Source organism: Ceratotherium simum, chromosome 9 (genome assembly GCF_057802395.1).
Source record: "Ceratotherium simum simum isolate JZ-2026a chromosome 9, ASM5780239v1, whole genome shotgun sequence".
In the NCBI taxonomy this organism is placed as follows: domain Eukaryota; kingdom Metazoa; phylum Chordata; class Mammalia; order Perissodactyla; family Rhinocerotidae; genus Ceratotherium; species Ceratotherium simum.
The window spans coordinates 73,868,656-74,012,834 of record NC_141908.1 but is presented as its reverse complement, the minus strand read 5'-3'; the positions used below and the strand labels follow the sequence as shown (position 1 = coordinate 74,012,834).

General features: G+C 39.2%; 4 protein-coding genes and 1 long non-coding RNA gene across 5 annotated transcripts in view; 2 read left to right on the top strand and 3 right to left on the bottom strand.

Moving 5' to 3' along the window:
* RFTN2 (raftlin family member 2) overlaps positions 1-62,350 on the top strand; it is a 69,147-nt gene extending 6,797 nt beyond the window's left edge. The window contains exons 2-9 of the mRNA XM_087435547.1: positions 11,049-11,232; positions 12,938-13,052; positions 16,694-16,973; positions 19,119-19,334; positions 26,265-26,386; positions 27,580-27,683; positions 50,828-50,906; positions 60,818-62,350. Of these exons, the coding sequence (XP_087291673.1) occupies positions 11,049-11,232; positions 12,938-13,052; positions 16,694-16,973; positions 19,119-19,334; positions 26,265-26,386; positions 27,580-27,683; positions 50,828-50,906; positions 60,818-61,090 (1,373 nt within the window). The 3' untranslated portion in view covers positions 61,091-62,350. The remainder of the gene's footprint in view (positions 1-11,048; positions 11,233-12,937; positions 13,053-16,693; positions 16,974-19,118; positions 19,335-26,264; positions 26,387-27,579; positions 27,684-50,827; positions 50,907-60,817) is intronic.
* LOC147916341 (uncharacterized) lies at positions 18,713-26,104 on the bottom strand. Its single transcript, XR_015553247.1, has 2 exons — positions 25,812-26,104; positions 18,713-19,201 (listed from the first exon to the last, which is right to left on the bottom strand). It is a non-coding gene; the product is annotated as an uncharacterized LOC147916341 (long non-coding RNA).
* A 17,391-nt stretch (positions 62,351-79,741) lies between the features above and the next one.
* On the bottom strand, positions 79,742-116,513 carry MOB4 (MOB family member 4, phocein). Its single transcript, XM_004426763.3, has 8 exons — positions 116,352-116,513; positions 112,341-112,403; positions 100,716-100,816; positions 96,583-96,625; positions 96,307-96,393; positions 84,196-84,275; positions 81,885-81,996; positions 79,742-81,740 (listed from the first exon to the last, which is right to left on the bottom strand). The coding sequence occupies exons 1-8, from the start codon at positions 116,409-116,411 to the stop codon at positions 81,609-81,611; spliced, it is 678 nt and encodes a 225-aa protein (XP_004426820.1). The 5' UTR covers positions 116,412-116,513; the 3' UTR covers positions 79,742-81,608.
* Positions 116,514-127,218: 10,705 nt separating this feature from the next.
* On the bottom strand, positions 127,219-129,260 carry HSPE1 (heat shock protein family E (Hsp10) member 1). The gene is made up of 4 exons (XM_004426765.3): positions 129,096-129,260; positions 128,303-128,467; positions 127,474-127,563; positions 127,219-127,392 (listed from the first exon to the last, which is right to left on the bottom strand). Exons 1-4 carry the CDS (start codon positions 129,096-129,098, stop codon positions 127,342-127,344), a joined length of 309 nt encoding a protein of 102 aa, XP_004426822.1. The 5' UTR covers positions 129,099-129,260; the 3' UTR covers positions 127,219-127,341.
* A 379-nt stretch (positions 129,261-129,639) lies between these two features.
* On the top strand, positions 129,640-142,001 carry HSPD1 (heat shock protein family D (Hsp60) member 1). The gene is made up of 12 exons (XM_087435546.1): positions 129,640-129,743; positions 130,687-130,862; positions 132,436-132,688; positions 134,164-134,246; positions 134,834-134,929; positions 135,344-135,437; positions 136,308-136,476; positions 139,129-139,228; positions 139,803-140,048; positions 140,392-140,566; positions 141,096-141,274; positions 141,377-142,001. Exons 2-12 carry the CDS (start codon positions 130,689-130,691, stop codon positions 141,527-141,529), a joined length of 1,722 nt encoding a protein of 573 aa, XP_087291672.1. The 5' UTR covers positions 129,640-129,743; positions 130,687-130,688; the 3' UTR covers positions 141,530-142,001.
* The last annotated feature ends 2,178 nt before the right edge of the window (positions 142,002-144,179 follow it).

Below are 144,179 nucleotides of genomic sequence, written 5' to 3'. Positions count from 1 at the left end.
TGCTGCCATGTTCCAATTTTTGAATGGATGGTGGTGACCCAAGTGTTGGCAGTTTTAAGTATGTTTTGTGCTTTTTTATTTTGGTATGTTACATTTCTACCCCCACCCAAAATTTTAAAAAAGGTTAAAAAAAAGACTGAGTAGGAGGTGGTGGTAAGACAAACAAGGCTGAAAGACAAGATGTACAGACTCAGAAATGAGAGAAAATTTTATGATCTGTCTGGGAACCACGAATAAAACAGAATGGGTGGAGTGTAGCACATGAAGGAGGCAGCTGTAAAACAAAGGGGACCAGAGTTTAAAATAGTCATCATTTGATCTTCCGTCTATCTGCCTGTAGTAGTGAACTATATAGTTCAACAGAGTTTTAGTGTATTTAAAAACTGCAGTTATATTACTTCAATTAGATATATTCATGAGTGACTACAAGGATGGCAGCTTTCATTGAAAACATAAAAGATTACATAATTTGGATATTTATATGGTAGCTTATGTTTCTAAGTAATTTAAAACATTTTGATAAGTAAAGTAAACCAGATACTCCTTTTAATATCCATACGTTGTTACTTAACAATTTATTGTAATCCAAAAGCTTTAGCCCAGCTCATGTCTGAATTTTCACGAATTATGAGTTAAAATCACCCAAATCAATGAAGTTTTACTTTCCTGTAGGCACCGGAGTGTACTGGCTCTGGCATCATTCTGTCTGGTTCAGTCACAGCCTTATCCCTTACTTACTAGCAATTTGCACAAGTTACCAAATCTCTCTCTGAGTTTCCTCATCTGAAAACAATCTACCTTATGGAGTTTTTGTAAGGATTAATTAAGATTAGGCATGTAAAGCACTTTGCATAGTGCCTGGAACTAAACATGCACTTGGTATATGTTACTTATTAGTTTTTACTATAATTGCTAGATATAATATGGAGATTGACAGTCTGTTCCTTTTTGAAAATATTGTAAAATTACTTGACAGTGTCTGCACGTTGTATTTTTACCTGAGGAAACAATGTTTCATTAATATTTCAAGAATACGTATCAATTTTCAGAAGTAAATTGGTGGAAAGCACATATATATGTCTTGGACTATTTTCATAGAGTTACGTCAGCAGAGCAAAGTTTTTGGCACTGAACAAGTTCTTAGCTTTCTACTGGAATGTGACATTTTCTATTTTTAAAATTTGATCTTTGTCTATGAAGCTTTTAAGGAAAGGAGCATAAAAAAGTCTATTGATATTTTATTTTAGAATAGAATAAAATATTTTAGAGTAAAATATCATATCATTTATGAGGATAAATGATAGAATGTTGCTGAACCTTCGGGATGTTTCAGTTTTAATCATAAAAATCGACTTTGCATTTGTATAGTTTTCAAAGCAATTACAAAATGCTTTCTTTCATCAGTGCTTCACATTAGCTCTGTAAGGTATAGCAAAACTCTTACAAATCGCGTAGCATCAATTTAACAGTAACCAAACATACCCATTAATGTTGTAAACAACACCATTTGTTCCTTCTCTCAAAGAACCAAGAACTGATGGTGGTTGGGGAGCTAAGAAGAGCAAGGTGGCTTGCAGCTGCTGGTGACCACCTGTGCTGTTCACATTCTAGCCAAAACAACCACCACCTCCCCCTTAATTTCCTGTGTTTAAAAAGTAGCAGAGCCTCTGATGTCACTGTCCCAGGGTAAGGACTCAAATCAAAGTCTTGGCCTCAATCACTGAGCCTATCATGGAGATGTCATTATTCACTCTGGTGAGCACTGATGAAAATCCCTCGCTCTGTGTGCACAGCTCTCCCCTTCCTCACATCTCTGAACTGAATCAGGCTTCCAGTCTCTTCAGCACAGTTTAAAACCTTATTAAGAACTGAGGAAACTTCATGAAAGGAAGTGCTCAACAATATTCCCAAATTTATTTTTCCTCTTCTTACTCCCGGCTTACCATTCTTGAATGACACGGGTGTGCTTAAAGCAAGTCCCAATGTAGGAAAGAAGGACAATTTGTTAATAGACTGGACCCCACCCCTCCTATCACCATCATCCTCCTGTGCCCACTGGAGGAAGAATTGCATCACTCTTTCTGTGTCCTGGGATGCTGGACACAGTCTAAGATGGTCTAGGTGGCCTGGCCTGGACGTAGGCAGGCTCTGGTCTGCAGAATCCCTGGGATGACCCAGAGCAGAAGTTGCAAACCAGCAAGACATGGGCCATATTCAACCTCCAGGCAGGTCTCACTCGGTGTGTACAGTGTTAAAATATTTGAATTAACTGTCATTTTTAAAATTTGGGAGATAGGGGCTGGCCTGGTGGTATAGTGGTTAAGTTCATGTGCACCGCTTCTGTGGCCCAGGGTTCACAGGTTCAGATCCCACACACCACTTATCAAGCCATGCTGTGGTGGCATCCCATAAACAAAGTAGAGGAAGATTGACACAGATGTTAGCTCAGGGCAAATCTTCCTCAGCAAAAAAAAAAAAAAAAGGGAGATATTATGTAAGAATCCGGATTTGGGGGTTTTCTTTAAAATTAGAAGATCCAGGAACACCTGTATGTCAGCACTGGGCCAGGTGAGATTTAGAGTATTCTCCAGGGCCCACAGCCTCCTCTAGCACAGCTCCTTTCTTTGTTTTATCAGCCTGGTAGCTTTGGGCATTTGAGTCTGGGACTCAGTGTAATAGATCAATGTGAGTTAGGGACTCCTGATCTGGAATGGGAGCTAGGGACGCCTACTCTACAGTGTGAGTTAGAGACATGAGATCCAGGGCATGAGTTAGGGGCTGCTGAGCTAAAGCATGAGTTAGGAGCCTCTGATGTAGAGTACAGATTGGGAGCCAGGCCATGATTTTGGAATAAATCCTTATCTCTACAATGATCTTCTTCCTGGAGATTTTTTAAACCAACAGTGACTTATCTCTGAGGCGCTGAAACTATCTTTTCCAAGCTGGACCACCAACAGACAGGCACAACCCTGAGGTCTGAGTGTTTCCTTTGTGCCAGGCACTGGGCTCGTGTTTTCCAGTTACTCTCAAAGCAACTCCGTGAAGTTAGTACTATTATTTACCCCTGTCTCAAGCAAAGTACGTTGTTTCAGATCTAGGAAATGGCAAACCATGGTTTGAACCCCGCCATTTGCTTTCTTAGTGAGAGTAGTGTGTTGCCTTTCTTTCCACAGGGAGGACCTTATTTAACGAAACAGCCAACAGTTGTGTAGCACGTACTAAGTGCCAGATACTTTCAAGAAACCAATATTAACTTATTTCACCCTCCTAACAACACTATAGGGTGGATTCTATTATCATGCTCACTTTGCAGATGATGAAACTGAGGCACGTGGTGCAAAGTACCCTGCCACGCTAGTAAGTGGCAGAGCTGAGTTTGGATCTGGGCAGTCTGGTCCTAGAGTCTATTTTCTAAACCGCTGCTCCATGAGCACCCTGGAGCTCTGTGAATGGAATATGTTAGTGTTACATCTAATTTTTCATTCCATTGGTCCTTTAATAAGTATTTTTTAAGCACTTAACCATAATTGTCAAGTCTAGGCTGAGTGCTATTTATCAAAAAACACAGTACTCCTGATAGAAGAACGTGCACACTTGAGACAGTTGAATAATTAATCTAAAGCACTGGGCCCAAAATGGACATGATCTTTACATAAATTTATGTTTATTAGTATTGATGTACAATATTTTTTTCTCCCTTTGTAACTTTTCTGGATTTCTCTGTAATTCCTCCCAAAACTCCCGTGTGTGTGTGTGTGTGTGTGTGTGTGTGTTTCGTGCATACACATTTCTTTTGCATTGAGACTGGAGACAATAATCTTACTTTATTGAGAGTCAGAGGATGTGGATTAGACCAGAAAAGCTGGATTTATTCCATTGACGCAAGATTTCTCTGACATCACCAGAGAACAAGGTGTTGCTTAGAAGTATATTCTCTACCTGAACAGGAACCTCTTTAAGCACCAATTCTATTCTCTTATAGCTATCTTCTTGGCGATTGTTTTTAACGTGTTACATAACTTTGCCTTTGAAAACTATGTTCTGAAACAATAGATGGAGGGAATGATTTCATTATCATTATCAATTTAGGCCAATGAAGTGTGGAAAGCCCTTTAAGTGGCCCCGGACTGTAGAGTTTTTATAGTTCTTTTATCTAGTTTTATAATTCATTTTATTCCTTCTAATGTCATCAGTGCCTTTTGCTACTATCATTGGGTCCTTGCTACTTCTAACTCAGTGGTCTCTGAGCCTCCACCAAATGTCTTGGCGTTGGACAAGAGATGCTGTTAGTCGTACACATAGACACAATTAAATGACATCGAGTGTCACAGACAGAAAGTTGTGCCCCTTTCAATTTTTATGTCTTTAACATCTCTCTAATGGCTGATTTTCCTTTTCAACAAAGAAAGAACAGAGCTGTGACTCAGTCTTTGGCAGATAACAGTATCCAGCTAGAATCTCATTAGTGTTGTCTTTTCATTGTATGACAACTTTATGCTTATGGTGATTCTGTTTTTATGGTTGTATGAGAGATATAAATTCTTTGTGAAATAAATTTAAGCTTAAAATGAAAATTAAAAGAAAAAATTTAAGGATATGAAAGTGCAAGTGGTACTCAGATAAGACACAAATTGTGGAAGTGTGCTCAATGACTTAAGTCCAATACACACCGGTGGAGAGGGGAGCTGAGGGTGGCTCCATGCCTCTCTCGTGGAAAAACTGGATGGGCTGTGTGAGAACTTTTTTTGTAAGCTGAGTGGTTATTTGAGTACTAGATTTTTGAGGTTGCTGGCAGTCTGCTTTCCAGTTAACGTGGGACAAAAATCTCTCTCACCCCTAATTTTTTGCCATATATATTTACCATACCTCTATTTAAAGAACTGAGCATGTCAGAGTCCTGTTCTGCCCTGCCACCTAAAGTTTGGGTGAATACCCCTCCGTGTACCTGACTCATCAATTGCCAGCCTTTTCTGTGTGACAGCCCTTAAAATACATTCAGATGGCATCCTGTTCCTCACTTCTTATTTGGCACATAGTTGAAGGACACCTGTCAGGGTCTTCAAACCCCTCACTATCCTGAACACTTTCTTTTAAACATACTAATTTGGCCCTTAAATTGAACACAATCCACTTTTCATTCAACTGACATTAATCATCAATGCGGTAGGCACTGTTCTAGGTACAGAGATACAGCGGTGAGCAAAACATGAATATCCCAGCCTTCATGGAGCTCTCGTTCTGGTGAGGGAGGCAGACATTAAATGAGATAATTAGGTGAACATACTAGTGTATTCTGATTATTGTGTAGATAGGGATGAATGTGGAAGAGAAAAAAATAAGCAGGGAATATACCAATGATGGTCTTCTCAGCACAGAATTCAGTGAGCCCCCTTCCAGTGGGGGCAGTTTCCTTTTAGATGGCCCGTGGTCACGTTAGATTAACTGCTAACTTATCATTAGTTTGTGGTCACTTGGAGCCTCCAGAGTTTCCCCCTCCCCCACACCACGTGAACATACATTACATCAGATTTCTCTCATTCTGTGTTTTGAACTTAAGGAAAGAACTAAGAATTTATCCCTGTTGGATTTTTTTTTAATTTTGGGACATTTATACCACCAAACCAAGAGTTCTTCAAATCCTCATTCTCTTAGCCGATGTATTTGCAACCACTTCTTTCCTACATAATTAACCATTTTTCATTGACTCCAAACCACCATTGATTGTAAAACACACCATTACTTTATGTACCACTTAGAAAGAAAAAAGGCACCAATTAAACTCTGACTTACTAGTTTCTTATCATTTAGTAATTTTATTTTTTACCAATGGTAAAAGCTCTTTTAGACATTTTGAAACATAAATTTTGCCTTCTTTCTCTCTCCTACATACATAAAAAAGGAAAATTAAGTGAAATAAAGATATTCCTAAAACATCTTCACACTCAGGACCCAATCCTTCTGAATCACTTTCAGACTCAGAGCCCTCGTGTCCCCATTTTTCACATGATTTTCTCCTCTGTGCTGTCAAGAGTATTGGCAAGGCCACATTTCTTAAAAGAGTGCTGGAGTTTCCTTCCAAGTACCTGACACCCATTCTGCAAGTTTGAGACTGGGACATTCTTGATATTGCCAGAGGTCACCAATGGAAAGTTTTCAGACAACAACCAGGACGTATTTTTTTCCTCAAATGATCCTGGAACGATTTGTTGACTGAAACCTCAGGCACTCTGAATTGTTTAGCCAGGCCATATGGAAAAGCAACCAACCTCACGCAGGCAGTGATACCCACTGTAATTATCACCTGGCCTGCAGTAATAATTAAAATGCCAGGAAAGATTTCCAAGCCAAGGCACATCCCTTATTCTTGTTTTGAATTTTATAATTTACAAAGATACACTTTTACAAAAATGAAATGCTCATCTCTACTCATCTATTTTTTAGGTTATCAGTTACAATCTATATACTTTTGTGTTTTGCTTTTGTCAAGTGAATAGTATTTTTTCAATAAGCTTTAAAATTTCTTACACTTTCATAAACTTTTAAGTTTTCATTTTGCAATCTGTCTTGCTAAGATAATCATGTAAAACCGCTGGGAAAATATGAAAGTTCTTTATTTTCCTGGCATCATTTTTGAGGAAGAAGGCATAGCATACCTTTTTAAACCAATAAAATAGATGCCATTGTACTTTAAAGACATCTTTGACCTAAACAGAAGACCTAAAACTATAAAACTCCTAGAAGAAAGCATAGAGGGAAAGCTTCATGACACTGGATTTGGCAATGATTTTTTGGATATGACCAAAAGCATAGGCAACAAAAGCAAAAATAGATAAATGGGACTACATCAAACTTAAAACTTCTGTACATTAAAAGACACAATCAACAGAGTGGAAGCTCAACCTGTGGAATGGGGGAAAACAAATATGCAAAATATATAAAGAACTCCTACAACTCAACAACAAAAAAATAACACAATTAAAAAATGAGCAAAGGGCTTGAATAAACATTTCTCCAAAAATGATATACAAATGGCCAACAAGCATGTGAAAAGATACTCAAGTAATCATTAGGGAAATGCAAATTAAAACCACGATGAAATATCATCTCACATCCATTAGGATGGCTACTATCAAAAAAAAAAGAAAAGAAAGAGCCAGCCCTGATGGCCTAGTGGTTAAAGTTTGGGGCGCTCTGCTTCAGCAGCCCAGGTTCAGTTCCCAGGCATGGAACCACACCACTCGTCTGTCAGTAGCCATGCTGTGGTGGCAGCTCACATAGAAGAACTAAAAGGACCTACAAGTAGAATATACAACTATGTACTGCAGCTTTGGGGAGGAAAACAAAAAACAGTGGATGATTGGCAACAGATGTTAGCTCAGGGCAAATCTTTCCCAGCAAAAAAAAAAAAAAAAAAAAAAACAGAAAAGTGTTGGCAAGGATGAAGAGAAATTGGAACACTTGTGCATTGTTGGTGGGAATGTAGACACTATGGAAAACAATATGGCCATTCCTCAAATAATTAAAAATAGAATTACCATATAATCCAGCAATCACACTTCTGGGTATATATCCAAAAGAATTGAAAGCAGGATCTCAAAGAGATACTTGCACATCCATGTTCATAGCAGCACTATTCACAATAGCCAAGAAGTGGAATCAACTCAAATCAACTCGTCCATTGATGGATGAATGGATAAACAAAATGTGGTATATACATACAATGGAATCTTATTCAGCCTTAAAAAAGAAGGAAATCCTGTCACATTCTACAACATGGATGAACTGTGAGGACATTATGCTAAGTGAAATAAACCAGTCACAAAAAGACAAATACTGTATGATTCTGCTGATATGAAGTATCTAAAGTAGTTAAACTCTTAGAAACAGAAAATAGAATGGTAGTTGCCAAGGGCTAGGAAGAGGAGGAAATGAGACATTTAATGGGTATAGAGTTTTAATTTTGCATGATGAAAAAGTTCTGGAGATCTGGTGCACAACAATGTGAATATACTTAACACTACTAAACTATACACGTAAAAATGGTTAAAATGGTAAATTTTATGTGTCTTTTACCACTATTAAAATAAATATGTATTATATATTTAAATATGTACATATATAATATATATTATCTTTGACATATAACCTTTTTTATTGTGGTAAAATATACATAACATAAAATTTACCGTCTTAACCATCTTCACCATTTTTAAGTGTATAGTTCAGTGGCATTAAGAACATACACATTGCTGTGCAACCACCACCACTATCCATCTCCAGATAACATATAATCTTTAATGATGAAGGCGGTAGAATAGAACTAAAATAGTCGAATAGTATGACTTACTAACTGCTGATCATCTGGTGAAAATACAAAATAATTTAAATATTTTCAAATATTCTGTGTTTAATAACAATTTAAGTGCCTCTTTGAGCTCAGTAAGTGCCTTTTGTGTGTTGGCTGCTGCACTACTCCACTCTCTGGGATGGTGGCAAGATCACAGAGGACAGAGCACCAGGCTGCCTAAATTGCTCTAAACTCTAACCCAGGGCTCTAGGAGAGGGGACTTTTCCCAACCCTGAGCTCTTGATTTCTGAGGTGTCCTTCCAAGCAATGGTGCCAGAGTAGACTAGGTGAGACAGCACAGGACCTAACGTGACTCCAACCAAGTCAGCAAGAGAAGCAAGGCCAGCAGGATCCAGAAGCTCTCCCAAGGCCACAAGCTCATTCTTTGCCTGTGATACAGTCCTCTCCCAAATTTCTCTCCAGATTTTACACCCAGGTGGAGCTAATTACACCCAATGTAGCACCACCTCTCATTACTTTTTACCTCATTTTTTATGTGGTTTTTCTCATTGTAACGTCATTAACTTAGGGAACTTAAAGTGAGGGCTGAAGCTCGGGCCTTCTGAAGTGAATATGACCTTTAACTCTACCTGGTTGGATTCTCACTCGGTTCTTGACCACCTTCACTTTTATGATCAAAAGAGTAACAATTCCACAACACTGCCTGTGTGTTCTTTCCCTATTGTGTCTCCCTCCTACAAGGCCTAGAGGACCTGTACAATTGGTCTTCGATTACTAACCTAACTTTTTTTATTTCTCCTAGCTAACCTTGATGGCTTTCCCTCCTTTATGCAATAATTTTGCCTCTTAGTTCTCCTATAAACAGAATTTTCAACTAAACACAATGACCTAAGGAAAATGCTAGGCATAGAAAGAGAAATAAGGTAAGTTTCTTGCCCTTCAGGAATTCTCAGTCTAACAGTGGAGGCAAACTATATATATAAACAGGTAACTGTAATACAGTGCTATAAGGGAACTAGTAGAATGCAAAGCACAGAGGAAGACGTGATTAACTCAGGCTCGGGGAGCAGGGAAGGAAATGAAGGCCTGGTGGCATGAAACAGCATACCAGGTTCAGGAACTCCAGTAGTCCAGGCCTGCGGAAGCAAGATGTACAAGAAAAGGATGCCAAGAGCAAAGACTGAATAAGTAGGCAGAGGCCAGACTTTGAAGATTCTTCTGTATCATGCTAAAGCATTTCCATTTTCTCCAATAAGCAATGAGATCCATTAAAAGACTGGAATTTCTTTAAAATTTTCATTCTTTAGTCTTAGCGGTTTATTCTATTTTATAGTTTTTTAGTTCCTTTGTTTGGAAATCAGGATTGGTAGTTAAAATACTAAAAAAAGTAAAACCAAATGAATCCCAGAGGGATTGCCACACAACCAGGCAGAACTGGCCTGTTTTGCAATGAAACACAGCTGTTTCTTCAAAGTCCAGGATCCTTCTCTTGTTTTTATTCCTGTTCATAATGATGAAGAAAATACATTGTAAATAGATTAACCTAAATACAAAAGAGGATGAAAATTTGAGGAAATGGATTCATCTTGGTTTATACAACTTTCCTATTGAGCCCTTTATTTTCCTTTGAGAAGCTGGCATGAGTACCCACAGATGGTGGATTTCTGTTCCATTAATGTAAGAGGAGGTGGGGACTTCCTCTGACCCTTCTTCCTTGTCTGCTTCTTAACCTCCTTCCTGTGTTCAGGCAATTAGCCGCAGCGCTTGCCGGACACTGCCGACCACACTGACCGAAGGCCGACAGCCAGCAATGCCCACACCTGGAGTTAATGTCACATGTTTTGTTACTCAAAGGATAATCAAATTGGCAGGTCTATTTTTAGATATTAATTCTTGATTGTTTTCCAGAAAATGAGACATATTGTTACAGAAAATAAAGTTGTTTTTTAAATTAATACTGCTGGAACATTAAGAACATTTTCCCAAATAACACACCCTTTTCCTTTTACCAAAGACTGTACAGACTGTACTATTCCATAGTTTCTACAGATTTGCCCAAGGAATGGGTCAATTGCATATCAATTTTGCATTTAAATTTCTTCTACATTTAGAATTCTTATTAAAAAGAACTTCTGGGCACCTTTACTTTTTCAGTTTCTTTACTCAAGCATAAATAAGTGCCATAACAAATCATATTTTTAGTCTCCCAGAGAAACTTAGAACACAGTGCTTTTGAAGTGTAATTGGAAATAAGACAGCACTTGACAATTCTTGCTTAACAAATACCATTTCTGCCATTTTTAATTTTTAGACTTTAATGAATGGTATTCTTAAGAAATTACGCATCTCATCTTCTTCAGAATCATAAAAACAATTGGCCCTTCAACTTAAAATTGTTTCTCTTATGTATGTCTTCAATATCTATTAATGGAAATATCGTTACTCAAATGAAATCCTAAAAGATAAAGCTGCCTTAATTGAAAAAAAAATATATATATATAAGGTATTGTATTTCTACTTTAAGACATATTGGTAATAATATGTATCTACCAGCACATAAGGTTATTTTAGCTTTTTTCTGAAATTAATTTAAAAAATATATAATACATGTTAGTGTAACTTTATTTGACATGAAATCAGATGGCTATTACTATTCATTAGTAGTATCACACCTAGTTAGAAATAATGTATGATGCAATTTTATGAATGTGCAAATTGCTCTTTGCATTTGATATTTCAGCTTTGCCAAACCCAGAAGTCATCAAGATAAATTCAATTCTGGATATAGTAACAAAAGTGGAAGACTACTATCTTAAAGGGTATATTGTTGGGGCTATTCATCCTGTTATACAACCTGTGGGGCAGCGAAAACACCTACCTGCCAGTTACCTATACAGGGTGGTGCTGTCGCGCTTGAAATTAAGGTAAGCCTGGTGCTCAGAAAACAGTCGTGGTGAGAAGCTGTTAAGAGTGACAGTTTTCTTTGGCTAAAAGAAAAGACAGTTTGAACAAAGTGATGGAGAATAAAGGATAATTAGGGGTTTGGGTTTCGGGCACATTTTTCAGCAATTGAACCCGGATTGAGAAAAGGAAACTTATACCTCCTTCCTTAAAGCTCCTCATTGATTTCAGCTCACTGCAGACAACAGGCCCTAGGTGAGGACGTCAGTGAAAAAGGGGAATGGAAAACAGACTCCAGAAGCACCTGGAAGCTCCTAGCAACTTCCGTAGCAGAGGGGCTCGCAGTTAGCTACAAGTCCTATCACTGACTTGAGCAATGAGTCCACTTTCACTGAGTGTTCTTTTGAACAGTGCTGATTGTTTTATTAATAGTGGCAACAGAAACTATCTCTACCTTCTAAAACTTTTACAGCAGAAAGACCTACATGCCAAGTTCTCACAAACTGGATATACCTCTTATCAGCTTTTTCCAAAAAATAGAATGTAAAAGGCATCCATTTTAGTAACTTTTTTTAATAGCTGCTTTCCCAAACAACACTGCAACCGTTTTGCCAGCCTAGCCTGTAAGTTTGATAGTTTTCAAAATACTGTAGCTCCTTCCAATGAAGAATGAAAATAACCAGACCAATGTCTTCAGTTAACATATTAAATTTTGTTACACAACTCTTCAACTATATCAAAACCGTCTCAAAGACCAGGGTAAAAAACTATTTTCTCCTTATAGTGAGGGACTAATAATCAATCACTTTAACTCTGAAAGGGCTAAGAAGAGAAGGAAAAATGAAATAAGAGGAAAAGGGAGAAAATAGGAAAACTGGAAAAAAAGAAAGCGCTTTAAAACAGCCCAAGTGTGGGCTGGCCCCGTGGCTTAGCGGTTAAGTGCGCGCGTTCTGATACTGGCGGCCCGGGGTTCGGATCCTGGGCGCGCACGGGAGCACCGCTTTTCTGGCCATGCTGAGGCCGGGTCCCACATGCAGCAATTGGAAGGATGTGCAGCTATAACATAAAAAAAAAAAAAAAAAAAAAATCCCAAATGTGCTTTAAGGGACACTGAGTAACTGCCTACTATCCGTGTCTGGAGGGTGAGCACGGGCTTCAGCTCCCACCTCGATGTGGAGCCCATCAGATATTTACTAGTTCAAGCAGTACTAAGTAAATGTGCAGTTTATCCCACAGCAGTGACACTTATGTCCTAATTATAAATCTTATAAACCACGTATAAATTACTTCTTCTCTTTTAGCATTACTTCAAATAGACTTAGCAGTGCCCTGACAAGGCTAAGAATAAGCCAGGGGTAACAATCAGAAAAGAAGAAAAGAAAAAAGATAATGCTTATCTGCATTGAAATAGGATTTTTAGTTCTGCATTTGTACAGTAATGAGGTATAAGAGTGATCTAAAATCATTTCCTATAACTTTTACTAAAACGACAGACGTGAAGTTTTTCTTCCATATTAAATTAGAAGTTAAATTAATAGAGGTTTAAAGTGAGGAAATTTAAATTAATAGAAATTACTGTGTTTTTCTGGTATTTTTACATAAGACGACAACCATTCGGCTTGAAATAACAAAAAAATAATTGCCTTGACCTTATTTGTGAGTTGCCTACTTATTTTCACATGAGTATATTAGCTGAAAATCAACAACTGGCTTCCAATCCTGTTACAGCCCGAAGCATTCGGCAGCACCCAGCGGACAAAGACGCCCAAGGCTTGTGATTGAGGAATGTCCTCTAACTTATGAGACTCAAACGAATGACAGAGCAAAAGAACTGATAGAAAAGGTACGAAATGTATGCGTGTTTTCATGGGATATTGAGAAATATTTGGTATTTCTTCCTCATCAATTTCCTTTCTTACTTTAAAAAGAGCAGGGAAATGACAGGTGACTTATTCTACTAGAATTTAAAACATATTGAAGCACATGTACCAAATTGTACAGAGTTAAAAACAGAAATACAGGCCAATGAAACAGAATGGAAATGCCACAACTAAATTTATACACATATAAGAAGTTTCATTACAAACCTGATGAAGTAAAATGGGGGAACAACCATTACTTAATAGGTGCTGCTGGAAACATGAGAGGTTGTTCTGCAGAAATGGACTCCACACGTTGCAAGTGAGATCAAGAGGTAATTTTTTTAAGTATAAAAAATCCTAAAGAAAATGAAAGAGTAGACATATTCGATTGTGAATAGATTGAGGAGTTTGAGTGTGAGTATATAAATATAACTTATATACCAGGAAAACTAAGCTTGAGAAAAAAAGAATCGGGGAGAGCCGAAAGAACCGTGTCCCATGGGAGCTTCGTTTTCAGCATCTGTAGGAAGTGAGTACAAATGTGCGAGAGGGAGGCCCAGTGTGGAATGGACAGACAGAATCCGTGGACAGCGAACACAAAAGGAAACACAAATGATAAAGACACATTTGACAAAAGGTTCAACCTAACTAATAATTTTTAATGTAAATAAAAACTGAGAATTAACACTGCACCAGTATTAACTAAGAAATTAAATTGAAAGTATTAAATCCAGTGTTGGAAGAGCTTTGAGAAACCATTCATATACTGCAACGGGCATTGTAAAAAATTAGTACAGTACTTCTGATTATCAATTTGGTAACTAAAATCATAAGTGCCATTTTATTTTGTGACTCAGTAATTTCCCCTTTAGGAAGCTATTCCAAGAAATTAATTGAAAAGGGGAGAAGTCATTTTTATACAAAGATATTTTAATCACCAGTGAGTAAGGGGCCAAATTCTCAATAATTGGAAAACTGAGAAGGAGCCAATATTAGTACAATGGAATACTTTATGGGTATTAAACATGACAACTACATTGACTGTTGAGATACAAAGGTCTATACAATGTAACTTGATTGAAACTTAAATGAAAAATTGAACACTATATGTATATTAATTAAAAGCAAGAAAAAAATTAAACATTCATAAGTATTTTAAATTGATGGGATTTTATGGTGAAAGTTTTTTTAGTTGAATTGACATATTTGTAAGGTTTTAGCTTTTATTTAAATGAATACAGCCAAAAAACCTAAGGCATTTCTTTTCAAGTAAGAAACTATGAAACTTGTTCTCTGTTTCTATTGTTGTTCCCAAGTTTTAAAGGACTGTGGGTGTAAGATGGTCTCTGGTTTGTGTGTAGCCAGCTATAGCTGCTAATGATATTTACCATTTGGGTATAAAGTCACCGTTCAATAAAGTTTTTTGGGAATAGTCTTTGAGACTAGATTTTTATAAACAAGGTACACATACTGTTTACTACTCCTATTCTGGGAAATTTCAATTTTATTTCTGGGAATAAATTCACTCCAGAAAATTTCTTTTGAAAACAAAAATATAACTACTAATTTAGTCGTAATAGATCATCATTGGAGCCCTTGTTTTGCATTTGACTTCCTGGACACAGCTAAACATCTATTTAAACAGGAAAGTACTGTTATTTCAGCAATTAGAGTAATGGGGTTATTTCATGAAGAGAAAAGCTTCAGGAAATGCAGCACATGAAATATTTGAACGTTATGCTGTGTCTGAACAAGAGCAATAGATGAATGTCAAATGTTATTTTTGAACAGCTGCCTTATATAGTTGATTCTTGAATAGCTAGATTTTGTCATTTTAATATTATATCATGTTTGTTCTATTTTTAAAATTAGATTTACAAGTGTTTTCCCCAGAATTTTTAAATAAAAATAATAATCTTAAAGTATACATAAAAAGTATCAATCTTCCAACTTAAAAAAATGGAAAAGACATTAATACTCTATTTGTTACCAGACTTTTCCGGATAAAACTTTCTAGTGGGGGCCGGCCCAGTGGCCTAGTGGTTAAGTAATTCTTGCACTCCACTTCAGCGGCCTGGGGTTCACGGGTTTGGCTCCCGGGCGCAGACCTATGCACCACTCATCAAGCCACACTGTGGCAGCATCCCACATGGAAAATAGAGGAAGATTGGCACAGATGTTAGCTCAGGGCCAATCTTCCTCACCAAAAAGAAAAAAAAAACTTTCTAGTAGTAGAAAAAGCCTTCTGCACTTTTTCACCCAAATCAACTAATAAGACCTAGAGAAAGCAATGCCAATAAATTTCCCCTTTTCCACTTGCAGAATGCCATGCCTCCTTACCACCTCCCTCTCCTCTCCCAGGACACCTGATATGAAGGACAATTTGAGGTTATTTTTAAGGTTTCGTGCATTATTACAGTCTCAATATCTTAATCTATAGGAGTAAATGATATTGCATCTGCATCGTCCTTTGTACTAGCTCCACACAGCTGCACCCTCTGTCCTCAGAACTCTCCTCCTCATTGACCGGAGCTGAGAGCTCATTGCCCGCTTTGCTTGGGCATTGCTCTCAGGTTTTGCCTCAGTTCTTCCTGGCTTTTTCATTCCATTGCATTTCTGACTACAGACGTTTGCATTTGCAACCTCTGTCATAACTTTTTCTTCCTCTCCCAGGTAACATTTAAAACATTTAATTTAAATGTTAACAGTGACCCTATAAAAGATGTTGCTATTTCTTCATTTTAACTTATTTAACACGTACTTATAGAACACCTATAGGTACAAAATATCGCAATACAAAAATGAATAAGTCACAGATCCTGCCCTCAAAAGAATTACCATTTTAACACAGGAGAAAGACTTGGACACAGAAAGAACAAAGAAATGAAGCAAGGGCAGAGAAGGGGAAAAGTGCTGAGCATGAAAATAACTCTTAAGGCCTCAAATTATTTCACTGGCATTATGTCATGTGCTTCTGAGTCCTAGTCTTTAACTGATGGGGTTGAATCTGATCATGTGTATTTGGCTCAGATGGGAAACAATAGCATCAAGATGTGAGCAGATCAGAAAGCTTCCTAAGAGTGGTAGTGTGCATTGGGCTTATGCATTACACGTACACATTTGTCAAGGATTAGTCTTTTAACATTTTTCTTTACCCACATCAAGGAACAATGCTGTATGTTTTTTCTTTTAAATTAACGTCTCTTCTTTATTAATTAAGATGTATTTGGTAATGTTATTTTTGAGGATTTCTTGGAATAGTTTTAAATTTTGCTTCAACTGGAAAGACCATTGTTAAGAGGTCTGCAAAAATCATGCTATAGAATTATTAGTTCTTTCCAAATAGTAACATTTGGGGAAAAAATATGGTTCTTGTTTACATAATTTCTAAAATATATTCTAAACATAATTTCTGTTTGAAGAAATTATGATAGTAGCGTGACAGTCTTAGGAGTAGTGCTGTGTTAGAAGTTATTAATTTGTTTATGAATGGGTCTTCAGTTACTGGTCAGTTTACTCCTTCTTCTAATGGATTGCCTTGATGAGCCTAAAGGTTAATTGATAAAGTAATCAATGTAAATGAAGTTTACATTTTGTTCTACCATCTCCGTTTAAACCTCAGATTAATGTAGCAGCTAAAAGAGGAATGAAATTTGTTGGATTCATATCACAGCATTATCCACCACTTAAATTCTGCAATGGAACCAACCATGATGGAGACATAGAATCAACACTATATGTGAGACACAGTTCAGATGAAAACTGTAAAGGGTGGAATGAAGGAACATTAAGTGGGCAATCATCTGAAAGTGGAATTGAGGAAGAACTTCATCATGAAAGTGGACAGTGTCAAATGGAACAAGACGGCAGCCCCAGTTCCTCTAAAACAAGAAAGGGAGAAGGTAATCGTCAAGATGAGTAGAAGTAAAATATATATTAATTTAAATTTAGCAAAAATAAGTTTTTGAGGTTTTTTTAGAAATATGAAGCAAAGTAAATTTCTAAAAATTATAAAGACTCAATAGACTAATATAAATTTGTCATGATTTTTTAAAGATTATTACATCCAGAAATAAGGTAGGGCAGTTTTTCACATAGTTCTCCCTGGCATGGTCATTCAATGCCATCCACATAATGAAACCATGTGTTGAAAATTGGTTTCCATTTAGTCATTCACCAGCTTCCCTGTAAATCGGAGGCTGGGCGTATGTACCAAAACAGTGATTCTGTAAAGAAAGCTGTTCTGACTTATGTTTGTCCTCATAAACAGTGTGTGAGAATTTTAGTTTTGGCATTTCCCATTTCGTGGATGGTTTTCACCTTTGAAGTTAATTGGCTTTCTTTGATCATCAATTAGAATATGAAAATGAGCATCATCATGAAACAATTAGTATAATAGAGCCTGCATCCTAAAATAACTTTAAACAATAGTTTTATTTTTCTTTGCCAACTAGCAAGTCTTCCCAAGAAATTGAGAGTATTTTTTCATGTATTTTGGACTGTTCAAAGTTTTCTGATACGTTTACAGGTATGCTTTAAAAACCACTATTAGAGAAAATCAAAGACTCTGTATACCTTAGAGTTAAGAGCTCTGCAGTCAGCCTCAGTTTCTTTATGGAAAGGGGGTTGTTGTGAGAAGTAGATAAGAGATGTCTACAAAGCACTTAGCCCAGTGCCTGGCGCAGAATAAACTCTGTATTAAGTTAGCTGCTATTAACTGATCCTTTGATCAGTGTTAGTGCTGAAGCTGCACACATGGGCTTTCTGGGTTGTGCTGAGATGTGCTCAACATCCTTCGTAGGCAGAGACCCATTCAACCATGGTCAGCACAGTCTCCTTCAGAAAGAACCAGGAGCATTTCCCATCTCACCCATCCTCACCAGCACCCTCCCGTTTTTCACCAGTTCCCTAGCTAACAACCACCCTGATTTTCCTGCAGTGTAAAAACTTTAGGAATGTAAGAGTGACCAAGAGTTGTTGGAGCTGAGGTCAGAGAGCTATTCGCTGTCTTCCACTCACTGCTACCTCCCAACTCCTTCTTGTTCCCGTTGTAACTTTCATTAGATCAGGCACCTATTTCCAGTCCTTTAAGTTCTACATCCAATATGCCGCCCAGTTAATTTAATTACCAATCTCTAGATTCCGCTTTCTAAATAGTTTATTTTTAAATCATATACTTGTTAATAACTTTTCTACGGCAGTGGTTCTTAACTTTGGGTGCAAGGGTGGCGGGCAAGACACGCACAAAACAATTCTTGGAGAATCTGGTGAAATTCATGGAGACTCAACCCAGAAAAATGCACATAACACACACACCCCAAACACTTTTGTCTGTAATATAAGTGGTGTTAGACTTCCTAAAACGCAACCATAGTTGTGGGTCCATAGACCCCGCAAGTTAAGAATTTGCCAACTTATAGTAAAATAGAAGATCTGACCCAGCAATCCCATATCTAAGCATGTATTCTAGAGTCACTCGCACATCTTTGTCCAAGGAGACATGAGTAATGTTTGCAATAACAAAAACTTGAAAATAATGCATGTGTCCATCAACAGGAGTAGAGTAAACTGGAATACTATGTAGCAGTTAAACTAAATGAATAAGATCTGTATGTATTAATTACATTTCAAAAGCATAATGTTGAAGAAGAAAATCAATTTATAGGTTGATATATACAGTACGATACCATTTTTAAAAGTTTTTTAAACTGCAAATCACTGTGTATCATTTATGGGTATATAAATGTCTATTGAAAGAATAAAAGCTTGCATGAGAATAATAAACACCAAATTCATTATAGTAACTGTTTCTGGAGAATAGGATTAGGGAAGACCACACAGTAAGCCTCAACTACATCCATTTTTCATTTCCTTGAAAAAAGTCTGAAGCAACATGGCACAGTGTTAACATTTGATAAAGCTGAGTAGTGGGTCATTTTATTATTCTCTGTGCTTCTTTGTATGCTTGAAATAGCTCGTGATTCATAAAAAAAGATTTAAAATTTTCAATAAAATTATAGTTTTCCTCTTTTTTCTTCCTTCTGAAGGCCGATCCTCAGATAACAAGTTGTATATAGTCTTCAATGTTTTTGATGATGAATCAACCTGCTGGACCTATCAGGAAGGCATCCTGTCAATGAAAGTAACAAGAAAAGGATCTGTCATTAGTACACTTGATGCCGATTGGCTGGAGTTAACTACATTTTATTATAAACAAGGCTTGTCTTTAATAGATTCTTTTGTATGCTGGGAAACATCTAAAGGTAAATTTTATATTATGATATATTGATATCTAAAGATTTTGACTTTGTGTCAGAGTTGGTGGAAATGTTTTTGCCTCTCAAGTTGTATGGCTAAAAGGACAAATATTATTCCTAAGGAAATAGATTCCAATTGTACACAGCTATGTAGCTTTAATTTAAAAGCTTACGCATCCTGTGTGGTGGAAGTATAATGTAATGTTTGCTGTTGGGTTGTAACTGTCAGGAATAGACAAACCACTGGGTGATCGACCAGTAGGATTTTCCAGATAAGATGTACTACAACAGCCCAATCAGGAGGCTTATGATTGCATTTGACAGTTACTATCCAAATTTATTACACTATCCCAATTTTGAACACTACGTACCATGTACTCCAGTCTATACCTGACTCATTCTATACTTTTTTGTATAGAAAAATCATCTTTGGTTCAGAAAATGATATTGACCCTATGTTTATTTCTGCCTTCTCCTTATCTTTCATCTTTCTGTAGCCTTCCTCTTTTAGTTACAATGGGGTATGTAATCATTCATGTCTATCACAAAAACAAACAAAACTTTCCAAAAATGACTTTCTAGGGAAAAAGTTTTTAAAAAGAGATTAATACTAAAATAAAATAAAAATAGAAAGTAAGGAGACTGGAAAAATGCATTAGGAAGGATGGAGGTTATGAAAACCAGATATTTAGGGACCCTAACTCAATGAGGCTAGAGGAAAGAATTGAAAAAGCACATTAGATGAGATCTCAATATACCTTATTATCGTTAAATCAGCCTAGTGATACTTTAACTAATACAACTAAAGACTTTAGATGATTATTTTAAATTATCAGGAGTCATGGACCAATAGGTCCTTTTAACTGGCAACCAAGAGCACAGATCTAGCCCATTGGAGCCCCCAGAAATGCAGCACCTTGCACAGTGCTTGGCACGGAGCAGCTGCTCAATAGATAGTTCTCAGTATTTTGGGTTGTTGGAAACTTCTTCCAAGTTGATCTTTTATGGAAACAGCAAGATCTAGTAGGAAGAGCATGGACTTTAGGATCAGACAGACCAGGGTTTAAATCTCATGTCCTCTATTTATTAGCTGTGTGATCTGGGCAAGTTGAGTGCACTGAGCCTCAGTTTCCTATAAAAGGCGGATAAAAATACTCCAACTCTATCATGAGAAGTTAATCAGATTGAGTGTGTGCAAAGTGACTCCCCCCGCCTCACCCACCATCGGAGTTCATTTTCTGGTCTTGTTTTCTTTCCTGCAACTTGGTACATGCAGTTACGTACTTTCAGTATGATCATCCATCAGAGGTCAGTTTATGCTTCAGAGAATTCTCTCTCTGTGTCCTTTCTCTTTCTCTTCCCTCCAAAGAGTCTAAGTTGGAGCCATTTCAAATTTTCGTCTGTGACTCACTGCTGAAGGAAAAACTAAAAATACTCCTTTCACAAATCTCTTTCAGGCATCCCTGCCTTGGGCCTTGCCTGATGAAAATAAAATGAGCCACAGCAGTTGCCAGTCAGAGGCTCTGTGGGGCTTTTGTTCTTAAAGCCTCTGAAGCTATTTAGAGAGCCCAGGGGAGACTCTCCCCTCTCAGCAGCTCTGGAAGGTCTCATCAGACATTTTACACTGCAGGCCACGCCAAGCCCCTAACGAGCCACCGCGGTCTGTGGGGTCCAGCAACCGGGTGCGTCACTCGGGACTTTCCTGGGAGGACATGGGAAGCTGCAGAGGGGAAATTGTGACCATGCCTGTGTCGCTGTGAGCGGCAAGTCAGAGGAAGCAAGGCTGAACCAGCGGCTTTGTCCCGGGGCGTTTGATGCCTGACATCTAAAGCACTTTGGGGACAATGCATAGTTTGTTTTGTCTTGCTTCCATCCTCTTCCAAAATATTGTCAGAAGTCAGCCCACCACGAGGAATAGGAGTACAAATCCAGACACTGCTCAGAATTGAATATCTTACTCTACAAATCTCATTTTATAAAATACCTTCTTTCAGAAGCAGAGAGGGGAAAAAATTTTTTTTAAGTTTTCTCCTTTGGTAGGGTCATGCTGGAAAAGTTGTGAGGTCTGTGAAATTCCTCTTCAGTGCCTTTTCCCTCCCCACCCCCAAAGCCTTTTCTGCTTTGAAGAGCCCCCCAGGGAAGTGCGCAGCGGCCATCTTGCTGTTCCTTGCAGCTGCGGGTTCTCACTGCAGTGGCCTCCTGCACCTGACCTTCTCCAGCATTGCTGGGCCTTCACCAAGCTGAGCATCAGCCAGATTCACTGCACACTTACCAGGGGCTGGCACTGCAGGGTGAAAACCTCCAAATGGACCCAGGAGAGCCTCCGGGAGGCTTACCCAATGGAGCCAACATGGACAAAGCACTTTATTCTACCAGAACATGTAGCAATCCAGTGGGCAGCTGACCCGGGATGAGATGAGCAGCTTTGCCAGCTGGTACAACACACACATGTGCGTGCACACATACACACACACCCTTGAGGTTCCCACACTTCACCAGCCTACAAGTGCCCCATCATCTCAGAGCATAGTCTCTTCCCACCTTTAGTATACCCACATCTTAAGGCTACATTCTGGTTTTTTATGAATTCTTTTCAGACTTCACTTGATATTCATTTCAATCTCTTCATCCCTGTAAAAATGCTTGCGTGGAGTTGGCGAAGGAGAGGTATCAGAATGAGGAGTGGGGTAGGGTGATGACATTGAAACATGTATTTATTCACTTCACATACGTGTTTCTGCCAGGCACTATCCCAGCCACTTACAATGATGAGCAAAATGGAAGTCTTCCCTATTCAAAAACCTAGCCACGTGGCATCAGGCAGTCAGGCAGTAACAGGTATCAAACAGTATATATCTAATTTCCAAATTGAGAAAACTGTTGTGATGTTACCCAACAGGATATTGTAATGAGAGTAACAGGGAAGAACCCAGTTACAGGGGTGCTCAGGAGGTCCCGTCTGACAAGGTGACAGTCCCACTGAGATGGGAAGGCTGTAAAGGAGCTGGCATGCGAGAGCCAGAGGTAGACTCTTGTAGGCAAAGGAAACACCCCCAAATGTACAAAAACCCTAGGGCAGGAAAGAGGAACTGGGGAAAGGTCTGTGTCACTGGAGCAGGGTATGCAAGAGAGGATGGCTCCAGACAAGGTGGGGGAGGTGGGCGGCAGCCACCCCAGGCAGAGTCTCACAATGTAAATAATGCAGCAGGAGTGACCAGGCATTTGTGCTTACCAGGTGCCAGCCTTGTTCTAAGCAGTCTACGTTTATTGACTCTTTTAATCCCCACAGCAACCCTGGGAGGTAGGTGTTATTATTCCCCTTTTACAGATGAAGAAACTGAGGCACAGAGATATTAAATAGTGTGCCCAAGTTCACGCAATTAGAAAATGTGGGGCGAGGCGCCCAGGTGGAGTGTGTGCTCTTAACCAATTTGCCATCCTGCCAGGATTTTTATTCTAAGTCATTCAGCGAAGATTTAAAGAGGGAGTAATGACCTGATCTGCATTTTTAAAAGGACCTCTTTGGTCTCATTTCGGGAAATGGATCATAGAGGGCAGAGAGGAAGCGGGAGGCTGTTGCAGTGATGCACAGAGAGGACGGTGGAGATAGAGAGAGGCTGAGATTCATTTTGCAGACAGAATGTTCATGAATGAGATTCCACATGATCATGCCCTCCACTTCTCAGAGATGGTCCTGGGCCTACCTCTGGGCAGTTTAATGCCAAAAACGACACATGGACCAAAAATACTTAAATGGAATGTCACCTTTCCTCACATTTCCTGGAATGTCGATGTAATGTCTAGCTGAAATGAATGTGTAAGATCACATGTCCAGAGAGGTAAACCTTTCCCTGGGAATCCTTTAAGCTTGTGCTTCTCAAATCAGAGTCCAAGTACCTGAGGGGTATGCAGCCTTGTGCCAAGGAGGGCACAAGTTCACGGGATAAACCTCTTCCTAGAGTGTCAGTATTACTTTAAGAATGGGGCAATGGGAAGAGTGCAGAGGGGAGCGCATTACTTTTTTATATAATGTGAATATATTCAGAAAGAATGCAAAGTTTATATGGATTTTTTTTTTTTTTTTTTTGTGAGGCAGATCAGCTTTGAGCTAACATCTGATGCCAATCCTCCTCTTTTTTGCTGAGGAAGATTGGCCCTGGGCTAACATCCATGCCCATCTTCCTCTACTTAATATGGGACGCCACCACAGCACGGCTTGCCAAGCAGTGCGTCGGCAGGCGCCCGGGATGCGAACCAGCGAACCCCGGACCACCAAAGGGAGCGCTCACACTTAACTGCTGCGCCACCAGGCTGGGCTCCTGCGTAGATTTTTAAGATATAACAGACTTTAAAGAAACTTTATGCTTGCCACTAATCACTTCAAACTGTACCTGGAGACCATCCTTCAATGACAACTGTACTTTCCTTTGCTATTGCTGGTATTTGACTAAAAAAATTTGAGAAGCAGTAGGTCAGGCCAAAGCTTTGTAACTTTTTCACGTTATGCGCACAAAGAAAATGGTAGTACTGTAGGGCTCATGGGTGAAGTGGATAAAGCTGCTCTGGGCAGGAGGGGGCGCCCTGTATCTTGGCACACCTGTAGCCGGTTCTCAGCACACCAGCGGGCCAAGGCATCCTGGAGGCTCTGGGATATGTAATGTTAAGAGGTAACTCAGTTCGGGGAGAGTTATTAAGTAATTGTTCAGAATTATCACCTCACCCCATTACCTGGAAGATTTAACACACTGAGCAGCCAAATGGTCACTCTCCATGAGACCTTCCTTGCCACCCTCCCTAGCTGCCACTTCTGTTAGGGAAAATTTCTCAAGAGATATAAGGACTCCCTCCTGGCTCTGGGGACTGGAACAGGCCCTAAGAAAGCCAGCCAGGGGCACTGGGGAGCTCCAAAGTGAGAAGGAAGGACTTTTTTTTAATTGAAGTATAACATACATGTAGTAGAGTGCATTAATCTTATGTGTACAGCTGGATAGAGCACAAATGTTCAAGATACAGAACATTCCTTATATGTCAATTATATCTCCATAAAGCTGGGGAAAAAAAAGAAATGCCAAAAAAAAAAAAAAAAAAGGTGGAGAACATTTCCAGCATCCCAGAAGGCCTTCTGTTGGCCCTTCCCAGTCAATATTCTCCTCCTCAGGGACAGGCATTATTCTGACTTCCATCATCATGGATTAACTTTGCCTGTTCTTGAACTTCTTATGGGTTGGAGTATACAGTACGCACTCTTTCTTGTCTGGCTTCTTTTCCTTGACATAGTATCTCTGAAGTTCATCCGAGAGGTTGCATAGCAGTGAGTCTTTCTTTTATATTCCTGTGTAGTATTTCTTTGTATGAGTCTACCACGTATTCAATCTTTTAAACCAAAAGAAGTTTAGAAGTACTAGGGTCCCTCAATATTGAGAACAACAAAGCAGACACAGAGCCACAAAACCCATGGTTCTCGCGTTATACAATCCCAAAGTAAATAAGAGGCAGATTATAATTAAATAAATAATTATCACAGTATATAATTATTTTTAAAATTCATACCCCCATTCTAAAAAAGGATATGAGGAACATACAGTTTCAGAGGTGGTCTTATGATGCTCTAAACTTACAATCAGAAAAAGATTTAATTCCTCTGGTCACTTGACGTGACAGTGGACAAGTACATTTAAAGGAAGAGGAACATATACTATAATTAGAAAACTATTTCCAACTAGTAAATTCAACTTTACTGGGTTTTTGGGAACCACTCTGAACAACGTGAAATCTTCATGATATTCTGCCCTAATTGTAAATGATGTAAAAATAATAATAATAGGGGACTGGCCTGGTGGTGTAGTGATTGAGTTCACATGCTCCACTTCGGCGGCCCAAGGTTCGTGGGTTCCAATCCCAGGTGCAGACCTACACACTGGTCCTCAAGCCATGCTGTGGCGGCGTCCCACATACAAAATAGAGGAGGATTTGCGTGGATGTTAGCTTAGGGCCAAACTTCCTCACCAAAAAAATAAGGATAATAATGATAATTTTTCTCAAAGTTTATAGCCTGTTAATAAAAATTAAAACTGAAAATTACGTTGAAATTACTTTTGTCTTTTTTATCTTTAAGTCTAATAGATTATTTGACAACTTTGTAGGTTATTATTCAGATAACTCTCAACCAGGGAAACTTTGATGTGACATTATATTTTATAAAAACCAAAATGTTTAACCAGCACATGACCATGGGAAAATTGTCTCCTATTGCAAAATAGAAGACAAAAGAACTTCCATAGACTCAGTTTAGTTTTGGCCAGCTGGTTATTGTCAACCATTCAAGAAAATGTCAGAGAGGCCCTCCCTTAAAACTTCCTTCCCAGCAGGAATTCTTTTGACAATGACCTCTGTTTAGGATCTTCCTGTTACCATTCTTCTTTTTTTTTAAAGCACCATTGAGGTAAAGAATTGTTTTGTGTTTATATTTTTTGAAGTACTTACCTCACGTTAGTTTTAATATCACACCTGTAATTTCAAGGATTGACATTTTTGATGTTGTTTCTCCTAATGGTATAATTAACATGCATACAGCATATAGATCGGAAACCAAAATTGGATTTCAAGGTGAAGGTCATTTCCAGATGCTTTTTAGGCTTAGGAAATCCACTTGATTCTCACTGTATGATATTATTTTATCTTGTTTTTGGTATTGCAGTTTTCGTGTCTACAGTTTGATTTTAATTCAGTGACGTATAAAACTGTCTTGACCTTTGCAAAAAAAAGAAAAAATTAACCGTCAAAGAGAAGAATGATGTTACTGATTCAGCCCAAACAAGTGTTTATTAGTTGATATGGTTTTTTTCAGCTTCCTACAAGAGTTATTTAAGAATTTAGATGATCTTAAGAGACACTTAGTATTCACAACTCTTCTTAATTGTATCCTTTTCCTCACAGGGGACCATTTGCCTAAATCTTTGGAGGGATTCTTTATCTATGAAGAAGAAGGTTCTGGAGTTCCAGGTTCCAGTAGGAAAGGAAATGATGCCATCGTGGTAGAACAATGGACCATTATTGAGGTAAACTGCAGTTTTCTGACAATGTAGCTTTTCTTTTATATTTAGTTTTACATGCTAAAGATCTTCATTGCCTAGCACATGCAGTATCCTTCACACACGTGTCTGTGCAGTGTTCGGTGTTCATCACAAACGCATGAACAACCAAGTTTCTGTCAGATTTGTGAAAAGGAGATTTGCTTTACCCAATGTTCAACTTTGTTATAAGATAGCAAAATAATTATCTGTACATCAATGGCAGTGGCTTCCCAAAGATTTGCCATTCTAATCCTAAACAAAGTCCCCTGGCACTGAGATCCTCTACACAATGCCATGACAACTGGTTGAAAGTGAAAAAAATTCAGTCAGTAACTAGTATTTTATCTCCAAGCAACCAATGTGACTGGTTTTATTTACCTTATGAATTGACTTTCAAAGGCAAAAATATCCAAAAGGTGTTCTCTCTCTCACCAGGCCAAACATGTAGACACAGCATTGTCCTTCCTAGTCAGAGATGACATTGCTGCTGATGTGGTGCGCTCTGAATTCAGCTGTCACCGAGTGGACTGCCCTTGGTGTACACACTGAATTCAGGTGTACTGTGCTGTGTGCATGAGCACCTCACGGACAAGCTCTTTCGTGGACACATTCGCCTTTCCGGCCTTACAAAGGTTAGAAAGACATAGCCCATTTTCAAGGAAACTAGAAATTCCATTGAGGAGAAAAAGAACAATTTGGGGGAAGAGGGAAAGCTCTGAGTTCCAAGCGAGTAAAAGGCAATGAAAAGACTGTCGCACCTTTCACTCCCCGATCTTCACTCCCCACTCTTGTCCTCACTTCCCAGTCCCTAGACCAGTGTTTCTGAGAGTATGATCTGTAAACTACTCAGATCCAAATCAACTGGGGAGCTTTTGTTAAATGCAGATTCTCCCATACACACACATTCAAGTTTGATGCCCAAACAAGACCAAGGAGACAAGACCCAAGCTTTGGAGAACCAGATGGAACCCTCTCTCCATTCTGATCCCCAGTGTTTCTAATTTGGTTCAGTGGTTAGAAGGCAGCAGAAAATGAAGCCTGGGAAGACTGCAGCCTGGTGAAATTGCACCTAATGGAGCATGAACTCCGCTATCATAATACCCGTGACCCTTTACTGCAATCACTGGTGTAGCTGGTTGTCTTTGCCATTAGACTGCGCTTCATGCTTATTCACACAGGGCTGTGAAATCAAGACGGATTATGGCCCGCTGCTGCACACTCTGGCTGAGTTTGGATGGCTCCTGACAAGCGTACTGCCTACACCTATACTGAGACATGACAGGTAACACCTAAGTATCTTTACGTGCTCTCATTTAATTCTAAAATATACTTCATTTGTTAGATATTTCAATTTAACAAATGCTGATTTAATGCCTACAAAAGGCATTTCACTAAATTTCTAATCTGATTTCATGGACCTTGTTGCTCAGCAAATCTAATCCCCTCGCATTATATATGCACAAGCTACTAGGTCTCCTTCCCACGGGCATGCAAGTTCATGGTGGCAGAGCCAGAGTAGGGGCACAGGAGACCAACTCCCACCTCAGTGCTACTTCCAGCCTCTGAATGCTGCCTCTCCACTCGAAGACTGCATTATTATATACCTTCTTTTTTCCAATTCAAGGTGCTGGTTCTTCCCTAGAGTGAAGACTAAGTTGGTAGAAATCTGCCGACAGAAAAACACAGCCCCTCCGTAGGGCCCTTTGCCCTGCTCTTCGGCACTGCAGGAGCAGAACGCCCTCACCCCAGCACATAGTTGGGGTTAGGACCACAGTGGGTGCCTAGAGAGGGACAGGACCGAGGAGCACCAGTGTTTCTGCCTCTTTCTTCCCCTCCAGCATAGTGGGTTAGTTTTCCCCTGAAGCATGGACTTGTTAGCTGTCTCCACTAAAATAAATGCTTACATTTGAACCAAAATGCCAACACTTTTCAAATACCAACTTTTCATTTTCTCCTTTTAGTAACTTTGTCTGTCTCTCTTTCTGGGAAGGAAAAATTGAGTTTACTTTTTTTTTGAGAGATATGAATTAAGTCTTCTGTATAAAGTGCTTTGCTCCCTCTGACCTCTTTGGTGTCCAGAAAATGACTGACCGCCAAGGCTGTCCTGCCTGGGCCACTGACCACCTGCAGAGGACAGCACAGTACCACCTGGGCCTTCCCTTTTAGCAGAGCCAACCATGGCTTAACATGCTGAGTAATAGTCAGGTGTACTAAGGGAGGCAACTCCTCCTTCCTCAGTCTCATCCACCCTCCTCGCCTTCTCTGGTTTTTCCAGCTTAGCAACTTACCCCTGTCCAGTATCCCAAGGTCCCTACACACTTTAAAAACCTTTAAAAACCACACCTTCTTCAGGTGGGTAGAGGGATGAAGATGGATACAGAGTGACGACACTCAAGCTTTAAAAAGAGGGGTAGAAGTAAGCAACGCAATTAATCTGCTTTTCTACTCAAAGATCTTTTGGTACCTGTTCTCAAAGAGTGAGTGACAACTCCCTGAAGCATTATTACCCAACTTTTTTATAATCTGTGACATACCTGTCAGATCACTGTACAGCAGTAATTCTCAAGATTTGGTCTTCAGACCAAGCAATATGAATCAACCTGGGGAGCTGAGGAACCTACGCGTGCTAGAGGCCCACCCCAGCGGGACAGTCAGGAACTTTGAGGGTGGGACCCACAAATCTGCATTTTCACAAGCTCCTGGAGCTCATTAGCATTTGAGGCACTTTGCAGGAGGTAGTGAAAGAGAAAGCAGCTCCTCTTGCTGGCCTTTCTACCCCTCACCATCCATCCCCAAGCCAGTGGTCTAGCCCACTCCCCGCCTCCCTCAGAATAACTTGTGTATTTGGCCTTCTCATCTCTTTCTGGTGGTTCTCCTAGCTGTATAACTTAGGGTGTCATTTGGCTCATAACAGTTAGCACTTCCTAAAAGTACTCTGAGTTCTGAACCTTTCATGTTCCTTTTTCCCCAATGAAAAATATATTTATCATTCCTCCCTCCTGTCCCCTCGGGGCTTCTGCGCTCGGGAGTCTGAATGTTTGCTGAAGGGCTGTGGGTGACTGACCAGGCACTAGACTAGACAGCGAGCCTGCTGGGCTGGATGCTGAGCCGGAACATGGGCTGGAGCTGCTTCAGTGGCTCTGCTTCCGGTTGGTTTGGGAATGAGGACAGAGACCAAAGGTGAGAGAGAAGAGGTCTCAGGTATACTGTGAAGGCGGGAGGAGCCTGGAGCCACCACTTGACTTGACCACCTTGTCCTGCATAAGGTCACAGGCTGTCCCCTGTGCTGAGGAGGCCCACTGGAGTGAGGAGTGGCTGTATATGGTTTTGAAGCAGCACCACCCCACCACCATTCCAGCCTCTCCTCTACCCCACTGTCCACCAAGGCACTTGGAGTCATGGAGTAGAGCTTCTGCTCTGCCTCCCCGTGAAGGCTCATCTTCAGTGTAAATCAAATAGCAAAGGGGCTAGTTGCTGGGCTGTCCATTAAACTACTGTTTGTAACAGTGAAAAATTGGACACAATATAAAAGTCTATCAATAGAAAACTGGTTAAATAAATTATGGACTATCTATACAATAGAATAGTATGAAGCTGATAAAAAAGAATGAGTAGATCCATATATGTATCGTCATGGAATACTTTCTGTTGATAATTGTTGAGTTTTAAAAAAAAAGTTTCAGGGGCTGGCCCTGTGGTGTAGTGGTTAAGTCCACACGCTCCACTTTAGCGGCCCAGGTTTGCAGGTTTGGATCTCAGGCACAGACCTGCACCACTCATCAAGCCATGCTGTGGTGGGCAGCCCAATACAAAATAGAGGAAGATTGGCACAGGTGTTAGCTCAGGGCTAATCTTCCTCAAGCAAAAAGAGGAAGATTGACAACAGACGTTAGCTCGGAGCAAAACTTCCTCACCAAAAAAAAAACAAGTTTCAGGACAGTATTATAGTACAATCACAATTTTTAAAGTTTAGACATTTTGAATATATCTAGCAAAATCTGAAAGGCTACATAACAAATTCTAGTGAGTGGTTAGTTCTTGGGATTATAGGTAGGGGAAGGGACAGTGGGGATTTCTACTTTGTCTTTACACATTTTTCTAGGATTTGACTTTTTACAAGAAATATGTGTTTATTCCATGATTTTTTTAAGAAACAGTTTTAGAAAGCAAAAAAATCAATCAATTAATAAAAAGATGTGGAAGATGTATATGGTGTCTGCCCTGAAAAAGCCTGTGGCTGGTTAAGCTCACATTTGGTACATATCCAGGGGCTTGCCTTCAGGTTGGGGCAGGTCAAGTCTGTGCATTGTATAATGTCCTACAGTAACTAATCAAGGGCTAAGTGAGGTAGTGTAGTCTATAGGAGTAGGAAGAAGAAGAAGGAGTAGAGACTGTCAAAATGAGGTGGAATCTTCAGTAGTAATGAGAATAAAAGGCATCATCACCATTTAGCAGACCTCCATTTAGGAATCTGCTATTGACCCTGGATAGAAGACAGTAGAAAAATGTATTTTAACAGTAGTTATCCTGATGCAACAAGGCACACTAGAGCACAGAATGTCTACTGTTCTTTCATCTGCCAGGAACATCGGGCAATATCAGTGTTTATTTTGTTCCTTTACATTTTGTAACTTGGATCCTTCCAAGTGCCTGCAAGGTAGACGATATAGGATGAAGGTAATGGCTCATTGTTATCATCTAGTAACAAAGGTTATTGGTAAAGACTGTCTATCCTCTACCTTTTCCCCTTGTCCAAATATACTGTCCTGTGACAGTCACATGCTGGTCTTAGCTGCTTTGGGGCACAAAGATAGTACTCACTGTCAGCCACGTCATCTTTAAATATAAAGAAAAATGTTACATACAGTTCATCTTGGTCCAGGTGGAGGAGAGAGCCTGAAAGTTTTTAATCTCTGAAGCTAGAAGAATGGTTAAGAGCCCAGGCTTTGGAGATAAACAGATCTCGTTATAATTACAGCTTCACTGTTTACTGGCTACGTGACTTTGGGAAGTCACCTAACCTCTTTTTTTTTTTTTTGGGAGGAAGATCAGCCCTGAGCTAACATCCATGCTAATCCTCCTCTTTTGGCTGAGGAAGACCGGCTCTGAGCTAACATCTATTGCCAATCCTCCTCCTTTTTTTTTCCCCCAAAGCCCCAGTAGATAGTTGTATGTCATAGTTGCACATCCTTCTAGTTGCTGTATGTGGGACGCGGCCTCAGCATGGCGGCAGAAGTGGTGCGTCAGTGCCCCGGATCTGAACCCGGGCCACCAGTAGCGGAGCACACTTAACTGCTAAGCCACAGGGCCGGCCCCACACCTAACCTCTTTAAGTCTCAGTTTCCTCATCTGGAAAGCTGTACAATAATATCAACTCTACTGGATTGTCGTGATGATTAAGCAAAGTACCTATGCAGGGCCTGTGCATGGTAGACTAATAAATTAGAGCTGTTATATGCGACCTAACATTTAGCAGAACCAAAATACTGAAGGAGTTGAAACCAATTGTGCAAGCATGATAGCTCAGCCTGTCCTAAATCAGAATATTTCAGAAAATGTAAATACTGTAGTTCACTACATACAAAATCAGCACTGAGGATTACAAGCCAAGAAAAGGAGCAGAAATGAACAATGACGCTGTGAAGATCCATGCCTACACGAATGCTCACACCCAGAAAAACCCATGTCTGTCATGATCTTTCTTTTGGGGCCTACATGTCTGAAAACATAGAACCACTGCCAGTGAAAACTTTCTTCCTTGAACATTTTTGTCTCATATACAACAATAGTGTGTTGAGCAATTTCAACTTTTTCATACTTTTCTTATCACGTAAGCCATACTCGAATGGTCTAACACAAGGTATTTTCTCCTCATTTCCTCCATTACTCAAATATATCCTGTTATCAGATTGCATAAAGATATTTTCCCAATGTGTCCCTAGGTTGAGGTTGCTGCTTCATTATCCTAGACGATGTCACACCACCCAGGTTTAAAGCTGCACTACCATGGAAACAGCAAGATGAAGTAATCTGATATCACAACACTGTTCCAGGGCTATTGTTGCCAGCCCTGAAGACTTGCCAGAATCCCTTCTTAATCATTAGCACTATATGATTATACAAATGGGCCCAATCCTTTTCTTTTCAAAAAATCAAGGTGAAAATTGACACTACACTCTTCAGGGCAAATCTGGTAGAGGATCAAATTCGCTGAGCTCGCAGCTGATATTGCTGACCCTACACCAGAATAAAATGGAAGGAGGACCCCAAGTTCCCTCTGGCTACCTCAAAACAGCAGGGTCACCGCCGCTCCCCAGTTCTAGTTGAATAATAATCTGAAGAGGGGGCAGGAATGTGCCTTTTGACAAGAATCCCAAGGTGATTCTGATGCACTTTCAGAAACACTGAATTATAACCTTGCACTGAGAGAGAGAGAGCAGGGGGAAGCATTTAGAACACAGGACAGAAGAAAGGTATACCCCCTCATTTATATCTCGGAAGACAGAATTTAAAGGCAGGGGCTTTGGATAAGTGAATCAAGTTATACTGTACTGAGAATATAAAAACGTCTGGTTCTTAAGGACAAGATACGAATAATGAAAGAGAAAACTGTCCTCTCACTGTGATGTTGAGAGCCCCCTCTCCTCTTCCATGCTCTGCAGCCCTAGCAGAAAAGGCCCCACAGCCTTGTGGTCACCACAGCCCAGGAGCACTAGAAATCTGTGTAGTTATTCGAGACACTGGGGCACAGTGATGTCCTCTAAATCCTCAAGTGGCAGCCAGAACAGGAGTTGCATATTTATATGCAATCAAGGGAGAGGCCAGGGTTTCAGGTTTTGTCCATTTTGATGTGGTTCTCTTCCTCTCCTAATTTACATTCTGTGCAAACGGTATCATGTAATTCCCTTGTGAGTTAAGCTTATAGTAATCTCGCAATGAGCAGCATTTTGATAAGGCCACATTTTTTAAAATGTTCAATTTCTATTATATATACGTCGAGTTTTCACTCTTCCTCATCTAACTTAAATTTTTAACATTTTTTGCAGGGAGGGGGTGGTTGCGGGGAGCTAAATTGTGGCACTGCTGTTTTTTTGTCTTTAACACATGCATACTAATACCTGAGAATCAAGTCAGGGTCAGAAGGCAAAGGAATTCTGTGAGTAAGCACATAGCTACAAAGGTGCAAGCTAAAATTAGATTTTATAATTTTGCTTTTAAAAAGAAATTTTTATTTCCTATTTTAAAAGCAAGAATTTACTCATTTATTTCTGAGTTGCAAACATTAAACCATGGCAACTAATTAATGTATAAGATGATGCAAAAGTAATCAGAAAATATAAATTAACCTAACAGTTCTGTTTCCTCTAGTCTAATGGATTTGGGAACCATAAATGAAAGCTTTTTTATAAGAGTATTTTTATTTCACAAGTGACTAAGCAGTTGCAGATAAGCCACTCATTTGAAACCAGCTCAGTGGTATTCAAACTAATTCACATTCTTGCATTTTATTTTAAACAAAATGTTCTTTCGGTTCAGCTCACATATTTACTGAGTGCCTGCTATGTGCAAGGTAATATTTACCCACTCTGGGGGCAGACTCTGGCTTCCAGAACTCAGAATCTGCTTGGAGAGACAACATAGTCACAAGTAACTGATGCAGAACAGATGGTAACACGTCCTGCAGTGGAGGTCTAGGGATGTGTTCTTGACAGGGCTGATTCTGCCCCAAAGGGAGGAAAACTGGTTATGGAAAGTGGGGGATAGGGGGTGAAAAAATCATAGATAGTACAATGGTTTGTAGCCCTCCAAAATATCACAGGACATCAAGAGATACACAGCACATCTTCACTATTGAAATTTAGCGGCTTTGCTGTGAAGATGGCGGTGTAGGCGGACTCTGAACTCACCTCCTCCCAGGGACACAACAAATTTACAACTACCCTTGGAACAATTACCCCTGAGAGAGAACCGGAAACTGGATAAAGAGAACCCCCACAACAAGGGACAGTGCTAACTGAGGTGGAAGAGGCAGATATTCCTTTCTGGAGAAGAAAAAAGCCACATTCTAGCCGTGGTGCTTCATGGCCAGGAGCAATGTTAAGGTACGAAGCGTTCCCTGGAAGAGTGGGGGATCTGAGCAGGAGAGCTTTGCCACAGCAAGCAGCTTTTGAACTCAGCACAACTGAGATGAGTGTCAATATCTGGCTTTGCTAGCTATTAGATATAATGGGGAATATCCCCAGAAAAGCTATTGAACATAAGAGAAAGAAAAGCCTGCTCTTAGAAGTCCCACACACAAATTCCCCCATTTCAGAAAGCAACACAAAATCAACAGAAAGAAAGGTTCACAGTCCTTTCATGAAAAGAGACTCACTTGATAGGCTCTGGGCACATCTCAGGGAGGCAGGAGGCAGCTAGTACCACCTCCCCAGGGACTGAGACATTGGTGGCAGCCATTATTGTGACTTACTACAGGTGTGCTGACACAGACGCTGGCACACGCCATTGGAGTTCTTCCCCTGGCCTGTTAGTGCAGGGGTCTGCCCCACCCACTAGAGCACCAATTTAATCCAGCTCAGCCAGAGCAGATAGCCCTCCCCAGGGATGGGCCCCACCCACCAGCAAGCCCTCAGGCAACTTGTGGACCTGCATAGGCAGGGTGAGTGGGACCTCTGCAGCAGGGCAAGTGGGTCCACTTCAGTGGGGAAAGATGTGCATACAGGGCAGGACTGTGTGGATAGGGTGTGTGGGCCTGTGGGCAGTGGGGCTTGTCAGCTACAGCAGAATTGTGCTTCTCAAACACCCGTATAGGGGATCTGCCCCACCTTCCAAATCCTGAAACAATTGTGTGCTGCCATACCTGGGGCTGGTCTCACCCAGCTACACTACTAGAGAGCTGACAGCAGCCTTGCAGGCCAGAGGCCTACAGCAATTGTGAGCCCTGAGACTAGCAGCCAGCCACGCTGGGGGCCTACTCACTTAATAGAAAAACTGCAGCAGGAATGTGCTATTAGACCTTGCAACCAATTGTGCTAGGGCTCCCCCTGCCCAATAAAGTGACTGAAGGGACCATAGCAGCTGCACAGAACTGAGCCTTACAACCAGTTGGCCAGGGGGACAGCCTAGCCTTCCTGTGCACCTGCAGTAAGAGCAACCCACCACAACAGAAGGACACATGTAGGCCACACAGGGGACACTCCTGGAACATTTGGAACTGGTGAGGAGAAGGAAGCACATTGCTGGGCCTCATAAGGCATCTCTTACATAAGGCCACTTCTCCAAGATTGGAAGATGTAGCTGATCTACCTAAAACATAGATATAAGCACAGAGAAATAGGAAAAATGAGGAGACAAAAGAATATGTTCCAAATAACAGAACAGGACAAATCCTCAGAAAAAGAACTAAACAAAACAGAGATAAACAATCTGCCTGATAAAGAGTACAAATTAATAGTCATAAGGATGCTCACTGATCTTGGGAGAAGAATAGATGAACTCAGTGAGAATGTCAACAAAGAATTGGAAAATGTAAAAAAGAACCAATCAGAACTGAAGAATACAACAATGGAAATGAATTTATGAGTAAATGATAAAGAAGAATGGATCAGTGAGCTGGACAAAAGACTAGAGGAAATCACCAAGGCTCAACAGAAAAAAGGAAAAAGAATTAAAAAGAATGAGGACAGTCTAAGGGACCTCTGAAACAATGTCAAGCACACTAACATCCATGTCATAGGTGTCCCAGAAGGAGAAGAGAGAGACAAACGGACAGAGAATCTATTTGAAGAAATAATAACTGAAAACTTTCCTAACCTAAGGAAGGAAAGAGACATCCAGGTTCAGGAAGCACAGAGAGCACCAAACAAAATGAACCCAAAGGGGCCCAAGACCCCAAGACATATTATAATTAAAATGTCAAGAACTAAAGACAAAGAGAGAATCCTAAAAGCTGCAAGAGAAAGACAATAAGTTACATACAAAGAAAACCCCATAAGGCTATCAGCTGACTTCTCAGCAGAAACATTACAGGCTAGAAAGGAGTGGCATGATATATTTAAAGTGCTGAAAGGAAAAAACCTACAGCCAAGAATACTCTGCCTGGCAAGGTTATCATTCAGAATGGAAGGAGAGTTAAAGAGTTTCCCAGAGAGGCAAAAACTAAAAGAGTTTATCACCAATAAACCAGCCTTACAGGAAATACGAAAGGGACTTATTTAAGTGGAAAAGAAAAGACCACAAATATGAATAAGAAAATTATCAAAAAAATAATAATAAACTCACTGGTAAAGGCAAATATATAGTAAAGGTAGCAGATCAACCACCTATGAAGCTAATATGAAAGTCAAAAGACAAAAGTACTAAAATTATCTATTTCCAAGATAAGAGGTTAATGGATACACACATAAAAAAGAGGTTAAATATGGTATTAAAAACAAAATGTAGGGGCCAGCCTGGTGGCATAGTGGTTAAGTTCATGCACTATGCTTCAGCAGCCCGGGGTTCAGGAGTTCAGATCCCGGGCACGGACCTACACACCTCTCAAGCCCTGCTGTGGTGGCATCCCACATGGAAAATAGAGGAAGACTGGCATAGATGTTAGCTCAGGGACAATCTACCTCAAAAAAAAAAAAAAAAAAAAAGGAAAGAAAAACATAAAATGTGGGAGGAGAGGAGTAAAAGAGTAGAGCTTTTAGCAAGAGGTCAAACTTAAAAGACCACCAACTTAATATAGATTACTATTTAAGTAGGCTATTATTTATGAACCTCATGGTAATCACAAACCAGAAACCTATAGTAAATACACAAAAAATTAAGAGAAAGGAAGCTAAGCATAATACTAAAGAAAGCCATCAAACCACAAGGGAAGAGAGCAAGAGAAGAAAGAAACAGAGAAGAACTACTAAAACACTCAGAAAAAAAGTAACAAAATGGCAATAAGTACATACTTATCAATAGCTACTGATAAGTACATACTTATCCATAGCTAAATGACAATGGACTAAATACTCCAATCAAAAGACATAGGGTGGCTGGTTGGATTAAAAAAATGAGACCCATATATATGCTGCATTCAAGAGATATGCTTCAGACCTAAAGACACTAACAGACTGAAATTGAAAGGATGGAAAAAGATACTCCATGCAAATGGCAATGAAAAGAAAGCTGGGTTAGCAATACTTATCTCAGACAAAATAGACTTTAAAACAAAAACTGTAACTACATAGTGGCACTACATAATGATAAAGAGAACAATCCAAGAAGAGAATATAACACTTGTAAATGTCTATGCACCCAACATAGAAGCACCTAAATATATAAAGCAATTAATAACAGACATAAAAGGAGAAATAGACAGTAACACAATAATAGCAGGTGACTTTAACACTCCACTTACACCAATGGATAGATCATCTAAACAGAAGATCAATAAGGGAGCATTGGCCTTACGTAACACATTAGACCAGATGGACTTAGTAGATATATAAGGACATTCCATCCAAAAACCACAGAATACACATTCTTTTCAAATGCACATGGAACGTTCTCCAGGATGGATCACATACTAGGTCACAAAACAAGTCTCAATAAATTTAAGAAGATTGAAATAATACCAAGCATCTTTTCTGACTATAACCGTATGAAACTAGAAATCAACTACAGGAAGAAAACTGGGAAAGCCACAAATATGTGGCGATTAAACAAAATGCTACTGAACAACTATTGGGTCAACAAAGAAATCAAAGGGGAAATCAAAAAATACCTGGAGACAAATGAAAATGAAAATACAACATGCCAAAATTTATGGGATAACAGCAAGGAGGGAAGTTTATAGCAATACGGGCCTACCACAACAAATAAGAAAAATCTCAAGTGAACAATCTAACAGTGCACCTAAAGGAACTAGAAAAAGAAAAACAAAGCGCAAAATCAGTAGAAGGAGGGAATAATAAAAATCAGAATAGAAATAAGTGAAATAGAGACTAAAAGAAAATAGAAAAAAATCAATGAAACTAAGAGCTGGTACTTTGAAAAGATAAACAAAATTGACAAATCTTTAGCTAGACTCATGAAGAAAAAAAGACAGAAGGCTCCAATAAATAAAATCAGAATCAAAAGAGGAGAAATTATGGGGCCGGCCTGGTGGTACAACCGGTTAAGTGCGCGTGCTCTGCTGTGGCGGCCCAGGGTTCGCAGGTTCAGATCCCGGGCACACACCGACACACTGCTTGTCAAGCCATGCTCTGGCAGCGTCCCATATAAAGTAGAGGAAGATGGGCATGGATGTTAGCCAAGGGCCAATCTTCCTCAGCAAAAAAAGAGGAGGACTGGCAGCTGTTAGCTCAGGGCCGATCTTCCTCACAAAAAAAAAAAAAAGAGAGAGAGGAGAAATTACAACAGACACCTCAGAAATACAAAAGATTATAAGAGAATAGTGTGAAAGGCTATACAACAAATCCAACAAATTGGATAATCTAGAAGAAATGGATAAATTCTTAGAACCATACAACCTTCCAAAACTGAATCAAGAAGAAATAGAGAATTTGAATAGACCAATCACTGGTAAAGAGATTGAAACAGTAATCAAAAACCTCACAAAAGATGCAGGGATGGTTCAACATCCGCAAATCAATCAACGTGGTACACCACATTAACAAAATGAGGAATAAAAACCACATGATCATCTCAATAGATGCAGAGAAGTCATTTGAGAAGATCCAACATCCATTTATGATAAAAACCCACAACAAAATGGGTATAGAAGGAAAGTACCTCAACATAATAAAGGCCATATATAACAAACTTACAGCCAACATCATACTCAACAGAGAACGTCTGAAAGCCATTCATCTGAGAACAGGAACAAGACAAGGGTGCCCACTCTTTCCACTCTTATTCAACATAGTACTGGAGGTTTTGGCCAGAGCAATTAGGCAAGAAAAAGGAATAAAAGGAATCCAAATAGGCAACAAAGAAGTGAAACTCTCACTATTTGCAGATGAAATGATTTTATATATATAAAACTCTAAAGAATCCTTTGGAAAACTGTTAGAAATAATCAACAACTACAGCCAAGTTGCAGGGTACAAAATCAACTTATAAAAATCAGTTGCATTTCTATACACTAATAATGAACTAACAGATGGGGAACTCAAAAAGATAATTCCATTTACAATCACAACAAAAAGAATAAAATATCAAGGAATAAATCTAACCAAGGAGATGAAAGACCTATACAGTGAAAACTACAAGACATTATTGAAAGAAATCGATGATGACATAAAGAAATGGAAAGATATCCCATGCACATGGATTGGAAGAATAAACATAGTTAAAATGTCTATAATACCTAAAGCAATCTACAGATTCAATGCAATCCCATTCAGAATCTCAATGACATTCTTCACGGAAATAGAAAAAAGAATACTAAAATTCATATGGAGCAACAAAAGACCCTGAATAGCTAAAGCAATCCTGAGGAAAAAAAGCAAAGCTAGAGGCATCACAACCTCTGACTTCAAAACATACCACAAAGCAATAGTAATCAAAACAGCGTGGTACTGGTACAAAAACAGACACACAGATCAATGGAACAGAATTGAAAACCCAGAAATAAAACCACACGTCTACAGACAACTGATCTTCAACAAAGGAGCTAAGAACATACAATGGAGAAAGAAAAGTCTCTTCAATAAATAGTGCTGGGAAAACTAGACAGCCAGATGCAAAAGAATGAAAGTAGACCATCTGCTTTCACCATTCACAAAAATTAACTCAAAATGGATCAAAGACCTGAAGGTGAGACCGGAAACTAAAACTCCTAGAAGAAAATATAGGCAAAACACTATTTGACATTGGTCATAAAGGAGTCTTTTCGGATACCATGTCTACTCAGACAAAGAAAACTAAAGAAAAAATAAACAAGTGGGACTTCATCAGATTAAAGAGCTTCTACAAAATAAATGAAACCAGGATCAAAATGAATAGACAATGCACCAGCTGGGAGAAAATACTTGCAAATCATATATCTAACAAGGGGTTAATCTCCATAATATATAAAGAACTCACACAACTGAACAACAAAAAAACAAACAACCCGACTAAAAAATGGGCAGAGGAAATGAACAGACACTTCTCCAAAGAAGATATACAGATGGCCAATAGGCACATGAAAAGATGTTCAACATCACTAATAATCAGGGAAATGCAAATCAAAACTACACTAAGATATCACTTTACACCCAATAGAATGGCTACAATCACCAAGACAAAAAATAACAAAAGTTGGAGAGGTTGTGGAGAAACGGGAACCCTCATTCACTGCTTGTGGGAATGCAAACTGGTGCGGCCTCTATGGAAAACAGTATGGAGATTCCTCAAAAAATTAAAAATAGAAATACCCTATGAGCCAGCTATCCCACTACTGGGAATCTATCCAACGAACCTGAAATCAACAATCCAAAGAGGCTTATGCACTCCTATGTTCATTGCAGCATTATTCACTATAGCCAAGAAGTGGAAGCAACCCAAGTGGCCCTCGACTGATGATTGGATCAAGAAGATGTGGTGTGTGTGTATATATATATACACACACACACATATATATATATATATATATATACATACACACACAATGGAATACTACTCAGCCATAAGAAAAGACAAAATTGTCCCATTTGCAACAACCTGGATGGACCTGGAGGGTATTATATTAAGTGAAATAAGCCAGAGAGAAAAAGACAAACAGCACATGATTTCACTCATATGTGGAATATAAACCAACACACAGACAGAGAGAACTGTATGGTGGTTACCAGGGGTAAGAGGGGTAGAGGGTGGGCACAAGGGATGAAGGGAGGCATTTATATGGTGACTGACAAACAATAATGTACAACCAAAATTTCACAATGTTATAAACTATTAAGACATCAATACAAAAAATTTGAAAAAAAAAAAAACCTCCCAAAAAATAAAAATCCAGGACCAGACAGCTTTCCTGGTGAATTCTACCAAACATTCAAAGAAGACTTAATACCTATCCTTCTCAAACTTTTCCAAAATAGTGAAGAGGAAAGGAAGCATCCTAACTCATTCTACAAGGCCAACATTACCCTGATACCAAAACCAGACAAGGAAAACACAAAAAAAGAAAATTACAGGCCAATATCACTGATGAACGTGGATGCAAAAATCCTCCACAGAATACTAGCAGATCGAATACAACAATACATTAAAAAGATCATACACCATGATCAAGTCAGATTTATTCCAGGGATGAAGGGATGGTTCAATATCTGCTAATCAATCAATGTGATACAACACATTAACAAAATGAAGAATAAAAATCACATGACCATCTCAATAGGTGCAGAGAAAACATTTGACAAGATACACCATCCATTTATGATAAAAACTCTGAATAAAATGGTTACAGAAGGAAACTACCTCAACATAATGAAGACCGTATATGACAAACCCACAGCTGATATCATTCTCAATGGAGAAAAACTGAAAGCTATCCCTTTAAGAACAGGAACCAGAGAAGGATGCCCACTTTTGCCACTCTTATTTAACATAGTATTGGCAGTCCTAGCCAAAGCAATCAGGCAAGAAAAAGAAATAAAAGGATCCAAATTGCAAAGGAAAAAGTTAAACTGTCACTATTTGCAGATGACATGATTTTATATACAGAAAACCCTAAAGAATTCACCAAAAAACTTTTAGAAATAATAAATGAATACAGTAAAGTTGCAGGATACAAAATCAATATACAAAAGTCAGTTGTGTTTTTATACACTAACAATGAAGCAACAGAAAGAGAAATTAAGAATACAATCCCACTTACAATTGCAACAAAAAGAATAAAAGACCTAGGAATAAATTTAACCAAAGAGGTGAAAGACCTGTACCCTGAAAACTATAAAACATTGTTGAAAGAAATTGAAGAAGACTCAAAGAAATGGAAAGATATTCTAAGCTCTTGGATTGGAAGAATTAACACAGTTAAAATGTCCATACTTCCTAAAGTAATCTATAGATTCAATGCAATCCCTATCAAAGTTCCAACAACATTTTTCACAGAATCCTAAAATTTATATGGAACAAAAGACCCCAAATAGCCAAAGGAATCCTGAGAAAAAAGAACAAAGCTGAAGGTATCATACTCCCTGAGTTCAAAATATACTACAAAGCTATAGTAATCAAAACAGCATGGTATTGGCACAAAAACAGACACACAGATCAAAGGAATAGAATCAAGAGCCCAGGGCCGGCCCCGTGGCTTAGCAGTTAAGTGCTTGCGCTCCGCTGCTGGCAGCCCGGGTTCGGATCCCGGGCGCGCAGTGACGCACCGCTTCTCTGTCCATGCTGAGGCCGCGTCCCACATACAGCAACTAGAAGGATGTGAAGCTATGACATGCAACTATCTACTGGGGCTTTGGGGGCGGGGGAAAATAAATAAATAAATTAAATTGTTAAAAAAAAAAGATAGCATTAAAAAAAAAAAAAAAAAAAGAGCCGAGAAATAAACCCACACATCTATGGATAGCTAATTTTCAAGGGAGCCAAAAACATACAATGGAGAAAGGAAAGCCTCTTCAATAGTGGTGTTGGGGGAAAACTGGACAGCCACATGCAAAAAAATGAAAATAGACCATTATCTTACACCATACACAAAAATTAACTCAAAATGGATTAAAGACTTCAATGTAAAACCTGAAACCATGAAATTTCTGGAAGAAAACATAGGCAGTACGCTCTTTGACATCAGTCTTAGCAGCTCATTTTCAAACACCATGTCTGACCAGGCAAGAGAAACAAAAGAAAAAATAAACAAATGGGACTACATCAAATTAAAAAGCTTCTGCATAGTGAAGGAAACTATCAACAAAATGAAAAGACAACCTAACAATTGGGAGAAGATATTTGCAAACCATATATCTGATAAGGGGTTAATATCTAAAATATATAAAGAACCCATGCATCTCAACAACAAATAAACAAACAGCCCCATTAAAAAAGGGGCAAAAGATCTGAAGAGACATTTTTCCAAAGAAGATATACAGATGGCCAACAGGCACATGAAATGATATTCAACATCACTAATTATTAGGGAAATGCAAATCAAAACTACAATGCGATATCACCTCATGCCCTTCAAAATGGCTATAATTAACAAGACAAGAAATAACAGGTGTTGGAGAGGATGTGGAGAGAAGGGAACTCTCATACACTGTTGGTGGGAATGCAAACCGGTGTAGCCACTATGGAAAACAGTATGGAGATTCCTCAAAAAATTAAGAATAGAACTACCATGCAATCCTGCTATTCCACTGCTGGATATTTATCCAGAGAACATGAAAACAGGAATGTGTAAAGATACATGCACCCCTATGTTCATTGTAGCGTTATTCACAATAGTCAAGACTTGGAAACAACCTCAGTGCCCATCAAGGGATGAATAGATAAAGAAGATGTGGTATGTATACACAATGGAATACTGCTTAGTTCTAAAAAAAGATGAAATCTTGCCATTTGTGACAACATGGACAGACCTTGAGGGTATTATGCTAAGCGAAATAAGTAAGAGAGAGATCAAATAATCTCATTCATAAATAGAAGAAAAAAACAAAAACAACAAACAAACACATAGATACAGAGATTAGATTGGTGGTTACCAGAGGGGAAGGGGGAGGGACGAGGGTGAAAGGGGTGACTGGGCACATGTGTATGGTGAGGGATGGTAATTATTCTTTGGGTGGTGAACATGATGTAGTCTATCAAGGGAAAGTAAGTAAGGCAAATGAATGAATTCCTCAAGACCTCTCCTAATTTAAAACCCAAAAAATTCAAGACTGATTTTACCAAAACAGTAAATGTGAAAGGGGAGGGCATTTTTATCATGTGTAAACCTACAACCATTCTCCTACATATCACCATTACATACATTCTTAAAACAATTTTTGTTAAATAAAAGTGCATAAAACACAAATGTGCATAGTTATAAACACTTGTGTAATTACCATTGGAGAAGAAATAGAGTATTGCTGGCACCTTAGAAGCACCCAATGTGTTTCCCCTTCCCACCCACGCCCTTCACCCAGAGGTGATGTTATCCTTCCTTTTAGGAGCATCACTTCCTTACTGTGCCTAATAGTTTTACCACTCAGGTATGCATCCCTAAAAAATGCAGTTTAGTTTCGCCTGCTTTTGAATTTTATAAAAATGGAATTGTATATATGTATTCTTTTTTTTTTTTTTTTGAGGAAGATCAGCCCTGAGCTAACATCCATGCCAATCCTCCTCTTTTTGCTGAGGAAGACTGGCCCTGAGCGAACATCTATTGCCAATCTTCCTCCTTTTTCTCCCCAAAAGCCCCAGTAGAGAGTTGTATGTCATAGTTGCACATCCTTTTAGTTGCTGTATGTGGGACGCCACCACAGCATGGCCTGACAAGCGGTGCGTGGGTATGCATGCCCCATCCCAACCCAGGCCGCCAGTAGCGGAGCGCGCACACTCAACCGCCAAGCCATGGGGCCAGCCCCCTATATGTATTCTTTTACATGTTGTTTCTTTCACTTAACATTGTTACAAGATTTATGCACAGTGTTTTGTGTAGCAGTTTATCTCCTGTGGGTGGTTGGGTTGCCTCCAGGTGTCGGCCATGACAGGCAGTGCTGTTCCGAACGTGATCAGGGATCCAAGGCACGGGCATGAGCTTCTCAAGGGTGTAGACCTAGGAGTGGAACTGCTGGGTCAGAGGGCATTTCTTTACTTTATTAGATAAATGCCAAACTCTTTCCAAGTAGACTGTTGCAATTTACACTCCCAACAGCAGAATGTAAGAGTGCCCATTGCTCCAACGAAAAATATTGTCAGACTTTTTAATTCTGCCATTCTGGTAAGTGTGTGTATAGTATGATCTCGGTGTGGTTTTTTTTTTTTTTTATTTTTTTTTTTTTTAATGGAATTTCCACATTTCATTTATATTTATTTATTTTTTCCCCCAAAGCCCCAGTAGATAGTTGTATGTCATAGCTGCACATCCTTCTAGTTGCTGTATGTGGGATGCGGCCTCAGCATGGCCGGAGAAGCGGTTCCTCGGTGCATGCCCGGGATCCGAACCCGGGCCGCCAGCAGCAGAGCGCGCGCACTTAACCGCTAAGCCACGGGGCCGGCCCTCGGTGTGGTTTTAATTTGTGTTACATAATTACTACTGAAATTGAGCACATTTTCATATGTTTATTGGCCATTTGGATTTCTCCTTTGTAAAGTACTTGTTTAAATCTTTTGCCCACATTTAAAATTGTATTTATCAGAGTTTTTTATATGTACTGGATATGAATCCTTTATTTGGTACATGTGTTGCAATTATCTTCCCCAATTCTGTGGCTTGTCTTTTTACTCTCTTTATGATGTCTTTTGATTAACAGAAGTTTGTAATTTTAAAATAGGCAAATATATCAATCTTTACCCTTTTTGGTGTATTGTTTAAGAAATCTTTCCCTTTACTGAAGCAACTGCGGGAGGGGAAGAGTGAATTATTTTTAAATTTGGGTATAACATGGGACATTTTCATATTTCAAAACAACATAAAATTCTCTAAGCTGTCGTTATTCTAGGCTGGTGTGCCTGGAGAATAAATTTTGTGAGGAGAAGAAGGAGCAGTTAAAGCGTAAAAGATTCACACTAAATGTCAGTGAACTTCATGGACGTGAAGAGACCTAGGAAGCCTGTTCTCTCTCCTGCAAGCCTTTGCTCACTTGTCATGATTTTTTTTTAAGCACGTTTCTCTGGCGTCAGTATATTATCACAGAAACCAAATGACCACTTATTCATAAAGTCTTTGATTCTTCAAATATTTACTGAGCACCATTTATAAAGGGGACTTTCTGCTAATTAGCATGGAAGATGCAGAGATGAGGAGACTAGCTCCACAGGGAGCTCGGACCTGGTAGGAGAGGAATGTGTGTGCCAGCGACTGTATGTCCTGCTAAAGAGAATAAGCTCCATACGAGGGGTCATGGGAGCCCTGAAAAGAGGGTGCTGCTCTTCAGTCGAGGGATTATTGAAGGCTTTCTGAAGGAGGTCACAGTGAAATGAATCTCAAAAGATGGGCAGGCTGGGAAGAGGCAGAGCTGGTGGTGTGGGCATTCCAGGTGGGAGAATGCCACAAGCAGGAATTCAGAGACTAGCCGTGAGCAACAGGGTAGAGCGGACGATTCCCACAGGACGAGCAAACATGATCTTGGTTTTTATATTTTAAAGAATGTAGGAAGACTCTCTCCCACCTGCTCATAACTGTTAAGTACTCCAGCTCTGTTTCAAAGATCTTTGAAACTGTTAGCAAATATTGGACCAAGCAGAAGTTCGTGTTATCCTCGTAACTTCCTACAAAAATAATTTAAAAATTTAAATATCACTAAAGATATTATCACACTATGATAAAACTTCTTTTTAGTTTTGTTTTTGTTGTTCTGTTTTTATAGGTAGTGTTATTCACTCTTGTGAAAAACTGAAGTTGGTGAGGGCAGGAGTTTAAGGCCTAGCTTTCAATGATTCATCCTTTTTTTTTTTTTCTTTTTACTGAGGAAGATTCGCCCTGAGCTAACGTCTGTGCCAATCTTCCTCTGTTTTTTAGTATGTAGGCTGCCAGCACAGCACGACTGCTAACAGAGCAGTGTAGGTCCATGCCCGGGAACCGAACCTGGGCCGCCGAAGTGAAGCGTGCTGAACTTAACCACTGGACCATGGGGGCTGCCCTCAAAGATTCATCTTTTATGTGGTACTTAAACGCCCCAAGTCATGAACTTGCTCACCTCTTTCCTTCCTTTTGCCATACTAACACCAGGACCTGTACGGTCTGTTTAAATTGTCTAATTGGCCCCGGAAAAATGAACATTTGTTTTTATTTTCTTCATTATTCTCCACTACAACCCCATGAACCAGAAATGCTAAATTTGGGAGATGCTACATAAAAATCTGGACTTTTGCAAAGTAGTCTACACTTATCCATTCATTATAAACATTTCCAGTCAGAATGGAATTAATCTAGGCCAGCCCTCTCCGTCGTCAGAACTACACTGAGTTCATTCTCCACCTGCTGTGGAGATAGTGTGGTGTTGAGGAAAGGCGGGGATCTAGGGGTGACCCAAGGCAGAACTCTTAAAAACTCTGGGTCTCAATTTCCTTATCCATAAAATGGGGAAAATCATCTCTTCTCTGCCCAAAGGACGAGCATGAGAAACAAATGTGCTATTTCCCTGTCCCTTGTGCTACCCGTGCCCTCTGCAGACCACGGCCCCAGGGCTCATCTGAAGGCCTAGTGGCTGTTCTCACATCTTCCTTGCAGACTGCTCCCTGGACCTGCTCATACTGCAGCTTAGATTCGTGACCAACACAGGCTGTGCCAGAACTTTTTCAGAACTTATGTGTAAATCAAGCATTTTTCAAAAGCTGTGTTCATTTTCTATTACGTCTAAGTGTGACTGCCCATTAATAATAGTCTGAAAGAGAATCCAAAGATTCTTAAATCCCTCTCAGGAAGACACAATGTCACTCAGTTAACTAACAGCACTTTCTGGCGGGAAATTTCTGTAGGGAACAGGGGATGCAGGTCCCGTGCTCCGAGAGCGTCCAGGGCATCTGAAGCACTCTCTGGTCCCAGACGACTGCACCAGTCACAGCCTTTCAGAAGCCTGTGCTACATGGCAAATGTTCTATCCCAGCTCAGTAGCAGAATCACCTCAGGAGCCGCGGGGACGAGGGGGGCCTCGCCTGCCCTGCCAGCAGTGCTCCCCCTATACGGCTTCAGACCTCTTTCCTTGAGTTCCACCATGATTGCATTCTCCACATCTCACAGATGTTCTGAAAAGAGCAGGACCTGTTTTAAATCAGAATGGCCCTTAGAAAACCAGGGACGTGGAGATCTCAGACATATTTCAAATTGAGGATTTGTCTATACGGACCTCCCAAGAGATGGGAAGATGCTGACTTTCCAAAGACTTACCTAGGCATCCAGAACCTGTCCTAAGCTTTTGAGAAACCATCTCCTCATTTGCTGTTTTACCCCACTGGGAAAGGTCGAGAAGCCTGCTCTAGGCCGAACATCACATCCCCGTGCGTTCAGACTTGCTCCCTCCTGTCATCGACTGGAAAGAACTCACTCCAACGTCCCCCACAATCCCCACTCTGACATTCTCATGCTTCCTGTTCAAGAAGAAGGGTTCTACACTGATCCCTCCTTCTCATCTTTGGATAGTTCTGGGCCTGGTTCCCTCATGCAATTCTCCACCTGAACCACATACCTTGAACATTACCCAGAAACTTCTTCTCTATTCTCATGTACCCTATCCCTTGACTTTTCTCTCTGGAAAATATTCTTGATTCTGAGACATTTCCCTCCCACTTAACTCCACCCCACATTTCATTAAATGAATGGAGGAAGTGGAAGGAAATCACACTTGTGCTCCTTCCAGCAGCAGGCACAGTGGAGGCTCTTTATAGGCATTGACTTATTTATCCTTCACAAAGTCTCTGATAGGACATTTTAAAGTCAGAGAATTTAAACACTTTGTTAAAGTCAACAGCTCTTAAGTGGTATCATCAGCTATTATGGTAGAGTCAGGATTTGAACTCAGGAACTTCTGGTGCCAAAGCCACTGCCTTTTCCAGTGTACTCCGTGCCTCCCAAACCCAGACCAGCCTATGCTGCACACTGCTAGCCCCTTCCCTGTGCGTACGCCTGCGTCATAACTTATGTCTCCTGATGACTCAAGTTGTTCCCAGAAGTTATAATATATTTCATAGCAAGTCTTTTCTTCTAATCAAAGACAAGGTCGGACTAAAATAAGATTAGACTATGGGCTGGCCCTGTGGCTTAGCGGTTAAGTGCGCGCACTCCGCTGCTGGCAGCCCGGGTTTGGATCCCGGGCGTGCACCGACGCACCGCTTCTCTGGCCATGCTGAGGCCGCGTCCCACGTCCGGCAACTAGAAGGATGTGAAACTATGATGTACAACTATCAACTGGGGCTTTGGGGGAAAACAAAAAAAATATTAGACTACAAGCAGTCTTTTAAAAATAAAAATAAAAAAGAAGCAGTCTCTCTTTACCACTTTGGGGGAAGATTTTCTGTTTCTCAAAATTCAACAGTGTCAGTAAGTTTGGGATTTTTAAATGGTGTGGGGTTGACATATACGCTGGGGCCAGAGTTTCAATGTTGCATTTGTTTTCCAGTAAAAGAGCTCAGCATAAAATGCAGCTAATAGTGAGGTTTTGTTTGGGTTTTTTGCATAATAAAAGTCGTAACTGAGCAACATTAGCTACAGACACTCCTCCCCATAAATCCATGGAGACTCTGTGAAAAGCATTTCAGAGAAATCCGAACCCCAAGTAGTCTTTGGCAAGGGGTAATTTGCCATGATGATAGTTAAATAAGGAGAATACTGAGTAGCTGCCTACAAAGAAGCATCTGAAAATAAAACTAGCTGTGCCTCAAGTCTCTCAATTGAAAATGTATATACAGTTTCTCAAATGTGGCAGCCCAAATTGGTCTCTTCTTTTTCATAAGGAAAATTTGACAATGCATACCAAGAAGCTTAAAGCATACCCTTTTCACCTAATAATCCCACTCCTAAGAATTTATCTCAAGGAATAAGTTATAAGAATAAGGAAGACTATACATATTTCTATAGCAGCATCTTTTATAATAAGCAGAAAACTGGAAACAACCTAATTTTCTAAAAATAAGGAACGGCTTAGTACATTTTGGTAACTTAGTTCTTTGGGATACTATGCAGCTATTAAGAATATGATCACAGTGTACGAACAAGGAAAAGGGTATTCTGTGAAAAGCACAGAGCACAGAAATGCACATGTGCAGGGGTTATAGACATGCAGAACTACACATGTTCATGAAGACTAGGAGGGAACACAAAGAGATGAAAGTTATGTTAGCACGATGAGATTACAAGTTTTTTTTTTTTTTTTTTTTTTTAAAGATTTTATTTATTTATTTTTTCCCCCCAAATCCCCAGTACATAGTTGTATGTCATAGCTGTACATTCTTCTAGTTGCTGTATGTGGGACACGGCCTCAGCGTGGCCGGAGAAGCAGTGTGTCAGTGCGCGCCCGGGATCCGAACCCGGGCCGCCAGCAGCAGAGCGCACGCACTCAACCACCAAGCCACGGGGCCGGCCCAGATTACAAGTTTTAAACGTTAAAATTTTCTTTTGTAATGACCATATTCAGTTTTTAGGGATTTTTTTTTCTTGTTTTTCCAGCTCTAACTTATATAGAATCATATTTCATAATTACTTTTGGATCAGAAGATTATTTTACAAAGGGTACATGTGAAATATTCTAGCCAAATGTAAAATATAGAGACTTACTAATTCACAAGTACTAATGTTATTGTTTTAATTTGCAGTGAAGGGAATTTGGCTACAAAGCAGGTTGTGTTCCTTCAGAGACCAGTTATGTGGAATTCAGCGGCTCAAACACCAGAAGTGAGTAAATTGATGCTTTATGAACTACATGTTATATTGAAGCATTTAACCCTTAAACTTTCATTGTAATTCTAAACGGTGAACACGGATGAGGAATGTGGCCTTGATATGGAAACAGTCTTCTGACTAATACAACAAGGGAAATGTACCAGCAACCAGGCAACAAGAGACAGTTCTGAAGGGGATCAGATTATTTTGAGCTGAAGGCAATTAAGAAACAGCAGACACAGGAGGAAATCTCTACCCCATCCATTTCTGACACAAAGCAGGGCATAAATTTCCCTTTTTAAAGGTGACATAAATTTCCATTTGTAAAGTTATCTCCCTTTCCTGTACCAGGCAGGGGAGAAGACTCTTAATCACCAGAGATGACTTTTATCACTGGAGATGGCACTGACTTGAGTCCACGTGAACAAACCTTACGAAAATAATCCTTATCTTCTATTAGTTTTCCCATATACTTACCTTCCCACAATTTACTGCCCCTAGAAGCTCAAACCCTTTTTCCTTTATCTAGTCACTTCTTCACAATTTATCGCCCTTTGTTAAAATGATATATAAGCTCCCCAGTCTAACTGCTTCTTTGGGTTTTCGCTTCTTCGCTTCTTCTTCTCTGTGAAGCCCCTATGTGCATTCAAAATAAACCTTTTCTCCTGTTAATCTGTCTTTTGTCAGTTTAATTTGCAGGCTCCAGTAACTGAATGTAAGAGGGTAGAGGAAAAGTATTTTCCCTCCTCTACAGTTAAAAGTCTTGTAAGTGAACTTGCCTAATATTGCAACAGATCTGTGCAATCTTGTCTATCTTGACCTATAACAGCACTTTTATATTGTCTCCTCAAGTTTCTATTTTTTCAGTCCTTTGCTGTAGGGGTATGCTGAGCCTCAAGTCACCTTATTCTTACTGGATACACAGCTAGAAATGTAATTTTTGAATGGAGTGATCTGGGCCTTAATAAAGCATAACTTTCAAAATAGAAAATTTGCAAATGGACTAGAAAATTATTTAAAGTGATTCTTTTTCTGTATATCAAGAAAATATTGTTTTAGAAAACTTTAAGTTTTTCTAAACTAGCAAAACTAGCAAAGCTAGACCTACAGTATACATAATACCACCATGCTAAGTTGTCTCATGTTAATTTTGGAAAGAGTCTAGCTGGCTCGCTAGGTAAGTAAGTAGAGAGTAGAAAGGTGGATAGGTAGACGCCTCCTACAGCATGAGAGCAGGGAGATCAAGTACACAGATATTAGAAAGACTGCCTTAGGGGCCAGCCTGGGGGTGCAGTGGTTAAGTTTTCATGCTCTGTTTCCGTAGCCCAGGGTTCACAGGTTTGGATCCCGGGTGCAGACCTATGCACTGTCTATCAAGCCATGCTGTGGCGGGTGTCACACATATAAAGTAGAGGAAGATGGGCACAGATGTTAGCCCAGGGCCAATCTTCCTCAGCAAAAAGAGGATTGGCAACAGATGTTAGCTTAGGGCCAATCTTCCTCACAAAAAAAAAAAAAAAAAAGGCAGCAGCAAGGGTGGATGTGTGTAGAGATTGGCCAGAAAAGGTTTTCATTCTCCTTTCTCCTTCCCCAAAGCAGCTTCTCACCATGCTATAGCTTTTTCTTTCTTTCTTTCTTTTTTTTTTTTAACATTCTGCAAGTGGCCATCATTTCTGAGGAAAGATCAACAGAATTCACAGCCTCGTGGGATTTTTGATTAACTGAGGGCCACGGAGTTGGTGTCCATGAAGATATAAGACCCAAATTCAGCTGTTTCACAGTCTCTTCCACTCAGGATTTGATATCAGTTCTCTGAGTCCCTGAAAATATTTAGGCCCTTTTTGTGTAACTTTAAATACCATCCAGTACTCTAGTGGTAGTTTTCCTTTGGGTAGTCTTTATATTTACATCCATTGTAATATAAAATTAGTGGCTCATTAAATAATAGTAAGGAAGTATATAAATAGCTTGTATCAATGAGAAGCCCAGGAATAATATATTTTATAGCTTAGACTTCTGCTTCTAAATAGATTTACTATTTCTTCCTTTGATAAATGTTTAATTTTCCTAGCAGAAAATCTCAGGATACCGAGATTATTTCAGGGAAGAACATGTAGGCAATTCAGTCTGGAGCTGAAGTGTCTAACAGCTATAACAGAAAACCAATTCGTAAATTCTTCTAGTTTTCTCTAGTGGAAACAATTTGTTATTTTGTCTCAAAAAGATAGTAGTATTATTGGGAAAGTAGACTATTGCTATCGCCATAGAGTTGATTTGGGTATCTTGTATGTGCTTTGTGAAAGTTATGTTCATAATATGCATTGAAAATTTTGTGTAGCTATAGGTCCATAATGGCACTGTTCTTTGCTTGTACTTTGAAATCAGTCATTGCTTGGGAGGAGTGGATGGAGGAATTGCTTCATTCATAAACTTTTTTAAAGTATTTTTTCAAAGGTATTTAGTTCTAAAACCAGTTGGTGGAAATCTGAGACATTACACGCGTCGCCCAGGCGTTGCCCGAGATTGTCAAGGAGTTTTCGTTACAGAGAGACATTTCATGGGCTGGTAGAAGCTGATCCAGATTTTAACCCTTGAAAAGAAGCTTCTCTCTTTCTTCTACTGAGACGAATGTTAAGATTCGTAAGACTTTCCGTACCTAATTGCACTCAACACGGAACAGGACTTTCATAGCAAAGAAAGCCCTTTCCTTCCCCTGTTGTGGGGAGAGAATTGAGAATTGCATAATGAAGAAAGTATATTGTTGGAATTTTTCTTCTGAGGTTATCAAGACCTTTACTTTTGGAATTTGTTTTATATTTCACAGATATATTTTATGCAATATTCTAGATGGCTTGAGAATTTTTTTCAACATGGAAAATATCAATTCAAAATATTTATACTCCCTCAGTTTTCTTTAAGCTATTGAAAGATAGTTTGTTTTTGTAAAACAAGAAAACTTGTAGAAAAAAATATAAGAGAAAATCTTCTTGAACTGGGGCTAGGCAAAGAGTTCTTAGACATGACACCAAAAGCATAATCCACAAAAAAATTGATAAATTGGACTTCATCAAAATGAAAAACTTTTACTCTGCAAATAACACTGAGAAAATGAAAAGATAAGCCACAGACTGGGAGAGAAAATCTTGCAAATCACATATGTGACAAAGGACTTGTATCCAGAATGTATCAAGAATTCTCAAATCTCAACAATAAGAAAACAAGCAACCCGGTTAAAAGATAGTTAAAAGACGTGGACACCTCACCAATGAGGATGTGTAGATGAGAAATAAGCAATAAAAAGACGCTTATGTCATTAGCCATTAGGGAAATGCAAATGGAAACCGTGATGAGATCCTACCACACACACACCTATTAGAACGACTGAAATAAGTGTTGAAATAGCAAGAACTGGCAAGGAGGAGCAGCCAGAACTCTCAGACACTGCTGGGGGAATGCAAAATGGCACAACCACTCTGGAATACAGTTTGGCAGCTTCTTACGAGGGTAAACATACACTTACCATATGACCCCGCAATCCCACTGTTGGATATTTACCCTAGAGAAATAAAAACTTGTGTTCACACAAAAACCTATGCATAAATGTTTGTAGCATTTCTATTCAAAATCTCCAAAACTGGAAACAATCCAAATGTCCTTAAGAGGTGAATAGATGAACGGCTATGGTACATCCATACAGTAAAACACTACTCAGAAATAAAAAGGCATGAACTACTGATACGCACAATAACTTGGATTAATCTCAAAAGTGTGCTGATTAAAAGAAGCCAGTCTCAAAATGTTACAGACTGTACTGTTCCGTTTATCTGACCTTCTCAAAAAGACAAAACCGTAGTGTGGAGAACAGATCAGTGGTCACCGGGGTTTAGGGGTTTGGGGGTGATAAAGGCAACGTTCTGTGTCCTGATCGTGGTTACATAAATCTATACCTCTGTGTTAAAAGTCATAGAATCATACACTTTTACTGTATGATAATTTAAAAATTAAATTTAAAAGATTATTTGCTTTATAAATCACAGAGACTACATTGTTTACATCTTTGCACTTCAGTGAGGACTGCCCTCAGGGATGGACTTCTTACCAAGTGCAATAAGTTGTACCCTCCCTTTGCTCTACTTGAGGTTGTGTAGCATAATAAAGCAAGGTTCTTGTTATCTTGCTCTCTCTTTTATCTATTCTTATATTTCTTTATTTGGGTGGGGGGGGGCTCCAAATGGATTCAAGGAATTGAGAGCTATGCTGAGCAGGGTAAGAGACTCTGAGCAGGACTTTACCTCCATCTATTAAATGTTCTTCTCAATTGTTCTTCCAAGATCTCCTTTCTTAATGTCTCTGTTTCTTTTGAAGACTCAGATAAAACTCATCGAATTTTTTTATTACCTAAAAGTCTCTATTTCAGTTAAATTCTTCAGCCCACTTCCTTTTGATAATTATTTAAAAGAAACAAAAGGTCATTTAAAAGGATTTAGTTTCCACCAACTCAGAGTAGGGTTTCCGCCCAGGGGTGCTCTTAGGAGTAGACAATAAACCATGACAGGGGCTTGGGGGATGCGTGTGTGCTCACGTGCCAGCACACAGACAGTGTCTGCCACGCTCAACCAGCCTCCGTGTCCCCAGCTGTAAAATAAGGACAACATTAGTACCCGCACAGGGCTGTAAGGAGGGTTCAGTCAGAAAACACGTGGAGGGCTCGGCACGGTGCCTGCTCAGATGAAGTGTCGCTTTTGTTTTCGTAAGAACGTTTTTCTCTCAATATTAGATGATTAAACACTACTAACTCTATGGAGAAACTGAAGAAAAATCTGGAAATTCCTAATGACCCTCCATTTTCTCCAGCTAAAAATTACCTTCAGCTAGTATATAGGAATGTAGCGCTTTGATGTTTTTGATGTTCAAAAAAATACACATATACATATATATATAAAGCTAACATGGCAAAATATTAATGAGTGTTGAATTAGGTCACAGGTATATGGGTGTTCATTGTACTATCCTTTAAACTTTCTGTATACTTGAAGTTTTTTGTAATTGGAAAGTTGGGGAAAATTAAACTAAAAAGTGTTAGTCAGGAACAACTTTTTTCTGTTAGCTATTAATTGGTAACTAGTTAGTTACTAAGATACTATACCAAAAAGACTCACATAGAATGATTTAAATACAACAGAAGGGTCTCTCATGAAACAGTCTAAAGATGGGCAGGCAGTCTTGGGTGGGGCAAGGATCTGCTTCATGACTGGTCAGCTCTCTGCCACCCTCAACACTTGGCCTCTGCCTCTGGACCCAGGGCTGCTGCCTCAATTGTTGCCACGTCCAGCCAGCACAAGTAGGAACGAGGAATTCCAGGCATGCTTCTGAGGCACTGACCCCCAACTCACACACATATTTCTTCTCACATCCCATTGGCCTGAACTTATTTATGTCGCCACAAGCATCTGCAGGGGAGGCTGGGAAATGTAATCTGGGCAACCATGTGCAGGTACCACAGTGAAATACCACATGCCCAGCTAAAAATTGTGAGGCGTTGGCAGGGGAGGAGTTCTGTTATTAAAAGAAAGATAGAGAGGATAGACCCTGGAAGACAAGAGTTTAATTTTAATGGTTCCAATTTTATATGTATTTTTCTTCTTTAGAGCAGTTTTACATTCAAATAATTTTCTTGTCTTTAAAATATATCTCAAAATGAATGATTTCAAGAGGTAAAGACTTCTTGGCACGTGTGCTGAATCATTTCTCTAACATAAACCAAGAAGTGAAGGAGCAGCAGCCAAAGAAATGTTCTGAGTTAGATCTTTTCCAAGGTAACTATAATAGAATCATATGAATATGAGGAAATATTGAATGTATACACTCACTTCTTTCTTTACCTTACCGTAAGGCAATTGTTTATCAAACTTTGTTCTTACTTTTTCAGTCATTTAAAGTTCATTTGAAATTATTTGAAAATCGTAAGGTCATATTTCATTCATTAGCTGTTAGCGTCCTCCACTGAAGTCCATGAGAAGTCAAATCAGTTGCCAGGGTAAACAGAGGCTGTCCAGATCCCAGAGCACATCGTAAAAATAAAGATGAAAGCACCTTGCTTTCATCATTAACAAAGTTCTTCTTGTAGGGGAATGCTGTCCACTCAAGGCAAATGGGCTTTTTCCTGGTGTGGGCAGGAGAGGAAGGGTGGCCGCTGCTGCCTTAGGGCGCAGTTCAGGCTGGGGAGCAGCCCTCTTCTGGGCCACCTGCACTTGTTTCTGTATTACCATTAGTGTCCCTTGGGGTGTCAGGGACAGATTAGCCTGTGTACATAAGGGAACTTATTGGCTCCTAGGTGGGAAGGATACTGGCATAGCCCATAACGCCAAAAAAAGAGCTACAAGAACCAAGGCCTCAGGCATTGACCCCGGAGATTCAGCATTGCCAGGATGTTCTCTCTCATCTGTTTGTTTCAGCTTCTGTGTGTGCATGTGCAGAGGGCTTCTTGCGAGATGAAGGTGGCCACCTCGTCAAAAAGAAAGAACTTCCTTATCCTAGAGTCAGTAGAGCAAGCCCAGGGAAGGACTCTGATTGGGTCCGACTGGGCCGTGTGCACACAATGCAGCAGAGAAGGTGAATGGGAAAGCTGGCTGGAAAGGTGGTCGTCCACTGCACCCTTTTCCCACCCAGCTGGAATGATTTTGACAGCCCCAAGCTGGGATGACCCAGGAACATATTCTGTGAGCAAGCGGGGGTGGTACCTCTCTGCATGTTCCGAAACCTCTGACTCTTCCAAGTGGTACTGGAGCTACACTTAGGCTCGCAGTGGCTTCCTAATCCTCCCCAAGCCTGAGACACAGGAAGAGAAATCCCGAATGTCCGCTCCATGGGTTTATTACTTTAGACACCATATTTTTCAGCCACTCTTCCACTCTGTGCATCATAACGCTGTCCAAGACAACACAATGTCTTACCATTGCTGGCACAATCCTGTTTTGTTTTCGTTTTTAAGACACTGACAGTGAAGAATGAAGACAGAATGGTAGGACACCCTAGATTCGACCAGCTTGTCCCTGAGTCTCATGTATTTGAAGCGGGTCACCCATTTTTAGTAAATGAGAATGATTCTCAAAAGTTAATAGATTTTATCAAGGGTGGCATTAGATCTGCACCCAAATCTTGGTATAATTTCCCCCAATTTTATAGTGAAAATATCAGAAAAAAGTGAGAATGTGAATAAGCCTGACAATGTAGCATGGAAAATCTCTCTTTATTGACATAAATATTTGAAATATAGTGCTAAGTGGAAAAGTGAACTGTGCGCATCTATGTGTGTGTGTGCGAACACATATATGTTTAGAGAAGAAAACACAGTAAAATACGCCAAATTTTAACAGTGGTATCTCTGCGAGCCGGGATTATGGGGTGGGTTTTGCTTTTTTCTTTGTTTTTACTAGGTTTTCTACATTGAATGTGTGTTATTTTTGTGACTGAAGGGAAATTTTATTTGGGAAACACACGGATCTTTGACCACAAATCCCCTCATATTTTTGCAGCGACTGGGTGGGTAATGCCGTGTGCAAAGAATAAGACAAGAGACTCCTGCTCTAGTTTGAGGCCAGCCACTCCCTGACCTTCGACAAATCCCGTCTTCTTTCTGGGCCCGAGTCCGACCTCTGTAGAATGAGGGGTTACAGTAGACGATCTCTAAGGACTGGGCAAGCTTCAGACTCCTACCCTCTTAAGAATGTTGCGATTTGATTTGTTGGAAAAGCTATTATTTCACAGGGAGTGAGGGTGGAGTCAGGGAGGCAATATCATTGCTGCAGATGTATTTACTGAGAGTCACACAGTAAAAAGAAAATAAAAGGGTTTGTTCTGAAATCTTTTTTTAAAGTTACCGTGTTAGGTATTTTGTCATTTTCTAATATTTGAAATTTACATTTGGTGCTGTTTACTTATTAATACTTATCTAAAATTGAAATACTATGAATATCTTATTATTTTGAATAATACCTAACTTTTATCAAGAAAATTCCCATTGAGTATGTATCGGCTGGTATACAATAAGGAATTTACTGCAAAATTTCCCTTTGGTCCTGGTGCTGGTGAGGAAGGAAAGATCCAGGCAGCCAATGCTGCCAGGCACCCCCGCCTTCACGTTTTCGTTCAGTTAACATTGAGAGGTTGTTGAAGAGTGAATGCCTTCTTTATGCCTGTGGGAAGGGGAGCCAGTAGCCAGGCTTGAGAAAGGAGCCCAGTTTTGGCAGTACCCGGCAGCCCTGCCCGCAGCTAAAACGCTTTGTCCTCTGTGACCAGTGTCCCAATGCCAGGGAGAACATGCTGTTCCCAAATCCTGTACCTGTCTAAGAGTAAATCTGTCAGGGTCTGCTGCTTGTGTTAAATTCAATACATTTGGTGAATGAGAATAAAAAGGAAAAGGATTTAAGATCTGATATTTGCACTTAACATGCAAATCATGCATATGCATCGGGGCGGATGGAAAAGGTCACCACCACCGGGCTATGTCTGACTTGGGACCATGAAGGTGGATCTTTGTTGAGGCAGGACCCACTGTAGACTTGTTCCTTTAAACTTGCCCGAGGACTCCAGTAACTCGGCCAAGAAACAGAGGGGCTGCGAACACACTCCCTTCTGTGCAGCATGCTGAGGCTGCACCTTCCTATCCAAAACTGTCATAAACGATGGTCACATTCCACCATAGCCCACAAAATCCAATTTAATAAGGCTGTTTGTTTACTTTGTATATTTGCCATGAACACCAGTAGAAAATACTTTTGTATTTTATATACTACAGTTCAACAAACCTATGGGTTAACAGACTTTTGTAAGACTCGCCTGGGCATCTGACTTCTAGGTTTTTTTCCTAAGAGTTTTATAATTTTAGCTCTTACATTTAGGAAAATGTAATCTTAGTTCCCAACTAACATATAAATGAACTTTCAGCAAATAAACTCTTTGTAAACTTGGAAATTACTGTGCTTTTTAAATTTATCTTTTAAAATTTTTATTTATCTTTATTTTTTTATTTCTCCTTGTTCATTTTTTTGTGCCTGAGAGTGTAACATCATATTCGATCTGTCACGTGTCACTGTTAAAGAAGGCCTTGAAGGGACAGCTCATCAGGAGTCTGAGCGTCCACATGTTAAGCTGCTCCAATTCTCTCCCCGAGCCTTCCTTTTATTGCCTTAGTTCTCTTATTTTGACTAAGTTTGCTTGGCAGAGGCCATGTCCTCTCTATTCTGAATTGCACCAAGGACGTCGTCAGCCCTCAGTAAATAGTTCACAGCAGAAACATCCACAGCTTATCAGACAGTCTGCGGAATGGGCTGGCCCAGGTGCTGAGCGTCCCACCGTGTCAGGCGGGAGCCGGTTATAGCAGGACCAGGAAACCAGTCTGCTTGACCCAGGACGACACTCCAGGTGTTCTTTCAATAGAAACCCGGCCAGAATTATCTGTGACTCTTCTGTGCAGCCTATTATCATGTGAAATGGCTGTTAGGTGGCCACGGAAGCATTGTTTCTGCTGTTTAGACCCCAACTAACACCAAGAAGAAAAAGGGGACCTTTAATGCATTTCTACCCTGCTTTGTTCCTCTAAGTACGCGCTCAGCTTAATGGAAGTTTTGAGATTTCTCTCTCAGAGGTGTCACTGAGGGCCCAGCCGTGTGCACACCACCCTGCCAGTGAGGACAGTGATGCGCCGGGAAGCCGCAGTGTTGTGAAACAGAGAGGGGAGCTCACGTTTGCTCCGGGGGAGAGGGAGTGAGAAGGGTGGCTCCGAGCGGTCCTTGAAGATGAGCAGGATTTTGAAGAGAAGCAGGGAAAGGACATGGCAGGCAGAGAACAGTATGTGCTAGAGCCGAGGGACAGAGAACACCCATCTTTTGACTCCTGGTTGCCAATCTCTTCTTCTGTTTCAGAGGAAAGCCAGCCGGCACATGAAAGGTGAAGACAGGAACAAAGTCACCAGCAGGAGCATTGGATTGGACACGGCCATGTCACAACCAACAGAGAGCAGAAACCCGCCCGAGGAGGGCCTCCTCGCTCCTTCTAGAGAGTGCTGGACGAAGGAGAGGAGGCCAGCGCAGTATAGCAGCTTCTCCGGGTTCAGCAGCAGCGACAGCGTCCTACGGGAACTAGATGACGGACAGTTTGACCAGGAAGACGGAGTAACTCAGGTCACCTGTATGTGAGCCAAGGAGTAAAGCAATGGAAGGCCCTGTAAAGAACTATTAAAATAATTGCCAACTGACCTTATTGTATGACTTTCTCTGCATTTATGTAATACTTTGAATTTTTCCAGACTCAGGCTTTCCTCTAATCGACGTAAACTTTGGCTCAACCTCCCAGACAAGAAAGAATAACCAACGTATTTGTAAATTTAGAATCATGTTTACACTTCTCCCAACTAAAACATCTGTTTAAACAGATGTCTCATTAGGTTATTAACCAGTAATCTACTTCAGTTTCTCATGAATGTATAAAGTAAACTTTTCTTACAAATCCTGGTAAGACTAAATATCTCAATCAGTATTTTACCTAATTAGGAAGTTCTCAGGAAGTTAGAGTCTTACTTGAGCTGAAAAATAATCTCTCTCTCCCTCTCCCTCTCCCTCTCCCTCCCTCTCCCAACCCCCCACCACACATATACATAAAGGGCTAATTAATGAAATACGTATTTCCTGAATATAACAATTAATTCAAATTTTGTCTTTAACTATGGCATGTATATACAAAGCAAGCCCCTATTTGTTAAAATATTCTTTGAAAAAAAATTCTTTTTGTATGTCTTTATTTTTAAAGGGTCACCATGTTACCAACCCTGTACTGATTCATTGAGCTTAAACTTTGTTGCTTCTAATAGCCTAGAAATAGAGTGAGTGAAGCAGCATCCCTTAAAATTCAATACGAAAAGAACCCGCAATCGCACATTTAAAAATCTTAATAGACAGAAAGAATTAACTTTCTTTTAAGTTGCAAATAGTATGAAAAGGGAAAACATCAACTTTAAATGGAAACTGAAATTTTTTATATCTGTCTAGATTTGAATTGTGCTTTTATTTTGATTGCTAAGTCATGAAGAATGTGGAAACCCAGAATGTTCCGTCCTGCGGGACCAAAAAGCTGCTTGCGGGACCAGAAAGGTGCTCGCGGCACGTGGGATGCGTGCGGTAACCTACCTGTTCCGTCTCTGCTTTTCTTGCTCTGCTAAATGGGATGCCTTTGCCTTGCCCAGCCTTTAAGGTAAAGATTAAAATTCTACAAAATAGAGGATTTTCATTTATGTATGAAAGGCTTATTTTGAAATGTGGGAACCTTCAAGTGAATTGCAGAAAACTGACTTTGCCATTGATGAATTCAGCCTATTATATATTTTTATTAGCATTGGTATTGACATTATAAGATCATTCAAATAATAAAATATCATTTGTTATTGGGCTATCATTTTATTGAACACAAATGCTCATAATGTTTCATACATACACAGTATCAGATATCTTGTGTAACAAAACTCGGCCAATCTCCATCAGTCATTGATAAGATTAACATGGAATTCCCCCACTTCTACCATGCAGAAGCATTCCCTTTATGGGTGTAAAAGAACATAAGAATATTCTGCTCTGTATTATTCTGTGGAAACAGCTATCAACAATATTTGCAGAAATGTTTTCTGTTTGGATTTTTAGATGCACCTGAGTTCCATACTCAAGAGCTGGTGAATATGGGATAGAAACCAGCATTGCTTCTGGAGCCAAGCATGCCATGAATTATGAAACACAGGGAATGTACTCAGAAAGTTCAGACAGTTGTTCCCAGTGCCATGGTTGACAAGAGGTAGAAACACTGTCAGCACACAGAGAGCATTTGAAGTATTAAAAACAGACATAGGGGCTGGCCCTGTGTCCTGGTGGTTAAGTTAGGCACACTCGGCTTGGGCAGCCCGGGTTCGCAGGTTCGGATCCCAGGCGCAGACCTACACCATTCATCAGCCATCTGTGGCAGTGACCCACACACAAAATAGAGGAAGACTGGCACAGATGTTAGCTTAGGGCAAACCTTCCTAAGCAAAAAAAAAAATAATAATAGCAGAGATAGAAATTTATATTTGACTAAAGGAAAACTCAGGAATATATTAATCACCTTTCATTTTTTTTTAATTTGTGTAAGTGTATTCTTTTTACAGTTTGCTTTTAATCTATGTTATTTTGTCTTATTAAAAAGAACTTTTTATTAGAATAAACTTAGCAGTCATCTCCTCAAAACCTGTTTCATAAGCATTTACTACAACAATTACCCTTAAGTTACATGGCAAATTTGTATTAAAGTAAATAAATACTGACCAAGTGGTTCTAGAGCATTTTACATATATATAAGTAGCTCTGAATCTATTTAAAAAAAAAAAAGCAACAAAAGTTGGACTCTATATGCCTAAGGAGTTAAATGTGACTAACCTTATCATGATCTGCCAGTTGTATATTCAGTTCTTTTCCTAACACTGTGTAATTCCTTAGGGGGTTTGGCATGTGAATTTTTAATACCTATAAAGTTATGATGAAAAAATCTCAAGGTCATAAGTACATGTGTGAAGTTCTGCCATTCCCCTTGGTACAGCATTTATGGCACTTCTGTCTTAGGTTTCAGTAACCACTTGTTAGTTCCATCCCAGTTGGATAGAATGTCACCCTGTTATCTTTCACGGATGACTTTTATTTTTTTTTATTTTTTTTAAAGATTTTTTTTTCTTTTCTTTTCTTTTTTTTTTTTTTTGTGAGGAAGATCAGCCCTGAGCTAACATCCGTGCTAATCCTCCTCTTTTTGCTGAGGAAGACCAGCTCTGAGCTAACATCCATTGCCAATCCTCCTCCTTTTTTCCCCCAAAGCCCCAGCAGATAGTTGTATGTCATAGTTGCACATCCTTCTAGTTGCTGTATGTGGGACGCGGCCTCAGCATGGCCTGAGAAGTGGTGCGTCGGTGCGCACCCAGGATCCGAACCCCGGCCGCCAGCAGCGGAGCGCCCGCACTTAACCGCTAAGCCACAGGGCTGGCCCTCATGGATGACTTTTAACACCCGATCACCAGAGAAATCACGGCTGAGCTGAGGAGCAGCTCTATCAATGTCACTATCATTCTCTTCAGCAAAAGATAAAGGGAAAGGTCAATCTCTTTAAGAGACTTTCGGGCTTCCAGGAGTCTCAGATACCCACAGAAGCAGGAGCAGGACCAGAGCCAATCCAAATCACAACTCTCTCCAGATCGTTTGTTTTAGCAGGAGCAGGTGTTAATATATATGACTATAAATGTCCTGGATGCGTTTTCATTCCGTTCATTCTGGAAGAGCTGAGGAGCTCTCTCATTTTCCCAGCCCTTCCTCATACCCTGAGTCCTCACTGCCATTCCCTCTGGGCTGGAAGGACTGTGGCTCGTGCAGCATAAGGCGAAAAAGGATTTCCCTCTCTCAGCTCCTCAGGGCCCCAGGATCCCTGTACTACCGAAAAACTAAATCTCGAGTGAGAACTCAAATGGAGGAGGTGCCAACAGTGGGGAGAGTCTGTAACTAAGTGCACTAAGCCAGAATCTACCGGGGGATAAAACTAGCTGAATGCAAACCATCAGAACTTGTAGCACATCCATCTAAATAATATTTGCTGTGGCAACTTATCATACCTTGAGAGTGAATTTTACTTGTGCAATAACCCAAAGTTTATAGAGCCAGGTCTGACAGATGATTAAGTTCTAGATGGTATTTGAGGTGGAAAATTAGACAAAACTCTAAAATAATAAGACTTGTCTATGGTAAGGCTCATAAACTTTTCATAGAGACAATTCCAAAAACGAATTCCAAAAATGTTTTTGAGCATTAAATTCATTGTATGTATAAGAATCAAGTAAGTAAAATCAGTGTATGTATAAGTATCAAGGTGATTCTTTGCAGGCTTACCTCAGCCAGCATTCTTAGCTAGAAGCAATAGAAGCTGACCTTGGCTCATTTAGCAGTAAAGGAGTTTATTTCAAAAGATATCTAGAATCGGACTTCATCGAAATTTAAAACTTCTATTCATCAAACTCACGTTTAACAAATGAAAAAGCAAGCCACAGACTGGGAGAAATGTTTGCAAAACACTTACCTGACAAGGGATTCATATCAAGAATATATAAACGGTTCCTATAAATCAATAATAAAAAGACCCAGCATCCAATAATAAATGGGTAAAAGGCTTGGACAGACACTTCATGAAAGAAAATATACTGACTTCTGCTTCCAGCAAGATGGAGTAGATGCTTCCCATGAAAGATAATCAAAAACCCCGAACATTATATATGAAACAAACGTAAGATGGCCAGTGGTGGGTTCCTTGGTTTTATTTTTCCTTTATATATCTCATACTTGGGAGCTGAAGACACTAGTAATCTAAAAACAAAAAGAAAGAAGCTTGCAATCTAGAAATGCCAGTGTTGCATACCAAAAACCCTAACAAAAGCCTAGCAAGACAGCAATATTTAGACAATAACCGCAATACTCCAGCCAAACACCACAGAAAAACCTGTGACCTCACACCCCCTACACCAGCACAGACCCAGTGGGAAGCCTAGATTTCCACCCTCAGGAGGCTTATACCAAGGGACCGCAACACCCCGGCCATGGTGGTGGCAGAGATGGAGAAGTAGGAAACTGGGATTTTCATCCCCACTGGCCAGTGAGAGCCCCCAACCCTCCCCCCACAGTGTTAGTGGGGATGAGGGAGGAAGCTTGGACTTCACCCCCATCCAGTACTAATGATGCATCTCTCCTTCCGCACTGTGGGAGTATCAGAGGAGGATTAGTGGAGAGTCAAGACTTTCACTATCGCCCATTCCCTCAGAGGCCACTCCCACTGAGGTGTCAGTGGAGACCACCTAGGGAACTGGAACTCCCACCCTTGTCAGCAGTAGTGAAGAGTACCCCTCCCAGGTGTCAACAGAGGTCGAGAAAGGAACCTGGTCTTCTACTTTCACCTGGCGGTAACTAGGCAGTACCCCCCATTCCCTTGCTGGAGAATCGAAAAATCCAACTAGCACCAAAGGTATAAATAAGATCAAGAGTCTCATACCACAATATGAAAATACCTGGGTTTCAATAGAAAATTATTCATCAAACCAAGAACCAGAAAGATCCCACACTAAATGAAAAAGACAATCAATAGATGTCAATACTGATAGAGACGTTAGAACTATCTTTAAAAAGTTTTAGAGCACCTGTGATGAAAATGCTTCAACAAGTACTTATGAATGTGCTTAAAACAAATGAAAAATTAGAAAGCATCAGCAAAGAAATAGAAAACATAAAGAAGAACCAAATAGAAATTTTAGAACTGAAAAATACAATAACCAAAATAAAAAGCCCAGTGGATAGGCTCAACAGCAGAATGGAGGAGACAAAAGAAAGAATAGCTATGAACTGAAGATAGAGCAATAAAAATTACCCAATCTGAACAGAGAGAAAATAAGACTTAAAAAAAAAATGGACTTTGGACTGTAACAAAATAAAAGATCGAATGTCATTAGAGTTATGGTGGAAGGATTGGAGAAAGAATGGGACTGAAAAAGTACTTGAAGACATAATGGCTGAAAACTTCCCGAATTTGGTAAGAGATATCAACTTACAGATTCAAGAAGGTGAAACTAATTTAGTGTGATGAATAGTGGCTGCTGGTAGGGTTGGGGGAGTTGACTGTTGTCTTAGTCCCTTTGGGCTGCTGTGACAGAATACCATAGACCTGGTGGCTGAGAAACAACAGAAATTTATTTCTCACACTTCTGAAGGCTGGGAAGTCCAAGATCAAGGTGCCTGTCGTGAGAGCCGCTTCCTGGTTCGTGGAGGACTGTCTTCTCGCTAACTTCACATGGTGGAAGGGGCAAGGGAGCTCTGAGGGGTCTCTTTTATATGGACATAATCCCATTCATGAGGGCTCCACCCTCGTGACTAATAACCTACCAAAGGCCCTCATGCCTCCTAATGCCATCACATCACATCACAGGGTGTTAGGATTTCAACATATGAATTTGGGGGTTCACAAACATTCAGTATACAGCATCTATAAAGGCACACAGGGGAACTTTCTGGGGAGATAGAAATGTTCCATATCTTTATTTGGTAGAAAGTAATACAAATGTATACACTTGTCAAAACTCATTTAACTGTACACTTAAGATAGGTACATTTTACTATGTGTAAATTGTATCTTAATAAAAGTAACATTTGTTGGAGAATTCACAGAATTGTTGGGAGAACTAGAGAATCAAGCTCCACGCTAAGCTCCCAGGAGTGATGTGCAAGCCTACACAGGAGAACAGGCCTGCTGTTGCGGCACCAAGCACTGCCGCCAGGAATCCCACTTTCCAGTTGACAGCGGCAACTTTCTGCAGGACCCCGCACCCCCAGAACCCCAGTGTCTCTGCTGCCACGCTTCTCAGCAAAATGGCTGTCCTTCGTTCAGCTTTCCTCCCTCATGACTCATTTGTGGATCAGTCTCACGTGGGTGAGCCTGTGCTCTCGCTTGGGAGTGAGTGTTCTGGGTTCTGCAGGATGCAGACTAGGAAGAATACGAATACTCCGGGTACTGGGGAGGAAGAACCCATCAGGCTCAAGATTCCCCAAACACAGCACATGTGTTTGTTTATGTTGCCAAGTCAAATTTTGATTGGACCTTAACCAAATGATCCAAGTCAACATCGTCAATAATGAAACAAACCAACACTCTGTGATTCCTGGTATGATACGCTGAGAGGGACACAACATCACCTCTGTGGTACTCCTGGCCAAAATTCACAACCTGACTGTAATTATTAGGAAACATGAGACAAACCCAAACTGAGGGACATTCTACAAACAACTGGCCTATATAGCTTTAAAAATGTCAAGGTCATGAAAGACAAAAAGCTGAGAAACTGTTCCACATTCAAGGAGATTAAAAGACATGACAGCTAGCTGACATCACATGTCAAGCAATACATGACGTGGACTGGATCCTGGATGGAGGGGAGGGGTGGCTGATGTGGAAATAGGAAGTTACCGCACATCACTGGGACTACGGGCTGTTGATTAGATAATATTGTGTCAATGTTATTTCTTGATTTTGATTATTGTACTGGGTGGCTATGTAAAAAAAAATTCTTATGACATATACACAGAAATATTTAGGCATAAAGGGACTGATGCCTGCCACTTTACTCTCAAATGATTCAGAAGAAAAATTGTGTGTGTGTGTGTGTGTGCCTTGAGAGACAGACAGAGACAGAGAGAGAGAATTTGATAATGCAAATAGGGCAAAATGTAAACAACTGGTGAATCTGCATACAGGGTATCTATATGAGAGTTCTTTTTACTTTTCTTGCAACTTTTTTGTAAATTTGAAATTCTATCAAAGAGCTTACAAAAAAACAAAGGTGCCAGTCAGCCAGACGCCATGACACATGTTTTGCCATGAAGAAGCAAACTCTTGACTTGGAAGGTCTGGTCCTGGTCTCATTTAGGGACTGACAGCTGGTATCAAGGCCAGATAAAGCTTATCCTCTCCTCCAGTGTAGTTAAGGATCCTGCTTATTCTACCCAGGAATCTTAAAGCATGTTAAAAGGACCCTCAGGGATATTAAAGATTCTACAAAATATTTGTATTAAATTATCTAAATTTTTCAGACAAAAGATGTCAAGTCCTAAAGGAAGGAAGGAGACTAAAACCACTGAGTGGTTAATATTGACCAGACATGCAGCCAGGAGCTTTCACATGTGCTGTTTCTTCCTCACAGTGATCACTAAGGTTGCGTTGATTCCCGTTCATAGATGAGGAAGATGAGACCCTGAAATTTTATGTAAATTGCTAATGATGTGCAGCTTGAAGTGGGGAAACTAGAATTCAGAACTTGGCTTGATTCCAAATCCCCTGATCATTGAGAACTGATTAGATTCTCTAACTCAAAATAGTATCTCTGCTTCCTAAAATTTCCTTTGTCCCTCTCTATTCCCAGCATTTAATTAGGAACCATTCAATCTATAAAGGGAATTCAAAGGATAATGCAAAGTACAGATTAATCTCCCAGATCTTTCCTCACTGCTACCAAACTGTCTACAACTCAATGTTGACAGAGACTTGAGCTCAGAAAGCTGCTTTCATATCTAATCCTTCCAGCTCCTTCACAAACTATCAGGCCACAGTGAGACTGCCAGGATGGCAAGACAATTATTGGAAAACCTACTCAATACTTTTGATTGATTAGGAAGAAACTCAAGAAGGACAACGTGATTGGTCATTCCCTAGCAGTAAAAGAAAAAGAATGAAGAGGAGCCCACATTTAGGAAACAGAAAAAAATAGCCATAGGAACACATTAAGAAGGAGCTCACCATCCGGGAACATACTCCAGAGGTTAACATAATTCACAGGTGATGACAGGACACATGTCCTTGTCTTTGGTGCATCTGCTTTTTGCCATGTCTGTGATCTTGGACAAGTTTCTTAACCTCTCTGAGATTTATTTTTCTTTATCTCTAAAATGGGGATAGTAATGGTATTGATTTCATGCGGCTATTCTGAGGATTGCACAGATACAATAGCTGCCATATTTTCGTGTGGAAAATAAGCTCTAGTAATATGAGAACAATTTTTTTCTACTTCTTGCAGCTATTGAGTCATTTCCCTGCAAAACATGATCTCAATTGCTGAAAAAGAAGTTCCAGAGGGTGCACCAAGGCAATGAAGCAAACCAATAAGAAACGGAAATCGAGTTATTCTTATTCTCTCATCAAAAATGGAATCACTTAATAAAACAGCTAGGGGAATTAGAAGCCTTGCCTGCATGGAAAGAAAGTTTAAACCAACCATACCAGTTTCAGTCAAGTGCCCATTGGCCGTCCCAGTTGATCACTGCTCTCCCTGCGCCCCCAGGAGACCTGGCTCCCCGGCCTGGGCTGGCCAAGCTCCCCCCAAATGGACATCTGGGAAATCTAAGTCCAGCCGTCTAATGCAAGAATTTCTTTTGTTGGTTACATTAAAAACTACTAAATACATGTTTAATCCCTTTGTGTCTTAATGGGCATACTAATCCCCAGGGACAGAGTTTTCAACATATTAAAGTTTCAAAGAGAGAACCACTCACATCACTGTAATAGATGTGGTTAGTAAAATGACTTTTTATTTCTTAAAGCAAGAGAATAGCATGTCTTTTAATTTCAGTAATTAATATAAAACTGAAACACACCAAATTTGGCTATTTTATTTACATTTCCTTTTTCTTTCCCAGACTAGAGGCATAGTTTAATGTTTATACCACACATAGAAAAAGTGGGTTTTAACATTTCAATATTTTTTCTGTAGACATTAGTTCCTTAACCACATGTCATTCTTTTGAATTTGTTCTGGGAAACCACGTGTCTCAAGATTTTTCTCCTTTTTTAACCCCCTCCAAAAGTATTAGTTAGGATTCCACTTTTTTTAAACTTCGAGCTTTCTGATAGACTTGCAATCTGATGTTCTGTGTGTGTTTCTCCCTTTCTTCCCACCTCTTCATGTCAAGAGCTACTGTGACAGACCCAAGTTAAAACGAATGCAATTCATTCCTTATTCCAAAATATCTTCCAGATGAATTAAAGATTTAAGTGTAAAAAACAAAACTATAAAAATAGTGAAATAATATATAAGCAAATATTTAGCGCATAATTCAAAACACAGAAGCCATAAAGAAAAGACTGTGTAAATACTAAGACTAAATATTTAAAACTTCCACACAGAAAAACTCTCCATTAACAACATGGAAAGGTAAACCAAAAATTGGAATCAAGAAACAATCAAATGAGAGACAAAGAGCTAATATTCTAAGACACTAAGAGATGTTAATAAAAAACAGATGAACAGCCAAGTAGAAAAACTGCAAACGACACAAACAGGTAGCTTATGTAAAAAGAAACATAAATAACCAATAAACATGACAAGATTTCAACTCACTCATAAAAAGCTGCAAAACAAACAAGAAAAGATGTCATTTTTTTTCTCATTGAGTTAGCAGAGTTTCAAAAAGATTGACAGTACCCAGTGAGTGGACCTGGAGGGGAGCAGCCTTCCGCAACTGTGCGAGATGGCCTTGATGGGCCTTGATGGAGGCCACGCCCAGGGACGCTGGGATGGACAGACAGAGGAGCCCGCCGGCGCTGCGCTAGCCCAGGGCTGCTGACCTCCGGTCTCGTTGCAGAGAAAACTCGAGTCCGACACCTGCCGCCTAACACAGCCCTACTCACACAGGAGTTAAAGAGGTTCTCCAGAGTGGGGAAACAGCAGCGCTCAGAAACATGAGGAAGCACGGCAAAACGCAGAAGCCCGAGCTTTGGAGCCAGGACTAAGTTCAGACCCTGGCCTCGCTACATGTTCCTGTGGATGTTCAACAGCTACGTTGAAGCTCAGTTTACTCATATGTAAAATGGGGATGATAACAAACAAATTAAATTCTATGAGGATTTAAGTGGGATAATGTAGGAAGGAATTGACCACAGTTCCTGACACCGAGTTAGGCGCTCAATAAAGTGAAACCATTATTTTTTTAAAAAAGGTCTAGTTTTAAGTTTGCACAGAAGTTCTTTTTCGTGTGGTGAATGAGATTATGTCTGGGAAAACTCCAGAATAAATACAGGGCATATTTAAAATTTGCATATAGGGGCCGGGCCCCTGGCGCAGCGGTTAAGTTCTTGCGCTCTGCTGCGGGCGAGGGCCGGATCGGATCCCAGGCGTGCACCGCCGGACCACTTGTCAAGCCATGCTGTGGGGGCGTCCCCTATAAAGTGGAGGAAGCTGGGCACGGATGTTAGCCCAGAGCCAGTCTTCCTCGGCAAAAAGAGGAGGATTGGCATGGATGTTAGCCCAGGGTTGAGCTTCCTCACACACACAAAAAATAAATAATAATAAAATTAAAAAATAAAATAGAATTTGCATATAATATCCACAAATATATGTAAATGTATTTCTATGTGGTTAATAAAAAGATTTCTCACTACTTTGCCAACCATATTAGGTAGCTCACAGGATCTCTGGAAGAGCCAGAGACCTAAGACCAGTGATAAGCAGCCAAGAAGAAATCATGTCTGCAGAAGACGGTGCTGCTCTCATTACAGACACATGCTGTTAAAGGCAGGCATCCTTAACATAGATGGAGAGGGGAGGATATAGTATTTTAAGGATGCGTTTTAGTTTTCAACGCTCAGGCCCCTGTCAGCGATGAAGCCCTCCTCCTGAAACAGAATCCCTGCCAGAGGATGCAGGTTCGCTTTCATTTACTCTTTCATTCAACAAATATTGACCTCGGTCAGATGCCAGGCCAGAGACTAGAGAGCAGTCTTACCCTTGTGGAATCAATAGGCTAGCAGAGAAAAAAGGTAGTAGATAAATAATAATAGAAATAATTATGTAATTGTAGTTGATGGAAATACTCTTACAGGAAGTAAAAGGTTGCTAGGAGAGCACATAACAGATGGACTTACTATATTCAAGGTCAGGGAAGGTTTTCCTGAGCAAATGATATTTGCTAAATAATATTTCTAATAATAGCATGTGTTTGTGTTATAAAATTATAAGCAGATCATTTTAAACATGAGACCTATGAACTTTTCAGGGGTCCCAAAGGTTTGAGATCTGTTAAAAAATATATTGGCTCTAAAATACGAAAACTGCAAAACTGAAATATTTAAATAGCTATAAAACATAACATATAACAACATTATTTCCTTTCATATTCATAAAAATGTCATTAATTCTGAAAATAATTTGCACATTAGCTTTTCTCAATTCAAAGGAATTCCAAAGAACATGTGATGATTGATGAGAAACCATAGCCAATGGTCAACTAAGTGACCGACGGAGAGCACAATTCTTAAAATCAGTTACAAAAAGCTGGTCAAATTTATATGTTTTAAATATAAAATTATATTTAATGTGAAATGGGCTACATTTTAATATATTTGGTCTTGTGCATGGTGGAATCTGGTGCCTACAAAAATCTTAAAATTGTCTTTTTAAGGTCTTGGGAGACTCAGGGCAGAGGATCTCAGCCCATGCAGAGCAGCAAATGGCTGTGTCAGATGAGATTAGGCGGTACAGATGGCTCCTTATCAGTAGATATAGGGTATTACAGGCATGGGGGAGGGTAGGCCATAGGGAACTCACAAGGGTGAAACATTCTTCTCTGCGGGTGGAGAGAACATTTGCATCAAGAGAAGCCCATTCCTATTTGTCGCTCTCCACTGGTCTCCCTTTCACCATCACTACATTTCCATCTTGGTCCCTTTTCACACTCCGTTCTGATTCTACCTGAGTAATGATTTTTATTTCTGAGTGAGGATGTAATGAACTCTAGGGTACTGGCGAGCCCTTGAATCTTGCAAACGAGTGGAGTCGAGGAGTGGCAGAAGAAATGATGCCTTGGTTGTGGAAGCCCTTGATGATCAGAAAGGCACAGTCGAGAGGCCCCTCCTTCTGACACTTATCTCACTTCACAGACTGTGGCCTCCCCTAAGGCCCCAGAAATGTGACACTAATCACTATGGTCACATTCTACTTGCTGTTATCCTGCTAAATCTGAGCTTTCCACTCTGTCCTGATGGGTTCTTCCCAGAATGATTGCTCTGTATCTGGGAACTGGTATTTAATTACGATACTAAGGCCTTAGTCACTACTCTTGCCCTAAAAGTTGGCATCTTGTTCAGAAATAGCAAACCCCATTCATTCCACCCATGATCCTCTCACCAACAACTAACAAGCTCACTTTGCCACGCACCATACTACATTTCCGCTTCCCAAGCAATGCTCGAAAAATCTCTCTTCTACTAATTCCCCCAAATCATCACCAGTTATTTTAAATCCTGTTGCATTAACATATTTAACTATGTTCAGATATACAAAATAACTATACATAAATATAGCATCAAAAGAAAATCTTCATTGATTGCTAAATGAACAGGTTGTGAATACGGCTTAGGAAAAAATTATTAATGTGAATAAGCAAAAAGGATGTTTTTTTTTTTAAAGATTTTATTTATTTTCCCCCCAAAGCCCCAGTAGATAGTTGTATGTCATAGCTGCACATCCTTCTAGTTGCTGTATGTGGGACGCGGCCTCAGCGTGGCGGGAGAAGCGGTGCGTCGGTGCGCGCCCGGGATCCGAACCCGGGCCGCCAGCAGCGGAGCGCACGCACCCAACCACTAAGCCACAGGGCTGGCCCCAAAAAGGATGTTTTAATAGAGGTTGTTACCAAGACTTATAGTCTCTTTATCTCTAACTAGATATGACACTAATATAAGCCACTATTATATTATAAAACACAACTTGTATGTTACTCAGTGAAATTTTTCAACTTTATGGAGATAATTTTCACAAAGTAACACTAAAATGTAGACTTGAAAAACTATAAATTAAGATATTCCATATTTACTTAGGGAGAAATTCAAAATCTATAAAGATGCACTTTTCCATAACTTATTCCTCTCTTTTTAAGGTCACAAACATCACGTTTTTTCTTTTCCAGTAGTCTCAATTCTTGCTTCCAGAAAGCTGTGCTGTTTACATAGCTGTTATCTAAAGTTGATTTTCTGATTTGCTTCCAAGATCATAAATACAGTCCTTAAAATACTTCATTCACTTACCTAACTAGACAGATGCAAATGTATTATCAGGAGAAAGGCTTCTTTTAGAAGAAACCATTCATGAAATACAATGTCATCTGCATTAATAGCCTACAATTTCTAGATTTATTCACTCAACTGGATCTAGAGTATCATAGACTGAATTTTTGCAGGGTGATGATTTGACATTTCGTATTTTATATTAAATCACTTGATGCATAAACAGAGAAGGCTAGAGCCAAGTGACAACAACTGCAATACGCAATTCTGACTCAAAGTACATTGGGTCCAACTTGAGAAATCCATAGGGTTAGTGCTTGGTCGTATAGGAAGCCATGGGGAAGAATGGGTGCATTATGAAGCTTTTGGCTTACTTGTAAATTAAAAGCTAGTGACAGCTAAAGGAAAATGGGATTTTAGCCAGTTGATGACTGGCCTATTTTTAATTTAGAATTGTAAGCAGGAGAAGGGGCTGTTTATAATTAGCCAAAGTCACAAAAGTGATTAAGATGTGCCTTAGAAATAAATCAGGGGTTTTGGAAGTCCCCGAACATCTCTATTTAGTGTACTACACACTAATGTACCAAATACTCTATTAGATGAGACGATTTCACACAACTCCCAAACTCTAACCTACCCCCAGAAACTCGGATAATGACTGCAATGTTAAGCTCTGGCCCCAAGAAGCACATTTGGGCCCAACTAGAAAATCCCATCTAAAATGCAATTTAACTTGGTTGTTTTAAGAACAGAGATCACCTGATGTTGCATCTTCATAGTACTGGTACTACTGAGAAGTCATATGGGAGGGGAGCTGGCTTCCTAGACCCCATCAGATTAACTTTGGTATTTTTTTCATCTCTTCTACATTAACTTCCACACGGTTCAGGGATTTGAGGCCCCAGCTCTGCACTACCTATCTGTGGGAATTCTGGACAATCATTTAATTTCTGTGGCCTTGGTTTGTTGTTGGGGTTTTTGTTTTGTTTTTAAATTTGTAAAACAAGAGGCCAAGAAGAGGGAGTCTCAACTCAATGATCTCTAAAGTTCCTTTTCTAGCTCTAAATATATTTTTCTTATCTTTTCTTTGGGATTTGCTAAATAATACCAGTACAATGGAGCCCTTTTAGTTGTGCTAGGAAAGGCCTGCCAACTCTTGCTTTAGATTTGGTTCCCAAAATAAACCCAAGTGATTCAAGGTGGTGATTCAATATCTGTACTGTCCCCAAACAAATATGCTCCTCAGTCTAGAATATGCTAAACAAGACTGCACAAACTTGATGGCAAAAAATTGCTATCCCTACTAAGTGCCCTAAAGATTCCTGACCAGCGGGTACGGGGCATATTCATGTCTTCAGAAAATAAAAACTAACAGCAGTTTCCTCTATACACACCCATGTCATCTGAGATGCACTTGGAAATTCTGCAGTGGTAGTGTTCTCACTTTGTACGCAACCAAAACATTACAGACCTGTTAGAATTTACCTGATTTCCCTCAGTCAAATCAAACCAAAATACAAAAGGGTTATCTGCAATGCCATGGTTAAAGGTCCTCACAAATAGTTTGTCTCATTATAAAACAAGGCTTTTGAATTCCATCAAATTGTGGGATTCAACAGTCTCAAATAGGCTCCCACGCTGAAAAACAAGTAACTGCCATCTCTAGGAACAAAGCTGGTTAGAGGCAGAGGGTCAGCTGAGGAGCCACCGTCTTTCCCCATTTTGCTCTATGTAGCCTTCATCATCCTCTACAACCCTGGGAGAAGCAGAGGGTATGCCCCAAACTCACTCTTTCCCCTAGGAACTTACCTTAGAGGTGAATGTTTTTGGTATTGTCCGATTTATCTCCCCCAAAGAATAGCTACAATGACTATTTATTGATTTGAAATAAGTGTACCCTCTACCTCATCATCTAAATTTCCTGCTGGTTTTCAAAACTGACAGCACCTCAGAATCACCCGTGAAGCTTTTAAAACCCAGATTCAGGCCCTTCTATTCTCAACCAATTAACTCAGTTTCCAAAAATGGAGCCCAGAAATCTGTAGTTTTAAACTCTCCCTTTGTTCTTTGATATACAAAGAGGCATGGAAAACATTCTTCCACCCCATTTTCTCCCATCTCTCCTACTGTGTTCTTTCACAAACTGGTAAGTGAGGTCTCTGAACCACAGAATCATCAGTTTTATGTGTCAACTAAAAGATGCCAAGAACTTAGCTATCAATGGAGCAACACAAGGATGTGGTAAACGGAAATCTGCAGAAAATGATCTCAAGTTCAAACTTTTCAGAGACTTAAATGAAGCATGTGTGATTGGGAGGCATAAAGAAGTTGATAACATGTGGGAAATAAAAAGTATCACTTTCACAGTAAAAATTAAGTCCACAGTCTGGAGAACTTGTTGAGATTACCAATGTGAATTTGAGAGGATTGCTGGGTAGGCTGAATAAGGCACCCTAAGACGTGCATTTCCTAATCCCCAGAACCTGTGAATGTTACTTTATATTATGGCCAAGGGGACTTTGCAAATATGATTAAGGATCTTGAGATGGGGAAAGTATCCTGGATTATCCAGGTGGGCCCAATGATGCAATCACAAGTGTCCTCAGAAGAGAGAGGCAGAGGCAGAGAGCTCTAGGAGGAAGGCCATGTGACGATGGAGGTCGAGACTGGAATGATGGGCCACCAGCAGCTAAAAGAGGCAAGGAATTGATTCTTTCTGGAGCCTCTACAAAGAACCAGGAACCTAATTTTAGCCCAGTAAATTCAAGCTTCGGACCTCAAGAACTGTAAGAGAATGAATTTGTATTGTTTTAAGCCACTAAGTCTGTGGTAACTTACTACAGCAGACATCAAAAAATAATACAATCACTAACATGGTATCTCAACAATCGGAATCCAAGATCTGCATCTCTTTTGTAAAATGATGTTAAAAAAACCAAAAGCACCAAATATTTTTAAAGTGGTTTAAATATCACCCAAGTCAAGGCAAGCATAATTTCTCTCTATAAATACATACCTGGTTTTAAAGACATGATGACCTTTTTTAGGGCAGTTAAGTAGGGATTTACCCTCAAAAATCAAAGGATTTTATTGAATTAGTGAAATTGGGCAAAGGGGGTATCTCCTTTGCTAGTGCAATAATGACCACACCCAGTGTTTCCTCATATCTGGGGTTCCCTTGTTCCTTTGACACCCCTCAATCTATCTCTGAGGGGGGTAGCGGAAAATACAAGGACAGAATCCTATCATTCCTACTTGATTTAACCTCTTACTTTTAGAACAAGGTACAGAGCATTTTTAAAAAATAAACTAACATTTTCTTCTAGACACTGATACTAAGGAAAACCAAAAATATTAAAGTCAGCAAATACATGGGCCGGCCCCGTGGCTTAGTGGTTAAGTGAGCGTGCTCCACTGCTGGCGGCCCGGGTTCGGATCCCGGGCGCGCACCGACGCGCTGCTTCTCCAGCCATGCTGAGGCCGCGTCCCACATACAGCAACTAGAAGGATGTGCAGCTATGACACACAACTATCTACTGGGGCTTTGGGGGGAAAAATAAATAAATAAAATCTTTAAAGTCAGCAAATACAGAGACATACAAAATTTTTTACATAAAGCATCATATTGTATGAGAATGTTCCTTTGACAGTATCACAAAAGAAGGGCAGAGAAAATCCTATAATGTATAACAAACTATAATTTTTAAATGAAAACTTCTGTTATATAAGGTACAGATTGCTCTCATGAGGTCTATGCAAAATAAAGTGGTTTATAGCAGAAATCCAGATCAGGAAAAAACCCTGATTTTATTAAAAAAATGAATATCTTACTAATTTTGAATGTTGATGCTATAATTGATTCTAGAATCAGTATCAGACACTTAATTGACATCCTATCTTCACGGATATAAGTTCAGGACGTGAACTGTATTTATCTTTTGGAAATTTAGGTTACGAAAATTTAGTATTCTCTTTGCTTAATTACCTTAGATTCCCACACTTGATATGAAGCTTTGTGTACTATAAAAAAATGTAAATAGCAGAAAAATCAAACGCAGTACTGAAATTAGATACTCAGCCCACATAAAATATCCATGTACCCCCAAATGTTAAGAGTGAGGTTCCTGATTAAATCTTTTAGATGAGTAATCTAACCCTCTAGTGGATTCACTTCGTATCATCTGGTGTTACACTGTACCTCGTATTTCTTCAGAAAACACATTTGGACTTTTTGACCATTTCAAAGACACTGCTAAACATGTACCAAGACATCTATAGTGTCTCCTTAGTTAACAATTAGCGGCATTCAAGAAATGATAATCAACTATTTTTACTAAAACATTTGCACAGCATGGAAGAAATACACCAACCTTTAGCACATTCAAGAAGTATTCAAAAAATAAAGTATATAAAATGTAGAATTTGTGCAAATAAAATTAAAGCAAGCCTTCAGGCAAAAAGTGTCACCATATAGAGAGTAGGGCAAAGTACTCCGGGAAAAAATAATTAGTTCTATTACAATGAATTTCACATCAGTCAATAAATGTGTTTAAAACCATAACACAGTCCTTGCTAACAATGTAATCTGGGATTTTTAATTTTATTATTTAATTTTATTCTGATATTAAAAAGTGTTAACTCATTAAGAACTTAACTGAGAAACTGTTCTAGAAATGCAAAGTTAACACCTCAAGTCAAAGAAACGTACACACACCAAAAAACTATGATATTTATAGGAACATAAATTATTAAAAGTTAGCTACTTTTCCAGATATGATAGAAAAAAAAGAGGGAGTTGACCATATGTTCAAAATATTTTTATAGAAAGAAAATTTTAACTTTTGGATCTATGGTGGATAACCTAAACAAAAAGTGGAGCCTAACTTCCTTATTGCACAGAACTGTGTGTTTTCCATTCCCCTCTTCTTAGAACACTTACTTTATAAATCAATAGTTTGCCAGGCTCATTAATTTTTTTTAATACTGCTTAGGTACATACATGTACATTTTAAAAATTCTGTAAACAGTATTAAGGAAAACCAGTACCATTTCACTTAGGTCTTACGTAGTACAGTGAGTCAACTTCACAGTGAAATGAGTATGAGAGGTCAATGTGAATACAAAAGCAAGACTACTACAAACCGAAGTTTTCTTTTGGGGATTTTTTTTTTTATGATCAATTCCAAACACACAGTACAGGGAAGATGAAATGAGTAAGAAAAAAATCATATTTTATTTCCCCATTAACTTCAAGCCATGTTATTCAAAATGTGTTTCTTGGCCAGATCACCAATCCCAGCCACTGCCTTAGTTCACATGTTCACTAAGAAAATAGTCAAGTAACAGAAATCCACTGTCAGACGCTGTCTAAAGAGAACAGCTACATTGCTGTATATAATTTATTAACTTAGTAGTTTAGTCTCTCAATGTTTAGCAAGTTTGGTAAAAATTACTATTCCCATTGGTGTATAGTGACATTAATATAAATGCATAATTTTAAAGTCAACATTCCTTTCACTGTGAACATAAAACTTCTTAAAAGATAGCTGTGGGTTGGGGTAAAGTAATGACCAGCTGCTGGGACAGCACTGTTCAAAGCCAAATGTACTGGCAGGCTTGGGAAGGCATAAATATATATACACACTCTCAGTATGCTACTATTTCCCACATTTTTGCTGTACATACTTGTCATACTTGTCAAAATGAATGTATTTTCATCTTCATTTCAAAATAATCCTCTTAAATGAAAAAGAAGTTCTCTGTTCACTCCGTTCAAGAGATGGTTTAAATATTTTCTTCATTACGTGTACAATTTTTTTTACCCTTAGTGCCTCATTACAACCAGTTTAGCAGTAAGACCACCAGTGCTTTGTTAAAAATTGAATTCAGTAGATTGTAAGATTATAAAATCTGCAGTTGAATCCTTAAGACATTGAACTATAACAAAGTCCAAAAAATGTATGACCATTCATCAACACCCTTGGAACCTGTGAATTATTGCAAAAAATCTCACATGTGCAGGTAATTCAAACAAACTTTATGGGGAGGGGGTGTAAAATAAATACTACAATATTTTTCAACTCTATTTAAATGCTGCCTAGATGGGTAGACGAAAAGATTAACATTACTAACAGGAAGAGTTAAACTATTTTAAAGACTGTTTTCCAAGTAGTTAGAACAATTTTGCAAGACAAAGATAAGCAAGAGCCTATGCCAATACATTTTTCCCGTAGTGTAATGTAATTGTAAATATGAGGTATAATCTGGAAGCAATTAATACAAATATAAATAGGTATAAGCCATCACTACATCACAGTCTGGTGAAAAGCTTCTCAGCTAATGTAGTTTGGGGAGGGAGTTAAGGAAAATGAGAAGGTCAAGACAGGGCAGGTTTCCAGTGGAAACATCATTAAACGCCTTATTATTATCACTTTGTATGTAACAGTCCACTGTTGCAGAAAGGTAAATCCTTTCCAAGTATGCTGGTCTAGAATATACTTTATGTAGCATAATAGATTTAAGTATTAAACACTTCATTTGCATTTATACTTGGATATACACATAATCATATATGTATATCAAAAACTATGAACATAATTTTAAAACACTTTTATCTCATTTTTGAAAAGTTAACAGTTAAGACTGAACTATGTACTACAGAATTTTCTAGAATATCTAAACTCAGGGGTAAAACCAAAACATTATTTCTTTATTAAATGGTTTGTGCAAAACCTCAAGCTCACTCATCTTTTTTATAGATGGGTTTATTTGATGAGGATTGTGATCCAATGATTGTTTAGCAGCAATTTTACCAAACTGTAAATTCTTTTATTAACAGGCATTATAAACAGTAATACTAATCTTATTTAAAAACCATGAATGCCACACCAGTGAATATACAGTTTATGAATAACTTAAAAAGTATTTCCCATTTTAAAAGGCAACACTCAGCATACAAAAACCTATACTAAACAAAGAAGCTATAATATGGATACATGATTGATGTGTCTAAAATGATATATATACAGTACATAATTAATGTTATGTGATCAGTACATTTTTTCTATATGATTCCCTTCATGCTTCACTTTCCCCAGAAACTGAATTCTGAACTTCCTCTTCTAAAATTGGTACAATCAGGTTATCCTTGGACATCAAATTATATTTCATCACAAATTTAGTAAACCGATGACACAAAAATGTTTCATTCTGTAGAGAGGAAGAAAAATATGTTATTTTAATTTACTATCCAAAAAATTTAATTTACTATACAAAAAAACTAGACATAGTATCAATATATATTATTGTCATTCTGATAAGAATGTATCAGGATAATTAGTGAAATATACTTACTTCATATTCATCAAATATCTGCCGGTGATGAAAATAAGCATGTGAAAATATTCTGTAAATCCTACGGCACACTGATCCTAGTTTTGCTACAGATGATTCCTTTATACTAACCCTAGAAAGAGAAAAGAAATCACAGATTCATAGAGCTAGATAGATCACAGGAACATTATAGCCCAATCTCCTCAATTCACAAGTGTGGAAACCAACACCCAGGGAAAATAAGTGACCAGTCCAAGGTCACAGTGCTAGTAAGTAGCAGGGGCAGGACTAGAACTCCTGTTCTTTACTCCTGGGCCAGTGCTCTTTCTACCTAACCACAGTGCCTAAGAAATTCAGTATTTTAGTTTTGAAACTTTGGTAAAGTTTAATGTGATTAAAACAAATCCCTGACAAATCAAAACTTACTAAAACATACTTTTACAACATTAATACTTTGTCCACTAGAGATGATTAAAATTACTGAAAGGAATTATTATTTTATTCCTTAGAACTTGATTCTTCTTCTTTTTTTTTTGATAAATAAAAATTGCCCGCATATTTCTGATGGTCCTTTTTTTGGTGAGGAAGATTCGCCCTGAGCTAATATCCATTGCCAATCTTTCTCTTTTTTTGTTAGAAGAAGATCGGCCCTGAGCTAACATCTGTGCCAATCTTCCTCTTTTTCGTATGTGGATCGTCACCTCAGCATGGCTGACAAGTGGTGTAGGTCCACGCCCGGGAACTGAACTCACGAACCCGGGCAGCCAAAATGGAGCGCACCAAACTTCACCACTATGGCACGCTGCCAGCCCCTCTGACGGTCTTTTTGTTGTGTGTGAGGAAGATCAGCCCTGAGCTAACATCCATGCCAATCCTCCTCTTTTTGCTGAGGAAGACCAGCCCTGAGCTAATATCTATTGCCAATCCTCCTCCTTTTTTTTCCCCCTTTTTCTCCCCAAAGCCCCAGTAGATAGTTGTATGTCATAGTTGCACATCCTTCTAGTTGCTGTATGTGGGATGCCATCTCAGCATGGCTGGACAAGTGGTGCGTTGGTGCGTGCCCGGGATCCGAACCCACGCCGCCAGTAGCAGAGCGCACGCACTTAACCACTAAGCCACAGGGCCGATCCCTGATGGTCTTTTTAAAAAGAATGTATATAGGTTACTGAGGCAAATCCCAGTATTTTTTACATATTTCATATGAGCTTTTTGGAGTTAATGATATTTGGGGGAAAAAAATCTCCAATCTATCCACCTGGTAACAAATATCTTTTTTTTTTTTTTAAAGATTTTATTTATTTATTTTTCCCCCCCAAAGCCCCAGTAGTTAGTTGTATGTCATAGCTGCACATCCTTCTAGTTGCTGTATGTGGGACTCGGCCTCAGGATGGACGGAGAAGTGGTGCCTCGGTGCGCGCCCGGGATCCGAACCCGGGCCACCAGCATTGGAGCGCGTGCACTTAACCACCAAGCCACGGGGCCGGCCCCGGTAACAAATATCTTAATAGAATAAAAAACCAGTCACAGTCACAAACCTCAAAAATAATATATTACAGTATGCACAGGCTTCTTCCCAGATCTTAAAAATCTGTAGGCAAAGATGAGGAATCCTTCAAAAACAAGTAGTCCAACTTAGGAAAGTCTGCTCTTGAGGCATGCTGTCTAAGAGGAGGCTGACTCTATCACAGGAATTCAAGTAAGCAAGTGTATAAATATGCCAACTTTAAAGCATGAGTGGGAGAGCCCTGGAGAATGATGCACAGCAGCGGGGACCACCCTTGACTGAACTGGCCTGTGAGCTCTGGGACCCAAGTCCTGCTGCCTTTAGTTTAACCACAAACCTCATTTCAAAACCTGAATAATTTTGAAGAAGCCAAATATACAACAGCGGGGAAAAAAAAAAAAAGTTTAAAGAATACAATGCATTAGGGCCCGCCCGGTGGCTTAGCGGTTAAGTGCGCGCGCTCCGCTACTGGCGGCCCGGGTTCGGATCCCGGGCACACACCAATGCACTGCTTCTCCAGCCATGCTGAGGCCGCGTCCCACATACAGCAACTAGAAGGATGTGCAACTATGACGTACAACTATCTACTGGGGGGCTTTGGGGGAAAAAAAGGAGGAGGAATGGCAATAGATGTTAGCTCAGAGCCGGTCTTCCTCAGCAAAAACAGAGGAGGATTAGCACGGATGTTAGCTCAGGGCTGATCTTCCTCACAAAAAAAAAAAAAAAAAAGAATACAATGCATGAACCAACAACCTTTTAGTTTTAAAAACATCAATGTTTTAAATTAAATCCAAAAAGTGTAACACCATGTTTAAAAGTTTTGTTTACCTGCTGGGAAAATATTTATTGCTATTCAGAAGGCATGCAGCACCATCAAGTGTGTGTCTAGTATAGTCTATAGCAGGACACTATAAAAGAAAGGATATAAAAATGCATCAACAAAGAGCTCTACCACTTGGATTAGGTATATTTATTATACAGGTGTCTTATTCCAAAATTCTAAGAAAAAAGTCCCTTACAATATCAGAATGACTGTAAAATTCAATATTACATTAATAAATAAGGCTTTATTATCCCCATGAACTATATTATCTGGCTTCTAGAAGATACATGAATCAGTCTACCAATTTCTCACTCCCAGCATTGTACCTAAAGGAAAACAACTTTTAGAGCTGGGAAGAACACTTGATTACCTAAGCTAAGCCTCTGCCTTTACAAATGAGGAAACTGAGGCTGGTCAGTTTGCAGAGCATGCACAGGCTTCTTCCCAGATCTTAAGAATCTGTAGGCAAGGACGAGGAATCCTTCAAAAACAAGCAGTCCAACTTAGGAAAGTCTGCTCTTGAGGCATGCTGTCTAAGAGGAGGCTGACTCCATCACAGAGATTCAAGTAAGCAAGTGTACAAATATCCCAGCTCTAAAGCATGAGCGGGAGAGCCCTGGAGAATGATGCACAGCAGCAGGGACCACCCTTGACTGATGGTAAATGACTTATGCTAGACACAAAGTTAGGAAGAACTCAAGAACCGTAACCAAGATATACTGATTCCTAGTCCACTGACTTATACTTTACCAAGTGGCCCAGAAGCCTCCCTCTCTTCACAAATACCTCCAGGGATCGCTGCCTTCTTACATCCTAGGAAGCATCCCTTATCATGTTCCCTTATTATGTCCTTAGCACCCTCTTAACCAATCTAGGAGCTCTCTGAAGAATTTTCTCCTTGAACCTCCTTTAAAATTTAACATGAAATTTGAAGTTTCTTTATATTTTAACAAACCTGTCTTATTCTATTCCATTTATCAGAAACAATAAAACTTATTGTCTCATGGCAAATCATTATCAAGGAAAAAAACAAAACTGCAAAGTAATTCTCCTCATTTAGTGCTTCTGAGGGCAGACAAGGAGAAGCATCAGAGGAAAGAGAAGTGAGAATGAACCAGGGAATCAACTAGAAGGAAAAAATGAACTAGAGAAAGGAATCAGTGACTCTAGCTCTACCCAGTAATTAGAGTATTTTTTAAGTGTTGAGATTGAAGCCGGTATTTAGAAATGTAAATTAATAACTACTAAATGTGGCTTAGTATAGTGACATGACAAACACATCAAGATTATCTAAACAAAAAAAAAGTATTTTTCTAACTATACATCCATAGGAATTTATGGTTATTGGATTCACTGCCTAAAACAGTACCATGACCAGTAATTATTGAAAAAATTATCTTTCTCCATATATATGATTACAGGTGATCTGGTCAAAAACAAATATCCCAAATCACTGTGTTTCTCATATTGGTCATTTGGGTGTACCATGATTTTGCAACCTTTAAATCAGCACTGTCCAATGGAAACATAATGCAAGCCATGCATTTAATTTTAAATTTTCTAGTAGTGACATTAAAAAAGTTAAAAGAAACAAGTGAAATTAATTTAAATGATATATTTTATTTAACTCTATATAGCCAAAATTATCATTTCAACATATAATTGATATAAAAATTAATGAATTTTGGGGTATTTTTAAATTAAGATATAATTCACATACCATAAAATTTCTCTTTTAAAGTCTACAATTCAGTAGTTTTTACTATATTCAAAAATTGTGAAACCATCACCAACTATACTCCAGAACATTTTTATCACTCCAAAAAGAAACCCAGTACCAGTTAGCAGTCACTTCTCATTCTCTCCTCCCCATAACCCTAAGCAAGATCTAATCTACTTTCCCTCTTGTATGAATTTGCCTATTCTCGATATTTCCTAAAAATGGAATAATACATGGCCTTTTGTGTCACTTAGCATGTTTTCAAGGCTTATCCATAGTGCAGCATGAATCAGTACCTCATTACTTTCTTTTTTTTGATTCAAAACCTTTTTTAGCCTTAATGTTTTTTATACAAAAATGCTGTAAAAATATGTATCTCCCTCTATAGAATTCATTCTTTTTTATGACTGAATCAGTATTCCATTGTATGCATATACCACATTTTTTTTATTTACTCATCAGCTGATGGAAATTGGGTTGTTTCCATTTTTGGCTACTATGAATAATGTGATTGTAAGCTTTAGTGTATAAGTTTTGTGCAGACATATGTTTTCATTCATTTGGGGGTATAAACCTAGGAGTGGAATCACTAAGTCATATGGTAACTCTATGCTTACCACTTTGAGGAACTTCCAAACTGTTTTCCAAACTGGCTACAGTATTTTACAATCCCATCAGCAATGTATGAGGGTTCTGCACATCCTGGCCAAAGTTTGTTATTATCTTTTATATTTTAGTGTTTCTACTGTGTGAAGTGTATGCCATTGTGGGGTGTGTCTTCTTTTTTCAATTTAAAAAAAATTGTGGTAGGGGCCAGCCCAGTGGCATAGCAGTTAAGTGCACGCACTCCACTGCGGCAGCCCGAGGGTTTGCAGGTTCGGATCCCGGGCACGCACTGGCGCACCGCTTGTCAAGCCATGCTGTGGCGGCATCCCATATCAAGTGCAGGAAGATGAGCACGGATGTTAGCCCAGGGCCAATCTTCCTCAGCAAAAAGAGGATGATTGGCATCAGATGTTAGCTCAGGGCTGATCTTCCTCACAAAAAAATTAAAAAAAAAATTGTGGTAAAATATGTAACATAAAATTTGCCATTTTAACTAAAATTCAGTGGCATTAATTACATTCGCTGTTGTGCAACCATCACTACAATCTGTTTCCAACCAAAGGTTTTTCATCTTCCCAAATAGAAACTCTAAAACCCTTAAGCAAAAACTTCCCATGCCCTCCAACTCCTAGCCCCTGGCAACCTCTATTCTACTTTCTGTCTCTGTAAATTTGCCCTTTCTAGATACTTCATATAAGTGGAAACATACAATATCTGTCCTTTTGTGTCTGGCTTCACTCAGCAAAATGCCCTCAAGGTTCAACCATGCTGTAGCATGTATCAGAAACTGATTCCCTTTTAAGACTGAATAATATTCCATTGCATGTGTATACCACATTTTGTTTATCCATTCTCATTGTGGTTTTGATATGCATTTACCTAAAGACTAATGATGTTGAGCATCTTTTCATGTGTTTAGTGGCCATTTGTGTATCTTCTTTAGAGAAATGTCTACTCAAATCCTTTGCTCATTTTTAATTGGGTTGTCTTTTCATTGTTGAATTCTAATAGTTCTTCATGTGTTCTGGCTACTAGACCTTTATCAGAGATATGATTTGCAAAAATATTTTCTCCCATTCTGTGGGATGTCTTTTCACTTTCTTGACAGTGTCCTTTGAAGCACAAAAAATTTTCATTTTGATGAAATCTGATTTATCTGTATTTTCTTCCATTGCTTGTGCTTTTGGTGTCATACCTAACAGATCACTGCCTAGTCCAAGGTCGTGAAGATGTATACCTGTTTTCTTCTAAGAGTTTTATAATTTTAGCTGTTACATCTAGGTCTTTGATCCATTTTGAGCTAATTTTTGTATATGGTGAGGTAGGGGTCTAACTTCATTCTTTTGTATGTAGATATCCAGTTATCTCTTAATGAGATATTTTAAATTGTCTTTTTGTACTAAGTCTTTGAAATTGGTATGTATTTTACACTTAGAGCACATCTCAATTTGGACTACCCACATTAAGTGCTCCATAGCCACATGTGGTTCATGGATACTACTGTATCAGACAGCATAACTTTAGATCTTTAACTGATTTCTGAAATTTTTTTTTGGAGTTGGGGGAATAGTTTTGCCTTGTTTTACCTGCTTCCCTCCACTTCCTCCCAATTAATTCTCAGTTAACTAGTCCTACTTTGCATCATAGGTAACAGCAAAAAGTTGGCAAAATATAGCGGGTTACAAAATAGTAAGTAATGTGTGTTTACAAACTTTTATAAATTATATTTTGCCAAACATATATTAATAATGCTACTACAAGTGATCACAACCTGCATGTGAATGAAAGGGCTAGCAGATAATAACAACTTATAACCTTTGTCACTTAATATCACTATTTGTACAATTAAGTCTATTTGCTGCAATGCCTCTCTTTAATTCTCAAGGACACTGAGTAAATCATCAATAGTACTGAGTACCCTGCCTCTTGCACTTCAGAATCTACCCAGTGCTTTTAACTTATAAGAGCAACTTTCTTAGTGACTAATCTATCAGTTGCTATTATTTCCTGACTGCACAATTATTCCAAAAGAGTTCAAAAAGTGTCCTTTCAAGATTTTCTTTTGCTTGTATTTTTACAATAATCCCATTCCATTAAACTACCCCTTGGAAATTCTACTATCCTCCTCCTTTGACACACAAACAATTCAACGCAGCTGGTTTTCAGCAAGCAATGTTGTAATTTTAAGACTCATTCACAGGACCTAATGCTGATGATTATCCTATCTTTCACTTAATAGTAATCAAGAAAAAAGTGGATGTAACAATGACAATATATATAAATGTGACAATACCTTACAAACTGGAGAGCTTTTCTGCTCTAAAGTGGGAATAACGCATCTTTACTATTTGCCAAAATGAAACTAACCTTGATTCCGTTTCCTAATTGCAATTATCACATCATTCACTATAGGATGTAGCCAATTTCAGTGAATTATCAATGAAAACTGCTAGGTGGATTTTCCAAGATGTAGAATGAAACACAATTGTAACATTGCTTCAATTTATTAACACACAAAAAGTAACACGTGGAAAGAAATCACTCTTCCAAATAAGTACTACTTGCTTAGACTGGTACCAGACATTCCTTATTTTGGAGAATTTACCTTTTTCAAACAAAAGAAACCAGATATTAATATTGTAACTAGAGAGTCATTTGTCTTCAAGCCTTAGAGAACTGTCAATACAATGATCATTTGAAGGTCTATAATTCTACAGAACTGGCCTAACCCAATTATTTTCAATGACTCAGTGTCAAGTAAAAAGTAATTACTATGAGGAGTGACGTCAGCATTATGGTGGAATGAGCTCTCCCCTTAGACTCTCCCCCGGAAGACACAATGAAAAGGACATTCATATACCAACGGAGGACATTCACACAACACAAAAGACGACTGAGAGACCTATACAGCCACAAATCTGAAGACAGAGATGCTGGACCCCCCCGGAGGAAGAGGAATGAGGTAAGGAGATCTCCTCTCCCTCCCAAACAGCAACGACCCTGGGCTCAGGACTGCGGCTCTCAGAGGAGTGGCGGAAGGAGCAGCCCTCTGCAGGAACACCGGCACTCTCCCAGTTCCCTCACGCCCAGGGGAAAGCCCCACACAGAAGTGACTAAGCTATTTCCGGGGTGTCTTGATCAAGCCAGCACCCCAGGAGAGCAGATAGCGAGGGCAGAGCAAGAAGGCCCCCTGGATGGTGCAGGCGAAAAAAAGTACCCCTCTCTCTGCCCGGCACTCTAGCTCAGCTGGTTGGCTAGAGCACCCACGCAAAGGACAGAAAATCAGCAGCTAGGAGCCAGCGAGCCAGAGTCACAGCGGACTCAGAATACACAACTGTTGATGCCCCCCTGCAAGTGGCAGCAGGTGGAAGCTGCAACCAGATACTATCACTATGCAGAGGCACAAATCTACACAAACAGTATTAAAAAATATATTAAAACTCCAGACCAGAAGGAAAATGACAAGCACGCAGAAATCAATCCTAAAGGCACAGAAGTTTATAATCTAAATGAGAGAGAATTCAAAATAACTATCACAAAAAAACTCAATGAGTTACACAAGAAAATAGAGATAGTTCAATGATATCAGGAACTTCTTCAAAAAGAGACTGAAACTATAAAGAAAAACCAATCAGAAACACTGGAGACGAAAAACACAATGGATGAGATAAGGAAAAATCTGGAATCTTTGAACAACTGAGCTGATATTATGTAGGACAGAATTAGCAGCTTGGAGGACAGAAATATAGACATGCTTCAGATGGAGAAGGAGAGAGAACTAAAACTAAAAAGAAGTATAGATATTCTCTGAGAACTATCCAACTCAATTAGGAAATGCAACATAAGGATTATAGGTATTCGAGAGGGAAAAGGGAAGGAGAATGGAACAGAAAGCTTGTTCAAAGAAATAACAGCGGAGAACTTCCCAAACCTGGAGAAGGAGCTGGAAATAAAAGTTGCAGAAGCCAAAAGAACTCCTAAATACATCAATGTAAAAAGGCCTTTTTCAAGGTATATAGTAGTAAGGCTGGCAAAAGTTAATGACAAAGAAAAAAATATTGAGGGCAGCAAGCCAGAATAAAATAACTTACAAAGGAATCCCTATAAGGCTTTCAGCAGATTTCTCAGCAGAAACCTTACAGGTCAGGAAAGAGTGGAATGATATATTCAAAATTCCAAAAGACAAAAACTTTCAGCCAAGAATACTCTAAACAGCGAAAATATCCTTCAGATGTGATGGAGAAATAAAAACTTCCCCAGATAAACAAAAACTAAGGGAGTTCAGTGCCACAAGACCCCATCTACAAGAAATGCTTAAGAAGGTCCTCACACCTTAAAAAAAAAAAAGAAAGGGGTTACAAAGCTTTGAGCAAGGAGACAAATAGGTAGACAAAATTAGAAAATCACAGCTCTCTATCAGAACAGCTTAGCAAACATTTAATTATAACATTAAAGATAAAGCAAACAAAAACATCAAAAATAAATATAGTCTTGTCATTTTAACGACAAACTCACAACATGAGATGGAATAAGTTGTGACAATAATAACTTAGAAGGGGAAAAGGAAAGGGATGGAATTGGCTTAGTCTAAGGAAATAAGAGGCTATCAGAAAATGGACTATCTCATATATGAGATTTTTTATACAAACCTCATGGTAACCACTAAACAAATAATCAGAACAGAGACACAAATGATAAATAAAGAGAAAAGTAAGAAAACCATCATACAGAAATACCAAACTGAATTGGTAGTCTGAAATACATGGCAAGAGAAATTAAGGAAATGCAGAAGAACTGGAAAATGAGTGATAAAACGGTGGCATTAAGCCCTTATGTATCAACAATCACTCTAAATGTAAATGAATTGAATTCTCCAATCAAAAGACACAGAGTAGTAGGATGGATTAAAAAACAAGACCCAACAATATGCTGCCTCCAGGAAACACATCTCGGATCTAAAGACAAACACAGACTCAGAGTGAAGGGATGGAAGATGATACTCCAAGATAATGGCAAACAAAAGACAGATGTTGCCATACTTATATCAGGCAAAGTAGACTTCAAGATAAAACTTTTAATGAGAGACAAAGAGGGTCAGTATATAAGGATAAAAGGGACACTCCACAAAGAAGACGTAACACTCATAAAGATATATGCACCCAACACAGGAGCACCAAAGTACATAAAGCAACTATTAACAAACCCAAAAGGAGATATTAATGACAACACAATAATAGTAGGGAACCATAACACCCCACTTACATTAATGGATAGATCATCCAGACAGAAAGTCAACAAGGAAATAGTGGATTTAAACAAAAAACTAGACCAGATGGACTTACCAGATATATGTAGAACATTCCATCCAAAAACAGCAAAATACACATTCTTCTCAAGTGCACACAGAACATTCTCAAGGAGACCATATGTTGGGAAACAAGGCAAGCCTCAATAAATTTAAGAAGACTGAAATCATATCAGGTATCTTTTCTGACCACAATGCTATGAAACTAGAAATCAACTACAAGAAAAATGCTGGGAAAGTGAGAAAGATGTGGAGACTAAACAATATGCTACTGAACAACCAATGGATCACTGAAGAAATTAAAGGAGAAATCAAAAAATATCTAGAGACAGGGGCCGGCCCGGTGGCATAAGCAGTTAAGTGCGCGCACTCTGCTGCAGCGGCCCGAGGTTCGCTCGGTCGCATCCTGGGCACGCACCGACGCACTGCTAGTAGAGCCATGCTGTGCCAGCATCCCATACGGAGTGGAGGAAGATGGGCATGGATGTTAGCTCAGGGCCAATCTTCCTCAGCAAAAAGAGGAGGTTTGGCATCAGACGTTAGCTCAGTGCTGATCTTCCTCAGAAAAAAAAATATATATATATCTGGAGACAAATGAAAACGAAAATACACCATACCAACTCATACGGGACGCAGCAAAAGCAGTCCTAAGAGGGAAATTCATAGAAATACAGGACCACCTTAAGAAACGAAAAATCTCAAATAAGCAATCTTAAACTACACCTAACAGAATTAGAAAAAGAAGAATAAACAAAGCCCCAAGTCAGCAGAAGAAGGGAAATAATAAAAATTAGAGCAGAAATAAATGAAACTGAAACAAACCAAAAAAAAAACAGTAGAAAGCATCAATGAAACAAAGAGCTGGTTCTTTGAGAAGATAAACGAAATTGACAAACCCTTAGCCAGACTCACTAAGGAAAAAAGAGAGGAGGCCCAAATAAATTAAATTAGAAATGAAAGAGGAGAAATTACAATGGACACCACAGAAATACAAAGGTTTTTAAGAGAATACTACGAAAAACTATATGCCAACAAACTGGATAATCTAGAAGAAATGGACAAATTCTTAGAATCATACAACCTCCCTAAACTGAATCAAGAAGAAACAGAGAATCTGAATAGACCAATCACAAGCAAAGAGATTGAAACACTAATCAAAAACCTCCCAAAAATAAAAGTCCAGGACCAGATGGCTTCTCTGGAGAATTCTACCAAACATTCAGAAAAGATTGAACACATATTCTTCTCAAACCATTTCAAAAAATCGAGAAAGACGGAACACTTCCTAACACATTCTACGAGGCCAACATCACCCTAATACCAAAGCCAGACAAGGACACCACAAAGAAGGAAAATTACAGGCGCATATTGCTGATGAACATAGATGCAAAAATCCTCAACAAAATATTGGCAAAATGAATACAGCAATACATTAAAAAGATCATACACCATGATCAAGTGGGATTTATACCAGGGACAGAGGGATGGTTCAACAACCGCAAATCAATCAATGTGATACACCACGTGAACAAAATGAGGAACAAAAACTACATGATCATCTCAATAGAGGCAGAGAAAGCATTTGACAAGATCCAATATCCTTTCATGATAAAAAACTCTCAATAAAATGGGTATAGACGGAAAGTACCTCAATATAATAAAGGCTGTATATGACAAACCCACAGCCAACACCATACTCAATGGGGAAAAACTGAACGCCATCCTTCTGAGAACAGGAACAAGACAAGGGTGCCCACTCTCGCCACTCTTATTCAACATAGTACTGGAGTTTTTGGCCACAGCAACTAGGCAAGAAAAAGAAATAAAAGGAATCCAAATAGGCAATGAAGAAGTGAAACTCTCGCTGTTTGCAGATGAAATGATTTTATATATAGAACAGCCTCAAGAATCCATTGGAAAACTATTAGAAGTAATCAACAACTACAGCAAAGTTGCAGGGTACACAATCAACTTACAAAAATCAGTTCCATTTCTACACACTAATAACAAACTTACAGAAAGAGAACTCAAGAATATCATCCCATTTACAATCACAACAAAAAAAATAAAATATCTAGGAATAAATTTAACCAAAGAGATGAAAAACCTATACAATGAAAACCATAAGACATTATTAAAAGAAATTGATAATGACATAAAGAAACGGAAAGATATTCCATGCACATGGATCAGAAAAATAATCAAAGTTAAATGTCCCTACTACCTAAAGCAATCTACAGACTCAATGCAATCCCAATGACACTCTTCACAGAAACAGAATAAAGAATCCTAAAATTCACATGGGGCAACAAAAGACCCTGAATAGCTAAAGCAATATTGAAAAAAAAAAACAAAGCTGGAGGCATCACAATCCCTGACTTCAAAATATACTACAAAGCTACAGTAATCAAAACAGCATGGTACTGGTACAAAAACAGACACACAGATCAATGGAACAGAATTGAAAAGCCAGAAATGAAACCACACATCTATGGAGAGCTAATCTTCAAAAAAGAAGCTAAGAATATACAAGGGATAAAGGAAAGTCTCTTCAATAAATGGTGCTGGGAAAACTGGACAGCCACATGCAAAAGAATGAAAGTAGACCATTATCTTTCACCATACACAAAAATTAACGCAAAATGGATCAAAGACTTGAAGGTAAGACCTGAAACCACAAAACTCCTAGAAGAAAATACAGGCAGTACACTCTTTGACATTGGTCTCAGCGGGATCTTCTCGAATTCCATGTCTACTCGGACAAGGGAAACAAAATAAAAAATAAACAAGTGGGACCTTATCAGACTAAAGAGCTTCTGCAAGGCAAAGGAAACCAGGATCAAAATGAAAAGACAACCCACCAACTGGGAGAAAATATTTGCAAATCATATATCCGACAAGGGGTTAATCTCCATAATACATAAAGAACTCACACAACTGAACAAAAAAACAAACAACCTGATCAAAAAATAGGCAGAGGATATGAACTGACATTTTTCCAAAGAAGATATACAGACGGCCAATAGGCACATAAAAAGATGTTCAACATCACTAATCATCAGGGAAATGCAAATCAAAACTATACTAAGATATCACCTTACACCCATTAGAATGGCTATAATCACCAAGACAAAAAATAACAAATGTTGGAGAGGTTGTGGAGAAAAAGGAACCCTCATACACTGCTGGTGGGAATGCAAACTGGTATAGCCACTATGGAAAACAGTATGGAGATTTCTCAAAAAATTAAAAATAGAAATACCATATGACTCAGCTATCCCACTGCTGGGTATTTCTTGAAATCAACAATTCAAAGAGACTTATGCACCCCTATGTTCATTGCAGCATTATTCACTATAGCCAAGAAGTGGAAGCAACCCAACTACCTATCAACTCATGACTGGATAAAGAAAATGTGATGTGTGTGTGTGTATATACACACACACAATGGAATACTACTCAACCATAAAAAAAAACACAAAAATCGTCCCATTCACAACAACATGGATGGACCTTGAGCGTATTATGTTAAGCAAAATAAGCCAAGCAAAATAAGAGAAAGACAAAACACGGTACGAATTCACTCATATGTGGAAGATAAACTAACACACGGACAGAGAGAACAGTTTAGTGGTTACCAGGGTGAAGGGGGTTGGAGAGTGGGCACAAGTGGTGAAGGGGTGCATCTATATGGACAAAAAATAACGTACAACTGAAATTTTACAATGTTATAAACTATTATGACCTCAATAAAAAAAAAGTAATTACTACAGATTAAAAAGGAATGTAGATCAAGGGAAATACAATGCATAACTTAAACAAGTCAGATGTAATAGACATTTTTTAAATAACTAAGGAAAAATGAAAATGTACTGGGTATCAGATAATATTAAGAAATTATTTAAAACAAAAAATTTCTATAAACAACTGCTACTTCCTATACTCTCACCTTGACAAAAACTAAATGAGGAGAAAACAACATGAGTAATTTTTTCAATGTAGGACCAATTATGGAGAGGAAAATCATTATGGTGGGTTTCAAATAAATAGTAAGAAATATTAATGAAATGTAGAGAGAAAATATTAATCTATAAAGTTAAAAAGATCAAAAGTAACATTTCTACTTAATAGACTAAGCATCAACTAGTAATCACTAACAGTTATTCCTATCAAAATATATTATGACTAAACCAAAAATTTAAACACGTTATCATCCATTACACATTAGATATCAGCCTGATGTGACAGATGTTATTCTGTGATAGCCAGTGAGTTCTAGCCCATGCAACTGCCAAATTATGAAAAATGATACTAATCATAAGAAATTCTAAAATAGCACTGTGGCAATAACCTTGCAGCAAAGAACTGTAAACCAAATGGCAAAATAAACAGTGAACTAAAAACTCTAAAAATTTATCTACCATTGTCTTGGAGAGATTTAGGTCATGATAATTGTATTAGTCATTCTATTTCACAAATTCTCACCTCTTTTGGAGTTTTATGGGCTGCACAAAGAAAAATCCATTGTTCGGTTGCTGTCATCTGAGTACATGTATCTGGATGGCATTCACTCTGTTAACAACAGTTACATTTCTTAATATGTAAAATAATAATGAAAAAGTTTACTATTTGGGTTATTACATTTGCATGTAAAATTCTAGAATAATTAGAAATTTTGCCTTTGTAAGCACATTAAGTTACAAAAACAGGAAAAAAATCAAAACTTTCAATTATAGTTTTAATTTAAAGAAAATAAATTACCTGAAGTTTGACAGCAAGTCCATTTAGCTCAAGACAGAATTGCCTAAAAATGCAAATACATAAATGAAAAGTCTTATCTATTCTCCACGTTATTTTTAGAATATTAATTGTAAAAACAGAATCCCATTAGGACCATCCTTCCTCCCTCATCACTATTAGCAACACCACCTGAATGTACGTGGCACATTTTGTAAAAAGACATACAGATTAATAAACAAAACCCAGAACTAATGACCTTAGTAGTGTTCCATATTAGAGTTGATCAATTTTATACACTGGACACTGGTGCAATTTTTCTGAGAAGTAATTTGGAAATATTTACCAAGACCCTTAGGAAGTGTATATTTTTTGACTAAGCCATCTCCCAAGAATCTATTCTAATGCAATAATCAGAACTGCATGCAGATACACTATGTACAAAGAAGTTCACAGGACTACATATATATATAAGAAAATTGTTTTTGAAACATTCTAAATGATTAGCAATTGGAGAGTAGTAAAATGCTGGTATATACCTAAACATACAAAGGATATATGTTTATATGCACAGTAAGATTCCAGTTATGTAAAAAATTGTGTGTGTGTATATCTATATATAAACAGATACAGAGAAAAAAGACTAAATGTTTTATACTCCTATATATTTTACAAGTTTTGTTTTGATTACAAACGATATGTTCCTTATAAAAACTTCAAACATGTCCAAATATATAATGTAAAAGAAGAAAGTACTCCATAATTTCACCACCTCTTCCCAAAAGATAATTAGCATTTACATGCAAATTTGATTTTCTATGCACAGATTAAAATATATTGGGATCACATCATACACAATTTTGTAACTTGCTTTTTTGTCACTTAATAGATCTTGGGCATTTTTTCATGATATATTTTCCTCCTAAAATTGCCAAACTGAGAATTATCAAGCGTAGAACAACGCTTGGAACATAGTAAGTGCTCAAAAAATATTTTTGAATAAATGAAGAATGGAAGAAATTACATGACATTGAGATCATCATTTTTAGACAGACTTGTTATCTGATATGAAAAGGCAATTAATCCTCTATGTCACAAAGATAACTTACTTTGTAGCTGTCAAAATACTGAATGTATTCCCCCTAAAAATCCTATCAAATTAATCACTACAACGTTTCCCCATCAAATAAATGAGAACACTTTGGTTCCCTAAAAATGCAAAGCTAAAACCTACATCATTAGAACATAAAAGAGAGTCCCAAAAGGAAAAAAAAAAAAAACTGCACATATATGAAAGAAAAACTATATTCATTTATTTACTTATCTATTTAAAGTACATTACAATAGAAGAAAGCAAATAAAAAGACAAGGGTCAAATTTTCAGTTGTGTATAATTTTCTTTCCAGGTGCCTAATAATGCTTTTCTTAGATTACAAAAATAACACTATTTCTGAATCACCACATCACCCTCTACTGCCCCATATCTACAGGCTGCATATTATGTTTTTATTTTTTTTTTGAGGAAGACTGGCCCTGCACTAACATCTGTTGCCAATCTTCCTCTTTTCTTTTCTTTTTTCTCCCCAAAGCCCCAGTACATAGTTGTGTATCATGGTTGTTGAGGTACAGCTCTTCTACATGGGACGCCGCCTCAGCATAGCTCGATGACCAGTGAGTAGGTCCGTGCCCAGGATTCAAACCAGCGAACCCTGGGGCCGCCAAAGCGGAACATGCAAACTTAACTGCTGCGCCACCAGGCCAGCCCCCGTTACATGTTTTTGAGTTGTTTTCCACTAAAGAAAGACAGGTGGGGCTAAACAAGTTTCTTGTCTAGTCCAACCCACTTATGGCCAATAGCAAAATTAAGCCACCTGATTTGGCAGTATTATGAGTAAAATCTGTGGCGAACAGTGCAATCATATTCAAGTTAATTCAACACACGGCTAATACATATAGTTCTGCGGCTGAAGAGACAAGTCAGAGCTGAAATCCAGCCTACACTCTCTAGTCACTAAGCCATGCGTCCTGGCACGGGACTGCATCCACTAAGAGAAAAGGGCGTCTTTTCCCAATTACAAAGATTCAGTACAGACTAGTCGGAGAGTTGACTGAAGTCATGACCCAATTCCCATTAACATCATAATATAATCAACTGCATTAACCAATAACGGCAAGTATTAAGCCTCAAATCAATAATATCAAGTACATGCAAAAAACCAAAAGGCTACTTTTGAAACTCTTCTTGGTCAACTACAAAGATGTATACACTATGACAAAGAGACAAAAGAATATATATGTGATATATAATACGTAAATACAAAACAAAACAAGGGCCGGCCCTGTGGCTTGGTGGTTAAGTGCGCGCGCTGCAATGCTGGTGGCCCGGGTTCGGATCCCGGGTGTGCATCGAGGCACCACTTCTCCGTCCATCCTGAGGCCGAGTCCCACATACAGCAACTAGAAGGATGTACAGCTATGACATACAACTATCTACTGGGGCTTTGGGGGGAAAAAATAAAATAAATAAAATCTTTAAAAAAAAAAAAAAAAAAAAAAAAAAAAAACAAAAAGTGGCTAATATTCAGAAAAAACATCAAAAGTAAAAACAATAGCACCAAGACAAATGGAATATGCATGAGAAAGATTTTGTAAGTTTTGCATAATGCATATTTCATAGTCTAAGTTAAGTAGGGTGGAAAAGCTTCTCTTAGATCTGAAATAAAAACCTTGTAAACTGAAATCAGCCCTCACTTGTTAGAAATTATGCTTGCAGTAAAAAAAATTCTTGCTTATTTTCCTCATTAATCCCAACAGAAAAGTAGTATTATCAAAGCTGATTAAAATAAGGCAGAGGATATATCATACTAAAGTGCTCTTTACCTTGATTTATAAGAATAGGAAAATATCTACATACTCATACTTTCAATTATCATGCTTTGAGATGCATTAAAAAAACTAGATTATGGGCCAGCCCCATGGCTTAGCAGTTAAGTGCGTGCGCTCCGCTGCTGGTGGCTCGGGTTCAGATCCCGGGCACGCACCGACGCACCCCTTCTCTGGCCATGCTGAGGCGGCGTCCCACATACAGCAACTAGAAGGATGTGCAACTATGACATACAACTATCTACTGGGGCTTTGGGGGACAAAAAAGGAGGAGGATTGGCAATAGATGTTAGCTCAGAGCCGGTCTTCCTCAGCAAAAAGAGGAGGATTAGCATGGATGTTAGCTCAGGGCTGATCTTCCTCACAAAAAAAAAAAAAAAACAAAACCTAGATCAAGTAGTCAAGCGATTTGTCCAAGAAACTGGCAGAGTACAAAGAAGTCTTAGCATCCTGAAACTGCTGAAATGTTATGACAAGACATTATGTCTTAGCAATATCTAGACAACAAGCCTGCAGCATCCAAAAAGAAAAAAGTGCCTTGTCTACAATTTGAGGCATTCATCACAGGAAATGTGGTCTAATTTATTCAGGGAAAGTCATATTTCTACTCCAGTTATTATTTAAAAATCCACTCAAAAGTAACAAACCCTGATGAACATATATCTCATACTGCATTCTCTACATTTACCTTATCAACTCTTCCCAGCTCCCAATTACACTTTAAAGTTTATAACTTCAAGAAACAACATAGTAACTTTAGGACATAGCTACTTCTAAAGTTAACTCTAGTTAACTAGTCATTCACTAGTCATCAATTTTCTCATTCAAGGGATATTATGAAAAGTTCCAAAACTCCTTACTTCAGGATTACAATTAATCTCTATTTACCAAAGGGAAGACTGGAAGTTCACAGTAGTTAATAGATAACTCATCAGATACCACATATAGACTAGGACCTTGATATAATCCTCTATAGAGAAATAAAGTTATTCATGAGTGGGTAAATGGAAATAATGCATTTGTGGTTAAAGAATATGATTAAGGAAAACTGTGTAAAAAGATAGTAAGGCCCAAATCCATAAATGTAGAAAATAATCAGCAAATAACAAAGTGGCAAACTTTACAACATGGAAAACACTAAAGCTTTAGAATTTGGTTTTCTGGTCTGCAGTTACATAATTATTTTATTTATGATTCATAATCATCATTAACATTAAAGGTTATTTTTACTAATAGAAGTACTATAACTATTTTGATATATCATAAGAACCTACCTTAAATGTTCATACTTCCATACACCTTCATCTTGGCCTTCAGGTGGTTCAAGAATTTTGTCAATATTGGAACAATCTGCTCTTATGTTCTGTTGAATATACTATAAACAAAGATGTTCTTATAGTTAATTAAAATATTACACTACATGGTAAATCTTACGTTAAATATATATAATTTTTTAATACATAACCGCTCTTGTGGTTCAACTTTTGGGTTATACACAAAATAGGAAACCAAGTACAGAATCATAATGAGTAATTCAGAAGAAGAGGTAACCCTTGCCTATTCTTCTCCAGTTCAACTTCTTTGGGATAGGATCTACTACATTAAGTGCAGATATGGTATTTACCAGGACTGGAATAGGGATCAAAACTCCAAACCACAATTTTCATATGAACATAAAATATAGACAATGTATAAATACAACTGGTACATATTATATTATTCCATTAATATGAAGTATCTAGAAAGGTAAATCTACAGAGACAGAAAACAGATTAGTAGTTGCCTAGGACTGGGGGACGAAGGGGAGACAAAGGAGAATGGAGATTAACTGCTGATAGGGATGAGGTTTCTTTTATGGGGAATGAGGATGTTCTAAAATTTGATTGTGGTGATCGTTGTACAACCCTGTGAATATACTAAAAACCAGTGAATTGTATATTTCAAATGAGTGATTTCTATGGTATATTAATTATGTCCAATAAAGTTGTTTAAAAAAAATGACTAGCAGAAAAACTAAGTTAAAAAAAAAAAAAGGTAGGGAGGTTCACTTTCAATTTAAATAAAATAAAATTAAATAAAACTTCAAATCTCAGATCTTTTAATGCTTCATTCACTCTACGATTTAAATCCCTGAAATTTGAATAGGCTAGATTAGATTAAAATGCCTGATTACAGAGGCTTAGTTAATTAGTTGATTACAGGGCCTTCTTAAACCAACCTGTTTTGCCTCTTTTCAGACAAGCTTTCTTGAATATCACTCTCATGTCAAAAGCTTCCTCAAAAGCTTTTAATAACTTCCTAATTTCTATTTAAATGACTCCTCATTTTCTGACCCTATCCTAATGTTCCAAAGTTTTGCATGGAATTGATTCTCTCTCTCTTCAAACAGATACAGCTAAATTCTATACCTCTTCCACTGACTACCACAAATTCCACACCACAATTTTTTTCAAATTCCTCCTCCCCCAACACACTCAAGTCTTCCCTGATTATTCCATACCTCATACAACTTCCTCTGATTTCCTACCACATCTGTCATCTGTATAATCTAAATTAGCAATTTGTCTACTCACAATTATTTTTCCTGCTCCCATTATACCTCCTACAGAACACTAAAAAGCATTTATTTCACACTTAATAAACAGCACTTACTTATTTTCATGTGTCTCCCTCAAATAAAAAATGCAGACAGTTTTGTTTTGAATTTTAGTATTAGCACCCAGCACATAGGAGGTTTTTCATAAATGTTTAATGACTTCCCTAAACTACATTACTTACAGTCAAGGATGAAGAACAGTAATTACCTGAAATGTTACAGCTATGGAGGGTTAGAAAATTTACCAAAAATGGAGGGTAGACTCTGATTCTTTTGCATTCTTTGGTGATCCCAAAACCAGTTTGTTAATTAGGCACATGAAAATATATTCTCTGCAAAATGGTTTGCTCATAATCAATATTAATTCTTTAACCACGTATCTGGTAACCAAATTTAATTATGAAAATTTTATTGTAAGTAGAGTTACAAGTTGTCAATTTTTAAGGAATCTGGAATCCATTATTAATGATAGTTTATGTAAAACATAAAAAAAGAGAACAGAAGAAATCCTTAACTTAGAAATAAAACAAAAAGGTCATTTTGTTTTCTGAACTCAGTCCTCCATACTTTTACGCAAACAGAAGCAGCTATTATTATAAAATGAGCTAAGAAAAATAAATGTCCTGGGCCGGCCCCGTGGCTTAGTGGTTAAGTGCGCACGCTCCGCTGCTGGCGGCCCAGGTTCGGATCCCAGCACGCACCGACGCACCGCTTCTCCGGACATGCTGAGGCCGCGTCCCACATACAGCAACTAGAAGGATGTGCAGCTATGACATACAACTATCTACTGGGGCTTTGGGGAAAAAAATAAAATAAAAATAAAAAAAAAAAAGAAAAAGAAATGTCCTAATGCTCACTGAATATAACTTTTGCTGTATGGAAATTTTTACACTGTTTCTGAGTTTATATGAGCAATTTCTGTTCAGTTGATAATTTATTTTTATCTTCACAAATATCTGAAAACTAAAGGTTTACAAACTGCAACATGTTTCTCTACTGTCACACATCATAATGTGATGTAAATATAAACTAGGATTAACTGCTTCATGTGCAGCACTAAACAAATATGAAATAGGAAAAAAGCAAGAATAGCTCTATCATGAAAAGCTGGAATATTCTTAAGTACCTTATCAACGTTATCTGTAATATGTCGCTTATTTAGTAATTCAGTTAAATGGGAAAGCAGTACCATTACTTCTTACAACTTTTACTGGTGAATTTTAATGTTAAGAGTTTTTGAAACTGAACAAATTGAACAACTATTATTTAAGAAATCGGTTTTGAAATCTTTAAGAAATTCTACAGAAAAATCCAGAAGAACCTCATAAGAATGGTGTTTTTTATGCTTCTAAGAAATTTAAAGTCCTAACTTACTACCATTTCTTGAAGAGAATCTTTTTCAGTGAGCTTCCAAAGACATTACCATTTCTACCTGACACTACCACCACCTGATCAAGCTCTACTAACATTTCAGACACTATCAGCATGTACTCACTTCCCAGGCCTTTCAAGTCTTCTCAGTACAGGAATATACTATACCAGATTTTAGACTAAGTCAAAACAAAGGCATGAAATCTTTCCCCCTTCTGTTATGAAAAAGGTAGAAATATATATTCCTAGTGACTTATTCCTATGGGCTATAATTATTACTAATTATAATGATCTAGTACTGTATTTTATATAAGACTTTTCCTAAAGCAGTTTTTAGAAATCATTTGGGAAGAGTAAAATACATAGCAATAAAACATCATGCAAAAGCATTTTATTGTTTCCAGTTTGGGGCAAGATGGAGTAAACACATCAACTTTTCTCTCCCACTGAACGAAACTCTAAAATCTGGACAGAATGCATGGTGCAGCTCTTTGAGGTCTCTGTAAAGCAAATATCAGAAAGAGGAGCAGGAAAGAACACCAGAATTCGAAGTACCACTGAACCGGCAGTGAGTCTGCCATGTTCTTTTCCTCCCCGGCATCCTGGCCTGAACTCAATTCAGGATGAAATCCAAAAATGAGTACTGTTGGTGCTGATAGAGAGATTCAGGAGAAACTATTTAGCTTTGGCTCAAGGAGTGGAAAAAGGCACTCCTAAAGCTCAAAGAGAATGGAAGAAATCCCGTGTTTTTTTCTCTCTCCCTTTGCTCCATTCTTTCATAGCCTGAGACGATTCCACAGTGGCAGCAAAAGCAGCTGGCAACAGAACAATGCAAGTGACAAAATTCTGAGGAAGAGAACCCTTCCTCTCCATTTGGTGGTGGGATCAAACCCTGTTTCTTTTTCTCTCTTTGCCTTCCCATAACTGTAGCACAATTCCAGTAAGTGGCTTCTGGCCAGAGGACCAAAGAAGTGGGCCCCAGGGAACTAGAAAGTATCGGAGAGAGAGAAGCTCAGAAAAGTGACCCCATAAAGCTATTTATGAACTCCTGCGCTCAACCCTGATCTATGCATGTATGCATGCATAGATCTGGTCCTAATTAGCATATGATAGACTTTGAGAACTGAGCTAATGGATGTATCTCCACCCAGGGTGACCATGAGTTGGTGCGCACACGGGAGAGATTCAAGGAGTAGCACAAAGGCTTTGAAAACTGAACCAACACTGGAACCTGAGTTTGGTTGGGACTTGCAACCTGTATCTAACCAGGTCAAATGCCTACTAAAGCAAAAATATCAACGTTCTCCATGCAATTAAATAAGACCACTGTCTCAAAATAATATTCAAAATGTCCAGGATACAATCCAAAATTACTTGGCATATAAAGAATACATGAAAATTTCAATTCTCATGGGAAAAGACAATCACAAGACACCCATGATAAGACGACACAGATGTTGGAATTATCTGATAAAGACTTTAAAGTAGCTATTATAAAAATGCTTGAACGAGAAATTGCAAACACTTGAAACAAAAGTATCAGCAAAAAATGATACAAAGAGCCAAATAGAAATCTTAGAACTGAAAAATACAATAATCAAAACAGAATCTCACTGGACTCAATAGCATAATGGAAATGACAAAGCAAAGAGTCAATAAACTTTAAGATAAATAGCAATTATCCAATCTGAACGAGATAAAAAATATTAAAATAACAACAATAATAAACAGAGCCTCAGGAACTAGTGGAACAACAACAAAAGGATTAAAAGTCATGTCACCAGAGTCTCAGACAAAGAAGAAAAAGAATGTGGTGCTAAAAAAAAAAATACAGCTGAAGAAACAATAGCTGGAAAGTTCTCAAGTTTAGGAAAGACATAAACTTACAAATTCAAGAAGCTGAATGGGCCAGGGGCAGGGGGTAATGGACAATTATTATTGTTTAATGGATACAGAGTTTCAGTTGGGGAAGAAAAAAAATGTCCTGGAGATGGAGGTGGTAAATGGCTGCACAACAAAGTGAATGTCCTACCACGACAGAACTGTACACTGAAATGTGGCAAAAATGGTAAATTTTGTTATGTATATTCCAGCACAATAAAAAAAAGAGTGAACACCAAACAGGAAAACCCAAAGAAATTCATGCCCACACACATAATCAAACTGCCAAAAACTAAAGATAAAGAAGCCAGTGAAAAAAAGACACATGACCTATAGAGTAAGCATTCAAATGATGGCAGCTTTCTCATCAGAAACCCACAGAAGGCAGGAGGAAATGGCACAACATTTTTTAAGTGCTGAAAGAGAAGAAGTGTCAACTAGAATTGTATATCTAACAAAAATACTCTTCAGGAACGATGATAAATTAAAGACACTTCAGATGAAAGAGAACTAAGGAGAATTCCTACCAGCAGACTGCTCTAAAAGAACTGCTACAGGAAGTTCTTCAGACAAAAGGAAAAAATAATACCAGAAGGAAACAGAATATCAGGAGCAACAGAAACTACAAACATCTGGGTATAAATATAACAGACCATTCTCCTCTTGAGTTCTTTAAAATATGCTTGGCAGATGAAAGCAAAAAATATAACGTTGTCAGGGCCGGCCCGGTGGCGTAGCGGTTAAGTGCATGCACTCCGCTGCGGCGGCCTGGGGTTCAGATCCTGGGTGCGCTGACACACCTTGTCAAGCCATGCTGTGGCAGCGTCCCATATAAAGTAGAGGAAGATGGGCATGGATGTTAGCCCAGGGCCAGTCTTCCTCAGCAAAAAGAGGAGGATTGGCAGATGTTAGCTCAGGGCTGATCTTCCTCACACACACACAAAATATATATATAAAAAATAAAAATAAAAAATATAACATTGTCCGACCAGGTTTTCAATGTATGTACATGTAATATAGACAACTACAGCATAAAGGGGGAGGGTAAGGGGATCTGTATGACAGTAGTTTCTACATTTCAATCGAAGTGGTAAAATATTGATTCCTTGTAGACTGTGAAAAGTTAAGTATGCATTTAATAATCTCTAGAGCAATCATCAAAAAAATTATATAAAGAAATAGTCAAAATTAGAATATATTAAAAAAGAATACTAAAAATGATGCTCAACCCTTAAAAAGGCAGAAAACGGGACACAGAGGAACAGAAAACAGAGGAAACACGTTGACAGTAAGTAATAAAACGGCAGACCTAAATCTAAACATATATATTAATAACTACATTAACATTAAATGGCCTAAATACAACAGTTAAAAGACAAAGATTGTCAGAAAGAACAGAGAAACATGACCGAACTATATACCATTTACAAGAAACTTACTTCATATATGGAACAATGAAAGACCCCAAAGAGCCAAAGGAATCCTGAGAAAAAAGAACAAAGCTGGAGGCATCACACTCCCTGATTTCAAAGTATACTACAAAGCTATAGTAATGAAACAGCATGGCACTGGTAGAAAAACAGACACACAGATCAATGGAACAGAAATGAGAGCCCAGAAGGAGCCAAGTACCTACAATGGAGAAAGGAAAGTCTCTTCAATAAGTCGTGTTGGGAAAACTGGACAGCCACATGCAAAAGAATGAAAGCAGACCACTTTCTTATATCATAACACAAAAGTTAACTGAAAATGGATTAAAGACGTAAACGTAAGACCTGAAACCATAAAACTCCTAGAAGAAAACATAGGCAGTACACTCTTTGACATCAGTCCTAGCAGTATCTTTCTGAATATGTCTCCTAAGGCAAAGGAAACAAAAGAAAAAATAGAAAAATGAGACTACATCAAACTAAAAAGCTTCTGCATGGCAAAAGAAACCATCAACACAACAAAAAGAAAACTGACCAACTGGGAGAAGATATTTGCAAATCATACATCTAACAAGGGGTTAATATCCAAAATATATAAAGAACTCATACAACTCAACAACAAAAAAATAAACAATCTGATTAAAAAATGGGCAGAGGATATGAACAGACCTTTTTCCAGAGAAGATATACAGATGGCCAATAGGCACATGAAAAGATGTTCAACATCACTAATTATTAGGGAAATGCAAATCACACAATGAGGTATCACCTCACACCCATCAGAATGGCTATTATTAAAAAGACAAGAAATAACAAGTGTTGGAGAGGATATGGAAAAAAGGGAACCCTCGCACACTGCTGGTGGGAATGTAAATTGGTACAGCCACGATGGAAAACAGTATGGAGGTTCCTCAAAAAATTAAAAACAGAACTATTATATGATCCAGCTATTCCACTTCTGGGTATTTATCCAAAGAACATGAAAACACTAATTCAAAAAAATGCATGCACCTTTATGTTCATTCCAGTATTACTCATAATAGCCAAGTCTTGGAAACAACCTAAATGCCCATCAGCAGATGGATGGATAAAGATGATGTGGTATGTATATACAATGGAATACTATTCAGCCATAAAAAAGATGAAATCTTGCCATTTGTGACAACACGGATGGACCTTGAGGGTATTATGCTAAGCGAAACAAGTGTGAAGGAGAGCGCCAAATACCATGTAATTTCACTCATATGTGGGAGGTAGAAACAACAATAACAAACACAAAGATACTTAGAATAGATTGGTGGTCACAAGCAGGGAAGAGGGTGGAGAGAGGGCAAAAGGGGAAAGGGGCACATGTGTAGAGTGACACCTGGCAACTAGACTTTTGGTGGTGAACAAGATGTAGTCTATACAGAAGCTGAAATATAATGATGTACACCTGAAATTTATATAATGTTATAAACTAATGTTACCTCAATAAAAAAAAATTTTTTTAAGTGCTTGAATGAACACAAAGTAAAACAAAACAAAAAAAAAACTTCCTTCATTAAGATAGGTTAAAAGTAAAAAGACGGAAAAAGGTACAGCATACAAACATGAATCAAAAGAAAGCTGCAAGAAACGAAAGGTGGTTCAACATAAAAAAACTGATCAAAGTAATATACTACATTAATATACAAAGGGAAAAAACACATCAACATCTCAATTAATGCAGAAAAGACAATGGACAAAATCTAACACCCCTTTTTCACGATAAAAACACTCAGAAAACTAGGTATAGAAGACAACTTTCTCAAAGGATGAAGGGCATTTATGAAAAAAGATTGAAAGGTTTCCCTCTGGGGGGCTGGTCTGGCGGTGTAGTGGTTAAGTTGCACTCCGCTTCGGCAGCCCAGGTTCACAGGTTCAGATCCTGGGTGCGGACCTACACCACTCATAAAACCATGCTGTGGCGGTGACCCACATACAAAAAAAATAGAGGAAGACTGGCAGAGATGTTAGCTCAGGGTCAATCTTCCTCACCAAAAAAAAAAAAAAGGTTCCCTCTAAAATCAGAAATGAGACTGATTGCTCATTTCTATTCTGTTGAATTGCTATTCAACATTGTACTTAAGTTCTAGCCAGAGCAATTAAACAAGAAAATAAATAAATAAAAGGCTATCTCTATTCGCAGATGACATGATCCTACATACAGAAATCCCAAAGAATTCACAGGAAAGCTAATAAAGCTAATAATTCAGCAAAGTAGTAGGATACAAGACCAATGTACAAAAGTCAGTTGTGTTTCTATACATCTTCAATGAATAATCCAAAAAGGGAATTAAGAAAGCAATTCCATTTACAACAGTATCTGAAAGATTAAAATACCTAGGAATACATTTAAATAAGGAGGTTAAATACTTGTATACAGAAAACTATAAAACATTGGTGAAACTAATTAAAGAAGACCTAAATGAATTGAAAGACATCTCATGTTCATAGGTAGAAGACTTAAGATTAAGATATCCATACCACCCAAAGCAATCTAAAGATTCTATGCAATCCCTATCAAAATTCCAAGTCTTTTTTGCAGAAATGGAAAAGCCAATTCTCAAATTTATATGGAATTTCAAGGGGCACCAAATAGCCAAAATAATCTAGAAAAGAAAACACAAAGTTGGAGGACTCAAACTTTCCAATTTCAAAACTTATTACAAAGCTACAATACTCCAGACAGTGTAGTACTGGCATAAGGATATACATACAGACCAATGGAATTAAATAGAGCACCTAGAAATTAACCCTCACATACATAGTTAAATGATTTTTGACAAGGGTGTCAAGACCATTCAACGTGAAAAGGACAGTCATTTTAACCTTGTTGTTGTTGAGGAAGATTCGCCCTGAGCTAACATCTGTTGCCAATCTTCCCCTTTTATTGCTTGCAGAAGATTCGTCCTGAGCTAACATTCATGCCAATCTTCCTCTACTTTGTATGTGGGTCACTGCCACAGTATGGCTGACAAGTGGTATAGGTCCCGTCCAGGATCCAAACCCCGGAACCAGGGCCGCCAAAGCAGAATGTGCCAAACTTAACCACTACACCATGGGGCCAGCCCCCATTTTAACCATTTTTAAGTGTACCATTCAGTGGCATTAAGTACATTCACAATGTTGTGCAACCAAAGAAAAGCCCTGCACCTGATGGCTTCACTGGTGAATTTTACCAAACATTTAAAGAACTAACACTAATCCTTCTCAAATTCTTCCAAAAAATTGAAGAGGAGGGCATACTTCCTAATTCATTCTATGATGCCAGCATTGCCTTATACCAAAGCCAGATAAAGGCACTCTAAGAAAACTAGAAACCAATATCCCTTATGAACATTGATGCAAAAATCCTAGCAAACCAAATTCAGCAGCAAATTAAAAGGATTATACACCATGATCAAGTGGAATTTATTCCTAGAATGTAAGGATGGTTCAACATACAAAAATTGATCAATATAATATACCACGTTAACAGAATGAAGGAAAAAAAAAACCACATGATCATCTCAATTGATAGAGAAAAAGTATTTGACAAAATTTAACACCTTTTTATGATAAAAACAAAATTCAACAAACCAGAAATAGAAGGAATCTACCTCAACGTAATAAAGGCCATACGAAAAACCCAAAACCAACATCATACTCAATGTTAAAGAGTGAAAGCTTTTCTCTAAGATCTGGAACAAGATAAGGATGTCTGCTTTTGCCACTTCTATTCAAAGTAGTATTGGAAGTTATAGCCAGAGTAATTAGGTAAGAAAAATAAATAAAAGGCATTCGGATTAGAAAAGAAGTAAAACTATCTGCTTGCAGATTGCATGATCTCATATGTAGAAAACCCTAAAGATGCCACAAAAACATTGTTAGAACTAACAGATGAATTTAACAAAGTAGAAGGACATAACTCTACTTTTAAAGGGTGAAATGTCTGCACATTTTTCCTCTTAATTTTTTCCAATTTCCAGGCATAAAGCTCTTGGTTTATATTTCTGTATCCTCCACAAGGCCTATCTCACTGCTAGCCCAATAAATATTTGCTGATTGAACAACACATTCTTTTTTTCAGTTTTTTTTTTTTTTTTGAGGAAGATCAGCCCTGTGCTAACATCTGTTGCCAATATTCCTCTTTTTCCTTTTTTTGCCCCAAAGCCCCAGTACATAGTTGTGTGTCATAGTTGTAGCATTGTAGCTCTTCTATGTGGGACGCCACCTCAGCATGGCTTGACGAGCGGTGAGTAGGTTCTCACCCAGGATCCAAACTGGCAAACCTCGGGGCCACCAAAGCGGAACGTGAGAACTTCAGGGCCGCTATGCCACCAGGCCGGCCCCAAACAACATTCTTAAAAGGCAATGAACAAAGCCATTCATTCATGAATGCTCTTCCATTTCCTGTGCTAAATATCTAAATTTTACACTGAATTCATTCTAAAGGTTTTTAATGTTTCTGTTAAGATTATGAATTGAGTTCTTAATGTTCAAAGAATTCAACTATATTTCTATTTTATTTCCCAAGATCTTCAAACAGCACATCAAATCCAAATAGCTATCTACTTTTATTATCTGGTTATCAAGATGAAGCCAAACAGCCTCTCTTTATTGCACATTTTCCCTTTAAAAATGCTAGTTAATCAATGCCTAGTCTAATATACTAGTACACCCCAATTTCGATCATCCTTTTATTAACACTTTAATGCAATTTTTAATAATTAGCTATCAAAGGGCCGGCCCGGTGGCTTAGCGGTAAAGTGCGCGTGCTCCGCTGCTGGCAGCCCAGGTTCGGATCCTGGGCGCACACCGACGCACCGCTTCTCCAGCCATGCTGAGGCCACGTCCCACATACAGCAATTAGAAGGATGTGCAGCTATGACATACAACTATCTACTGGGGCTTTGGGGGGAAAATAAATAAATAAATAAAATTTAAAAAAATAATAAAAAAAATAATTAGCTATGGAAACTACTTTTTCCCAGATACCAGATTTTATTCATTTTGGAAGAACTACCACTTTTTTTTTTTAAAAAAACCAATAAAGTATACAATGTGATTCTCAATAAGAATGTTTAAGAAACTCCTGCAGGGCTTTTCAAACTGAACATGCTACAGAAGCCCACCTCCTTGATACTCATTGCCTTAGTGAGCTTCTTGACAGCGGCAACAACATAAAAGGAAGCATCTTAGCCCTCAAATATATTGCAGCAGGACAAAAGTTCAGAACTAACGGTAACTAAAATTAAAATGTAAAGCTTAGATACATGTTCTCAAGTGTTTGGTCACCAAATAAGTATGCTATTTCTTTCTACTTAATTATCTGTTATTCTAATTCAGCATTCAATAATTCTGAATTAAATTCACTCTAAAATCAAACTTAGTACCTTAATTTGGTACATATTAATAGATATTAAAATGTATTTAAGTTTGATTATAGTTTAATATGCCATCTTAAAACAAAATGAAGGTTGATAAAAGTTTTAAACAGGCATTCCATTAATTCCATGGATTCCGGTTTGTGCTAAAAGACACAGGAATACTTAACTATGCCAAGGGAGGTAAAATGCTTAGGTTATTGGAGTTGAAAAAGAAACTACTGTTATTACCTGTTGAACAGCTAGTGTACTGTCCATTTCATCAAAGGATTCATCAGGCCAATTATAGAAATCCTATAAAAAAAATTCATAGTTAAAGCACATACAAAGTTACAAAGAAGATGTAATACTATTAACTTAAATTCTTAATAAATATCCAAAGTTACACTAGAGGAAAAGAAAAACTCTCATAATGTAAACAATGTTATTATTAATGAATAAAGGAATTTTATTCAATGCTTGTAAAGGAACACCAAGATTTTATTTAATTGAACTACAAGTTACATATTTTTTCAACCACAAATCCCTCAAATATGGCTCCCATATTTCATGTATTACTTGAGGAGATAAGTCTATCACTTTTTCGTTTATGGTGGTTAAATATCTCTCAAAAAGTTACACTGAAAAAAAGTCTCCAGGCACCAAAAAACTGAATCAGTTTTTACCTAAAAAGAATAGCCAGTGTTAGTAGTAGTAGTGGTAGCAATAATAGTAGTTATTGCTCCGTGTTATTGTAGACAGATATTATAAATTATTATTCTAATTCCAAATAGTGTTTTAAATTTCTAAATAGAAATATGAGCTCCATCAAAAAGCGGTAATACAAATCGAACAGTCCTCTTTTAAGGGGGATATTTTTGTGGATCCCCTTGCACTGGTTCTGAATTCTTCTATAGATAATTCAGTTCATAGACACTCCCTTAAGTGATTAAGAACCTTCTCATCTGACTGATTTTTCAGCAAAGTTTACCTATATATCCTTAGTAGGCAGCACAATGCCTAACACATAGTAGGTGCTCAATAAATGTCTCTGGATGGGGGGAAGTAGTAGTAAACCAATGATCTACAATCCTATATCAATTAACATAGATAAGTCTCCAAATACCTTGAGCAAAAATTGGAGCAAACTGAGAATACAGTGTATGCTACCATATGAATAAAAATTTAAGAAAGTGCAAAGCATACTTAAGAATATAATGCATATATAGTAAAAGTATAAGGAAAAGAAAAGGAATGATAATACTACCATTATTGGTTGAGAGGAATGAGCAGAAGACAGAAGAATGTGATACAGAGGGATTCAACTATATTAGTAATGTCTTAGTTCTGAAGGTAGCTGACGACTATACCCTTTTAAGTGTCATAAATATTTCCTATCTTTTTTTTGTAGTTGCCCCATCTGAATGAAAATGAACTTTAGTTTAAAATGTCAAGAAATAAAAACAACTTTCTGGAAATCGTTCCAGGAAATATTATTAAGGAGTAGTTTTTAAATTCTTACTACATGATTTATACTGAAGTAAATTCTATTGATACGCTTTGCCTACTCTGTCCTTTAAAAAAATTTAGTTTTCAGAATACTTTGTTTTAAAAATATTAGAAAACACACATAATCATATACAGAAAAGATGTAAAAAAGTTAACTGGGAATTAAATGTTCTGCCTCATCATAATTGTGATATATTTTAAACACTTACAAGAGGAATCAAAAACCCAGCTCAAAGAATGTTCGCGGGGGCCAGCCCCGTGGCGTAGCAGTTAAGTGCACGCTCCGCTGCTGGTGGCCCGGGTTTGGATCCCGGGCCCGCACTGACGCACCGCTTGTCAAGCCATGCTGTGGCGGCATCCCATATAAAGTGGAGGAAGATGGGCACGGATGTTAGCCCAGGGCCAATCTTCCTCAGCAAAAAGAGGAGGATTGGCATGGATGTTAGCTCAGGGCTAATCTTCCTCACAAAAAAGAAAAAAACAAAGAATGTTCTCATCTAATTCAGTCAATAAACATTCATGGAAAACCAACTATGTGCCTATATCCCATAACATAACCAATTAAAAAAAAAGTAAGGGGCTGGCCAGTGGCGTAGCAGTTAAGTGCACGCGTTCTGCTTCGGTGTCCCAGGGTTCACAGGTTCGGATCCCGGGTGCACACCGTCGCAGCGCTTGACAAGCCATGCTGTGGCGGCGTCCCATATAAAGCAGAGGAAGATGGGCAGGGATGCTAGCCCAGGGCCAATCTTCCTCAGCAAAAAGAGGATTGGCATTGGATGTTAGCTCAGGGCTAATCTTCCTCACCAAAAAAAAAAAAAAAAAAAAGTAGGAGGATACTCCACCTCCTCTATTATAGTTCTAAATAAATCATTTTAGAATAGACCCATTTCGGGCCGGCCCTGTGGCTTAGCGGTTAAGTGCGCGCGCTCCGCTGCTGGCAGCCCAGGTTCGGATCCCAGGCGCGCACCAACGCACCACTTCTCCGGCCATGCTGAGGCCGCGTCCCACATACAGCAACTAGAAGGATGTGCAGCTATGACATACAACTATCTACTGGGGCTTTGGGGGGAAATAAATAAATAAATAAATAGAATAGACCCATTTCATTCAAGGAAATTAGTGTGACAGACAAGAGATAAGACAGAATGCTTCTTACGCTCTTTTTTTAATCTTAACCTTTTCTGTTACATTTTATTTCAAAACCTTGATCTGTGACAATATGGAAACAAGCAAAGGGGCTTTCTTATATGTGACTTACTCAAAACAACAGGGCAAACAGATGTTACAATATTAATTTAAAATATATTATTTCCTAACCTTTCAAAATTAAGAACTTTTGAGTAAATAAAAACAGATGACGATTCTCAGAATCTGAGTACAAAAGTCCACCTCTGAATATAAAAATATGAAAATTGATCACTTAAGGAAAGAATCAGAAATAATGTTTCCACAGAATAATAAGTATAGGTATCTCAGAAAAGAGTATTTTTACAAAGAAAGTAAGTTTGGAAAAGGTCAAAATAAAGCATAAATAATATATAAATTCCCAATAGTATGATCACAAAACTGGCAGCAGAGCTTAATGTGACTCTATAATAAGACCTGTAACTATATTCTCTAAAATTCAGCACTAGAAGCAAGTTGTTGAAGAGAAGAGGTCACCAGCGAACTAAGAATCCGGAGACTATGTAACCTTGAGCAAATGCAGTTGCTTCTCTGGGCTTCAGTTTCCTTCTTTTTAACATGGATCTGGAAAGGCGTCTGGATCTAAAAGATCCCTTTGAAAGGACTCCCTTTCCAAAATTCTGTGCAAGATATTAAAAACCATTCTCTGGCATACTGTCATAGCTCCCATGGTTTTGTTTTTTTCACTTTTTCTTTAAAATGATATTTTAACACATCTTTTCTGATTTTAGAGCATCTACTCAACAGCAAGCCATTTCAGCTGGCAGATTAATCAGATCAAGTCTAAATGCCTATTTGATTTTTTTATGAAGGTGAGGCATCCCTTTGGATTTTGCAAATCCAAAGAACCAATACCTAAACAAGCACCAATTCACCCCAAATACTGCCCCACTAAAAGGTGATGAAATTATAATCACTTCATTTACCGCCTACGCTTCACACATAACAAGGAAATTCACAAGGAATGACAGCTAACAAGTCGCAACCTGATGTTGGAAACTCGCTGGACCAGAGAACAGCTGCAGCGAGAAGTGGTCAAAGGCAAACAGCAGGAGGAGGAGGATAAAGTAAACTATCGCCACCCGGATCCGGCTAGACAAGCCGGATGGCAGAAGCCGGGCAGGTAGTCACAAGCCAGGTAGGAAGTGGAAGCCAGGACGAGGTGGGCTGTGTGCAGCCCCTCCCACTCGGAGCCCCGACCCTCACACCTTCGGGTCTCCACCTGCCGGCCGCGCCCCTCCGACTTGGGTCCGCTGGAGGTCAGGCGAGAGGCGAGAACAAGCGGCCGCCGCGGACAGGCTCCCAGCCCCGGGCCTCGGCGGTCGCCGCCCGCAGCCCCCACCCGCCCCGCACGCCCACCCTCAAGTCTGGGCTCCGCAGGCCTCGCGGGCTGCCGCCGCCGCCGCCTCCGCCAGGCTGAGGGGCTCCCGCTCCGGAAGAGCAGGCCGGGCACCAGGGCCCCCGCCCGCCTGCCGCCCCGGCCCACCCTCCTCTCGGGGGCGGCCAGCGTCCAGGTGCGGCGCGGCACGGCGCCGAGAGGGCCCCGCGGTAAACGTGCAGAGACGGTACCTGAGCCTTGGTGCCCGGCCTGTTCCGCCTCAGCACTGCCGTCCCCTCCGCCATGACCATAGTGCCAGAGTCTGGGCGGCTGGAGTCGGTACCCGGATGTAGGCACGGCGGCCTGCGCGGGGGGCGGGGCGGAGCCGCACTCTGGGTCGGGGCGCCAGGGAGGGGCGGCGGCTGACGGAACAACCGTAGCCCGCGCGAGGCAGGGCGGGAGGACTGGGAGGAGTCGGGGGAAAGGCCAACTGGCGGAGGGAGGGGGACGAGAGAAGGAGCCGTTGACTACGCCCGGGCGGCGACGTGGAGGTGGGGAGGGACGGGTCGGCTGGGGCGAGAGTGGCTTCCGGAGAGGCCGCAGTCCAGCGCAGAGGGCCGCTGTCGGAGTGTGCGAGGTCTGCGTACGCGTTGGTGCATCTCCTAGTGTTTACGTTAGTGACGCTGGAAGGACAGAGCTTGCACAATGGCGACTGTTTCAGTAAACCCTTGTGCAAGCAAATACCTAGAGAAGCGTAGTTCTGTCCCGAGATCCGCCTAGGCGTGCAACGTGGGAAACAGGCCAGCAGTCTGGAAAAAATTCCACAGGCCCTGCATGAAATCGACCCAATCTCAAATCAGACTGCAGCTTAGAGCGTCAAATGATATTACCACCATCCGCGGACTTCAAAGCCAAGGACCTTTTCCATGACAAGTTTGTTTGCGTAGATAAAAGACCCAAATGCCCATTGTCTGAGATAGAGTGGACAGACACCTGGGATTGTGCGTCAGGCAGACAAAATTAGCTCGTAATTTTTGCAAGTCAGAAGCACGAGGAGAAAATGAATGCCCCTTGATAAATGATGGGAGTTGTACATCTTATAGGATTCCAAATTTCCCTTGTTGCAAGTTTTAAGTGTTCTCGTAAGTCATGAAATCAGGGCAGTTTTGGCAAACTTTTTTTTGTTTCCTGCTTAGAAACCTTAAATCTTTGATCTTAAATGAAGGAGGACTTAGGATACCAGATGGGAAGACAGTTCAAAGGGTAAAGAGTGTATACAGTAGGGTGATTTCCAAGAGAAGAAAACTTCAGATATCCCATCAATACACCCTAAATATATTGAGAATGCTGAGAGGAGAGCTACGTCGCAGATGGAAGTGAGGAGTGGAGGAGAGGATGGTTAAATTGAGTGGGTGCAAAGCTGAATAATGGTCAGTTACCTGGAACTTTGCTTAAAGGGGGTTGGCAACAGAAAGTTGGTTTGCCTTTAAGTAAGATCTCTTCTTTCTGGAAGATGTATAGACTGGTAATTTTGCAAGAGCAAGGATCTAATTCTTAATTCCATCACTTAATTCCATACCTCCTAGATATCAAAAGAATTTTCATTCAACATATTCATTCATTTCATTCAAAATATTTTTAAGCTCTACTATGTGTTCCTTCACTGAAGTACAAGTATGAAAAGGCTCAGTCTTTAACCATAAGTTGCTTGCAGTCTAGCAACTTAGAGTCTGGAGACAGACGTGCAAATCACCAATTCTCTTGTTAAATATAGTGAGAATTGGGCCAGCCCTGGTGGCCTTGTGGTTAAGTTTGGCACACTCTGCTTCCATGCCCTAGTTCAGTTCCCGGGCGTGGACCTACACCACTCGTCTGTCAGTGGCCATGCTCTGGCAGCGGCTCACATACAAAAAGAGGAAGATTGGCGGCAGATGTTAGATCAGGGTGAATCTTCCTCAGCAAAAAAAAAAAAAGTATATAGTGAGAATCTAAGACAAGCAGCACCCAAATGTTGCCTCCCCAAGAGAGACATGGGGTGGGTCTCTGGGGAGCAGAGTCCTAAGTATGCCTCTTGGTCTGTGGACAATTCCACCTCACTTTAAGGATTAAGTTAAAATTTCCCAGATTGTGTAGTAGTGTCCCTGAGCTGTAAATACCAGTTACCTATAGTTGAAGGGGCTCATCTTAATGTTCTCTTAAGTCCAGCTTTGTTATACTGTCTCAGCCCATCTGAAAAAAAAAACAAGAGAAAAAGTGAATAAGTAGGTGTCAAATTCAGGAACAAAATACACATTCATCTCTTTGAAAAGTCCAATAAAGTTGCATTGTGATGTCGACTCTGGCCTTGTTCCCAGGAAGAACTTTGTTCTTTTGGGTTGAAATGTTTCCAGCTCATAACTTTCACATTTAAATTCCTCCATCAGTCTGCATATTATGATCTCCAAACAAAAACAATTTTATAACCAGGGTTAACTGGGGGGAGAGGGGAGGAAAAAAAAAAGAGCATGATCAGTAATAACAGTTATATGAAAAATGGATTACTTGAATATTTTGGTTAAAGAAGGAGTAGTTATTTTAAAGGCAATATGGACAAATGGAAATAACTCTGGGCTGGGATTCAGAAAATCTGGATTCTCTTGCCTGAATAAGCAAGAGTTTGAACAAGCTATCCAACAAAAGTTTCTTTATTTGCAATGAAAGTAGCGCAGAGCAGTTCTTTCCCTCTACCTCATAGAGTATGAAAGCAAGTATAAAAGTAAATATTCCTGGGACGGCCCCGTGGCTTAGTGGTTAAGTGCACGCGCTCTGCTGCTAGCAGCCCGGGTTCGGATCCCGGGCGCGCACTGACACACCGCTTCTCCGGCCATGCTGAGGCCGCATCCCACATACAGCAACTAGAAGGATGTGCAGCTGTGACATACAACTATCTACTGGGGCTTTAGGGGGAAAAAATAAATAAATTAAAAAAAAAACTCATTTAAAAAAGTAAATATTCCTGGAAGTCTCTTAAACCTTTAGAAGAAAATATTTTATAAATCCAAAATATCACAAGTAATTTCAAAAATATCTATCCAGTATGAAATTCTCTTTGGGGAATTTTAAAATCCAAGTAAAATAGTGAATGCCCATCATGTAAGGCACTGGGCACGTGCTGAGAAACATGAATATGACATATTAGCTCCTTTCCTCAAAGAGCTTAAAAATGAGAAAGGGGGATATGTAGGTTACTACACTACAAAGCAAAGTGTCTGAAATGTTGAAGCAGCCCCTGTTGGTTACCTACTTGCTATCCATTCCCTTTCACTCATGTTCTTTGCAGACAGACTTTGATCTGGTATCCGTCTTTTCCTATATGACCAGGGAAAGGTAAATCATCTCTACCTGAAGGATAAATTCCAATTGGCCTAAGCCAATATTTAAAGGGTAAGTGCGTGACTCCATTTTAGCCTAAAAAGATATGAAAGGATATCTGATGGAGCTCTTTGGGGAAAAGTTTTCTTGCTCTTGAGGAGATACCAAAAGAGATGGTACCTTTCTTCTGCCTGAACATTGCCAAGTCTGGGACTGCATCAACAATCTTGGCTTGAAGGAAGCCAACCTAAGGGCAGAGCTGACATAATGAATGATCCATGAAGTAGTTGAAATGAGCCTTAAAGTTTGGGTAGCATTTATATGTGGAGATGCAGGAGATTTTGTTCCAGGCCAAGCAAAGGGGAGCATAGTAGTTGAATAAATTAGTGCCTGTATATGGTTTTATATATTTTCAACATATTATTTGAAAATTATTTTCTCTTTATGAAAGTTGTTGTAAACAAAATTTTTTGGATTTATAGAGTTCAAACTTAGACAACTTTGATCACAGCTAAATGAGATACTAAATTCCCATGGCACTTCATTTTTCTCTCTAGAATTCTAGAATATTTGACCAAATTGGTGACTGTGGTAGCCAGCTGCCAAGATGGCCCCCAATGATTATTATGTCCTGGCATTTACACCTTTGTATGCTACTCTCTCAAATTGAATGGGGCTGACCTGTATAACCAATCGGATACTGAGAGAATGATGTTGTGTGACTTCTGATGTTAGGTCATAGAAGACATTATGGTTTCTGCTTTGCTCTCTTAGCTCACCTGCCCTGGGTGAGAAAGCTGCCATGTGTGAGGACACTCAAGCAGCCTTATGAAGGGTCCAGGTGGTGAGGAACTGAGGCTCTCACCGAAAGCAAGCTTCAACTTGCCAGGATATGAGTGAACCATCTTAAAAGTATAACTTCCAGCCCCAGTCAAGCCTTCGGATGATGGCCACCTCATGAAACACCCCCAAACTATGACCAACCAAATAAGCTGCTCCCAAATTTCTGACCTACAGATGCTGTGTGAGATGTTTATTGTTGTTTTAAGCCACTAAGTTTGTGGTGATTTGTTATGCAGCAATAGATAACTAATACAGTATTTCCTCAACTTTCAGGAAGGGAAGATGTGATCAGAAGAGACAAGTCACAACAGACTATTATCATTTTCTCTTTTCAGTAGGGCACCTAATGTCCCTCATGAAGTTAGCAGCATTTTCTATCTTTATTTTATTTATTTACTTATGTAATTAATTGATTATATTTTTTTGGCTGAGGAAGATTCACCCTGAGCTAACATCTGCTCCTAATCTTCCTCTTTTTTGTATGTGAGCTGCCACCACAGCATGGCCACTGACAGACAAGAGGTGTAGGTCCACACTTGGGAACTGAATCCAGGCCACTGAAGTGCAGTGTGCCAGACTTAACCACTAGGCCACTGGGGCTGGCCCTCCTTTTTCTTGACACTAATCTTTAAAATTATGCTATAACTTAGTTGTTTACTTTGGCCTCCCCCATCTTACTCATCCCTATATCTCCAGTGCTTAGAACACAATGCCTGGCACATATTCAAAAAAATGAATGACTTAAAAATACTAGAAGAGGGCCAGCCCCGTGGCTTAGCGGTTGAGTGCATGCACTCTGCTACTGGCCCCCCGGTTCGGATCCCGGACGCGCACTGACGCACCGCTTCTCCGGCCATGCTGAGGCTGTGTCCCACATACAGCAACTAGAAGGATGTGCAGCTATGACATACAACTATCTACTGGGACTTTGGGGGGAAAATAAATAAATAAATAAAAATTAAAAAAAAAAATTCTAGAACAAACTGGCCTTTTTGAACTGACACTCAAGCCAGATAAGTAAGTACCCACTGTTTTTTCCCAGTCAGGTCTCCAGGCTAAATGAGACTGAAACAGCATTTTGCAAGACTTGGGCAAAGTTTTAACATGTCTTTTTTGTGTGTGTGAGGAAGATCACCCCTGAGCTAACATCTGCCAATCCTCCTCTTTCTGCTGAGGAAGACTGGCCCTGGGCTAACATCCATGACCATCCTCCTTCACTTTATATGGGACGCCGCCACAGCATGGCTTGACAAGCAGTGCATTGGTGCGCGCCCGGGATCCGGGCCGTGAACCCCGGGGCCGCCGCAGCTGAGCGCACGCACTTAACCGCTTGCACCACCGGGCCGGCCCCTAAGTTTTAACATGTCTTAAAGAACTAGGCTTAATCTGTAAGAGGGAAGGGAAGTTAGATCCATTCCTTATCTCTTATAATAGGAAAATCTCCAGATAAAGCCAAGATTGAAATATTAAAAAAAAAAAACTATAAAAATACCTAAAGAAACCAAGGACGGACCTTTAAGAATTGGAGTAGAGGGCTGGCCCTGTGGCTTAGCGGTCAAGTGCACGCGCTCCGCTGCTGGCGGCCTGGGTTGGGATCCCGGGCGCGCACCAACGCATCGCTTCTCCGGCCATACTGAGGCCACGTCCCACATACAGCAACTAGAAGGATGTGCAACTATGACATACAACTATTGGGGCTTTGGGGGGGAAAAAAAAAGGAGGAGGATTGGCAATAGATGTTAGCTCAGAGCCGGTCTTCCTCAGCAAAAAAACAGGAGGATTAGCATGGATGTTAGCTCAGGGCTGATCTTCCTCACAAAAAAAAAAAAAAAAAAAAAGAATTGGAGAAGAGTTTTCAGGGTTTGGCATAATACCCAGAAGCCATAATGAAAAACATTTATTAATTCAATTACACCAAAATGACTTACTGCAAGTTCAAAGCATAAACAAAATCAAAGCCAAAATGACAAACTGCAGGAAAAAACTTATCACAAAGAACCAATTTCCCTAATAAATAAAGATGTCACACAAATGGCCAATCACCCAGTAGAAAAAGGAGCAGCAGATATTAACAGTCAATAGGAACAGTCAGTTAACAGTAAAGAAAATAGAGATGGTTCTTAAACACGTAAGATGTTCACCCTCATTCATGATTAAATTATCAGATTTGCAAAACAAAAACTTTATAACATCCTGTACTATTGAGGGTGGGAAGAAATCAGCAGTCTCATACATTGCTGGTAGGACTGTTGATAGAACTTCTATGAAGGGCAACTGGGAGATAAATATATATGTGTGTTTGTGCACATATGATTAAAATCCACATACCCTTTGACATAGCAACTAAATGTCTAGGATTTTATCTCACAGATATGCTTCTCCACATTTGCAAAATAATTTATGCAAAAATTTTATTCATTACAGAAGTGTTTCTAATAGCATAAGATTAGAACTTAAATATCCATCAATGGGCAATGCTTAAATAAATTATAGTTCATCCATATTATGGAACATTATACAGCTATAAAGAGAATGAAAAGTTCTTTATGTACTTTATAGATTAATTCCAGAGAGAAAGTGTTACTATGAAAAAAGCAAGGTGCCAAATGGTGTGTACAGAATGTTATTTTATTTTTTTAAAGGAAAAATGAATGTTATTTACATAAAATTCATATGTATACACACACGCACATACATACACATGCACACAAATATGTATGTATACATAAAACATCGCTGCAAGGAAGCATATAAACTGGAACACTGCTTGCCTCCAGGGATGGAACTGTGTGGCTGGGGCACAGGGATGGGAAGGACTCTTTTCAGTGTATATTTTTTATCTTTTCAGTGTATATCCTTTTGAATTTTTAACTACACACGTTATCTATTTTTTTTTTTTTTAAGATTTTATTTATTTTTTCCCCCCAAAGCCCCAGTAGACAGTTGTATGTCACAGCTGCACATCCCTCCAGTTGCTGTATGTGGGACTCGGCCCCAGGATGAACGGAGAAGTGGTGCCTCGGTGCGCACCCGGGATCCGAACCCGGGCCACCAGCATCGGAGCGCGTGCACTTAACCACCAAGCCACGGGGCCAGCCCTCACGTTATCTATTTTTAAATAAAATTAAAGTTTAAGAAAAAAACAACAGGCTTGACTCAAAATGTTACTGGACATCTAGTGCCCTCCATTTACAGTTAATTCTTAAGAGGGGTTAGGTGATTTGCCAAATGTCACAAAACTAGCATGTAAGCAACATGGGATCAGAGCCTAGGTTTGATTGGGCTCTCTCAGGTTGCTTAAGTGTAAAATATTCAAATACCCTTCACATAGATAAATCAAAAGTTCAAAACTCCATTTTGGTGTGGGTGCAGTGAAAACAGCAATTAACTTGCTGGAAGAAGCATGACTTGGTATCACTCTGGGGAGCAACCTGGAAGTCTCCTTACTGAAAAGCTTAAACATGCTCACAGCCAGGTAAGCACATTGTTCAGAGCAGAGGGAAGACTTCTTATCAGGTATCAAGCTTAAATATAAAAATTTATATTTATATTGAAAACAATATGGGAATAGAGAAATCAATGAAATAGATTATAAAACCCAGGAATAGACGTATTTAAAAATTTAACATATGATAAAAGTGACATCTCAAATTTCAGGGAAGGGGAGTGGTGGTGGGGAAGAATGGATAATCAAATCAAGTTGACCCAACAAGCTAATCATTGGCTAAAAAAAAACAATCAGACACATACACCATACACTAAAATAAAGTATGGAGCAATTAATTACTTAAATGTCAAAAGAAAAATGTACTTGAAGATTTGACTAGCTATGAAAAAAAACTGCACATTAAATTAGGACACAAATGTCACAAGTTAGTACCTCTAATATATAAATGATCCACGTTGGTGGGAATGCAAAATGGTGCGGCCACTATGGAAGACAGTATGGAGGTTCCTCAAAAAATTAAAAATAGAACCACCATAGTGCTATCCAGCAATCCCACTTCTGGGTATTTATCCAAAAGACTTGAAATCTGAATCTCAAAAAGATATTACATGCATGTGTTAATTGCAGCACTATTCACAATAGCCAAGATATGGAAACAACCTAAATGTCCATCTACCAGATGAATGGATAAAGAAAATGCAGTATAAATACAATGGAATATTATTCAGCCTTAAAAAAGAAGGAAATACTGCAATGTGACAACATGGATGAACCTTGAGAACATTATGCTATGTAAAATAAGCCAATCATAGAAGGACAAATACTGTGATTCCACTTATATGAGATATCTAAAATAGTCAAACTCACAGAAGCAGTAAGTAGAATGGTGGTTGCCAGGGTCTATGGAGACGGGGAAATGGGCAGTTGCTAATCAATGGGCATAAAGTTTCAGTTAAGATGAAAAACTTCTCGAGATCTACTGTACAACATTGTGCCTACAGTTAACAATACTCTATTGTACACTTTAAAATCTTTTAAGAGGGTAGATCTCATGCTAAGTTTCTTGCCAAAACGAAAGGAAAATAAAAACAAATCTTATTGCCAATTTTTAAAATAAGAACTTTTTGTAAAGCATACACTTCCTGAAACAATACAAAGAAAAAATCATAATGTTAACAAGGATAATACTTGTACAACAGAATAGCTCCCTGGTAATTTTATTCTCAATTTCCCCAATTTTTTGTGTAGAATAGTGGAAGGCCGAGTTGGAAGTCAGACAAACCTGAGTTCAATGAAAACTCATGACTTGTAATTTGTCACCTTGAACAAATTACCTTTCTGTCCATCTTTCAGTTATGAGGCAAGTAATATTACCTCACAGGATTGCTATGACTACATAGATTTAAGCAAGATTACATGTTAAGTGCTTAGAACACTGCCTGCCAAGCACTCAAAAATGGTATCAGGCTGGCCCCATGGCCTAGTGATTAACGTCGGCACACTCTGCTTTGGTGGCCAGGGTTTGGTTCCCGGGCATGGACCTACAACCAATGGTCAGCAGCCATGTTGTGGTGGCAACCCACGTACAAAATAGAGGAAGTTTGGCAACAGATGTTAGCTCAGGGTGAATCTTCCTCAGGAAAAAAAAATTAAGTACCATGAAAATTTGTATTTTCATGAAAAATAGAATTTTACCTATTTTACTTTGCTCCATTATCTTTGTTGAACAAAAGGTAAATGACAACATACTGTTCTGAAACGTGGTTCCCCACCCAATGCCCTTATTTTTGACCCCAACCTCTCACCTCAAAACTTTTCCCTATTAATTCCGAATATAATCTCACGAAATCTAAAATTATTTCTTTAGCAATTCTGCCAGATAAGCATCACACAACTACTTCTGTGGTACAAAAAAAAATTCTCCCATCCTTCTGATTTTAGTAGGTTATGAATCTCAACTCATTTGCTTGGGTCTTCAGAACAGAATCAGGGAATAATGAGAAAGCCATGGCTTTTGGACTAGATTCCTAACTCTGCAATTTACCAGCCACATGGCCTTCAACCAGTGGCTTCATCTCTTCTGAGTCAGTCTCCTCATTGGTGAAACAGATGGAAATCTGTGCTTACAAGGTTATGACGTGCAAATCTAGCTGTGCTGGTACACAGGAGGAAACTGATGACCCACTTGGTTGTGTAAACAGAGCGTTTCATCATAATTCTTGTATCTAAATATGACAAAAATCAAGCTTTAGTATACCAAATGGGACTCACATACACATAAATGTTAAGTACACATACATACCACTTTACCCATGGGGACATGATCAAAAGATGAGACCATTATTCCATGCCATTTACAACTTCATTTAGAATTCCACAACTTTTAAAAGACGTGATCACAGACTAATTATAAGAAACTAAAACTAGAAAAAAAATGTGACTGCCAAGACAGAAATAGCTGGTAGCTGATGTAGTTGAGTTTAGGGGTTAGTAATTAACTCTGATGTAGGATTGTCTGGGTTCAAATCTTAACTCTCCTGAGCTGCTATAGCTAAATCAAGCTATTTACCCAGTTCTGTTACTGTGTCCTATTAAATCCAGTGAACTGTATACTAGATACCTAATTGCCAGACATCGTATGTACCAAACCCCCCCATACCACAAAGGTTCCTTTATCATCACATTTGAAATAATGTGTATCAAGTGCTTAGTATTCTGACAAACTAGCAGAGGCCATAAAGGATTAAGTTTTCAACAGCAGTATCCAAGGTGGATGGCCCATATCCAAATCCTGCTTTGCTACTTCCTACTGTGAGACCTTGGTTATTACCCTCTTTGCGCCACACCTTTATCAGCAAGATGAGAATGACAGTATCTAGCTCATAGGGCTGATGAAAGATTAAACCAATTGATACATGCAAAGTACCTACAGCAGTAGTCAATACAGGAAAATGCTTCCGAAGGGTTAGCTATAATTACTAGCATACACTGCCTACCCTGGCATACAGAAGGCACTCAGCCAATGTTATCTAGTATACCTTGCCTTGGATTTTTTGCCAATTATGTAGTAATATTAAGTTTTAAAAACTGGAAATATTCATTAAGTTTTTGTAAATATAAAGCATAAGAAACAAGACATATAAGACACTAGATTCCATAAATGAAGAACTTCAATATGTTTGTTATAAGTTAGAATGTTGCTACTTGACTTTACTTTCTTAAAATATGAGTGTAAATTGATGGCTTTGTACCAGCATCAAATATCTATGTAATAAAGCTAAATTCAAAGTGAAAATTGGAAACCTTGTTACCCAGAATTCTCTGGAGAAATTACTTGAAAAAAGAAAAAAAGCATAAAGTAGAGAACTCTAAAACCATCTTAAATCACTAAAAGATTAACCATTCATTTATATATTTTTATTTGGAAATGTTTATATCAGTACAGTGAAACTAAATTTTAGAGACACTGGATGTCATTAGTTTGGATATCATTAGTTTATTATAAAAGAGAGACATGGAAATTATTTACATGATGAAAGATTTCAGTACTTCAATGGAATGGGCAGCTTCACGTGATGCCATTTCAATAGTGATTCATTTCAGTCTACATACTTGCCAAGAATGTCACCATCTCTAAATAAGAAATAATCCTGCAAATAAAGAAACCACTAGTTAAGAAAACTAATACCAAATATGTAACTTCTGAAAAAAAAACCATTACGTTTACACACCTTGTCGTCTAGAACTACTTTGGTGCCTCCATACTCTGGGAGAAGAACTTTATCTCCCACTTTCACACTAACTGGTTGAATCTCTCCACCCTTAAAAAAATAAGAATGTTTATTAGTAGAGACATCTAATTTACCAAATATTTACACCTAACTTTCATTAATCAAATATGCTCACTCAAATCAAATGTTAAAAAAGAACTTGGTGGCCAAGTGATATAATCTATACAATTGTAGTTCTTCACTCAAAACTTATCATTGTAGAGTCACACTTTGAAATGAGGCACACACAGTGGCTTAAACTAAAACCTGATTTCACTGTAAAAGTTCAAGGAGTTATACTGGGAAAACCAACTTAAACTAGCTTTTAAATTGTTAAATATTAACATAACCCATCGACTAAGTGAAATAAACAAGTTTTAAAAACCGTATACATAACGGTCTGTATAACTTCCTTCAATACACAAACACTTAACAGGAGTTTTCTGAATTCGGAACACACGCTTTTTTTTCCATTCAATTTCCTTTGCTCCCAAGTATAGACTTGGGGAGGAGACTGAAGCAGAGTGTCCACTCTTCAAAGCCTTCCTATTCCTAACTCCAGAATTCCTTGCTAGAACTTTCTTAGAGGCATGGACAATGCAATTAACATATTTGACTCTAAGGGCATTTACTATGTATTCTGGTTGACACTTTTATAAGTCTGAAATGTAACCAGTTAATTAGAGAATGACCTTGAAGATAACACAAGCTATGTAAAAGCCTATTTTTAATAATAACCAATGATTACTTTTTTCCTCCACATAATAGTTCCATTTTAGCCCCCATTTACCTTTCCTTTAGAGCCCGATCCAACAGCCACTACTGTTGCTTGCAATACTTTTCCTTGAGATTTTTCTGGAAGCATAATGCCTCCTTTGGTTACAGTTTCGGCTGCACTCCTTTCAACCAATACTCGGTCAAAGAGGGGAAGAAACTTTCTAAATGCCTGTCCTGCCTGTAGAGAAAGAAATGTCGGATAACACAAAAACAACATGTAATTATATTCTAAACAGGCAACACCACTGTAAGCCTTCTGTATCACAGGCCACGTGTGGCTTTCAAAGATCATGCCCAAACTCAGATTATTCACCCAGGAAACCCACTTGAAGGTTCTGCTCTGTAGCCCGAGTTTAATTTCCCATTTCCCATGTGTGTTAGGGGTCCTTGCTGCTCCTCTGGTCAGCAGCCAGACCACCTTTAAGGGCAACCTTAGTTTATTCCAAGGTCAAATACTATCCTTCCTCAGGTTTTTCTGGGAATTTTCAGCAAACACTGCAGTCAATCCCTACGCCCGGGGCCATGCTTTCTCCGACATATTACACACCCCCCAGCACCCTGCAACAGCAGCAGGCCGGCCGCCGCGCGCGTCGGGGTTCCCGGTCCACAGGCCTGCAGCACGCGCGCGCGCAAAGAGCCCTCGGCGCGGGGAAGGGGCGGAGGGGCCTCGCCTCTCCAAGGTCCCGGCGGGCGCCGCTCACTGGGTGACCCCCACCCCTCCGGCTAGGCCCAAGAGAACCGTCCGGACTCCCCGTGCGCCTCAGGCCGACCCGAGACCGCCAGCCCCCCGCTCACGGCGGCCTCACCATGACTCCGGCCGCCGCAGCCCACACTCCGCTCTAGCGCCGCCGTCGCAAGCAGAGACCCGTAGTCCGACCCTCGGGACACGTGAACGTGGGACAAGGCACCCGGCGCGCAGGCGCGCTCGCCCCCGGCCCCCGCCCCTCCCCGCGCGAGGGGGCGGCCGCAGCAGCGCGCGCCGCGATTCGCCGCGAGGGCCCTGCGCAGGCCCCTGACGCGAGGACCGGGAGGCGGAAGGAAAGAGGAGCCCTTTCTAGGCTTTTCTAGGCCCCCCGCCGAGGTGAAAGTACTAGCCCTCCGCCCTCCTCCCGGATGTGACGCGGTTTAACCCTTAACCCGCAGGGAGCGCGGCGCCCCCAGAAAGTTCTGGAACCCAGCGCAGCCCGGGAACCAGCATACGCCGGCCGGAGAGGGCGGAGTCCGCGGGCCTGGCCCGGCGCTGGTAGGGAGGGGCGGGCTGGCCCGCGGCGCATGCAGATTGCCGGGCCGGCCGCCGGCGAGGGCGGGAGCCGCCTGCGCGCGCGGCGCGGCGGGGCGGGGGAGTGGCGGAGGGAGGGGACACGGGCTCATTGCCGTGTGCGCCCTGCACTCTGTCCCTCACTCGCCGCCGACGGCCTGCCTCGCCTTCCGCACGCCGCGCCGCCGCCCCGCAGGTACGCGGCCGCTCCGCGCCGCCGCGCCCAGGGCCTCGGGCCCCCGAGCCGGCCTCCCCTCGCTGCAGTCCTGCCTGAAGTGGGCGGCGGGGGAGAGCCAGGGCCTCCTCCGGCGCCGCAGGCCCGGGCCCCTTGGCCAGGCCTGGCGGGTCCATGCGCGAGCCCATCACGTGCCGCGTGGAGCCCTCGCCCCGGCAGGGCGCAGGAGGGAGGGCTTGCCCGGGAGTGCGTGTGGAATCGGGGGAGTGCTCTCGTGGGCCCTCCCATGCAACCCACTCCTGGACTGCAGGACCCCGGGGAGGGTGGTCTCACCCGCGTGGGAACCGCATTTGGCCCCGCGGACCGCTGGGGTCCGGCACTTCGACCCTGACCTTGCTCGGGGCGTCCTGATGGAAGGACACTTGGGGTCGCGCCGAGTGGGCCAGGCCGCAGCCCCCTGCATCGCGGCCTTGCGGGCTGCTCTGATACAGTAGCCCCGAGAGGATACATGAAGGCACATTTCACTAAGCGGAATTTTACGCCGTCAGGCATATTTGTACTCTCCTGGTCACTAGGGTTTATAACCTGCCCGTCTACTGCAGGCTTGGTTTTTTAGGGGCGCGTGTGGAGTGGGTTTGCTCTGAAGGCCGTTTTAGCAGTGAAAGATTAACTCCTTTTCAGCGGCAGGGGTAGGTGGCCATGGGGACGAAGAGGGACCTGCTTTGTGCTAGTGCTCTAGGTCAGGCGTGGGGGCGGCCTCTTCAGGCTTGTCCTGGTACCTGGTGTTCTGCAGCTGTGGCGCTTTCCGTGGCCCGGGTGTGGTGGCCACCCGGCCACCAGTAAGAGGTCAGACCAGCTCACGTCTAACACTTTTTATTCTGTTGCACAGGTGTCATTTTTGTGCTGTAACGCACCACTGGGAGTGCCACTATTGTACTGATGGTCTGCTTCTTTTCCCACCCAGAAATGCTTCGATTACCTGCAGTCCTTCGCCAGATTAGGCCAGTGTCCAAATCACTGGCTCCTCATCTCACTCGGGCTTATGCCAAAGATGTAAAATTTGGTGCAGATGCCCGAGCTTTAATGCTTCAGGGTGTTGACCTTTTAGCCGATGCTGTAGCCGTTACTATGGGGCCAAAGGTAACTGTTGTTATTTTGTTATACTTTATAATATTGTTAATTAAGGAATAATATTTTACTGATGAGAAGTCACGCTGAACTGTTGAACAGTATTTTAGTATCCGTTTTTGAGAAAAACCAGTTTACATATGAGAGTTCTAAATAATTGGTTAGTTTTTTTCTGTTTTTTTTTGCTTAGATATAATGGTCTTAAACTGCTCCTGCCAAATTTTCGAAACTTTCTTTTTTACAATGTGTGATGTAATCGAGTGGTAACTAACTCATAGCTCAAGGTGGATTCTTAAACTCAGTGTAGAATTAATCTTGCTTGCCTGCTTGAGTTACATTTTGGATTCTTTCCCAGTAGTTAATACCAAGCATAGAAGGAAGACTGTAAGTACGTCCCATAATACCTAAAGTATGTGCTTTTAGGTGCTAGTTTTACCTAGTGTTTTTCTCTTGTCTGTTCTGTTCCGAAGCACATTTAAAATTCTAAGTCTCATTTAACGTTAAGAGATTGGTGAGCGAGGGGTAATAATTTGAGGAGGCTTTTGAAGGTGGTGCACAGTTGAAGACAGTTCAAATATCAAAGTAATCCAAACTGTATAGATTACAGCATTTGCATGCCTCAGAGGTAGCAGCTGTGGTTCAAATCCAAAAGCTGCCAATACTGTTTGCACCATGTTTGAGATTTAATGTTGAACGGTCCTGGAAGAGTGCACTGTACTTACCTTGCTGTTAATAGTTTATCTTTTTTTTTTCTTTATTTTTTACCCCCCAAAACCCCAGTAGATAGTTGTATGTCATAGCTGCACATTCTTCTAGTTGCTGTATGTGGGACACGGCCTCAGCATGGCCGGAGAGGCGGTGCGTCGGTGCGCGCCCAGGATCCGAACCCGGGCCGCCAGCAGTGGAGCGCACGCACTTAACCGCTAAGCCACGCGGCCGGCCCGCTGTTAGTAATTTAGTAACTAAATTTTAGACTTTAAAAGTAAGTTTTCACATTACTTTCAAAGATAGCAGGCACAGGACAAAATTTAAGTATAAATGATGTGAAGACTATTCTGGAATTTAATTATAATCTACCAGATTGGTATTGGTTTATCTCATGTTCTTGTTGTTTTCTAAGAGGACACCTTTTAGTCTCTAGGATTTTTAGCTCCCATGATACCTCATTCAAAGTTATGCAATTGGCAACAGAGAGGTAATTTTGCCTGTAAGAACATTGATGAATTTGCCCTTGAAATTCATGCTGCTGATTTGATAAGATGACAACTTGCACTGAGGCTTTCGAGTGATTGCCCCATTACAGTCACGTGCCATTTAACAAGTGGGATATGTTCTGAGAAATTGTTGGGCGATTTTGTCATTCTGCGAACATCATAGAGTTCTTAACACAAACTTAGGTAGTATAGCCTACTACACACCCAGGCTGTATGAAACTAATCTTATGAGACCAGTGTCATATATGCAGTCCGTTGTTGACCAAAACGTCGTTATATGGCATGTGGCTATAAAAACTGCTTGTTCTGTTTTAAGCTAAGTAGTACTTAGAGTGCGAGTCTGTTCCATTTTTTTTCCTCTGCAATTATAGGGAAGAACAGTGATTATTGAACAGAGTTGGGGAAGTCCCAAAGTAACCAAAGATGGTGTGACCGTTGCAAAGTCCATTGACTTAAAAGATAAATATAAAAATATTGGCGCTAAACTTGTTCAAGATGTGGCCAATAACACAAATGAAGAGGCTGGGGATGGCACCACTACTGCTACTGTTCTGGCACGCTCTATTGCCAAGGAAGGCTTCGAGAAGATTAGCAAAGGTGCTAATCCAGTGGAAATCAGGAGAGGTAGGAATGTCTCCTCATTGTCACCACAGTGTTTTGAACTATTAAGTTATACTAGAAAATTGATTCTTATTTCTCCTCTCTCCTAAAAAATCTTACCCTGGGTTTTCCTTCAGCAAATAGTGATTGAATGCTTGGCTTTGTGCTTTGGGCACTGTGGTTGCTGTTAAGGAGGGAAGTGTGATTAAGACATACCCTGTCTTCTGTCCATCCCGTGTGTCCCCTCCTCTGAAAGCCAACAGTTTATTGGAAGATACACGTGTACTATGTACCTTGAAAATAGTAAACTTGTGGGGATTAGAGCAGAGAGGGGTTATACACCTTTGATGTTTTACTTTATTTAGAAAGTAGGGACTGAACAGGAAACTAAGTCACCCAGGATGTCAGAAAGTTTTTTGTTCTTTTTAGCAGCTTTTTCTTACCTCTTAACAGTACATACCGTGTTATTAATCTGCATTTTATTATTGCTTGTTTTGGTGAGCTACAGACCACAATTTAAAGATCTTCTCAACGTGAGGTTCATGTTGATATAGACTCATCTTGTCATTGTCATTTATTAGCTGTGTACTAAAACTTGGTTTTCCTATCTTGAAAATGGAATTAACTGTATATTTCTTGGGTATGTTATCTTCCAAACTAGGAGACTTGAGAGTAAAGGGGGTGCTATTAATAATTTTGTCAGAATTGGCATTCCAGGGCATAGCGGCATAGCACCATCCCATCCATTTCAATGTTTGAGGTCCAAATGAATGTGTTCCGTTAAAAGGAGTTAGACTGTAAATCACTAACAAATATTAACTGAGGTTGTTAAGATTACTTCCCAAAGAAAGTCATTGTTACTCCACACCTTGTTTTGGATTTTTTCTTGAAGTAACATTTCTAAAAATAAAGAAGAGCAGAGCTAGCTCTAGCCCCAGTTGAACAAAATGGGGTTCTCCTAAATCCATGTTGGGGTGCTGTTGGCTGTCGAAACAAAAATATTTTGTTAGTTCATAATTACATAATAAATGTGGAAATTTCGGATAACTAAAACCTGGATAGCTACAAGAAATTTCTTATCCTTGAGAATTATACTTCCTGTTGAAAGTAAGGAACTGGAATTCCTTTTGGTTGTTTTTTGTGTCATTCAATTGAGGGGAGAATTGTTGGGTCACCCTATTGGAAATAAGCAGCATGATTGGATTGGGAGTGACTTACACAGAATGAGTTGAATGGTGAGATTCTTGAAGTTGTACATCTAGGTTTTTTTTTTTGTTAGTCCAGTTTTCAAAATAATTTTGGCATTGTGGGACTTCCTTTATTTATCAAAGTTCCTGTTTCAGTGCATGCCATCCAACTCCATGTGATGAGGAAAAGTACTGACACAAAAACAGTGTGTAGGCTGTTAAGGCTTTAAAACAGCTAACATGAATCAAAGTTTTACTTGACATGGAGCCGTGAGGGAATATGCATTGTAATGGCATTTATTTTTGACCCAGGTGTGATGTTGGCTGTTGATGCTGTAATTGCTGAACTTAAAAAGCAGTCTAAACCTGTGACAACCCCTGAAGAAATTGCTCAGGTGAGGATTTTTCATAATATTTTGTGATAAAGTTAAAAAAAAAAATAACATGATTTTATTTCATAATCACATACCAGTGTCAGAACAACAATTCTACCCAATCACCAACATTGGAGGCATTTTTCTTACTGCTAAAACATTTGAAAATAATGCAGTGACCATAATTTGAGTCTTAGTGGGCTGTCATTTTAGTTCTAAAATTGCTGTTAAACTCTCTTGTATGTTTGGAAAATGTTCTTCAGCCGTTTGTCAAAGGTGCATGATTTTTGTCATGTTGTAATATTACCGTGCTTGGCAAGGGAAAAAAAATAATGGGGTTGGCTCCCCCTTTTTTTGCTGTTTTTGTTTAAGAGAATAATTGCATGTTTATTTCATATCTTTCAAAAATGTAGCCAAATAATGAGTCGAAAAAGAATTGAAAACAGAACCAATATTTTGTTAGAACTGTTATACCATGAAGTCTCCTCCTCTCTCCCCCCGCCCCCCATGGATGTATCAATCTGCAAGTTGCTAGGAAAGGGGAGGGGAGTTGATCGAAGACACTAGCCTTAACTTTTTAATTTGGAAGAGTAACTTGATTATTTCAGGTTGCTACGATTTCTGCAAATGGAGACAAAGAAATTGGCAACATCATTTCTGATGCAATGAAAAAGGTTGGAAGAAAAGGCGTCATCACAGTAAAGGCAAGTGTGTTTTTAATGATAGCTTGAAATGAGGTGTCTGATCAAAACTGAGTTTTCCAAATACAAAAAATTGATCTGTGTGTTTCAAAAAGTATATTCTATTTCATTCCTTCGTGTGTAACATCAGCATCTGTATAAAAGAGTGCTTACTGTGTTTTGTATGAATTATTAGCCTTTGCTGTCAGGAATGAATCCATCCTAACTTAAATGATACTGTCTTCTAGCTGTAAAAATTAATTCAGATATGTATTCTTGAAATTTTTGCAAAAGTGGAGTTGGATGCCCTGGGGCATTTGCCTGCTGCTTCCTAGATCCCTTATGACCAGTGGAGTCTATTTATTAATCTGGTCTATATTTACAATTTTTGTGTTCTTTTAATGAAATTCATACAACTAATTCTTTGACTTTTCATAGGATGGAAAAACACTGAATGATGAATTAGAAATTATTGAAGGCATGAAGTTTGATCGAGGTTATATTTCTCCATACTTTATTAATACATCAAAAGGTAAGAGCAAGTCAACCGAAATTTTTTTGTGTGTGTGTGAGGACGATCAGCTCTGAGCTAACATCCATTGCCAGTCCTCCTCCTTTTTTTCCCCCAGAGCCCCAGCAGATAGTTGCATGTCATAGTTGCACATCCTTCTAGTTGCTCTATGTGGGATGCGGCCTCAGCATGGCCGGAGAAGCGGATCCGAACCCCGGCTGCCAGTAGCGGAGCGCATGCACTTAACCTCTAAGCCACGGGGCCGGCCCCGAAGTATTTTTTAAAATATAGTTTGCTGTGTGTCAAACTTGTAGGCATTAGTTGATGTTTGTCATACCTCTAAAAAAAATAAATTCAGGGGCTGGCCCCGTGGCTTAGCGGTTAAGTGTGTGCATTCCGCTACTGGTGGCCTGGGTTCAGATCCCAGGCACGCACCGATGCACTGCCTGTCTGGCCATGCTGAGGTGGCGTCCCACATACAGCAACTAGAAGGATGTGCAACTATAACATACAACTATCCACTGGGGCTCTGGGGGAAAAAAGGAGGAGGATTGGCAATAGATGTTAGCTCAGAGCTGGTCATCCTCAGCAAAAAGAGGAGGATTGGCACAGATGTAAGCTCAGGGCTGATCTTGCTCACAAAAAAAAAAAAGAAAGAAATGCAACTCTATTTTAAAAAAAAATTAAAAAATAATAAATTCATAGGTTCTAAGAGTTAATGTATATGAGAAGTGAAAGAGGAAAAACATCAGTCTCTTTTAAAACTCATCAGTCACTTTTAAAACTTACTGGAACTTTGGTTTATAGCTTTTTTACTTAAATAAATTACAGTGATTTTCAGAATATTGTTAATGTTCTGAAGTTGGTTTGAAATGTTCTTTGTTTTTACAGGTCAGAAATGTGAATTCCAAGATGCCTATGTTCTATTGAGCGAAAAGAAAATTTCTAGTGTCCAGTCCATTGTACCTGCTCTTGAAATTGCCAATGCTCACCGTAAGCCCTTGGTCATAATTGCTGAAGATGTTGACGGAGAAGCTCTGAGTACGCTCGTTTTGAATAGGTAATAGGCAGTGGTATTTGGTTTACATTTCTAGATGAAAGGCAATTATTCCTATTGATGTTTATCCACATCAAACCACTTATGTTTGTATCTAGAGTTGTGCTGTGTAATATAGGTGTGCTTCATGAACCCTTAGTCCAGTTATAGGGGTTCTGTCTTTTTGAATGGGGCCCCAAAGTCCTTAATATTTTGTGCAACTTTCTCATAAGATAGTCCGCTATTTTCACAGTTACAGTTTTGCATGGGAAGAGATAAGTAAAAAACTACCATACTAAAAACCTCAGATCTAAGTGTATTTAGCAGTCAGTATTTTACATAATCTGTTAAAAAAAAAATTAATTAACGAATAGTTCTGAAACAAATTGGCACTCAACCTAAAATAAGTTGAGGTCTCTTTGCTAAATTTTTTTTAAACTATAGTTTAATGTATTACTTTTGACTTTAAGACAGGTAATGTTAATGCTGTAAACAGAATCTTAGGACATTATTAAAACATGAATTTTTCCTAATCTTAGAATTGAGGTATATCAGAAGTGAGATTTTACAATTTTATTAAAATGAAAACGCACAAATGAGATAGCAGGTGTGTATTAAAGATTGTGTACTTTGACCTGACCCAAAAGCTCTAAGTAAGTTTACTTATCTTGGATTATTTGTTAGCTTGGATTTGCTTTTTGAGTTATGAAAAGTCTTAGAGATTGTGGGATTTGAAGCCAAAAAAAAAAACAGTAGGCCTACAGAGTTTTCATTGACCCATGTTCCTGGTAGTTGTAAAGTTGGATGTCTGATTTACTTGACATATCATCAGAGCCTATTCCTCTCATTTTTATTTGGCTCCTTAAAAGAGACCAGTTCTGTCTTGAAGATTGTATATTCCTTCCATTTCACAATCGGGTCTCAAGTGGATGTTTCTTTGATTGTATATTCCAGGTATTCATTACCTGACAGAATTGCAGGTGAGCTTAACGCTGTTATCAGCAATATTTACATTTATAAAGGAATTGAATTAAAAACACTGCTTGCTCAAACATAACTTTAATAGCAAGTTAATCTAATACTAAATGGAGCCCATGGGATAGGGGTAAACAAACATTAGATGATCCTCAAATTTAATGTTTAGTAATTATTCTGATTTTCAGTCTATGAAATAGTTATCACTGGGGCCACCCTAGAGGCGCAAGCGGTTAAGTGCGTACACTCAGCTGCGGCGGTCCCGGGGTTCGCTGGTTTGGATCCCAGGCACACACCGACGCACCGCTTGACAAGCCATGCTGTGGTGGCATCCCATATAAAGTGGAGAAAGATTGGCACGGATGTTAGCCCAGGGCCAGTCTTCCTCACCAAAAAAAAAAAGAAAGAAAAAAGGGATTGGCAGATGTTAGCACAGGGCTGATCTTCCTCACAAAAAAAAATAGTTATCACTAAATATAAAATAGTTATACTGTTATCACTGTGTATTTAGCTTACACGCTTTCTGCTTATATTAACATTTTTGCTCCTGGGTCTAGTTGTTCAACTAGAATGTAAGGTTAGCAGTTTATTAAGAAGGTAATTAGATATTGGCAAATATGGATGAATGGAAAATTGCTCTTTCCTGTCTTAATTTGATCAAAAGTTGCTAGGAAGCAAATTTTTTTGTTTTTTGGGTTTTTTTTTTGTGTGTGTGTGTGAGGAAGATCAGCCCTGAGCTAACATCCAATGCCAATCTTCCTCTTTTTCGCTGAGGAAGATTGGCCGTGGGGTAACATCTATGCCTATCTTCCTCTACTTTTTTTTTTATATGGGACACCACCACAGCGTGGCTTGACAAGCGGTGCGTCAGTGCGTGCCCGGGATCCGAACCTGCGAACCCTGGGCTGCCGAAGCGGAGTGCATGTACTTAACGGCTGTGCCACTGGGCTGGCCTGGAAGCAAATTTTTTAAACTAGTTTCCGAAGTAACCTTAGTACAATAATCTTACCTTATCTGTGGTTTTGCTTTCTGAGGTTTTAGTTACCCAATGTCTCAAAGTATTTAATGGAAAATTCTAGAAATAATTCATAAGTTTTAAATGGCGTGCCATTCTGAGTAGCATGATGAAATCCCTCACTGTTCTGCTCCATCCCACCTGGGACATGAATCATCCCTTTGTATAGCTTATCCATGCTGTATACGCTACCCACCCGTTAGTCACTTAGTAACTATTCCAGTTAACAGATCAGTATTGCAGTGCTTGTGTTCACGTAACCCTTATTTCACTTAATAATAGCCCCAGAGTGTAAGAGTGGTGATGCCGGCAATTTGGATATGCCAAAGAGAAGCTGTAAGGTGCTTCCTTTAAGTGAAAAGGTGAAAGTTAGTGACTTAATAAGAAAAGAAAAAAATCATATGCTTAGGTTGCTAAGATATAAGGTAAGAATGAATCTTCTATCCATGAAATTGTGAAGAAAGAAAAAGAAATTTGTGCCAGTTTTGCTGTTGCACCTCAAATATATATGTATAGGAAAAAACAGTATATACTGGGTTCAGTACTATCTGCAGTTTCAGGCATCCACTGGGGGTCTTGGAATGTATCCCCTGTGGATAACGGGGGCACTACTATAGTCAAACTTGAGAAGAACTAGACAGGCATTTTTGTTGAATTTAAATCTTATTAATAACTGTTCTTAACAGGCTAAAAGTTGGTCTTCAGGTTGTAGCAGTCAAAGCTCCAGGTTTTGGTGACAATAGAAAGAACCAGCTTAAAGACATGGCTATTGCTACTGGTGGTGCAGTAAGTAAAATAAATGTGATATTGGTTTACTGAATGTTATTTATATTTCTAGGTCTAAAATTTATAGGGAGAATTTATATTTTTCACAATCAGATACTACCTTCTGAACTGTTGACTTAATCTGTGTTTCTATTGGATGTTTGGGAAGTGGAGGCTGGATTAAATAGTGCTCAAGTCCCTTTCTTCTCTAACTTGGCATGAGTCTGGCCCAGGAATGGGTTTATTGACTAATCTGTTTTCAAGAACGTAGTAGAAAAGACATAGGACTTAAGAGTTTAGGCCTAGAATCTAGTCCTGGTTCCACCAGAAGTGTGAACTTGGATGAGTTTTCTGAGTTTACACTTTTCTAAAATAAAGTTAGTTTAGGATTTAGTGAGAAGTTGGAAATGCAGTGAAAGACTATATTCAAGTCTTATCTGGACTAGCAATGGTCTTGAAATCTCACATTCCAAAGAAAGATAGTAGTACAAGATGTTTCTCTCATCAGAACACCTCCATGATATATTATTAATAAACTTTTAATGATGAGAAAACTGTAAACTGTAATTGGTTCATTTTTTTACTGTTTTTGTAGGTGTTTGGAGAAGAAGGATTGACTCTAAATATTGAAGATGTTCAGCCTCATGACTTAGGAAAAGTTGGAGAGGTCATTGTGACCAAAGATGATGCCATGCTCTTGAAAGGAAAAGGTGACAAGGCTCAAATTGAAAAACGTATTCAAGAAATCATTGAGCAGTTAGATATCACAACTAGTGAATATGAAAAGGAAAAACTGAATGAACGTCTGGCAAAACTCTCGGATGGAGTAGCTGTGCTGAAGGTGAGATTCGTTGTAAATAAGCTTCCTGCGTTCTGATCCCAAGAATGATTTTGTTTCTGTGGTATTCCCACTAGTGCCACGTAACCAAAATGTTTAGGGAATTAACTTCCTCTTGGAGATATTTATTATATAAAATTTCTGTACTGAAATATTCCTTCGTTAAAACCAGAATTGAATTTCTGTGGGAGAGTTGCTCTGGAAAAAGATGTTTTGTTAATGATGATCAGTATGGAGTCTGACTTGTATAAGTAAACAGGTGCCTAGGTGCTTTTTTAATGACTCTTGGTAGTCAGCATCTTCAATGGGAGAAGTTCACACTAACTTGAATTCTTTTAATTTTTAGGTTGGTGGGACAAGTGATGTTGAAGTGAATGAAAAGAAAGACAGAGTTACAGATGCCCTCAATGCTACGCGAGCTGCTGTTGAAGAAGGCATTGTTCTGGGAGGGGGTTGTGCCTTGCTTCGGTGCATTCCAGCCTTGGACTCAATAACTCCAGCTAATGAAGATCAAAAAATTGGTAAAAAGTTACCTTACAAATGAATTTATTTGCAGCCTGATTTTAGTCTTTCTGTTGTCAGAATAATACTGTTGCCCACCAAATAGAAAACAAATCTCAAAGCAATTTCTAGAATAACAAATACACTAGTGCTGATGTTAGACAAATGAAAGATGCAGCACATCTTTCAGGGGGATTTGACCTCTGTTATCTCTCAATTGGAATTTTTCTATCAATACTCTCACAAGTAGAATTGTGTTGTAATATTTATAGAAGAAATTAATTTCCAGGGCTGGCCCGGTGGTGTAGCGGTTAAGTGCGCGTGCTCCACTGTGGTGGCCTGGGGTTCGGATCCCGGGCGCACACCGACACACTGCTTGTCAAGCCATGCTGTGGTGGCATCCCACATAAAGTGGAGGAAGATGGGCCCAGATGTTAGCCCAGGGCCAGTTTTCCTCAGCAAAAAGAGGAGGATTGGCAGATGTTAGCTCAGGGCTGATCTTCACAGACACACAAAAAGAAATTAATTTCCTAAAGTTTTTCTTTATAGGTATAGAAATTATTAAAAGGACACTAAAAATTCCTGCAATGACCATCGCTAAGAATGCAGGTGTTGAAGGATCATTGATAGTTGAGAAGATTATGCAGAGTTCCTCAGAAATTGGTTATGATGCTATGCTTGGAGATTTTGTGAACATGGTGGACAAAGGAATCATTGACCCAACTAAGGTAAATAGTTGACCACTTTCTAAAGATTCTTTCAAGAACTCATTAAGTCTTGTTCAGTTTTTTACTAAGGAAATGTAATATTTTATCAAACTTTTTCCCTAGGTTGTAAGAACTGCTTTATTGGATGCTGCTGGAGTGGCCTCTCTGTTAACCACAGCTGAAGTTGTAGTCACAGAAATTCCTAAAGAAGAGAAGGACCCTGGAATGGGCGGAATGGGTGGAATGGGAGGTGGTATGGGAGGTGGCATGTTCTAAGTCATAGAATAGTGCTTTACCATTGTTAATGAACTGTGAGAGGAAGCTGAAGGCAGTGCTCCTCACCTATAACTTCAGAGAAGTCAGTTGAAGGAAATGACTAAAGGAAAGGCTGGCTGATGTGTAAGAAAATCACAATAACCATGTTACTGGTTTCAGTTGACAACATAATGGTTTACTGCTGTCATTGTCCATGCCTACAGATAATTTATTTTGTATTTTTAAATAAGACATTTGTACATTCCTGATGATTGAGTGCAAGAGCCATGTACCAGTGTACTGCTTTCAACTTAAAAATCACTGAGGCATTTTTACTACTATTCTGTTAAAATCAGGATTTTAGTGCTTGCCATCACCAGATGAGAAGTTAAGAAGCAGCCTTTCTGTGGAAAGTAAGAATAATTGTGTACAAAGTAGAGAAATACCCAATTATGTGACAACCTTTGTGTAATAAAAATTTGTTTAAAGTTAATTGTGTCAGCCTTTCCATGATGTAGAAGATAGGAGAAATGAAAGCCAATTGAAGAGGAGGGGTAGGGTTTTGCACAAGTGTGTAAAACATTCCACCTATAGTATTCTCGTGTTTCTCTTTGCTGCAGACTGGATTACATTATTACATTAAAAGGTAACAACTCTGAACCTATGGAAACAATGTTGTCTTGAGATCTGGTCATAAAGGAAAGGGCAACTTGTCATTTCTTGGAGGGGATGTGGTTATTGCTCCAAAGCTTCAGCGTAACAGATCATCTGTGGGTTCCTGCTAGGTACCCACAGGTGAGGAGGGCAGAGTTTATAGCGTGAGTGTACTTAAGTGGAAGAGAGAGGTGGGCCATTCAAGCATAATGGTTAGTGGGGAAGGGCATCCAAATTTGAAAGGCACAGGCCAGTGTCTTCACCTTTATTAAGAACTTAAAAGGAAACAGGTTTCTGGCTCAGTGCTCTTGGTCTTTGTTAGATAATATAGTATGGAAATGTGGCTTCCTTTTAAAACAGTAGCTGGGTGTGTGTAGTCGGGGGCAGATACTGATTTGCAAGATGTAATGTTGCTTTCTAGATTAACTACGTTATAAATTGAAGGCACAAGATCTCGTGTAACAACATCTAAGTCTTTACTTTCACCTGCACCTAGGACCTAGTCTATCTTGGAGCTGTAGAATCTGGATCTACTCTAAGTGGGAAGGAACTCCAGTCTCCTCAGTTTGGCTCTGGGGCTGCTGCTTCGAGGTCTGGTGTAAGCTAGGCATTGAGGCAAATGTTCTTGCTGTCTTTACCTTGTATATGTAGGTTGGACAGAAATAGAGGGAAAAATCAAGTCTATCACAGATCAAAAGCCAGTCAGTTGAAATCCTGCGCCTAGAAATACCTTTATTTGGTTGAGTTAGAAACAGAATGACAACAGATTAAAGGGGACTGACTAAAAAGGCGTTGTAAGTGAACAAAACTTTCCCAGAATGCAGAAGTGGCAAAGGCAAACTAGCTAATAATATCACGGGTTGGAGGAAAAGAGAAACCTTAGGGAAAGGGTTTAGATAGCTTATATCTTAAAGGCCAAACTAGGTGATTAGAAACAAGTAATGAGAAACACCTGTAAAAGCTTTCTAGTTGCTACTAGATCAGAGAGAATGGAGCCTAAAGAGATTAACAGAGGAGAGGAAAAGTTACTAAGTGTTATGTGCTGGACACTGGACTAAGTACTTGCATTGTTTTAACTCTCAGAACAATCTTGGATTAGGGACTAATTAAATTTACCGCTACAGCTATGTAAACTGATGTTCTGTGAAAGGTTAAATAACTTACTTACACAAAGTCTCATAAGTAATAAATGGTAGACCCCAGATTTGAACCAAGCTTTGATTGAAGAGCTGGAACGCTTACACCAAAGAACAAGCCTGGAATAAACCCCTAAGCCAGGATCTAGGCAATTGTGAGAAACCTGAAAGCTACAGCCAGAGAGATGAAAAGATAGATGATTGGGAAATTGCCTTTTCCTTTTCTTGAATGGAACAACTACATGAGATGACTGCAGTTTTGGAGACTCCAGAGAGGAGCAGGGGTATCAAGGAACAAGAAGGTTCCTTCAGACATTGGTCAAGATTAAAGATGCCAGTGACTGTAGATGAGGAAGCAGGAATGGTAGATCTCTGAGGAAATAATCTGAGGATCTTCATGGAAACCCTTTGGGAAACCACACAAAATGTAATGCCCAGGCCCCAATCAGATGTTGGACTGAAAAATGGAAAAAGGTTGACAGGATGGAATTGCTTTACTGTGAAAGCAAGCAGGATTTATTTGAACAGTACAGACCCATGGAGGGCCTTTTCAAGACAAAATTTGCAGGAGTGTGTTAGAACAAATGTATGAGCCTGAAAGAAAAAAAGGGCATGGAGAAGGGGACGCAAACACTGATCCAATATTTAGCTCTAACCGTGGAATTGAACTTTTAAAAATGCAGCTGGATGTGCTTAAAGAATGGACAGAGGACTGGCTAAGGAAAAAGGAATGCCACTGTAAAGTCAGATCCTGCTATTTCAGGAAAAGAGAAAGTGGAATGTTTTTACTGCAACCCAGGTCGCCCCAGCTAGGCTCAGGTCATGGAGAACCTCAAACCTGAAAAGCAAGGTTTGGGGCACATGGCTAGGGGTATCCCCCT

What these genes read in the sequence shown, in the direction of transcription:
- HSPD1 (XM_087435546.1), top strand. Translation starts at nt 130,689, where the DNA reads ATGCTTCGATTACCTGCAGTCCTTCGCCAGATTAGGCCAGTGTCCAAA. An exon ending in CCGTTACTATGGGGCCAAAG is followed by an intron (nt 130,863 to 132,435) that starts GTAACTGTTGTT and finishes CTGCAATTATAG; the next exon opens with GGAAGAACAGTGATTATTGA. An exon ending in AGTACGCTCGTTTTGAATAG is followed by an intron (nt 136,477 to 139,128) that starts GTAATAGGCAGT and finishes TGTTCTTAACAG; the next exon opens with GCTAAAAGTTGGTCTTCAGG.
- MOB4 (XM_004426763.3), bottom strand. Translation starts at nt 116,411, where the DNA reads ATGGTCATGGCGGAGGGGACGGCAGTGCTGAGGCGGAACAGGCCGGGC. An exon ending in GGCCGGGCACCAAGGCTCAG is followed by an intron (nt 112,404 to 116,351) that starts GTACCGTCTCTG and finishes TTTTTTTTATAG; the next exon opens with GATTTCTATAATTGGCCTGA. An exon ending in AGATATTTGATGAATATGAA is followed by an intron (nt 81,741 to 81,884) that starts GTAAGTATATTT and finishes TCCTCTCTACAG; the next exon opens with AATGAAACATTTTTGTGTCA.
- HSPE1 (XM_004426765.3), bottom strand. An exon ending in GATCGGGCTCTAAAGGAAAG is followed by an intron (nt 127,564 to 128,302) that starts GTAAATGGGGGC and finishes TATTTTTTTAAG; the next exon opens with GGTGGAGAGATTCAACCAGT. An exon ending in AAGTAGTTCTAGACGACAAG is followed by an intron (nt 127,393 to 127,473) that starts GTGTGTAAACGT and finishes CTTTATTTGCAG; the next exon opens with GATTATTTCTTATTTAGAGA.